This window comes from Triturus cristatus, chromosome 3_2, assembly GCF_964204655.1.
Source record: "Triturus cristatus chromosome 3_2, aTriCri1.1, whole genome shotgun sequence".
NCBI classification, from domain to species: Eukaryota; Metazoa; Chordata; class Amphibia; order Caudata; family Salamandridae; genus Triturus; species Triturus cristatus.
In genome coordinates, this window is record NC_140584.1 from 576,744,629 (window position 1) to 576,888,807 (window position 144,179).

The 144,179-nt window shown below is 46.6% G+C and overlaps 2 protein-coding genes across 9 annotated transcripts; one reads left to right on the plus strand and one right to left on the minus strand.

Annotated features, from left to right (window-relative positions):
- Positions 1-20,558: 20,558 nt before the first annotated feature.
- LOC146857729 (E3 SUMO-protein ligase KIAA1586-like) lies at positions 20,559-23,020 on the plus strand. The gene has a single exon (XM_085646843.1). It carries the CDS (start codon positions 20,699-20,701, stop codon positions 22,928-22,930), a length of 2,232 nt encoding a protein of 743 aa, XP_085502969.1. The 5' UTR covers positions 20,559-20,698; the 3' UTR covers positions 22,931-23,020.
- A 26,034-nt stretch (positions 23,021-49,054) lies between these two features.
- Positions 49,055-88,227, minus strand: CAP1 (cyclase associated actin cytoskeleton regulatory protein 1). 8 transcript variants are annotated; one of them, XM_085648331.1, is made up of 14 exons: positions 87,637-87,667; positions 83,403-83,537; positions 70,829-70,956; positions 69,142-69,242; positions 63,134-63,211; positions 62,876-63,019; positions 62,329-62,414; positions 59,152-59,257; positions 58,782-58,965; positions 56,990-57,183; positions 53,489-53,612; positions 52,747-52,829; positions 51,376-51,522; positions 49,055-50,355 (listed from the first exon to the last, which is right to left on the minus strand). In XM_085648331.1, the coding sequence occupies exons 3-14, from the start codon at positions 70,944-70,946 to the stop codon at positions 50,272-50,274; spliced, it is 1,449 nt and encodes a 482-aa protein (XP_085504457.1). In that variant the 5' UTR covers positions 70,947-70,956; positions 83,403-83,537; positions 87,637-87,667; the 3' UTR covers positions 49,055-50,271. The 8 variants fall into 8 exon arrangements, with proteins under 8 accessions (XP_085504457.1, XP_085504459.1, XP_085504460.1 ...); XM_085648333.1 differs by lacking the exon at positions 87,637-87,667 and adding an exon at positions 84,089-84,314; XM_085648334.1 differs by lacking the exons at positions 83,403-83,537; positions 87,637-87,667 and adding an exon at positions 88,079-88,227.
- Positions 88,228-144,179: the final 55,952 nt, after the last annotated feature.

Consider the following 144,179-nt stretch of genomic DNA (forward strand, 5'->3'; position numbering starts at 1 on the left):
CTGGCAGTTCGGGCTGGACTGTTCCTATGAGGAGCAGGGTCAAGACTGGCAAGACTAATTTGCATATGGCTGGGTGCAAACTCGAGTGGCATAGTGAGCAAAAGAACGATGGATTAAACCCAGATTTCTTGAGTGGTTGAAAGGTTTCAGCATTCATTCCATCATCTTGTTGTGTTTGCCATCCGGTGAGAATGGCATCTTTTTTTGAATTCATGGTAGAATATTTAAACATGGGAACATACGTTTATACACTCTAAGATACAGCTATACTTTGTTATTTAAAAAGACCCCCCATCTCGCAATTACTTGAGCTTGTTATTCATCTCTCGGCTTATGCATAAAACAGGTTGGTAGCTCACTTTGAGATCATATGAAGTAGTATTAAGCTGTGAACAGACCTCATTATCATAGTACAATCTATTAATTGCCAAAATATTTCCACCCTTATCAGCTTCTCCAATTATAAAATCGGTATCCTGTTTGAGCTGAGCACTGTTTGTTCCGATAGTGTTACGTTTTCCCCATTATGATGCACGGATCTCTCTTTTCATAGATATAGACATACCATTTTATAGAACAGGTAAAAGTTGTTGCCACTAGCTAGCCGTTTAGTTAATTTGGACTTCTGTTTAGGTCCACTATCCACTCTAGTGTCAAATATTAATCTCCAAATCTGCCAGTAATTTATTCAACAAATTTATAAGCCTTGATTAGAGTAGAGTTTAATGTCCTCTTGTGTTTCTACTCCAGGATCTTGTTTGCAGCGCTCTTTTCTCATGGCTGCTTGCTATTCTTCCTCTCCTCCACTTTCTTGTTTTCTTTGTTTCACTGATTGTCTTTTTATTCAAACCATGCCTCCATATTCTGATCTGGCAACCCTCTTAGTAAAAAATAAAAATAAAAACAACAAAAGAAACGGGTGTTATTAGTGTCTAGTCTTAATGTACCTTCTCCCGAGTCTGACTGGTCTTCGCTTTCACTACTAGATTGGGCACTTAAAATACGCTTTGATACACCAGCATTGAACTTGCAAGCCTGATGTATTATAGGATTTCTAGCCCTTCATTGGTTGTTTGCTTTGCCCTACCAACTAAGACTCCATTGTTGTTTCAGATAATTTGGAGTTTGTCTCAGTTTCTCCCTCGGAGTCCATTGTTCCTCCACACATTGTTGTAAAGGCTGCATAAGAAGTCTTACATTAAACAACAAAGGAGCGAGACACGTTTGGAGATTATCCTTTAATTTGATTGGGGAGCTGGCTTTAAGAGAACAATCATCTAGGTATGGATATATGTTGATCTGACAACGCAAGTGAGCTGGCAATCAATTTTAAGAAGGTCCGAGAAGCAGGCTGCATCCCGAAGATCAATTGCTCTCATCCAGTCTCCTACTCTCAAATGAGGGAAAATTTGATGCAATGTTAACCTTCAAGGGGCATATCAGCAAGGGCTGGCGATAATTATCGCTAAGCACACTTAGTGCTAGGATAATTATCCCCAGCTATCGCTGCTTTCTGTCGTGAAGATAGCGTGCTATCAGCAACGCTTATCTCCAAAGCGATAGTAATGCAAGCGTTATCTGGAAAACAGTGTGATTATCGCTGGAAATCCAGCAATAATCGCACTGTGACCGGCGATACCTTGCTGATAGGGCAGGGTGGTTTTAGCCATGTAATCCACCTCCCATTAGATTACATGGCTAAATCAGAATTAAAGCAGGCGTAAGGAAAGTAGCGATAACCATGGTTAGCGCTACTTTTCTTATCGCTATGCTTCTTAGTGATTCCCTTGATAATTGGAGAAATGTCGGCTAGCAACATTTCTCCAGTTATTTCGGGAAAGAACGCCCACTTTGCATCTCATTAGAGATGCAAAGCTGGGCGTTCAGTAAACAGGCGCTAAGGCATGGATTCACACGTTAGCATGTCCATGCTGATAGGGGATAAAATTATCGCCGCTTGTCGTCCAAAAACGGACGCTAAAGCGGCGATAATTTTATCACCTCGCCTTGCTGATATGCCCCCAAATGTCTCTAGTCTGAAGCATTTGTTGGATAGTCGTGAGTCTAAGATGGGCCTCCCTTTCTAATCATGCAGTGTGTTTTTTTTTTAAACTTCTTTTTATTAAACATTCGCCAGTATCAATACACAACATCCTAATAGGAAATCTTCATTAACACTTCGTTATTCCTGTAGTGTACATTCTATTACATACAAGCGTATAACCCACTCAGCTATTCAGTCCAGCTCCCATCTCGAGACACCCCCTGTCCACCACCCCCTCCCGTTCTGAGCTCTCAGGTACCTCCCAATTGCCCCTATACACTTCGCATTGCTGCCACACTTTTCCCCATTTCTTGGGACACCCCCTGCCTTCATATACGGTCTTTTCAGCCGCACAGCACCAGTCCATTTCTCTCTTCCAATGTTTCACTGTCGGCACCGGCAATATTTCTTTTGGCTACCATTGCCGCCATTAGCAGCCAGATTCGTTGATATTTGGGCCACACCTGTTCCCACAATATGCATAACACTTACCACCTGGCTTTTATAGGAACTTCCTGACCCACTACTTCCGATATTATTCGCATCACCCCCCGCCAATACCGCTGTATGATCCGGCACTCCCATAAAATGTGAAAGAAAGTACCCACCTGATTGCACCCCCTCTGGCAATTTTCTGTGGATGTACGCCCCAACTTGAACAGTGGTGGAGTAGGACCTGTGTATGATTCCCAGTTGGACTAGTCTAATCCTCGCTCTGATCGCCACCTCTCTAGGGCTTTGCACCACCTTCACCCAGTCATCGTCTTCCAGCAGGCCCACATCGGATTCCCAGGTCTCCCTTAGTTTCAGGAGGAGATCTGGGGCGTTATTAATAATCTTCCTATAGGTGCACGCTAGTGCTTTTTCTGGGATAGGATCCCATATTAATCTGTCCTCTAGTGGGCTGTACTCGGGTATCTGCGTCCCAGGCTTAAGGTGCCTGCCCAGTGCATGTTTCACCTGCTGGTATCTATAGAGTTCTGTGTCCACTAATTGATATTCTTTCTGTAGTTCCGAAATTGTGAGCATAGCCTGCCTCCGACATACATCTCCTAGGCGCACTATATTTATCAACTTCCACTTACCAAAGCCCTGTAGCCTGCCCACTTCCTGAAGTGTGTCACTGTCCCTTAGGAGGGTTTGTTCTGTCGGTCTATTGGCCCAGCCCAAAAAACGGTTGGCTTTTGTCCACACATTTACAACAATCTGTGTATGGGATGGCAGGTCTCCTTTTGTGCCTTGACGATATAGCGCTCTCAGGTGCCCTCCGGTCCCCAATGATCCACTCGGTATGCCAGGTCATTCCTATCCGTAAATACCCAGTCATTGATTACCATTAGGTGCGAGGCCCGGTAGTACTTTTGTAGATCAGGAATGGCCAAACCACCCTCATAGACTCCTTTCTGTAGTTTGGCTAATGAAATTCTCGCTCCCCCGCCATCCCACAGTAGTGTTCTTAATTCGCTATCCACATCCTTAAAGAATTTGTCAGGTATCAGTCACGGGTTGTTCTGCACAACATAGAGTATTCGTGGTAACAACATCATCTTAAAGGGGACAGCTCTCCTGTTGCAGGGATTCTGCACATATACAGAACTACGCGCAGGAAACCAGTACCTCGGTGTATAGTGGTGTACCAACAACCCACCTTAGTGCCCAGGACCCCTATCCGACTAGCTATAGTGTCTGATTCGTTCTCCGGACTACAGCAAAGCTACCAATAATTAGACATCCTAGAACAAGTGACTCAGGCTTTCTCAGTAATCGCGGGAGCAAGAACCCTTTCACCAACTCACTCATACTTGTCCACAACGTGAGTAATCAGACATCAGTTTAAAATGTTTATTTTAACTAACGTGCTCTATAATGCAGTACACAAGCCAATACTAGCAGCAAAACGTATAAACTCAATATAGTGAGCATTGTTACAATTCCATAAAATATGAACGGGGAGATCAATTTATAAAGCTAGTGGAAAAAAGGCTTAATGTGCCTTGCCACCCTCCCCGTGCTAGGAACTAGTTTATAATAATTATAGAAGACCTCTGGGCTTTGTCAGGGGGACCCCATACCTCCAGGTTTAGATGCAAAGGTTTACATCTCCGAACAAACACAGCTTTTCTTCTCTGGAAGGTTTTCTTTGAGTGTCTTAACATGCCTACAATGCAATATTAAAAGCACCGGATTTTCGGCAGTGGATCTGTGGCAGTATTATGTCTAACATGCGTGGGACTGACCAACAGCAGATTAACGGAGCACATTGTTTTTGACCTTGAACACGCTGTGCAGACAGAGCCTCAGAGTAGAGCAGGAGAAGTGAAAGGTAGACGGTTCTCATGTGAGCGAGCACAGGCAGAAGAGTAGTACAAAACAAATGCATGTAGAAACGTGTGCAAAAGCGGCAACATGTCAGCCAAGCTTATACTAACTTGTGCTAACTTCGCAATGTACGCAGTGAATCAATAACCTCACTACACTCCCCATAAGAGATATCGACAGTTTCCTCCAGTGGGCCACGCCGCTTCGTAAGTGTTCCAGTTGTGGTTTTAAATTCCTTGCCAGGAATCCCGCATCAGTTTTGGTTAATTGTATGCCCAAGTATTTAAAACTATCTTTGACCTGCAACCTATTGTCGGCACAGAGTATCGGAGGTGGTCTGTCCGATAGCTTATACAGGAGTGATTTATCCCAGTTAATCTGGTATCCAGAGCACCCCCACAAAGAGTTTAAAATCTGCAATAGCTGGTTGATTGTAAACCTTGGTCTCGTCGCATATAGAAGGACATCGTCCGCGTACACCAATATCCTCTCTTCCCATCGGTCCCCACAATAAATGCCTGAGATTATCGAATCCCCTTTCTCCCATGCTGTCAGTGGGCCAAGCGCCAATGCGAATAGAATCGGTGAGAGAGGGGACTCCTGTCATGTGTCTTTGTGGAGAGTGAAGGTACGGGACACTGCTACGTTAACTCGGACTATGGCTAGGGGATGCGTGTACAGCAACTTAACCCATGACTGGCACTGTGGGCCAAACCGCTTTAGGACCTCGAACAGGTAATGCCACTCTATACTATCAAATGCCATGTGGACTTCCAGAGACCAGAGTGCTGCCTCCACCCCTGGATTGGTCTTAACCAGGTGCATCACCCAATAGAGTCAACTAAGATTAAGCCTGGTGCTTCTGTGGGGCATAAAGCCTGATTGGTCTGGGTGTATCGAGGACATAATTGGGACTAGGAGTCGATTGACTAGTACCATGGCCAATATTTTAACTTTCATATTTAACAAGGATATCGGCCGGTACGAGGTACACTGATCTGCCGGTTTGCCCTCCTTGGGGATTACCACAATAGTCGCTGTCGGCTGATCAACCGGTAAACATCCCCGCTCTCTCGCCTCGTTAAACATCCCTAAGAGATAGGGGGGCCACTGTATTCACCGTGCATTTGAAGAGTTTCACCGGTTAACCATTTGGTCCTGGTGCCTTCCCTGCCTGCAGGTCTTGTATGGCACCTATTATTTCCCAGTGGTTATGTCTTTATTGATACTTTCTCTTGCCTCTTCCGATAATACAGACACCCTATCTCCTCTAGTAATTCATTACAATCCGTGGCAGACCTGGCAGGGCAGGACTCATAATTCCTCATAATACTCTGCAAAAACTGCATATCCTCTCCAGTAGAATACGCAGAACCACTTTTGTCGCGTATTTCTGCCACCCAGCTCCTTTTCTGGTCTCTCTTTTCTAACCAGGCAATCATTTTGTTGACTTTATCCCCCAGGTGATATATACACCTCTGTGTAGCGAGCGCAGCCGATCTTGCGGCATTATTCGTCATGTCCTTTAGTTCCTGCCTCTTAAGTTCCAATCGATGTGCCAATTCGGTATCTGTTCTCCAATCCTCCAGGTAAGTAGCCTCCATCTCCATTGTTGCCACTCTAGTTTATCCCATTGCCGTCTCTGTTCTTTGTTATTACCTCCTACACAGTCCTGGTTATAACCCCTCATAACTGGTTTAAATGCCTCCCACAAGATGCATGCTTCAACTGTTGCCTCGTAATCCTGGAAGTAGAGCTGTGCCTGCTCCTGGACTTTTTGGGCATGGCCTTTCTTCTTAAACCATGAATTCAGCCTGGGTAGCAATGCATAGGTCCGAGTCGGTCCCCTCACCATTATTTGCGCTGGCGAGTGGTCCGCAATACCCCGCGGACCGATTCTGGTGCCTGAAAACTATGCCTCTGTGCGTCAGCATATGGTCAAGTCTAGAGTAGCTACCATGCGTGGCTGAGTAAAAGGTGTATTGATGAATATATGGTTTGTGCAGTAGCCAGAGGCCTGTCAGGCTCATCGCTTCGACGAATGCCCAGAGTGGTTCCGCCCCTCTGTCTCTAACTGATGTGGATTCTCTATCAAGCCCCAGAGAGATTACAGAGTTCATGTCACCACCCAGTACTAAGAGTCCTTGTGGAAGATCAACCAGTAGAGTCCCAAGCGCTGCGAATGCCTCAGATCGCATTGCCGGCGGTATGTAGCAGGAAACAATATTAACAGTTTGTACTTCCCATGTCCCTGTGAGGGCCACATACCTCCCAAGGGGATCATGCCATATTTTCCCAACCACCTAGGGGAGACCCTATTCGACCAGTATCCCCACTCCACGTGAGCCAGCCGTGTAGCCCGCGTGCACCACCAATTTGTACCCATATCGGTCTAGTGCACGGTACTTATGGCCCTTAAGGTGCGTTTCCTGTAGCAGCGCCACTTCCGGGGAGTGTCTATGCAAATATTGTAGTACTATGCTGCTTTTAATAGGACTTCCTAGGCTATTAGCATTCCACAACAAAAAGGTAAGGCTATTGGCCCCACGTTGTCTCATCCTGTGGCCCTCTTCTGATGGATGCACTGTTCTCTGCAATGCTACCCTCCCTTGTGTCCCCATACATGCATTGAGTATCTCATCCTATGTCTAACAACTTGTGTCAACCCGTTATCCTGACTGTGCATTGATGTGAAACTAACGATAAAGTAACAAAAACCGACAAACCCTAACAATCCCCGAAGTAACATATCCCCCTCCCTGCTGCCCTGATGGTGGGTATTACAACCCCCACCTTCCCAACGTGCAGAGTGCCTGTTGCCCCTAACAGTAAACCAAAAATGGAGTTGGTCGGTGCTGGACTGTAGTAGGCCCTTCCCCAAGATCCCACTCCCTCCCGAAAAATATATGGATATATTTGCAACAGCAACCTTATGTATATAGTAAGATACCGAAAGTTCCAGTGATTGATAGTTCGTATTCTCAACATTTCCTCACCCCCACACCATCACAGCAACAAAACCTGGTGTTCACAGTCTTCGATTTGGCGTCACATTGGAGTCTCCTCGTTCAGACATTCCACCATTCTCTCATCCGGTTACTGTCCACTCGTTCTCAGTCTGATTCATCTCTTGTCGACATGTGTTGCTCCCGCCACCTTCCTCGTTTGGCGTTTGGGCCGACGCTGCGCCACCCCTCCAACCATTCCGTGGCCGCCTCCGGTGAACTGAAGAACCATGTTTTCCCTTCGGCCTCAACTCAACTTGGATGGAAACATCATAGAGTACTTAAGTTCTTTGGCTCAAAGGTCTTTTTTTACGGACTCGAAAGCACGACTTTGCCATTGCATGTTTAGTGTAAAATCGGGGAAGAAACAAATTACTGCATTCCGTGGTGCAAGTCCCCATTTTGACGTGCCGTTTGTAGGATGGCATCTCAGTCCCTGAAATTGAGAATCCGGGCAATGATCGTCCTAGGTAGAGCGCCAGGTTTAGGTTTGGGGATGGGTGCCCTATGTGCACGTTCAAAGTTAAAGTACGTGGAGAAACATTTCGGTTTAAGGTGATTCAGAATCAGGTCTTCCAGAAAGAGGTCGACACTGAGCCCCTCCATACCCTCCAGCACCCCCACCACTCTGATATTATTTCTGCGCGCCCGCCCTTCCTGGTCCTCCAACTTAGCTGCCATAATCTCCTGCTGTTTTGTGAGGGTCTGAACTTGTTCCTCCAGGCTCTTCGTGCTGGTCTGCAGCTGGGCAACCGCTTGCTTGGTTAGGGCTACTTTGTACAACATCTTCCTAAAGTCCGCTCTCAGGAGATTAACATCCACAGTGACGTCATCTATTTTAGGGTCAATCGTTCCTTTGAGGTCCGCAATTGCCACCATAATTGCACTCAGAGATGGTTCCGTCTGACCATCCGGTTGTTGAGTTTGGGGCGTCACAGTTTGAAGCGGCACTGGGCATTTATCCATTTTGATCGACTGTGCCCCTACTGGTCCTTTGGGCTTCATTCGCTTGGTCATCTCAGTTTCTTGATGATCCTAGACTCGGATTCTGACCAGCCGATTGTTCGTCTCATCTCCTGTCTCACGAACTGTGGCCTACTCCCCCCCCCCTTGTATGTGCAGGACATGCTTCTTGGGCCTCCGCGGGCCCTGTCTCTCCAGTGCTTCACCGCCGATTCCATGGGGACACCCCACCTTATACCTTGCCAGCCACTGTTCTTTGTCTTGTGGGGTTCTATTATTCTGATTTTCAAATCCACTGACCTGGGATGAGTCCCCCCCAGCCAGGAAGTGCCGCTTACTTCTTCGTATCGCACCCAGCAGGCCTTTGAACGTCACTCACTCCTGCCAAGCCACCCTCGTGTCCTGCCTCTCCTGCTGGCATTCTTTGGTGCGGAAGAGGTGCCCCTTCGGTGTCTCCGTTTGGGTCTCCTACGCCGGTGCCCTTCACTCAGTACCTCTGGCCATTGCCATGTCCTCCTGAGCCTCAGCGTCTACCACAGAGGCCTCTTGCTGTAAGGACGACAAGTGATGTGTGTGAAAGGAGGAGTCACGGTCCTGTCTCCACCGTAGGCCCATCCGCCAATCCCCCTCTCCTTTAAGCCTTTCACTTCCCCCGGAGAAAAGTGCCCGGCCGTGGTATAATCTTGGCTGGTCCCAGCAGAGCTGTGCTATGTAGCCTCACCTACTTTCCTCGGTCCTGCTTAGTAATGGTGGCCACACCTGGGTCTCCCCACACTGCTCCACAAAGACCAAGGATATCCTCGGGTCGGCAGCCCTCTTCAGCCGGAGTGCCACAGTGGTGCCCCGCCACCTTTCCATGAAATGTCACTCCCTGCTGGTCCTTCAGCTAATCCTCCTGTCCCCCTTAGCTTGAGAAGGGCGGCGTCTTACCAGACTGCTCGTCTGACCGTATTTCCAGAGTGGGTGATGTCGAGCAAAAGAGGAGCCCCAACCGTTCCCCCGCTCGCCCTCTTGACGCTGATTCACTCTGCCAGGATCAAGTAACCAAGGGCTGTGCCCTCCTAAGTGGCCGCCCGGATCAGTCATGCTTTAATAGCAGACGGCGCCAGGTGGGGGGGGAGGGGGGAGGGGGGGGGAAGGAGTCGTGTCCCGACCCCCTCGGCGAGTCCCGCTAAGTAGGTCTCTTGGTGTAGGGCCGCGGTGTTTTGTGGCACGCTCACATTAGTGCTTTCAATCTGGCCACAATGCAGTCTCTGCCGACTACACCCTCCGTGCCGCAGCGCCATCTCACCGGCTCCACTTCCAATAATGGCCAAGCCCTTCTCACTGTATTCTGCCACCTGGCCACAGATGTTACCTTCCGACCGGGGGGTCTTCCGACGCAGCTCCCAGTCTAACTTTCCTCTGTTGAAGCCTCCGGCATTCCAGCTTACTATTCTGGCATTAACGTTGCTAGTGTCCGGCTGGAAGTGCGGATATTCTGGGTTTTAAGGACCTGGGCTCTGGAGCTCTCCAATGGCGCCGCCATTTCCATCGGCTCCAAAGCCACACCCCCATGAAGTGTTAATATCAGCAACAATTGCCTTTGTCTGGCAGCGTAATTTTCTTCTTTGATAGCTCCATGTGGAGAGATATTGATTATACTACTCTTCTTGCTTAGATTATCTCAATTGCCTTTGTAATACCCTGTATTTGGACAAAATTCAAATGCAAAGATTGTTTTTTTAACTTTTCTTGCTTATGGTATATAAATAAATGCAGTTTGCAAGGTTGAAGCTACTGTTGCACATGTGTAGGATGACAACAGGTGCAGTAGAGCAAGTACATTTACATGTTCTGGTACTGTATGGGGCCTATTTGCGGTTGGCTCAAGAGCTGGTGCTCCTACTTCAAGCATCTTTAAGATAATTGAACTGCATACCCTTGTCCTGAACTTATCCTATGATAACCCAAACAAGGTCACCCACATTCACATTTGCTTTTCCTACTCCTCCCATTTCTTGACAATTCTAGCAGCCTATAGCTTCTGGAGAACAAATTGCTTACCTTCGGTAACAATATATCTGTAAGAGACATATTAGTTATAGATTCCTTACCTTACCTGGATCCGGAGAATTTTTCTCAGCAGTACCCCTGTGCGTCGGTCGACTCATTCGTTGTCGTGATCGCTGGGATGACATCGCGGTGTCTACTAAGACATCGACCCTGCGCGCTGACGTCAGTTCTTTACACGACATTCCATGCCAGAAGCACAGAGCCATGCAAGACACTGACCACTGGTGCACAAAACTAGGGCCCTGAAAAGGAGTCCCTTACTCTAGAAGTCAGTTTGCAGAAGGGGGAGGATGGGTGGGGCAGTAAGGAATCTATAACTAATATAAGTCTCTTACAGATATATAGTTACCGAAGGTAAGTAACTTGTTCATCTGAAAGAGACTATTAGTTATAGATACCTTACCTTAGATAACATACCCCAGCAATACCAACCCAGGAGGTGGGTCTGGAACTAAGTTCACACCAGAAAAACCTGGAGAACTGAACAGCCAAAGAAGCCGTCTCTCCAGACCAGACTATCCAGGCAGTAATGTTTAGTGAATGTGTGCAGAGATGCCCACGTGGCTGCCTGGCAGATATCACAGAGGGAGACTCCACATCCCAAAGCAGTAGTGGCTGCCGTCGCCCTGGTGTAACACATGCACAGTCCTACCGGAGGCTCCTTTTTCGCTAAGGAGTAACAGATCTTAATGCAAAGGATGACCCATCGAGAGATGGTCCGTTTTTGCACGGCCAAACCTTTTTTGGCACCCACATAGCCAACAAAGAGTTGATCGTCCACCCGGAATTGTTTTGTGCGATCCAAATAAAATGATAACACATATTTTAGATCCAGACAGTGGAGCCTCTCCTCCTCGTTGGAAGGATGCAGGGACAGGAAGAAGGTGGGCAATGATGGCGTTTCCTACTTGGAAAGAGGTAACCACTTTGGGAAGAAAAGCAGGTTCAGTTCAAAGGACAACATTGTGCGGATGGACAGCAAGACCTGAAGCTCACTCACCCTGCAAGCAAAGGTGATGGCAACCAGAAAAGCAGTCTTTAAGGTCAAGAGTCTGAGAGGACAATTATGTAGTGGCTCAAAAGGAGCACACATAAGATAAGACCAGATGTAAGTCCCACTCAAGCATTATGAAAGGAATAGGAGGAAAAAGGTGAATAGTGCCCTTAAGAAACCCATTTACAATAGGCAACTTGAAAAGAGAAGGCTGATCAGGAAGGCAAAGAAAGGCTGAAATGGCAGATAGATAACCTTTAAGGGTGCCCAGAGCAGAGTCCTGCTGGGCCAAAGATAGAATGAAGAAGAAAATCTCTGAAAGAGGTTCAGAAAGGTGATCCACAGCCCTTGCTGTGCACCATGCCACAAATGTGTTTCATCTACAGGCGTATACCGTTTAAGTGGAGAGACGCCTGACTGCCAAGATGACATTACAGACTTCGGGAGGAGGGGCAAAAGTGGTGAACTGGCGCTGCTCAATCTCCACGCAAGGAGGTGGAGGCTGGACAGGTTTGGGTGGAGGACTGTCCCCTGCTGCTGCCACAGACGACCCTCCCAAAGAGGCAGTCTGATCGGAGGATTGATGGCCATGTTCAAGAGCTCGGGATATCAGACACTTTGTGCCCAGTCCAGAGCCACAAGAATGACTTGAGCCAGGTCACGCTTGATCTTCTTCAGCACTCTGGGTAGAAGCGGTACAGGCAGAAAGGCGTACAGGAGGCGATAATTCCACTCGCGACGAAAGGAGTCACTGAGCGAGTGCCACCTTGGAAATTCCAACACGCAGAACTGCTGACATTGCGCGTTCTATTTGGTGGCGAATAGATCTAACTAAGGCTCTACCCACTGCTGAAAGACACCTTGCACCACCTCCGAGTGAAGACGCCATTCGTGATCTCTCATGCACTGGCAGCTGAGTTACTCCACCCAGGCGTTCAGGGGACCTGCCAGGAGTTAAACCACCAGAGATATGCCCTAATGTTCCAGCCATGTCCAAAGGCAAAGAGCCTCTTGACATTGGGTCCACGACGCCATCCTTCCCAGTTTGTTGCAGTACCACATGGCAGTGGTGGTGTCTGAACACCTGCACTACTCTTCCTTTGACAGAAGGAATCGCCCGAAGCTCCAGAAGGTTGATGTTGAGCCCGGACTGGGGGGGGATAAGCCAGAAACTGCGCTGTATCCAGAACTGCTTCGATGAAAAGGAGCTTCTGAGAGGCAATCAGATGTGACTTCGGCACATTGATATTGAATGCCAGCAAGTGCAGGAGGTCCGCTGTAGTCTGGAGGTGGAAGACAACAGCCTGGGGCGAGCCAGCCTTCAACAGCCAGTCATCGAGATAGGGGAAGACTGGAACACCTGATCTGCGCAGATGAGCTGCGACCACCGCCATCACTTTCGTGAACCCCCGAGGGGCGCTGGTAAGGCCAAAGGGAGCATGGTAAAATAAAAATGTTTGTGGCCTACCATGAACTGTAGGTAACGCCTGTGGGCAGGCAGGACGAGCATGTGGAAGTAAGCATCCTGCAAGTCCAATGCTACCATCCAGTCTCCATGGTCGAGGGCAGACAGGACCTCTGCTAATGTCAACACTTTGGAATGGAATGGAATGGAATGGAAAGAGAATTTGTAAAGCGCGATGGCTACCCAGGGGCGTCCCAGCGCTGTGAAGAAGATTGGGTTGACTCGGAGAGGCTGAAGTGAGTGAAGCTAAGTGAAGATTAGACCGAGGTTTTACTGAAGAGCCAGGTTTTGAGGAGTTTTCGGAAAGTAGATAGATTGGATTCTGCTCTAATTGGGAGGGGGAGAGAATTCCAAATCTTGGCTAGATTGTAAGAAAGCGAGCGGCCTCCACATCTAGTTCTTCTGATACGTGGTACTGAGACGAGGTGGGAGGTCGCGGATCTGAGGGAACGAGAAGGCTGGTAAGCTTTCACCAGGGGGGAGTTGATGGGGGGGCCAGTTCCCCAATAGCAGCGATGTGCAATGCACATGCTCTTGAATTCAATCCTGGATCTCACCGGGAGCCAGTGAAGGTCCCTTAATCTGGCTTTGACTGAGGTTCAGCGAGGAATGTCCAGAAGAATTCTTGCCGCGCAATTTTGAATTACTTGGAGTTTGTTAAGTGTAGACTGTGGGGCCCCAAGATATAGGGCGTTTCCGCAGTCCAGGCGAGAGAGGATTAGTCCTTGGACCATAATCCGTCTTGAATGGAACGGGAGGAGAGGGAGAATCTTGCGAAGTAGTCTCATCAGCCCGAAACAGGTGGCAGTGAGCTTGGTAGCTTGATGGTTAAAGGTGAGACTTTGGTCAAGCCAGATACCAAGACTCTTGATTTGCTCCTTAGGTTGCGGGGGACTTCCTAAACAGAGGGGCCAGATGGAGTCAATGGATTTCGTGATGTTATTTCCAAGGAGCATTACCTCTGTTTTGTCCCCGTTAAGTTTTAAACAGGAGCATGACATCCAGGCGGCGACAGCTTCCAAGCATATATGTAAGCTGTGGTGGGAGTTAAGGGGGGGGGGGGTCCAGTGCTACCACTAGCTGCGTGTCGTCCGCATAGGAGACAATTTTCACACCAAAGGGGCGGACGACATCAGCTAGAGGACTGAGGTATATATTAAAAAGAGTGGGGCTCAGGGAGGAGTCCTGAGGTACTCCGCAATTGAGAGGTTTACTGGAAGAGATGAAATCTTTCTCAAATACTTGGAAAGATCTATCCGTAAGAAAGGACCTCATCCAAGAGAGTGCTGTGTCTGACACTCCTATTTTATCGAGGCGATGGAGTAAAGTATTATGATTAACCGTGTCGAAGGCGGCACTTAGGTCGAGTAGGACGATGGCCGTGGACCCGCCACCGTCCAAGATCCTTCGTGCCTCCTCCGTCACTGCAACCAGTGCGGTCTCTGTTCCATGGCGTGGCCTAAAGCCAGTCTGGGAAAGGTCCAGTATGTTATTGGCTTCCAGGAAGTCAGTGAGAACAACGTTGACATGCTTCTCGGGGAGTTTACTGAGCCAAGGAAGGAGGGAGATGGGTCGATAGTTAGCAGGGTTAGATTGATCAAGACAGGGTTTTTTCAGTAGCGCTTTGACCATTGCTTTTTTCCATGGGGGTGGGACAATACCTGTATGAAGGGAGGAATTGAGCAAGTCTAGGATGATAGGTGAGATCTGGTGAGTTATCTGGGTGAGAACCCTGGGGGGGGGGGCTGGGTCGATGGGTGATCCAGATTTAACCTGTCCCATGCGTTTTTCTAGGTTGGTAAGGTCTAATAAAGGAAAGTTATTGAGAGCATGAGGGGGGCTATAGTGAGGTCTGTATTGGAAAAATCTGTGGGCAAAGTGACGGAATGGGAAAAAGAGGCATTGATGATTTCTATTTTCTGGTGAAAGAACTTAGCTATTTCCTCACAGTGGGACTGAGTGTTGTTATGATCATTTGAGGCCTCAGGAAGTTACGAGAGGGATTTTGCTATCCGGTAGATCTCCTTAGGTTTGGACGCTGCCTTTTCAATTTTATGTTCATAATATTTGGCCTGAGCTAGTTGAATATCTGCTTTATAGTTTTTAATAGCTGTTCTGTAACTCGTTTTATCTGCTGAGAGGTAATCAAGGCGCCATTTCCTCTCGAGTTGTTCACAGACACGTTTTGCCTCTCGTAGGTCAGTCGTATACCATGGGGCTGTTGGATTGCCCAGCTTGGGGTGAATGCTTTTTAGTGGTAGTACTAAATTTAAGGAGCTGGTAATCCATCTGTTATAGTTATCGTTTCCTTGGGTGGAATCAGATGTATTAGAGGGTTTGGTGCGTTGTAAGAGATCCTGCCACTCAGTCAAAGGAATTTTTGACCAGTTGCGGGAGCGTTGTATCGTCGGGGGTTTGGGAGGGGGTGGTGGGGCAAAGTCCAGGAGAACGGGATAAGGAAATGATCGGACCATGGAAGGGGGGAGGGGCTTCCAACGTGGAGGTCTTGACAATTACTAAAGATGGGGTCTAAGAGATGTCCTTTTAAGTGGGTGGGCCCACGAACGAGTTGATGAAGATCGAGGGCATTTAAACTGGAGGATAGTTCTCTGGCTATAGGATCATTCAAATCATCCAGATGGATGTTAAGGTCACCTAGAATTGTGAAATTGGCAGAGCTGAGTGCAGGGTTTGCGGCTAATGAGGCTAGATTGGAGGGAAACTGTCCTTGTGATCCTGGCGGGCGGTATATGAGCATACCAGAAAAGGTATGTGTGGCACTAAATTTTATAAAAAAGGGAAGACATTCGCTGTCTGGGAGATTCACGGGAGTAGTGGTGACTGCATATTCTAATTTGTAGATTACTGCTAGGCCACCACCAATACCTTCTTTGCGGTCAAGGCGGAGTATTTGGTAGCCTGGAGGAAGTGCTTTAACCAGATCAGGTTCGGAGTGTTCCTGTAACCATGTCTCTGTGACAAAGAGGATATCTGGGCTTAACTCCTCTAATATTAGGGAGATTTCCGTAGAGTGTTTGGGGAGTGAGCGGCAGTTAAGTAACAACATGGAGAATAATGTGGGGTTTTTTGCAACCTGGGGTGAAAAGAGAAATCCACACCGGTTACAGGCGGAGTGTTGTATAGCGGGGTCCCATGCATGTAGGCAGGGTGACCCGACTGTCTGGTTTAGTTGATGTAGAATGTGCGCTTGGTAGGTTATGGTCTGGCATGGTGGCTGAACAGGGGGGGGTGGCCCCTGGCCCCGGTCGGCCGCGGACGGGCGCAGACAGGCTTACCTTTGGCGCGCCTTCAGCGCGCATACGTCGCGCCCGCTGCGCACGTCCGCTGCGCGTCCGGAATATGCACATGATCTATACTGTTCCGTGGGGGCGTGGCCTCAGAAGGGGGCATGGCCTCCGTTCTTGGCGGGATGGCGCCAAGGGGTGCTGGAGTGAGAATGCCGCCTCAGCGTTAGCTCCGCTGCTTCGGTGGAGCGGGAGGGTAAGTACTTAAAAACACACAAGAAAATAAGTGACAGTAAATGTTTAAAAAGATCGCTCGCTCCCGGCTTCCGCCTCAGGAGCCCAACTCAATGTTCTACCCGGCGCCGCTGATCGGTGCTCTACAAGTAGTGGTCGGCGGGGGGCGGGGCCTCAGAAGGGGGCGTGGCCTCCGTTCTTGGCAGGATTGCGCCAAGGGGTGCTGGAGTGAGAATGCCGCCTCAGCGTTAGCTCCGCTGCTTCGGTGGGGCGAGGGGGTAAGTACTTAAAAACACACATGAAAATAAGTGACAGTAAATGTTTAAAAAGATCGCTCGCTCCCGGCTTCCGCCTCAGGAGCCCAACTGTTCAACTGGTTGAACTTCTCCTTCTGGAGGAAGCGGTTGACATCCCTGAGATCCAAAATAGGACTCAGGCCTTTGTCCTTCTTGGGTACCAGGAAGTAGTGGGAGTAACAACCACCACCTACTTCTGGGACCAGGACTCGCTCGATAGCTCCCATGGCCAAGACAGCCATAACTTCCTGATGGAGAAGGTCCAAGTGATCCTCCAACATGCGATGCAGCATTGGTGGCATGGAAGGAGGGGTAGTCTCGCAGGGGAGGGAGTAGCCCCTTCAGACTATCTGCAAAACCGACCTGTCCGACGTGATGTTGTGCCAGTGGAGGAGATAATGGATCCTGCCGCCCACTGGCAACTCATGGCCCTGCAAGGTCGGACTAGGAAGGTTTGGAGGCTGCTGCAGAAAGGGGCGGGGGGGACTGGCCCGTGGTGGGGCACCCCTTCCATAGCCATGAAAAGTGTGAAAGGCAGACTGAACAGGGTGAGAGGTAGCAGCGAGGCCCAAGGATCTGACCATAGAGCTAGAGTCCTTGAAGCGCTAGATCGCATTGTCTGCCTTGTCACCAAACAGGCGATGGCCATCAAAGGGCATGTCCAAAAAGGGTCGATTGGACACCCCCGGAGAAGCCAGTGGACCTCAGCCAGGCATAGTGCCTCAAGTCTACGGATGTAGAAATCGTTCTACCCAGCCAACTTCAGATTGCTTGCCCATAGTTTGCACCGGTTTTCAGTTAGTTATAGGTTAGGGTACCATTTGCGCCTGTGTTAAGCAGCGCAGTGTTGTGTGAGGACGGTAAACTCTGGTTCAGGATGATGTTTAAGGGGCTTTGCTCTAGCACGACCAGTGCTTTGCACATATTTGTGGGTATTTGGTACAACACTGTGCTAAGTTGTTTAACACAGTGCTGATGGTAATTGCCACACTGATCTGATGTTGCATCCGGCATCTTTTTGATGCTAGCCTGTATTTGTTCGTGCTTCCCATCACAGGTACTATTTGTTTGTAGGTCCAAGAGTAAGTGTCCCTCTCCACTTCAGAGCCGTTGTGGTGAGGTAATCAGAAACTGGCGTTAGGGAATGGCAATGGAGGCTGACTCTAATGGGTTGGGAGAGTGATGCACGTACACTGGAAGCAAGCAGTCCATACTTGGTGATCTGTACCAAAGGAAAGGTTAATGCATACTGTTACCAATGAGAAGTATTCCCCCCCTTATATGTTTACAAAAGCAAAGAGTAAATATGTATGCCAGAGATACCAAAGTATGTTCCTCCCTTCCATTATTGTAAAGCTCTCCGATACCCCTCGGGGTCTTGTTCGCGCTATACAAAACTTTTAAAATAAATAAAATAAATAGAAATGTGAGCAAAATGTAAACTTTATCGAATAATCCTGCATGCATTTTCCAGCATAGAATGATGACACAGATGAGTAGTATGAAACGTTTTTCGCTTCAGGACGTTAATGTGAATTATACATTTATACCACAAATATACAGGCACCTCAGGGGCCATGTTTGGTATTGCCGAGTTCTAGTAGTGCAAGAATTACCTCGCTGTGCATGGAGGGTAAATGCAGGGCTTTAAGTGGGCCGGGTCTGTCCGGGTCTGAGCACCAGCAGTTTTTTTTTTGGGGCCCTCGAAACGGGTCTCTATCGGGCTCTATTTTCGTGGCTACTAAAGGTAGTCCGTTCTTTTTTTTTTTTTCGGACCCGTTTTGAGGGCCCAAAAAAAAACTGCCGGTGCTCAGACTCTGCCCACTGTTGCTGCACTGTTAGGTAACCTGACCCCGTCCTATCAGCTCAGTGGTCACGGCCTGACGTCCACGGCACGACGGCATGACGTCATGCCATGTGAGTTTTGTTGGAGGAAGGGAAATCCTTTAAGAGAGCCATTTTCTCTCGGGATTTCCCTTCTCTTCTCTTTTTCCGGCGGGAGAGCAACGTCGTGGTGGTGCCAGCGCGGGACAAATCCAGGACCAGGAGCAACGTCGTGGTGGTGCCAGCGCGGGACAAATCCTTTCTCGGTAAGTGCAGTTTATGGCAGGTTGTGCACTGTATATCCCTCTCACCTCCGCCAATTCCGCTTAGCAAATCCCCTCCGTTCCCTACCACCTCCGTTAATTCCACGCCTAGGCGCTATAAAAATGCATTTTCAGTTCTGCTTAGCCAGTGGCCTTCCTTGCTATCCAACTCTAATATTCCGCTTGCCAGTCTTGTTTCTACCACACCTGTGTCATTCCTGCTTAGCCAATGACCTTTGCCCTCGCACATCTGCCCAACATCGTTAGCCAGTGCGCTGGCCTGTCTCTCACATCTTTACACAGACTGCGACCCCTTATTGCAAAAGAGAACATCCGAAGGCCCTGTGCCTTCGCCGCTACTAAATGTGCGTGGGTGGGGAGGCGGCAGAAGCCACGAGTTAGGTTGACAGAGTACCAGGAGCGATGTCCAAGATCACAACGCTCGTCGGATACGCAATGCGGGGACGTGAATGGAAACCATCCTCTGGCGCGATCTAAAACTACAAAACTCTTCCCTAAATAAATATGATTGCAAATCAATGAATGCAGGTTATTGATGAAGACTTTCTCGGATGGCACAGGAAGCTAGAAGCCGAAGGGTCTGATCACACTCGCCCCCAGCCTGCCCCCACTCCCTGGCCGTTTTACACAATATCATTTCTGCGATCAGATATTTATTGACGGGCTATTAAGATTTCAGCTAGTTTACACCTTTACTTGAATGCTCATGAATTATTAAGATGGTTTAACTCTTGCCCCGTGTATTGATTCGCCCCCAATGACCTCTGATAAAATAATTACAAGGCGATGTATTTATCGTGACGGGCATCGCGCGGGGAAGGGAAATATGTTATGCTGGTTTCTGGCACCACATAGTCGCTCCTGCTGCGACATGCATATTAATATATCCCTTTTCTTTAATACAATTTGCTAACTCTACTCACTGAAGGGCTGTACCATAATCGCGAATATTTACTCGAATTGCAACACAAAGGTGATGGCTGGACTGCGATGCATATTTTCCAATTCAAATAAAACATCATATTTAATCAATCAGGGCACTTATACGGTTGATTACACAGCTGCCTGAGCAGGACGCGTGCTCTGGAAACCACGTATTTTCCTGGGGAAAATAACATACACATTATCTGGTCATCGTTACACATGTAGTTAAAGCGTTACTCGTGGCGGAAGGCAGTGCAGTCCACCTCGTCTAAATGCATTAACAAATAGTACATTCCAAAATGGAATACACCGATTTTGCGCGAAAACATGCAACCCTGCCTAACAAAAATGAATGTGTGTCCTTATGTAACGTAACTGGTGCTATGTGAAGCGCTCTGATAACCTATTCGGTTCAAGTTCGCGCTATATAAAACTCTAAAAAACAAAATAATACAGCCTTTCTATACTATTAGGGAACAAAGGTTAACATGGATATTTTTTTAACCAGTGTTTACAGTCAAAAAGTACTGACTTACTAAGAACCGTGGCTGCACATTGTTTATGGTTAGGTAGACGTAGGCGGTAGATGTACTTGAAGCATATGTGAGAACCTCATGCTTCCAAGAGTCCTGTGTTCGGGGAGGGGGGGCTTCTGTTCGTGCTTGTGACATCTAAGTAATTTTTAGTCTCGTGCCAACCTGCATTTTCTGGATGGGAGGGTGTTGGCTGGGCAAGAGGCGTATTCCTTCCTGACAAAATAACTGAATAAGATACCAAAGCAGAATGCTTTAGGGAAGAAATATGTGGAAGGTTAATCCTCAGCACTGACGCTCCTAAGGCCACAGATGAGGCCCTAGACATTGTTGATCACTGGAGTAAACTATTCAATTTTTTTTACAGATAAGAGGCTCAATATTCTATTTTCGTGACGCAAGGCCTTATCACCTGGAAACCAAAATCGGCAGAGGAAACCAGCAGAGCAAAATTTTCTTTTCTTTTTCAGATATACCAGTCCAGCCTTCAAGAAGGAAGTTGTACATTTTACCATGGCTACTAGTAGCTTATCTGCTTCCGCTCTGAAGCGCAAGTCTATGCAGTCTTCAATGATTGACTTCCTACCGGCACTGAAGCGCCAGCGAGTTACAGGGAAGTCTTGTCCAGTACAACCAACTATTGATGAGGCTAGTCAAACTCAGCAAGAGTCTGCCAGGGACAGTCCATCTTTACAAAGACTTCAATGTGTGCCAGAGAAAAAAACTTTCGAACTCCCTGACTGCTGGAACACTAAACAGTGGTATTACTTTCAGGAGGAATATAAATGGTTGTACCTTAAGTCAGGCAATATTGGATGTTCTTCCTGTAAACGGGCTAAATCAACAGGTCTTTCAGTGCACAATAACACCCAAGGCATGCGCGTAACTAAAGTGTGGGCAGATGGCGAGGTTGGTCCTTCCGGTGACGGAAAAGCTTTTAGGCAGAAACAGCTCAGGAAGAAGATTATGGAGCATAAGGCGAGCGCTGGTCACTTGGCAGCTGAGGACATTCTTACAGCTCAGCAGAAAAATGCATTTGTGGTGACAGTACAAGAATGTAATGCAAAACATATGGAGAGCACATGCAGGGTATTTGACACTGCCTACTACTTGGCAAAAAAAGATCGCCCTTTCACTGACCACCCTGATCTAATTCTCCTTCAGGCAAAGAGTGGCAGTGCAATGGGCTGTGTTTTGCACAGCAATGTGACTGCAACAGAAATAATAAAACACATTGCATTGGAAATGCAACAAAGATTGGTCTGTTATATCAGACAACACAAACCAAAGATCACAGTATTAATTGATGAGAGCACTTCTATTAGCAATGCTTCTACCTTGATCATCTACCTCCGTGGCATTTTTGGAAATGAAAGTACCCCAGTGACCATCTATTTCGGCCTTCTGGAGCTGGCAGAAACTAATGCTATTGGCGTAAAGACAGCTCTCCTAAGCTACTTTGAAAAAGTTGGACTCACAAAAATTCTGCTTCATGATATCTTGATTGCGGTATGTACTGATGGAGCAGCAGTAATGTTTGGTAAAAAAGGAGGAGTAGTAGCATTGTTGAAATCAGAATTTCCAAATCTTGTACTGACATGGCACTGTTTGGCTCACAGACTAGAACTTGCTGTGGCAGATACAGTTGATGAGGTTGCAGGGGTCAGTCACTTTAAGATTTTCATGGACTCATTGTATGCCACATACAGCATGTCACCAAAAAACCAGAGAGAGATAAATCTGGCCGCCAGCGAGGTATGTGTACAGCTTCAGGAGATAGGGAAAATGCTTGATGCTAGATGGGTAGCATCCAGTTACAGATCTGTGAAAGCTGTTTGGAACTGCTTCCCTGCCTTGTGCAAACATTTTGAGAATGCTTCTAAAGACCCATCCAGACCCATAAGAGACCGGAGTAAGTATGAAGGTCTCTTGAAGAAGCTTACATCCTATTCTTTTATCAGAGATTTGGGGGTAATGTGTGATGCACTTCAAGAGCTCAAAGACTTATCACTCTCCTTACAGAGGAGGGATATTACAATTGTTAATGCCCACAGACTTTTGGTTAGTCAAGTACGCATATTTCTAGCAATGAAGAACTCACCAGGGGAGTTTGCTTCTGCGGCTCAGAAAGCGGTGGACGAGGGCAAATTCAAGGATGTTCCTCTTTCCCATGGTAGAAGTAACTCTGTTGCCCTTAATCAAAATCAGTTTTACCAAAGTCTTTCAGTAAATATCAATAAACGATGTGCCCCGGATTCTGAGAAAGAACTTATAGCCAGCTTCAGTGTGCTAGATGCAGGCAACTTGCCTTCTGGTGATGAATGCATTCTTTATGGGGAAACAGATATCCAGAAACTGTGTTCAGAATTTCAGCTGCCAGCAAGAGATACTATACAAGCTTTTAGACTTTTCAAAGATTTTGGTGGAAAGAAAACCCCTGAAGCATTAAAAAAGTTAGTAGTTTGCATGGAAACCCTGCCAGCAAGTAATGCGGATTGCGAGAGAGGTTTCAGCGCAATGAACTTAATTGCTTGTCCAACAAGGGCCTCTCTTCTTGTAGAGACCATTTCTTCATGCCTATGGATAAAACTCAATGGTCCTCCATTTGAAACATTTGACCCAAAGCTGTATGTAAAGAGTTGGCTTGCAAAAGGTAGAAGGTCTGCTGAAGAAAATTGTTGTGAGAAACCCCAGCAAAACAAACACACTGAATATCTTCGAGGGTTTTGGGGAATCCTGCAATAGATTTCTAAGTAATATAAATATTCTTTACATGTTTTTTAAAGTGTTTGGTATTTTTATGGGTTATACTTAATAAATATACCTTTTTGCCTATTTTATTATCCTTTGCTGGATGCGACTTCATGATTTTCTTAAGCACACAGTGCTAGTTATTTTGATTTCGACCACGCCCCTACTCGGATAGGCCACGCCCCTTTAAGACATTAACCACGCCCCTTTTAGAGCACCCCCAGTTTTTTTTTCCCACTTAAAGCACTGGGTAAATATAACGGGGGAGAGGAGTTATTTCGCAGTCTTCTCAAAAGACTTGGGAAGCTTTGCACACACCTAGTAAATACATGCTAAATACGAAGTGCAAGCAGGTTAAGAAGCAAGGAGGGTGTGGGGGGTGGACAAGAATGAGGAGGGAGAAAGCAATAAAGAGGACGTGATAGCGAGTGGGGGACGGTGCAATGAATAATGTGGGAAAAGCGCCGGAGAGAAGGTCTGCAGATGCACTCATACGGAGTGCTAGATGCTAAATCTACACCCCCACCCCAAATAAAAAGTACATTCAGAAGTGCATAGCCAGTGGCCACCAGCAACTGGAAGCTGTACTTGGGCCATGCTAAATGGCAGGGATGGCAAAGCAGGAAGACGTGCTAAGTGAATGCAGGAAGACATGCTGACCAATCAGAAGCATGGAAATTGGAGCAACGTGAATTCCAATAAATGGTAAGTAATGAACAGGCTTAAAGCCCCTTTTAGTTTTTTTTGTTTTAAAACTACATTAGCTGTGCTGCCTGAAGACTCGACCTAAAAGAAATGCAGCAGCCACAGTTCATGCATGCGTTCCTTCCTGTGACATTAGCCTCGTCCATTAAAACTGACTAAACACAACACCTTTGGTTCATCTAAATGTTTAGTGACCTATCCCAAATATGACAGAGTTGGTGCTACAACGGAGTGAGTCCTAGGACCCAGAAGCAACATTCAATGATAATGGGCATTAGCTTGGCCCCAGGGGAAAAATAAACTAGGATTGGGAATCTAATAGGGCCCGCAGAAGGTATTTGAGTTGGGGATAAGAAAGGGTGAGGGACACCAGGGACGGCAAGGGTGCTAGTAACAGATAGGAAAGGCCAGATGGACGGCACTGGTGATGGAAGCACAGAAGGGAATTTTCAACAGGAGAGGAAGCAAGCACAAGACGTAATGGATCTTACCTGGTAACCGGTCCCTCTGGTACTCCCAAATCTTGGCAACAAATTCATAAGAAGGTAGTGGGAAAGATGCCAGGCTCCAAGTCAGGAGGTTTCAAAGAAGAGCTTGGCAAAATTAAGCAAGTTTGCTGAAACAGGCATTCAGTGCATACTGCTGACAGAAAGCACTTGTAGAGACCCACATGAATTCTTTTTTTTTTTTTTTTATTAGATCTTTTGTATTGAAATCAAGTATGACAAATAGACAACAATCATTACAACCATATATTTTCATAGTGAAACCGCAAGCAAATGCCAGAGGAGGTGCACCCCCCCACAAGAAACATCAGCCATATTGATTACAGCTGCAGCGTGCTTAGTCGTTGTGCAACGGTATCATCCTTGGACAACAGGGGTTCGCAGATCCCACCCCTATATGTGTTCCATCTATCCCAGACCTGTATCCACCTGTAGGGGCAGCCTCTCGCAATATAAATTGTTTTCTCAGTAACCATGCACCAGTCCATGTCCTTGCTCCAATCCACTAGTCTGGGTGGTTCCTGGACCTTCCACAGCCCTACTACCATCAATACCAAGGTAACCCATAGGCACTCTTTAGCGGTGAGGTCTGTTGCCCCCCCCCAGGCGTTCAGGAGAACTAGTTTTATATTGCCATCAATCTTTTGGCCCAATACACTTTCCATAAGTCCCCCAATTCCCGCCCAATATCTTTGAATAACAGTGCATTCCCAAAGCATATGAATAAATGTGCCTACACCTGTCCACACCGTCTAGTGTAGAGTTCTTCAATCTGTGGGGCGCACCCCCCCCCAGGGGGGCGCAACCCCATCTCAGAGGGAGCGCACTCCACCCTGAAATCTTACCTTTGTCTGTCTTTTCCTGTTCCGCGTCGCAAGCCATCCCCCATTTCAAATGGAAATATTTGTTGGGCTGAACTCCGGTAACAGAGGGTTGGAGGGGAGAGGGAGGGAATTAGATGGGGCTCATGCTGTGTCATGTTAAGAGCGAACAGTTATTTTTAATCGTCCCAGGAGGGGGTTAATTCGTAGCGCTGAAATGCTTCAGCTGCAGTGGAAGGTGAAAGTCTCCTCTGATAAAATCGAAAGCAAACAGACAGTCCTTTTCCTTTGGTTCAATTTCATAGAGCAGAGTAGACTCCTTGACTTCCACTGCAGCTGAAATGACTTACTTTCTTTCACTTTTAGGAGACATCCTGCCTCCCACTGCAGCTGAAGCATTTCAGCTCTATTAATTTAACCCCGTCCTGAGAGGGTTAGCTCTTAGCAGAAAGGAGACAAAGTTCCTTTTACAATTACACAGGCAGGCACACAATGCCCCACAGGGCTAAAAGGGCTTCAAGTTGCCAAAAGAAAAATGCCAGCCAGCCATGTGTTGTTTAAACGGCGTGCAAATTACTTGTCTTGACATTAAATATGCTTATAAATAAAGAAGTACTTATTCCTTTGTAATGTTACTTTTCTGTCTTTCTTCCCTTTTATTATCAGTCATGGATCATTCAAGCAGCCCTAGAACATAATTAAAAGTGCTTTCTATTTATATGTGCTGTTCGAAGTATGCACAGACAAGTGATGACAATACAGCTTTAGGTGACTGCTTATTTTTATACCTCCTGTGACATCAAAATAATGAGCTGGCAACCCTCATTATAAAACTGGACGTTTTTTGCAAGATCAGCACATTAATTTCCTCCACCCTGTACCCTGGTTAATGCCATAATAGCAATAGTTTAACATATCTGAAACCCTACACTGCCGTCAATAACCTGCTGAGTTACTTCAAGTGTCTGGGAATGCACCATGCATTCAGAAAACTCGCTCCTCGTTCTCACCCTTCACTTTCATGCTCACGCTGCACTCACAGCTATCACAATACACTCACACTGATCACCATGCACTCACACCATTCACCCACTTACCCTCCCTCAGTGACCACACTCCACTTATGCCATTCGCCCTGAACTCACACCAATCACCCTTCACTTACCCTGCAGTCACATGAGCACACCCCTCATTCTGCACTCACAGTGATCACTCTGCACTCACTTGCGCTGTTCACCCTGTACCTCACCCTGCAGTCACAAGAGCACACTACTCAACCTGCACTCATAACACTTAATTCACATACCCCATCACTGCTCAATCTGGAATCTCACTCAAATAAGCCCATCATTACCCATACATTAATTCGTCCCACTCTGCACTTATATCCGCACCCAAATTCATATCGTCACCTCACTCACCCTGCAGTCACTCCTCTTACCCTACTTACCCTTGCTCACCGTGCATTCACATGGGTAGTCCTGCCACCCACAGCGCAGAGGGTTAATGTTCCTGCTACAAAGAATGTGTACCATGCAGATCAAAGAACTGAGTGTGAATAAACAATGAGTAGTGCTATAAAAAAATGAAATGTTTGCCAGAAAGGTGCTATAGAGAGATGAGGTGCATTGTTAGTGAGTGGTAGTAAGGGAATTCATGGAGAAGGAGGAAATGGAGGAGGGGCACCAAAACAGACTGTTGCACTGTGTGCGATAAGTGCTAGAACCAGCCCTGGGTATGTCGTACCCCATCAAGGTTTTTGTCCTAAATAACAAATGGATACATTTACATGCACTGCAATCAGCCTTACAGGGGGCCCCTTGATAGAGGCAGCTCTGTTTTGCCCTGATGGCCTGGTATAATTCCTAAACAGATTCTTGTAAATAAAGTTTTGCATAATTTCTGTTTAATGTGATTGATGTGAGAGTCTATTACTATTTGCAGAGAAATGTTTTGTTTTATGTAACAACCATAAAAAAGTTTATTTTAGATCAAAATGGGTTCTCGTCTATGAGATATTGGAGGATATCACAGATATTCGCTGTAAAATTAGTGGGCTCCTGCTTTGTTACAACAGTGAAACCACACATCACTATCTCTGAATATTATATGTAAACACTTTCAGAATTTACAGTCACTGTTTTGGCTGAAAATGTCTGCAGAATATTCAGCTTTGAGAGAAACTGCTATCAAAACTCTCTTGCCCTTCAGCACATCCTATTTATGTGAGATTGGGTTCTCAGCACTTGCGGTATTAAAGACTAAGTACTGTTCAAGACTGGATGTGGAGCACAACCCGAGGAGGGCAGTAGCTAAAATCCATCCACAGATGGACCGTCTCTATGGCGAAAAGCAGGCACACCGTCACATTTATGTTGGTGGTGTTATTAATAATCGTCGTCATGTTTAAAACAAAGCATCCTAGTAAAAACAATTTGCGCACATTTTATCTTGGAAAGGAATATGCTACTTACCAGTATGCATCTGTTCTTGGCATGTAGAGCTGCAGATCTACACACGTTTGCATAGATCACCATCTGGTGTTGGGCCCGCATGTTTGCAGTTTGTTTTTCCTCTTGGAAAGTCTTTGGAAGTCACGAGGTCGGTGACTCCTCCCTTGGTTCGTATTGCGCATGGGCTTCGGTTCCATCCTCAGATTGTTTTTCGCCAACAGGGAAAGATGGAGCGTAGTAATAACAGTGAAGAAACCCATGTGTGTTGTATCTAAATAAGATAGACTGGAACAGATACAGGTAGCCGGGGAGGCGGGTGGACGTGTGTAGATCTGCAGCTCTACATGCCAAGAACAGATGCATACTGGTAAGTAGCATATTCCGTTCGAGGCATATGAGATGCAGATTACACACTTTTGCATAGACTATATGGCTGTTCCCAACCTTAGCGGCGACCACCGGTATCTGTTGCAGTGGTTTGAAATAGTGTTTTTAGTACAGCCTGGCCCACACTAGCTAGTTGCTTGGTTTGCACATCTACACAGTAATGTTTAGTGAAAGTGTGCGGTGTTGACCATGTAGCTGCCTTGCAGATATCTAATGGGATGTTCCCTAGAAAAGCCATAGAAGCCCCTATCTTTCTTGTAGAGTGGGCTTTAGGGGGAACAGATAGCGTGCGTTTTGCTTTGTGGTAGCAAATCTGTATGCATTTTACAATCCACCTAGCTATCCCTGATTTAGAGATGGGGTTGCCTTTATGAGGTGGAGAGAAAGAGACAAACAGTTGCTTTGTCTTCCTGAAAGGTTGTGTTCTCTGGATATAGTAAAGCAAGGCCCTTTTAACATCCAGTGTGTGTAGAGCACTTTCTGCAACCGTTTGAGGTTGCGAGAAAAAAAACGGTAATTCTATCGATTGGTTTAGATGAAAGGGTGAGATGACTTTGGGTAGGAATTTTGGGTTGGTACGTAGGACAACCTTGTTCGGGTGCATTTGGAGAAAAGGTTCTTGTATAGTAAGTGCTTCTTTTTCACTGACCCTTCTAAGGGAGGTGATGGCTACAAGGAAAGCTTTTTTCCATGTGAGGAATTGCAGTTCGGATTTATTCAAGGGTTCAAAAGACGGTCCCATTGGCCTTGTGAGCACTATATTTAAGTTCCACACAGGTGAGGGTGGCACTCTGGGGGGAATTATTCGTTTTAGGCTTCCATGAAGGCTTTAATGGCAGGCAAAGTGATAGGTGCTGTCTGTTTTGTAGGTAAGCAGCAATTGCTGCGAGGTGTAGCCGAATGGATGTATATGCTAGGTTACATCTTTGTAGATGTAGTAAGTAGCATATGATGTGCTGTATGGATGCGTCTAGAGGGTTGATTGTGTTGTTATGGCAATAAACAACAAATCTTTTCCACTTGGCAGCGTAGCAGGCTCTAGTGGTAGAGCGTCTAGCTTCTCTGATAATGTTCATACAGTCGGGGGGAAGGTTAAGGTATCCGAATTCTAGGATCTCAGGAGCCAGATCGCAAGGTTGAGCTGAGCTGGGTCCGGGTGTCTGATCTCTCCATGGTTCTGGGTTAGGAGGCATGGTGAGAGGTGTAATTTTTGGTGTGGCACTACTGAGAGTTCCAGCAGCGTGGTGTACCACGGTTGTCTGGCCCATGTTGGAGCTACTAGAATGAGTGTGAGGGAGTGCTGTTGTAGCTTTCGCACCACTAATGGAATTAGTGGGAGAGGTGGAAAGGCGTATGCAAATTTGCCTGACCAGTTCATCCATATCGCATTGCCTTTGGACTATGGGTGTGGGTATCTGGCGGCGAAGCTTGGGCATTTTTTGTTTTCGTGGGTGGCGAATAGGTCTATCTGTGGATGCCCCCACATCTGAAAGAACGGGTGAAGAACCTGCGGGTGAAGTTCCCAATCGTGGATCTGTTGCGTCTGTCTGCTGAGCAGATCTGCCATGGTGTTTTGGACTCCCGGGACATGCTGGGCTAGGAGAAAGATTTTGTGTGGAATTGCCCATCTCCATATGCTCTGTGCTAGTTGAGAGAGCTGTGGAGAGTGTGTGCCGCCTTGTTTTTGGATGTAGTACATGGCGGTCATGTCTGTGCGGATAAGGACTGCCTTGCCTAAAATCTGTGTGTGAAAGGATTTTAGGGCTAGAAAGATTGCCAGTAACTCCAGATGATTGATGTGGAGTAACTTTTGTTGCGGCGTCCATGTGCCCTGCACTGTGAGGTGTAGTAGATGAGCTCCCCAGCCGGAGAGCGATGCGTCTGTTGTCAGGATTATCTGTGGAACCGGGTCCTGGAACGGTCGACCTCTGGAAAGATTTGTGGTGTTCCACCACTGCAGAGAGCGATGGGTGCGACTGTCTACCAACACCAGATCTGTCAGTTGCCCCTGGGCCTGGTTCCATTGGCGCGCTAAGCACTCTTGGAGTGGACGCATCTGGAGTCTTGCATGAGGCACTATGAAAATGCAAGAGGCCATCATCCCTATCAGTTGCATAAACACTCTTGCTGGGAGGGAGTGTTGAAGTATGAATTTTTGACGCAAAGCCTGAATGCTTGCAATCCTGGCCGGATTGGGGTAGGCTATGGCTTTTGAGGTGTCTATGGTGGCACCGAGGTATTGCTTTATGTGGGATGGTGTTAGCTGGGACTTTTGGTGGTTCACCGTGAAGCCTAGTTGATGAAGTAGTTGGATTGTCGTGGCAGTGTGGTGTACACATTGGTTGTAGGACACTGCTTTTATCAGCCAGTTGTCCAGATACGGGAAGACGTGAATGTGCTGTCTTCTGAGATGTGCCGCCACTACCGCTAGGCACTTGGTGAATACCCGTGGTGCTGTTGTGACCCCGAATGGGAGCACCTTGAACTGGTAGTGTTGCCCGCCCACTACGAATCTGAGGTACTTTCTGTGGGCATGGTGTACCGGAATGTGAAAGTACGCGTCTTTCAAGTCCAGTGTGGTGAGAAAGTCGTTCTGGGAGAGGTGCGGAAGTACCTGCTGAAGTGTTACCATGTGAAAATGGTCCGAATGTATGTATGTGTTTAAAGGCCGGAGATCTAAGATAGGCCGGAGATCTAAGATAGGTCGTAAAGTCTCGTCTCTTTTTGGTATCAGAAAATATAGGGAGTAGACCCCTACATTTTGCTGATCGTGGGGCACCTGTTCTATTGCGTGTTTTTGTAGGAGGGAGATTACCTCCTGTTTTAGTAACGTGGCATATTCTTGTGACATTGGATGTTGCCTGGGTGGAATGTTGGGGGGGGTAGATGTGAGTTCTAGGCAGTACCCTGAACGAATAATTTGGGTCACCCATTTGTCTGATGTGATGGACTCCCAGACGTGAAGGAAATTTTGTAGTCTGCCCCCGACCGGAGTAGGATGGTCTGGGGGAGCAGGGGAAAGTCATTGGGTAGGCGGTGTGGCAGAGCGGGCGGTATTTGTTTTGCCTCTGCCTTTATTGTTATTGCCGCCTCTTTGATAACCTTTTGTGAAGGTGGACTGAGGAGGGGATTTATAGGACGTGGACGCGCTGAGGAGTAGCCGCTGCCCGTGCCCTGAAAGGAAGAGCGGCAAAAGGAGCGCCTAGGAGGGTGTGACTGTAGGGCTCCCGTAGATTTCGCCGTATCTGTGTCTTTCTTCATCTTCGAGGGCCTCATCTATCTTTGGACCGAATAAATGTTCTTGATCAAATGGATGGTTTAATATGGAGGCTTGTACCTCAGGTTTAAAGCCTGAAACTCTCAGCCAAGCGTGTCGGAGGAGGACACTGGTGTTAATGGCCCTGGAGGCTGTGTCTGCTGCGTCTAAGGCACAGCGTATAGAGGTATTAGTTATGGTCTTACCCTCTTGAATTAATTAATTGGCCCTATTTTTATGGGAGAGGGTGCATGATGGTTTCTAGTTCATCATGATGCGCTCGGTCGTATCTGGCCAATAGCGCTTGAGTGTTGGCGATACGCCATATATTGGCTGCCTGTGACGCAGTGCGTTTTCCTGACGCGTCCAGGAGCTTTGATTCTTTGTCAGGCGGTGGTGCTTCGCCTGGGAATTTGATCTCTTTCTTGCAGTGGATACCACTAGGGAATCCAGTGGCGCTGGTCCTTTGATGTAGGCAGGATCTGTGGGGGCAGCTTTATACTTTTTCTCTATGCGTGGGTTTAGGACCCTAGCCCTGACTGGGTCTTTAAAAACCTCTGGCGCATGTTTTATTACCCCTTTGAGCATAGGTAGTATAGCAGTAGACCTATGTGCAGTATCAAAGGTGTCTAGGAGGAAATCTTCCTCTACTGGGTCAGTGTGTAGCTCTACCCCGTGATAATGTGCCGCTCTCTGAAGTAGGTGGTGAAAACCTAGTGAGTCTTCTGGTGGAGATGGCCTTGATGGATAGAGGTCATCTTGTGGGACATCTGGAATGTCTGGATTATTATAATCATCCCAGGGGTCTGGGGATCCTGTAGGGGTCAGGTCTTGTGGTACATCTGCTGGGTCGTAGTATGGGTCATCCTGATCATCATGGTCTGGAGACTGGGTCGGAGAGCGATGAGGCAGGGGTGGAGAAGGTGGAGGGGGCGGGGGTGGAGAAGGTGGAGGGGGCGGAGGTGGAGAGGGTGGAGGAGGTGGAGGAGGTGGGGAAGGCACTCTGAAAGGGGAGGTAGCACAGTCCTCCCTCTTTGGAGGTGGAGGTGGAGCTGGTTTGTCCTAATGTCTCTTTTTAGAAGACAGTGCCAAAATGTCCAGTTTTTGGATCCTTGGTAAGTGTCTTTTTTTCTAAAGGATCTTGTGTAAAAAGTTCTTGCGACACTGGTTGTTCGGTCGGCGCCGACGTTTTCGGGGCCGATGGCTTTTTAGGCTTGTCTGTGCCGTGCTTTTTTGGAACCTCCGATTCAGCGCGGGAGTGTCGGTGCCGAGGGCCTTATGATGTTTGGTTGGCACCGAGAGGCTGGGTTTGGACACCGAGGGCTTTGGTGCGGAGCTCGGTGTCGAGGTAGAGGCCGATCTCTTCTTCGGTGCCGAAGGGTGTTTTTCGGCACCGCTGGCAGGCTGGCTCGAGCCCGAGCCGCCGGAAGGCTTACTTGGCTTCTTCACCAGGCCCGAAGGTGGGGTGTTCGAAGCAGTGTCTTTGGTCTTGCCTAGGCCCGGAGGCGAAGGCGTGACCGAAGCCTTTTTGGGTGTCGGCGCGGGTGTGGGAGGGGGTATTTTACTCACGACCCTCTGCGCCGGGGTGATGTCCTCCACATCCGAGTCGTCTGCTTCGGAAGCACGGACTAGGTCCTCTTCGGTGTGCTGCTGTCCCGGAGCTTCGACATCGTCCCCGAAGAGGTCGACTGGAACGGAAGTCAAGAAGTGCGCCATTTTTCGTCTGGCCCTTCGATCTCGAATAGTCTTTTTGGATCTAAAAGACTAGCAGGCGGGACAGTCTAGAGCCTCGTGTTCAGGGGAGAGGCAGAGGTTGCACACCTCATGAAGATCGGTGTGGGGGAATTTGGACCCACATCGAGGGCACTTCTTGAATGGAGTTCTTTCCATCAGCCGGGACCGGAGCCTGGATAGGCCCGAAGGCCGCCGATGACTGGAATCGAAGGTGTGTCGAAGAAGAAGGTGATTGAGGAGATCAGTATCTAAACAATACCGCGGAGAGTGAGGATTCTGCTTCGATCGTCGAACTGGAATGTTCGGAACCAGAGCGCGAAGTATTACATCCGAGCCCGATGGCGGAATAAAACAATCTGAGGATGGAGCCGAAGCCCATGCGCAATACGAACCAAGGGAGGAGTCACCGACCTCGTGACTTTCAAAGACTTTCCAAGAGGAAAAACAAACTGCAAACATCCGGGTCCAACACCAGATGGCGATCTATGCAAAAGTGTGTAATCTGCAGCTCATATGCCTCGAACATTGTGTTTTGAGCTGTGTAATAACCCTCTGTCATTTTACCACACCCACTCACAAACCTGCAGTGTCCTAAACACTCTTATTGTGTTGAACATCATTTGCTGGGTATGGCCCATGATATGCGCGTGGCGGCCAATTGTGTAGAGTGCCAGGTTCCTGAAATTTATGTTAGGTGGTGGGGGGGGCCCCAACATCTAAAAAGATTCAGCGGGGGGGCTCAACCTACAAAAGTTTGAAGACCTCTGGTCTAGTGCAAGTCTCAAAGCTATACCCCATTCGGACTAGGACTGATCTGGCAAGGTACGATCTATGCAGGATCTTGAGCTGCACTAAACGCAATCTAGAAGAGATGGCCACCTCGTGAGGAGAAGCCACCGCCGCTAACCATTCATCATCCAGACCAGCCACATCATGGTCCCACTTAGCACATAGGTGGTCCAGTGGGTCCGGCAGGTTATCAGCTTTTCATAAATGAGCAATATGGCTTTTTCCGGCAGGTCCCCATCTAGCACTCTATCCTCCAATGGAGAGCACTCAGGGAGCAGTTCTGCCCTGGTGAGGTTTGCAAGTAGGGTATACCTTATTTACAGGGATCTAAAATGGTCGGAGCGTGCCATTTCATAGTTCTGTTGCCGCTGGTCAAATGTGACCACATACCCAGACTTCCACAGGTCACCCACCCTGGAGATTCCAATAAGATTCCATCGATCAAAGCCCTTCGAGCGAATCAAGCGTCCTAGTTGATCGCATCGCCAGAGCAGCATGGCCTTCGTGATCTTGCCTTCCCACCCCAGACTTTGCAAGGCAGTCTTCCATAATCGCACTACGTGCGCAGTGGGTCCTGTCAAGTTGGGCCCAGCGCACGCGCATATATTGCTCCTTCAAGACTCCCACCGGGCAGCAACCACCTGTCAATCTGAAAGGCTGGGTCACCTTGGGGGTCTGTACATGCATTGATTGATAGCTGCAAGGTGAGAGGCCCAATAATAGTGCTTTATATCCGGTAACCCGATTCCCCCATCGAATCATCCCTGTGTGAGCTTATGGAGAGCTATACGCATGGGGGCCTGCCCTCCCAGAGCAGGTCTCTCAGGAGGCAGTCGATTTCTTTGAAATACAAGGGGCTGACATAGTTTTGGGCGTTTTTCAAGGCGTAAAGAAAGCGGGGAAGGGACAACATTTTAAAGAGGGCAGCATGACATAATGGGGGGAGAGGGAGCGTCTTCCAGTGCCCGACGTCGGATCCAAGTCGTGTCAAAGGCAGTAGGAGGTTTATTTATTTATTTTAAACGTTTTGTAGCGCGAACAAGACCCCGAAGGGTATCAGAGCGTTTAGTTGATAGAATCTAGTGGGATCCTTAGAGACCTTAATCTCCAGGTACTTGAAACTGTTGACTGCTTCAGCTAGTGGAAGCCTGTGAGGGAATGGAGGTAGCCTCCCACTAAGGACATAGATAACAAACTTGGACCAGTTTATCCTGTAGCCAGCAAAATCCCCGAAGACCCAAAAGATGTCAAGAATCACGTTGAGGGAGGCAGCCGGCAAAGCCAAGTAGAGCAAGATGTCATCTGCATACGATGAAATGCGATCCTCCCTTCCCGGAGCCCATTTAATGCCTCTGACAACGGGATCGTTACGAATGCACATAGCCAGTGGCTCGAGAGTCGAGGCGTAGAGAAGCGGGGACAAAGGGCATCCCTGCCTGGTGTCCAGGCTAAGAACAAAGGTGGAGGAAGTCCTATTATTGACTAATACCCGGGCCAGAGGTTTATGCTAGAGAAGTCAAACCCACCCAATGAATTCCGGCCCTATTACCAATTTACGAAGCACGGCAAACAAAGGGCCATTCAATGGTGTCAAAGGCTGCAGCGGCGTCAAGTGACACTACTACTACATCCTCCTCTATCGTTTCAGCTCAACCGAGCACGCCGTGGAGTTGGCGCAGGTTGAGGGCGGTGTTCCTTGTGGGCATGAAACCAGACTGGTCCAGATGGACTAGGCTGGTAATGACCCGCAACAGTAGGGAGGCCAGGATTTTCACCAAGATCTTAGCTTCTCCATTCACCAGCGAAATTGGTCTGTAAGAGGAGCATTGCCCTCTTTGTGAATAACGACGATGTTAGCTAGTCGTTGGTCTACTGGTAGTAATCCCTGTTCTTTGCTGGTCAAGAAATGGATGAGCCGCTTCCTTTCCAATCGCTCCCAGACTATCAACCTCGGACCTTTCCGGTCTAATCCTCAAGACCTCACCAAGGGGGTGCCACAGGGTTCTTGCCTAAGCCCGACTATGTTCAACATATACATAGCCCCCCCTGGCCACCTTACTAAGACACTATGTATTAGTCCCAATATCCTACGCAGATTATACACAACTCGCATTCTCCTTTAACAAAACCTCCCAGACAGCTCAATCCACATTCTCCTCCGGCATGATGGCCATATCTCGCTGGATGGAAAGTAACTTCCTCCAGCTGAATGCTGGAAAGACGGAAGTTATGCTCTTCGGTGATGCCTCTCTTGTGGACCCTGCAGTGGTGGCCTCCAGAACTGGGCACCCCCCCACCCCGGCAACATCAGTAAAGAACCTCGGGGTGCTCCTCGAACAGTTCCTCTCTATGAAAAAACACGTATCCCACACAGTGGGCTCATGCTTCCACATCCTGAGCCTTCTAAGGAAAGCTTTGCCCTATCTCCCCGACTCCATTAGAAAGACCCTAGTGTTGAGTAAGTTAGATTACTGCAATGCTCTTCTGATTGCAGCCAACAAGTCTTCACTAGACCGCTTGCAGGTGATACAGAACACCACTGCTCGCCTGATCTTAAATGCACCCTACAGATCAGCCTCTCTCCCTCTCCTCCATCAACTTCATTGAATGCCCATACGACAACGCATAAAATTCAAAATATGCTGCCTCACCCACAAAGCGATATGGGGAAACGGCCCCTCCTACCTGGCGGAGAGACGCCACCACAACACTCCCCTCTGATCCCTGCGCTCCAGCTCCAAATCGCTCTTACAAGTCCCCAAGATTAGGAAAGTAAGAACAGGGGGAAAATGCTTCTCCTACCAGGCCCCTCGCATATGGAACCAGCTACCGCTCGCCTTAAGACAATGCCCTGACCACTGGAAGTTCAGGAAGGCTCTCAAAACGGCCCTGTTTCTAGCCTGAAAACCTCAATCAATGCCTAACTGCTGCCCCGAGCGCTGAGATACCCTCCCAGGGGTGATTCAATGCGCTATATAAACTAATAAGTCAAATCAAGAACATGTTAGTGAGATACAGTGCGATTTTACTCGAAGTGAGTTTAAATAGCTCTATTGGTAATCCATTAGGGCACGTCGCTTTCCCACCCCACAAGTCGTGGATAGTTTTCCCTACCTCGATGTCCGTAATTTCTATATCAAGTTCAAGGCGTTCTTCCTCAGTAAGGGACAGCAGTGAGATGTCCCTCAGAAAGGAGGCGGCCTCCTCCGAGTTTGCGCTGTGTAAATGGACTGATAATATTTATTTAAAAAGTTTTGTATAGCTTCACAATAATGGAAGGGAGGAACATACTTTAGTATCTCTGGCAATACAGATTTACTCTTTGCTTTTGTAAACATAAGGGGGGAATACTTCATTAGTTACCGTAGGCAATAACCTTTCCTTTGGTACAGATCACCAAGTATGGACTGCCTGCTTCCAGTGTACGTGCATCACTCTCCCAACCCATTGGAGTCAGCCTCCATTGCCATACCCTAATGCCAGTTTCTGATTACCTCACCATTGCGCACGTAAGCACAGCTCCCAGTGACTGTACAATACCAACACAAACTTTACTACTAATCACAAAACCAATACACCCACTGCCCTCCTCCACCCCCTTTTGTGCCAGCATGTGCAAATATGGTGCCAACGACATCTTAATTGCTCACTTTCTTCTGTTTGGTATTTAAAACAAGAAAGGAATACTCAGCAATTGGCATGGACTTTATTCTATTTCATTCACTGTACATACATTGGAAAGGCTAATTCCCACAAATCAAGAACGTTTTTAAAGTCCATGGAGAATAAAAAAAATTGCATATATTTGTCAATTATAATCATGAAAAAATTCTCGCAAATTTTACAAAGGAAACACTGTAGGGACAGATTAATTCAGACGTGGCTGGCACTGGCGAAAGGTGGTCCCGTCACGTGCATCAAAACAAGACCGTTCTGTCGGACATCCCTGGGACAGAGACGGCAAGCACAGTCAATGGAGAGGAATCCAGATGCGGAGGAAAGTGCCAAAGAAGCGGAGATAAAGGAGGGGTGTACACATAGTCGAACAAAGCCAGAAGATGGATCCCCCTGTATCACTGGACTCTGCGGCGATGGGAGTCACTAACCCTACCTCCCAAATAATTCCCCACAGTCTTCACAGCCAGAGCAGAGACTTGGTGGGGAAACAGCAGAGCCCAAGGGTTGGTGAGCCCAAAACAAATGCATTTCTATAAGTCGTTAAGTGGGCTCCTTGTTATTGGATGCGATGGAATGAAGCAGGAAGGAGGGTGGCTTTATACACACGCCCCCCACTTTTGGTCCGGTGGCCAGGAAGATGCTCGCACATGCCCTTCTGTCCCTTTGAGGAGTTCTTGAGGTCAATAAGAACCTAAAATCAGATTATCATTTTGCTGAAACACGTTGTGCTGGGGACTCCACCCCCTTTGCACAGACACTGTTATGTTTTAATAAGTTGTGGAAGCGATCTGTAACACCTGAATTATGTGCAAGGCTTGGCACTGGAGTTTTCCTGGATGAAGAATTCTTCTAAGACGACAGCCTAGTGGCGGACCAGCAGAGTCCTCTCCTTTCTAGGCTAACTAAGCGCACGGCGCCTGGGAACATTTAACCCATGGGCAGAGATCCAATGGCGTAACAAAAGCAGCAGCCGGGAAATAAAGCTTGCAGGTGGGGAGGAGGAGGCTTTCATGGGGCAGGAATGTGTGCAAGGGGACCACCATCTTACCCCCAATCCCAGTGCTGAGGTATACGAAGAAGGCAAACAGCCAGGTTCCATGCCCCTGAGAAAGGAAGGGTGGGTGGGAGGGCGGGCAGAGAAGCAGTAAGATGCAGTAAGGCAAGCAGAGAAGGATTCTTCACTCCAGGGGCCTCGGGGACATCTCAGCCAGCAATCTGTCATGGTGGTGACAAGCTTTTGTCCGTTCCCAGTACCTGAGGAGTTCAAGACTGTTTGGAACTCGTTCTATTGCCCAAATGAGTCTGCTATGTCTTGTGGGGTGGTTAGGCGGGCGTCAGAGTTCATCTCGATCTCAACCACCAACCGATGTGCCTGCTCCCGCCTGTCTAACCAAGTCAGCAACCGACCTGCTTTATCGCCGACATCGTATATTCTGCTAAGCGTGGTCCTAGGATACAATTTGACTGCTTCGGTTGCCAGGTCGGCGTACTCCTTAGTTTTAATGCGGAGTTGCTGATGCACCTCACCCTCATACCACTCCCTTAGGATCTCCTCCAGTTGCAAGATTTCCCCCTCCAGTCGGGTCAGTGTAGCACGCTTCTCCTTCCGCAAGCCCGCTATTTGGGACAAGGCCACCCCCCCGGATAACTGTTTTGTAAGCCTCCCATAGCACCACCAGTGACTCGACCGATCCTTCATTTTCCTGGAAATATAATTCGGAGTCACTCAATATTTTGTCACTGACTTGGGGATTCTTGAGGTACCAGGGATTAATCGTTGTCATGCGGCCTACCATAGGTTCCCAAACCTCCATGCGACAAAGTATTGGAGAATGGTCAGAGATGCCTCTGGCTAAGTGTTGAATCTCTTTGATGCTAACGACTTCACGTTCTAATGCTAGGACATAGTCTATTCTAGACATGCTGTGGTGGGCGCTTGAATAATACGTGTACTGTTGCTCATTGGGGTGCATTCTCCGCCATACATCAACCAGGCCCATGGCCCGAGGAAGCCGTGATCTGTGTCCGAGAGGGCGGTAACGCTCTCTGGGGCCACCGATCCCTCGCATCTGAGACAATTGAGTTAAAGTCGCCCGATCCATATTCTGCCCTCTGGTGGTGCTAGGAGATCTCCTAGATCCCTAAAGGCCTGGGCCTGCAAACCCGGTGGAATATAAACAGAGGAGGTTCAGCGTTTCCCCCTCCCAAGTCCCAGTGATGACAGCGAACCTGCCGAGGTGGTCTGTCTGGACCTCGTCTATCATCATGGGAAACTACTTCCGCACCATCACACCCACTCCCCGGGAACCAGACCCAAACACCGGGTGAGCCACTAATTTGAAACCCCACCTAGTCATGGCTTTGCATGCGTAACCTTGCAAGTGTGTTTCCTGCAAGAGGGCAACGTCTGGGGAGTGACGCTTGAGGAACTGCAGGACCACACCCAGCTTGATCTTAGGGTCTCGGGCTATAAATTCCTCGGACCTCATATTCTCGCCTCAGTGCCTATTCTAATCATGGGTCCCACGCTGCAACTCTGGGCAATAGCTTGCTTAGTCTCCACAACGGCTCCAACAGCGCTGGGATGCCTGGCTTCACCATGGGGGTGCCCAGGAGTGGACACTTCACACGGATAGCCAGGAAGGGTTCCTACAGCGGTATGAGTACAGCGCTGAGATACCCCTAGGGGTGATTCGGCGCTATATAAGCACATACACATTTACATTTACATACCCTAGCCCATTAACGTTCCAAGACATCAATTTAAGCCTAGGCTGAGCTACTTTGTCACCCATTGTCTAAAGTCGGGTAGCTTGAGCACAGGGGGCACCGTCCCCAGGTGTTGTCAGGCTGAGTCGGCACAACAAAGCCCCCTCCCCTATCTGGCTCAGCAGCACAAAACAGTTGCATAGTGACTGTCGACGCTTGAACACCTATTCGTCACACTTACAAAACGAAACTGAACAAACCCCCCCTTCGAACCTCCTCACCTGTGCCAGAGAGAGCAAACAGAATAGCGATCTGGCATGGAGTCACAGCGGATCGAATCCCGGCACTGGAACCCAACACCCCAAATGTAGTAAACAGAACCCCCCCCTCCCTGAATGGCAGTGTCAGAACCTCCCGCCCACTTGAACTTGCAGAGTGCCTATCGTCCACCCCTTAAACTTGTGGGTGCGTGCGTCCAATCGGGCACCCGTCCCAAAGACCGCAGTAACTGGTAAACATATTATGGACTGAAGATAAGGGCACACAACAATAACTCAGTGTCCAATTCACAGTATGTCCATCGAGAAGAAGTCCCAGAATAACAGTTCCACAAGGAGTTCAAGCTCTAAGAGGGCAGGAATCCCACCCCAGTCAGTTGGTAAGGAGGCAAATCCTCCCCCCGTGATAAAGGCAACTTACGGACCCTACTGTCGCCGCCTCCTGTTCGCCGGCCGGGGAGCCTCTGACGGATTGATCAGTGCCCCTACCGTTCCTTGCACCCCGGACTCTGTTGCCCTTGCGGCCTGCAGCGCACCAACCAGTCCCAGGCCTCCTCGGGGGTGGCGAAAAACCAAGCCTTACCATCGGATTCCACCCTCAGCTTGGCCGGGAGAAGCATAGCATATTTTAGATCTCGCTCACGAAGTGCCTTCTTGACATCAAGGAAGCTGTGCCTCTGTCGCTGCACCTTGAAGGTGAAGTCCGGGAAGAAGGTGATTCAACTGTTTTGGAATTCCAATGGGGGCACAGATTGGGCAGCCTGCTGGATGGTGTCTCTCTGCAATTGAAAATCCTAGCCAGTAGGAGGCGGTTTCTGTCTGCGCTCTTTCCACGGAAAAGAAATTGGATAGACCGCTTGGTTTGAAGTAGGTGGTAACCAATTCTTCCACGAACAAGTCTGCTGCCGGCCCCTGCGAGCTTTCCAGAACACCCAAGATGCGGACGTTATTGCACCTAGAGCACCCTTCATAGTCATCCAACTGCCCTTCTAATTTGGAGATGTGGACCTAAAGAATATCCATCTTGTGCTGTAGTTTGGAGGTGTCATCAAACAAGGAGCTTGCCTTTATTTCTACATCTTTTAGGCACGTATTCATGGAGCGCATATCCGCCAGAATGAGGGATACTTCTGTGAACACAGAATCGATTCGCAACTCCAGCGATGTGCAAACGGTCGTAATGGCTGTGAGAATTTCCTGTAGAGTCGACTCCTTGACCTCCTCTAAAGATTGGTGCTTTTCTGAAGTTGCCATACCTCCTGTCGGACTTGCACCTGGGCCCTTGTCCCACACAAACTTATTCAATTTGGCCTGGACCGCCGCCTTGGAACTACAGCCTCCAGCAATAACGAGGATACCTTGGGTAGCGTGTGCTCCGGAGGAAAAAGAGCAACACCGCTCTGTGCCACCAGGAATCAGCACCGGGTGTTGGTAATGCTTCTTCCGCCGCACAGGGTGTGTTGCCGTGGGCCGTGAGCCACTGAGACCCAGAAACCAACCACCATCCTGTGCACCACTCCCGAGGGGCAAAATCTCAAGCCTTCCACAGTTCCGCAGATTCACAGCCCCAGACATGACTGAGTGGCAAGTGCGGCAGTTGTGCGGTAAACTTGAGGACAGCCAGGTCCCTCCTATCAGTGTCCCAATGTCACTGGCTCAGAGCCCCATCTGGCCGCTAGGCCTCCTGGTTGCTTTTTTCTTTGCTCCAAGGGGGGGAGGGGGGTGGGAATGCCCTCCCATGCACTACAGCTCAGGGCCTCCTTCCAGGGACAGCGGGGCCGCAGGCTGCGTGTTAAAAAATTATTATTATTTATTTTTTTTTTTAAAAGGGCCAGCGGGCGCCTCGCCCCCGATTACTGCGGCACCGGGTGCCGCAAGGGGTGCTCCGGCTACCAATGCCCTGAGGCAGACACAGCCTCCTGTCCCGCAGAGCGTGTCCCACCCTTCTGCTGGCCCTGCACACCGCTGTTCCTCACTCCGGGGCACTGCTCTGGTTCCAGAGGATCCCCGGCCCCACATGGAGAGAAGGACCCAGCCGCTTCCGGCAGGAGCAGTCACGTGGGCCGGAGCCCAAGGCAGTAGACCAAGCCTCCTCCTACTACATGTTGCGTAGCACCCCTGCTGGGCCGTAAAGTGGATTGATGGGCCAAACGCCGGAACCGCTAGCAGGAACCAGCGGTGACCCGGGTCCTTCAGCGCGCTGTGAGTTCCGGTGCTTCTCACCGATGTTTCAACCAGCTACCGGATAATTGTAGAGCGGATGTTGCTAGGAACGGGCGCACTCGGACGGAGCGGCCTCAGAGAGCGGCCATTTCTCACGGCATTTGGCCACGTCCCCCCCACCTGAATATTCTTAAGGTCTGAATTGGGATTCTATCACTTGAAGTCCAAAGTATACAAACCTTGTCCTCAGAAGTTCTTCTGTGTCAGTATGTGTGCAAGTGCCCATGTGTGTACAAATCCATAGCCACTAAACCAGGATATGAAAACGCTCCCGAGTATGTGACATTATGTGCATCGATAAACGCCACCCCTTCAATTCAAAGCCTGAAAATAAATAGCCTAATGGTACAGGATATGGATGTGTAAAATTCCACCTATTGAAACCAGTACAGTATTTAAGAAAAATGCTACTTATCCAGTATGCATCTGTTCGTGGCATATAGAGCTGTAGCGCCATATGCTTTAGAATAGATCGCCATCTTGTGTTGGGTCCGGATGTTTGCACTTTGTTTTTGTTCAAAGTAGTCTTTGCAGTCACGAGGTAGGTGACTCCTCCTTTCGGTGATCATGCGAATGGGCATCGACTCCATCCCCAGATTGTTTTTGCCGTAAGGGTGATGGAGTTAGTAAAAGTAGTAAAGGGGTGTCCATGTATAGTGTGTCTAAGTAAGATAATACTGGAACCGATAAAGGTACCCAAGGAGGCATGTGGGCGCATATGGTTCTACAGCTCTATATGTCAAGAACAGATTCATATTGGGTAAGTAGCATTTTCTGTTCGAGGCATATGAGCTGTAGATCATACGCTTTAGCATAGACTATACAGCAGTTATCTCCCAAGCGGTGGCTAACCTGTATCTGTTGCAGTGGTTTGAAATAGTGTTCTTAAAACCGTCTGGAACACACTAGCTTGTTGTTTTGCGAACACATCTACACAATAGTGCTTTGTGAATGTAGATAATGTTGCAGTCTTGCAGATATCAGAAGGGTATGTTTCATAGAAGCCCCTAGTTTGCGTGTAGAGTGCACCCTAGGGGGGGAATTGTTAATGTGCGCATATTTGGATGCACTTAACTATCCACCATGCAATACCTGCTTTTGATATGGGATTGCCTTTATGCTGTGGTGAAAAAGCAACAAAGAGTGGTTGCGTTTTCCTAAAAGATTTAGTTCTTTCAATGTAATGTAGTATGGCTCTTTTTATATCAAATGTGTGAAGAGCACGTTCTGCCACGGAGTCTGGTTAAAGGAAGAAAACAGGTAACTCAACAGACTGGTTGAGATGAAATGCAGAAACTACTTTAGGTACAAATTTGGGGTTAGTCCCAAGAACCACTTGATTTTGGTGAATTTGTAAAAAATGGTTCTTGCATAGTTAGTGCCTGGAGCTCACCTACTCTTCGAAGGGATGTGATGGCTATAAGGAAGGCCACCTTCCAGGTGAGAAATTGTAGTTCACATTTGTGCAATGGCTCAAAGGGTGGACTCATGACGTTAAGATTCCACACTGGAGAGGGTGGAAATCTCTGAGGAATTATTCTTTTGAGTCCTTCCATAAAGGCTTTGATAGCAGGCACTAGAAACAAAGACAAGTGTTGTTCGTTTTGTAGGTATGCAGCTATGGTAGCAAGGTGTGAGCTTATAGATGTATATGCGAAGTTAGAATGCTGTAGGTGTAACAGATAGCAAATGAGGTTTTGGATGGAAGCATCTAGTGGATTCATTTTATTATTTGTACAGTAAATTAAAAATAGTTTCCACTTAGCTGCATAGCACGCTCTTGTGATAGGGCGCCTAGCCTCTTTAATGACGTTCATGCAGTCTTGCGGAAGATTAAGGTAGCCAAACTATGATTTCCGGTGCCAGATCACAAGGTTGAGTTGACTGATCTGGATGTCTCATCACTCCATGGTTCGGAGTGAGAAGCTTGGAGGAGAGGCTTAGTTTTTGGTGAGGAACTACTGATGGTTCCAACAGGGTTGTGAACCATGGTTGTCTAGCCCATGTGGGAGCAACTAGGATCATTGTCAGGGAAAGTTGTTTGAGCTTCCAAACCACTAATGGAATTAGCGTGAGAGGTGGAAAGGCGTAAGCAAATTTTCCTGACCAATTCATCCATAGCGCATTGCCTTTGGATAATGGGTGAGGATACCTGGACGCGAAGCGTGGGCATTTTGCACTGAGGTGTGCAGCGAAGAGATCTATTTCTGGGTAGCCCCACATCTGGAAGAATGGGAGGAGAACTTGAGGATGTAGTTCCCATTCGTGGATCTGTTGTCTTTGACGACTGAGCAGATCTGCAATCTGATTCTTTATTCCTGGGAGGTGTCTGCAAGGAGATATATCTTTTGAGGCATAACCCATCTCCATATGCTTTGAGCTAGTTGTGAAAGCTGTAGAGTGTGCCTCCCCTGTTTTTGTATGTAGTACATTGCGGTCATGTTGTCTGTATGAACTAGGACAGCTTTGCCTACTAGATGCAGTTGAAAACCTTTCAATGCAAGAAAAATTGCTGGTAGCTCCAGATGGTTTATTTGGAGTGGTTTTTGTTGTAGGGTCCACATGCCTGGAATGGTATGTTTTTGAAGATGAGCTCCCCAACCAGCGAGCGATGAGTCTGCTGTTAGCACTATCTGTGAAACCGGGTCAAAGAATTGCCACCCCTTGGAAAGGTTTTGTGTATTCCACCACTGCACAGAGCGATGAGTGCGGCCGTCCACCAACACTAGATCTGTTAACTGACCTTGAGCCTGGTTCCACTGGCATGCTAAGCATTCCTGTAGGGGACGCATTTGAAGTCTTGCGTAAGGAACGATTAGAATGCAAGAAGCCATCATGATGATCAATTGCATGAACACTCGGGCTGGCAGTGAGTGTTGAGGCTGAAATTGGGATATCAGATTTTACATGTTGTGTATCTGGACTGGGTTGGGGTAAGCTAGAGTTTTGCAAGTGTCTATCGTGGCTCCTAGGTACTCTTGCGTGTTGAACAGCTGGAGGTGAGACTTGGTGAGGTTTACAATGAATCCCAAGTCGTGAAGCAGCTTAACTGTTTTGAGAGTACAATATATGCAGCTGTGTTGTGATCTGGCTTTTATTAGCCAGTCGTCCAGGTAAGGGAAGATGTGAATGTGTGATCTTCTTAAATGAGCCGAGACTACTGCCAGACACTTGGTGAAGACTGGGTGTTGTAGTTACCCCGAATGGGAGAGCTTTGAAATAGTAATGTTGTCCGTCCACCAAGAAGCTGAGATATTTTCTGTGAACCGGGTGAATGGGAATATGGAAGTAGGCGTCCTTTAAATCTAGGGTGGATAGAAAGTCGCTTTGCTAAAGCAATGGTAGCACCTGTTGGAGGGTGACCATGTGGAAATGGTCTGACAATGTAGAGATTTAGCTGTCTGAGGTCTAGTATAGGCCTTAGAGAGCGGTCCTTTTTTGAAATTAAGAAATACAGGGAGTACACGCCGGTCCCTTGATGATGTAGTGGGACTGGGTCCATCATATGTTTTTGTAACAGAGAGAGAATCTCTTGTTTTAAGAGGGTGAGATGATCTAGTGACATTGCACGTTCTCTTGGAAGAATAGTTGGGGCAGTGCAGGTACGTTCCAGGCAGTAACCATACTTGATAATCTGTATTACCCACTTGTCTGATGTGATTGACTTCCAGACAGGTAGGAACTGTGAGAGACGTCCCCCGACAGGAGTGTAATGATCGGGGGTAGCGGAGCGAAGTCACTGTTCATTAGCAGGGGAAGTGCGGGTGGAGTTACCTCTGCCTCTTCCCTTGTTATTATTTCCTCTGTAACCTCCTCGAAAATAACCTCTGGAGGAGGTAGATTGGTTGCTACCCTTATAAGAGGAGGAGGGATTCTCTGTGGACACTGTTTTTTAGCCACCCCTGTAAAAGAAGCGGCGAAAGGAACCCCTGCTAGAAGGTAATTGTAAGGCCCCCATGGCCTTTGCAGTTTCCGTGTCTTTCTTCATCTTTTCTAGGGAAGTATCGACAGCTGACCCGAAAAGATGCTCCTTATCAAAAGGCTGATTAAGTATGGAGGATTGTACCTCCTGCTTGAATCCAGAGATTAAGCCAAGCGTGTCTGCGCAAAAGTATGCTAGTGTTGATGGCACGAGATGCAGTGTCTGCCGCGTCCAGTGTGCATTTGATGGACGTGTTAGTAATGAGCTTCCCTTCCTGAATGAGGTAGTTCGCTTTGGTTTTATACTCATCTGGCAAATGTTGCAGGAGTTTCCAACTCATCGTAGTGAGCCCTATTGTAGTATGCTAAGAGAGCCTGAGCAATGGCAATACGCCAATGGTTGGCCCCCTGCGAAGCCACTCTTTTGCCTGAGGCATCAATGAGTTTAGACTCCTTATCAGGAGGAGGAGAGGAGTTGCCTGTGGTTTTATTTTAAAAGTTTTGTATAGCGCGAACAAGACCCCGTGATATTGAGCAGCCCTGTTGATAAGCTGAACATAGCCAATGTGGTCGACAGGTGGGGAGGGGCTGGAGGGATACAGGTCGGGGTCATGGTCTTGATTTGGTTCCCTATTATAATTCTCCCAGGGGTCAGTGTCCTGTGGTGTGTCCTGATCTTGTGGCTTATCCTGCTGTTGATCCCCATAATCCTCATCCTGCGAGTCAGGTGATAGTGGAGGTGGTGGTGAATTTGATGGTGTAATAATTAAATTTGGGTTAGGGTTAGGAGGAGAAGAGGAAGGTATGTAAGGGGGGTGGGGGGGGGAAGGGTTAGTACCCATGTCTTTTTTCTTTAGAGGTATAGTGCAATCCTTAGAGAGCCAGCTTCCGTTTTTTTAGGAAGAGTGGCCAGGAGGTGTCCAGTTTTAGGGTTAATATTTTGTCTTCTTTAGCCGGTTTGGGCTCTGAAGCTTTCTGAGTGGCAGGTTTCAGCTTCAAATTTTTTGGCGCAGAGGATCTCGGCTACAAGCCTTCATGTGTTGAGTATTTAGGTTTGGACAATTTCAGCTCCGAAGTTTAGGTTTGGAAGATTTCAGCTCCGAAGCTTTAGGTTTGGAGGATGTCGGCTCAGAGGCCTTCGATGTCGAAGGGGTATTTGGTGCCGGTGGTGTGGAGACTGGCAAATGTTTTGTCTTCTGTTTCGGTGCCGAAGGTGTTGGTTCGGCACTGGAATGGGGCTGGCTAGAGCCAGAGCTGGAAGGCTTGTCTTTGTGTTTCATAGCCGGGCTGGAAGGCGGGGCACCTGAAACTCCGTGCCGATCTGTACTCACTGTAAATTAACCTAAGAGATGTTCCGTTGTTCTTCCATGACGGAGTCAGCCTCGGACACAGAGACCAGTTCTTCGTCCCCGGCTTCTGCAGCTGGACGGTTGAAATCTGAATCTTCGCTGAAGATGTCCTTTATGGAGCCGCAACTGAGTTTAATCTCATGGCGCCGAGCCAGACTATCACAAATTGACTTCTTCGATCGGAACGATCGACACGCTTCACAGTCCTGTTTGTCGTGTTCCAGGGATAAGCAGAGGTTGCAGGCCTCGGGCAAATCGGTGCTTGGAACTTTAGCACGACATCTGGGACATTGCTTAAAGGAGTCCGTTCCATCGACTGCTTGCGTTGTTGGCACGGGTAGGCCAGACGGCCCGCCTCGAAGTTCCCGATCGAAGGTTTCCTCAGTTTAAAAGATAAGCATCGAATGGGAAACCGCGATCGAAAGACAATACCGTTGAGGGTAGAGGATTGCGCATCGAAGCGGTTCAAGAACGATACCGAACCGGAGTGCAGCAATACACATCCGAACCAGATGGGGGAAAAAAATAACCTGGGGATGGAGTCGATGCCCATGCGCACTATCACTGAAAAGAGGAGCCCCCTACCTTGTGACTGCAAAGACTTCTTCAAACAAAAACAAAGTGCAAAGATCCGGACCCAACACTAGAAGGCGATCTATGCTAAAGCATATGATCTACACCTCATATGCCTCGAACAAACTTCCTCTAGCAAGGGCATCTTCCTGATCACAAACATCGCCGGTGGTGGTTGCACTAGAATATGCATTTAAAAAAAAAAAAATTATATAGTGTTGCCTTTGATGTTTTTTCTCTCATTGATTTATTTTAAAAGTTTTGTATAGCGCGAACAAGACCCCGAGGGGTATCAGAGCACTTCACAATAATGAAAGGGAGGAACATACTTTGTTATATCTGGCAATACATATTTACTCTTTGCTTTTGTAAACATATAAGGGGGGGGGGGGAATACTTCTCATTGGTAACAGTATGCAATAACCTTTCCTTTGGTACAGATCACCAAGTATGGACTGCCTGCTTCCAGTGTATGTGCATCACTCTTCCAACCCATTGGAGTCAGCCTCCATTGCCATACCCTAATGCCAGTTTCTGATTAGATCACCATTGCGCACGTAAGCACAGCTCCCAGTGACTGTACAATACCAACACAACTTTTACTACTCCTCACAACACCAATACACCCACTGCCCTCCTCCCACTCCCCTTTGTGCCACCATGTGCAAATATGGTGCCAACGACATCTTAACTGCTCACTTTCTTCTGTTTGGTATTTAAAACAAGAAAGGAATACTTAACAATTGGCATTGACTTTATTCTATTTCATTCACTGTACGTACATTGGAAAGGCTAATTCCCACAAATCTCAAGAAAGAATTTAAAGTCAATGGAGAATAAAAAAAATTGCATATATTTGTTAATTATACTCATGAAAAAAGTCTCGCAAAATTTACAAAGGAAACACTGTGGGGACAGATTTATTCAGACGTGGATGGCACTGGCGAGAGGTGGTCCCTTCATGTGCATCAAAACAAGACCGTTCTGTCGGACATCCCTGGGACAGAGACAGCAAGCACCGTCAAAGGAGAGAAATCCAGATGCGGAGGAAAGAAAGTGCCAAAGTAGCGGAGATAAAGGAGGGGTGTGCACATATGCGAACAAAGCCAGAAGATGGAGCCCCCTGTATCACTGGACTCTGCGGCGATGGGAGTCACTAACCCTACCTCTCAAATAATTCCCCACAGCCTTCACAGCCAGAGCAGAGACTAGGTGGGGAAACAGCAGAGCTCAAGGGTTGGCGAGCCCAAAACCATTGCATTTCTACAAGTCATTAAGTGGGCTCCTTGTTATCGGATGTGATGGAATGAAGCAGGAAGGAGGAGGGCTTTATACACACGCCCTCCACTTTTGGTCCTGTGGCCAGGAAGATGCTCACACAACCCCTTCTGTCCCTTTGATGAGTTCTTGAGGTCAATAAGAACCTAAAATCAGATTATCATTTTGCTGAAACACGTTGTGCTGGGGACTCCACCCCCTTTGCACAGACCCTGTTATGTTTTAATAAGTTGTGGAAGCGATCTGTAACACCTGAATTATGTGGAAGGCTTGGCACTGGAGTGTTCCTGGATGAAGAATTCTTCTAAGACGACAGCCTAGTGGCGGACCAGCAGAGTCCTCTCCTTTCTAGGCTAACCAAGCGCACGGCGCCTGGGAACATTTAACCCATGGGCAGAGATCCAATGGCGTAACAAAAGCAGCAGCCGGGAAATAAAGCTTGCAGGTAGGGAGAAGGAGGCTTTCATGGGGCAGGAATGTGTGCAAGGGGAACACCATCTTACCCCCAATCCCAGTGCTGAGGTATACGAAGAAGGCAAACAGCCAGGTTCCATGCCCGTGAGAAAGGAAGGGTGGGTGGGAGGGAGGGAGGGAGGGCAGAGAAGCAGGAAGAGCAGTAAGATGCAGTAAGGCAAGCAGAGAAGGATTCTTCACTCCAGGGGCCTCGGGGACATCTCAGCCAGCAATCTCCGTCATGGTGGTGACAAGCTTTTGTCCGTTCCAAACAGTCTTGAACTGCTCAGGTACTGGGAACTCGTTCTATGAAGAGAAGGAACTAGTTAATAAAAAAAAAAAAACACTAAGCCAACAATGTGCACAGACAGGACAGCACAGCAGATACCCCCGGCCTAAAGACAAACATTTTAACGAATGTTAATTTCTCATATTAATCTGAACGAGTGGCACTTGTTCCAGGTACATCCCATACTATTCTTGTTTAGCTTGTCTATGTAGGCACAGAAGGGGGAACAGCCTTCATTAGAAGAGTTCAGCACAAACTTCTATGCCACAAGCAGTCCTCACAAGATGCTACCTACCATATTGCGCATGCACAATTTAGAAATCACATAATAAAACTCTGTGGAAGATACTTGACTGGACTCTGAAACATATTTGATTCGACCAGTGATTATAACACATTGAGACACCCACTGTTTTTCGAACTTTAAACCTACACTGGAAACAGCTCCTAGCGTACATAAGTGTTTAAACATCTAACACAAAACAATGCCCCGAATGCACAGAGGAACCAGACCTCATGTCCTCCTCCATACATGCCCACTGCTCATTCCAGCCACAAACTATCCATGGAAACTATTTTGACAATCCAGACTTTTCTACCAACTTTTATTTCCTCTCTGCTTCGATGCACATAAGCACACGTTTGTTATGCATACAAGGAGTGCAATTTGAGCAACGTTACTTACTATGTGCTACAATTTGGAAAACGTGGATGTTCGGCTTGGGTAGATTTTTCATACCTTGCACAATGGTGGGTCCGTCCTCTGAAAACAGTCACAATATACTCAAGGAACAATTTATCCCTCTTCCTTATTTAAGACACCCATAGCACTCTCTAGAAACAGATTTAGCCCGCCTCGTGTGTTACAAAGCTCATCCCCAAAACACGGCTCTTTCCCCAAAACCAAGACCGAATCTAGGAACACATCCTCCCTTCCGGGTAACCACCCAGCAGCCCATTATAGCACCATAGCCAATAGTCAAAGTCTGCCATGCCTCTGTGCAGACGTCACGAAGAGAGAAAAGTCAATGACTTACAAAGTCGTCGCCGCTGCTGGTTGGAACTAGGATGTTCATTTCAGAGGATTTGGCGCTGACTATCTCACAGTCCAAGCAATCTTTACTCAGGTATACGTGGCAGCCATCAGTTTTATTAATGGATACTGTTGGCACTTTACCCAAAACCTACAAGGAAAGAACATCGTGGAAGATCAGCGGAGTCAAGGAATCCAGACCGCAATAATGCTGGCACATGGAAAGAAACACTGTACACTCACAGCACAACAATAACATGGAGTTGAGTTTCAAACAGTGTTGCAACAAAGAAACAGGCAGATTAAGAGGGTGTGTAAAACCATTCGACAGGTAGTGGGTACTTTTATCACCCAACAAACATTGGCGAAACCAATAGGTCTCACCTATACAAGAGATTTTGGCTTGGACAATGTTTTAGCCATATTGTACATCAACGTGGCTACTGTTCAGTATGGCTAAAAGTTAGTGGCGTACAGGAGAGTGTTGTAGAGTGGAATAGCAAAGTGTGGAGTAGAGTGGCATAGAGTGTTGTGTATTGGAAGGGCAGAGTGGAACTGAGTAGAGTGGTATAAGGTGCAGCGACGTGGATTAGAATGTTGTAGAGTGGCGTGGATTAGAATGGTGCAGAGTGGCGCGGATTAGAATGGTGCAGAGTAGCGCGGATTAGAATGGCGCAGATTAGAGTGGTGTAGAGTGGCGTGGAGCATAGTGGCATGGATTAGAATGGTGCAGAGTGGCGTGGAGCAGAGTGGCGTGCATTAGCACAAAGTGTAGCAGAGTATAGTGTCAGAGTGCAGCGGCATAGAATTCAGCAGCGTACAATGCTGCGGCATAGATTAGAGTAGTGTGTGGGGGGCAGGGCAAAGCATGCAGGGGGGGAGGGGGCAGGGCAAAGTGTGCTGGGGAGGTAAGGGGGGGGGGGGGTGGCAGGCAGGCCAAAGTGTGCCAGGGGTGGGGGCAGGGCAAAGTGGGCCGGGGGCAGGGCAAAGTGGGCCGGGGGGTGGGGGCAGGGCAAAGTGTTGCAGAGTGCAGTGAGGTGAAGTGGAACTGCGCAGAGTTAAGTGGAGTGGCGTAGAGTGGAGTGGAGTATGCATGGTGCTGTAGCACACTGCTATTACAGACAATACATTTTTAATTGAAATTACCATTATATTTGCACAGACATACAGTTTTACTAAAACTATACCGTTTTCAAATACTTGCACTATTCATTTAAATGTGGTTTGCTAGAAAAAAATAAGAGTTTCTTGTGAAGGAAGATCACAGAAATGTGCTGCATGGTGCGACTATTAAGCACATTATTCCTATTTCAGTGCACAACCCAGCAACAGATTTCTCACAGTTGAACCACAACAATCGTTGGAGCACACTTACCTGCACTTTCACATCTCGGCTGTTGATTATTTCCACAATGCCCACAGCATCGTCAAAGACCAAGCCAAGCTTTTTACAGTTATCTGAGAACGTGCAAAGAGAATTTCCATTGGACGTTAGTGTCACACAGTAAACAAGTGCTCCAAAGTTCAGACTGTAACAGATACTACACACCCTCAATATCAAAGCCCGATCCAGTTCAGAAAGGGGCTAAGTAGCTTATGGCCAACTAAGTAGGCTCACTTACTATTGCTGCTCTTTTCCCCTCACTTAACTTTGAAGGTGGATGCAAAATGACCTATGGATTGAAGTAAAATCCACCCACATCACCCCCCGTGAATCCTACCGATTTTGTATTCCCACTTTAGCCTAAGATGATTGCTCATGCCAAAAAAAACAAACAAAAAAAAAAACCACAAATCACACTTCCTACATTTTACTGTTAGTACATCCCCTCCTCAACCCTCCATTGCAAAATGAAGATTCCAATATAGAAGCCATAGACTTACATCCTTGTAGAATTAGTAGATAGAACAAACATGAATTAATTAAAACTTGTTTGGAAGAGAGTTGGAGATGAAATTGCAAGAATAGTATTGTGATCAAAAAGAGTACTGAGACGGACGTAGCTATTGCACAATTGTGTGAAAGTATCTCGGATTTCCATTCCCAACACCTCTGCATCCCAGAATGTTGCTTTATGATCCCCTCCCTTTTGATCTGCTAGGGTGTCAGCTCTCACCCACAGTGATGGAGTTGATCTTTCCCTTTATCTGCAGAGTGCTGTTCACACACTTGTAGACATACACCACTTGCTTGAGCTCAGTATCGTTGATCACCAGCTTGGAGGCATTCTCATAGTTCTCCTGTCGAGAGAAATATCCAGTTACAATTCATACCAGTGCCAGAATGGATGCTGGTACCACCTGCCACACCACAAGCATTCACAGAAAAAATACCTGTTGCACCGGTTATGCCACCTAGTATTACCCATTCACATCAGTATACTCTATCGCAACACTGCCAGTCTTGCTCCGTCACACCACCACCTGTCCATTGTCGCACCACCAGTCGGTCAGATTAACAATGATACAAGTTATTACGGTGTCAACAACAGCAGACTGAAAAAAAGTGTTACCACCAGCTCCCTGGAATGAATGTTGTCTTAGGAAATGAACAAGTGATGGGAGGAGGATCGCAGAACATTTGGGCATGCTCACCTGCTGCCAATCGATGTGCCATTAACTAAAGTCTCTAGAATTGCAGACACCCGATGACACTAAATAGATACCAAATTGAACACTCCTAGGTTGCACAGTATGATTCAGAAACAGAATTATATGAGCAACAATACTCCAAAAGAAGGGACGGTAGTGAAGGTTTTATGTGAGCCATGGAGTTCAACCCTTGTTACCAGTTAACATTGACCTAATCCTGCATGATATCTCCTTTTTAAGCACAAATCCATTAAAAACAAGCACTCTGCAATGTCATCACAGAGGAGTGAACCTCGAACTGAATTGCGTACCTGCCACTACAGTATCCTAATGAGAAAAAGTCAGGCAGGAGAGTACCCTGATAATGAAGTGACAGGGAAAGGGGGTAGACATCCAAGCATGAGATTTGCCAGTCACTCATCAACACACTTATGGCACACAGAGCCATTCCACGAGTCAGCTATCAAAGCAACCCATGAACTTACTAATCTAAGCCTTTTGCTCCAACTCTTACTAAAGTGTGCATTGCAAGTACTTAGAAATGCCATTACTTTATTGCCTACATGTCAAACTAATGTAGGAATGTGCACCTTTTTTACATGTCACCCCCACTTTTTGCCTGGTATTTGATGCGATTTCGATTGGAAGTGCGCTGGGTTCCTGCCAACAAGGTCCCCAGTGCCAGTACACTCTCAAAACTGCATTTGTACCCCAACTGGCAAAACCTTGAACACTACCCGAAGTCCCTAGTAAGTGATACTTCTGGTACCTAGGGCAAGGAGGTTAAAGAGGGTTTCTATGGGCTGCAGCACGAATTGTGTCACCCCAAAAGACCCCATACCAAACACATACATATTGCCCCTGCAGGCTGCATGTCTTGGTGCAGACAAAAGTGGAAACATAGCACACACAACTGTGTGCCATGCCCACAGACACTGCATGTAGTATTGTTAAGTCACCCCTACAGCAGGCAGTACAGCTCTAAGGCAAGGTACACTATACTGCATGTGAGGATATACCTGCATGAGCAGATATGCCCCTGTGCTAGTCAGCTCTAATGCTGCCAGTACAAGTGAACAGGGAAGCCATCCTGAGTACGCATGTTAAAATGAGTTCCCCAGCTACATGATGGCTTCGCTGAAAATATTAATAAACCCACAATGATACCAGGGTCAGATTTATTAATACAAGCACACAGAGGGCACCCTAGCGGTGCCCTCTGAAAATCTACCAGCTACTGGTGTGCTGGCTGACTGTTTGCCAGTCTGCCACCAGAGACATGCTTCTGACACCCACGGGTGAGAGCCTTTGCTCTGAGAAGGTCAGAAACAAAGCCTGATCAGGCAGAGGGTCTTCACAACCTCTCCCTCACCCCAATAGGATGACCTGCAGATTAGCATTTCAAGGAAGGATAGCGTCAAAGAGCCCATCACCGTTGGTACGTGAATCTGGCTACTCGCAGGAGAGGAAGCCAGACAATTAGATCCTGCTGACCTACGTAGGACACTGAAGAGACACGAAAGCAAGAAATGACTTGTCACCAGCCCTGCCAGCCCGTCTGCTGTTCCCCATCGAATTGAGCAAAAGTTGTCTCATCCTGCAAGCTGTTGTGCCCCCCAAAGTCCGGGAGGACTGCCTGCCTTCAACAAAGACCCAGGGAATCCCGTAGAGCAGTAGAGCTGCTCTCCTGCATGCACCTAAAGAACCACCATGAGGACTCCAGAACCGTCAAAACCCGAAGCCGCCAAACTTCTTACACTAGTTGGCAGAAGGTGAATTCCCTATTGAGCGCTTTACTTGAATCCTGACTGTAAAAGGACGATAGTTGCATTTTGTGCTACCGACACCTTTCTCCATAAAATTGACATGGACTACCTAGTTTAGGTAGCACTTGTGGCAATGCCTGCTAGTGTCTGCCAAGAGTTCCTACACATTACTTCTGTGGTCATGTGCTGTTTTAACAATGCAGTATGGATGTTCGACTACCAAGTGCTAAAGATAATGTAACATTTTAAGAAACTTGATTTAAGAGCAGAGATACTCTGAGAGACCCGAGACAGTACAAAGAATTTATACGGGAGAGCCAACCCATCTCCATCAGCAGTAGCACTCCCATCGCACAGTAGTGTCCCATTAGCTACACCCAGCTCACTAGTGTCTCCGCAATGGCAGGGGAGCGTCGCCCCACTGCCTGGCTCAGAGCCAGCAAATGTAAAATAAAACTATGCTCATGCAGTTTTATTTTACATTTGCTGGTTCTAAGCCAGCGGTGTTGGGAGGGGCTGGCGAAAGCATAGGAGGGGGGTGGGGGAGGAGTGCTACGTGCACTCCACTCCCTAAGTGTGCATGTGCGTTTTGGCCGGCCGTCTCAGGCTGACCAAAACACACATGCACACTCAGGCCAGGGAGTCTGTGGGGTTTCTCCAGCCCAGCTGCTCAATGCAGCTGGGCAAACCCCACAGACTCCCTGGCCCGAGTAGGGCGTCTTTTCTGCCTGCTCAGACCGATCCACAAGCACAGGCTGTGAGTCTATCCCAGGGGCTGCTGAAACCAGCAGGCAGGAAGAGGAGAGGTGGCAAGAGGAGATGCGAAGCTGGAGGCGGCAAACCCCAAGTTAAAAAAAAAAAAAAAAAAAAAAAAAAAAAAAAAACCCACAAAGTATTGCATCCCCATCCCCCCTCCCCCCTCTCCCCACCACGCAATGTCTCCTGTGCAACCCCACCTGCCCCACCACTCTTTGTTTATGGTGACTGCCGCTGGTCTCTACCATCTCCTCACCCCAAATCCTTAATATCCCTCAAAGGTTCATGCTGAAACCTATTTGTTGGTTATGTAGCTTACTCTGCTGATACTATGTGACCCAAAACGTTTTGAACTCTCTCTCCCCACATCCAAACCCTACCCTTGTGCCATGATGAAAGAAATGCAACACTTCCCTGGTACTGCTGCTCAAGGAACATTCTACTACTGCAATGCTGCCAACAGGTACATATCAAGTGCAAGTCAAAACTGCTCGAGGCACCTACCACTCGCCACTTCTTGCCATCCAGCTCCAGAAGAGCTGGCTCTTTCTTGGGTGCACTTTTAGGGGGTGCACTGCTCGCAGCAGCAGTAGGCTTTGGTGTGATGAATGGCTTGGGCCCACTCCGGACGGGTCCTCCAGGGGCCTTCAGTCCAGGGTTCTTGTGAGTCTTTAAAGTGTCAGGGACGTGTTTCAGTGCTGGAGAGAAACACAAGAAACAGCTATTTGATAAAAATATCAGATGCACATGAATTAAGCACCTATTGAAAACACAAAAAGCAAACATTGCTGCACTCCAAGGAACACAAAATAATGTTTCTGAACTTTCCCTCCCAGTCGGATCTCAAAATGAAGCCTATGCTCATGCTCTACCGTCAACACACCCTGTCAGAACACCACATACAATTCCACATTTAGAAAAAGAGGCTGAGTAGGTGCAAATGAACAAGTAAAGAAGAAAGTCCCACTCTTTACAGTGCGGTCTCCCATCCCCAAGTTATTCCACATAGCCCCAGCTCACAGAGTACGGACCTTCTGGCCCAAGGTGATATCCTACTCACACTGTGACAATCTTAACCTTGCATGGTAATCCTAAACCTATTCTGCTTGGCCGACCCATTTTTTTCTCTCCCTTGTGTTTGGGAGACATCCAACACCATGAACCTCCCTAGACACCATTGAACACAGTATTTACCCTGCACTGTCCCTCCCTGAGAAACATCTAACACTGCTTCCACCTAGGCCTCATGTAAATCACCCCGTCTATCCTTAGGCTTATCACCCCATGAAAAACTGTATTTTATGCCTCCCTCAATAAACAGCGCTCGGACGCTTTACAGCTAGGCTTGTGCTATACAAATCCCAATACGTATCTACACTATACTCACCTTGCATCTCCCTGTAAACCATACCTTGTAATAGTCACAAATATAGGCCATAACAACGCACCCTACACCACACAAGGCATTAGCACGTATTCTCAATAACAGTTACCTGGCTTGGCAGTTCGGGCTGGACTGCTCCGATGAGGAGCCAAGTCAAGGCTAATTTCTATATGGCTGGGTCCAAACTGAGGTGGCATGGTGGGTGAAAAACAATGGATTGGGATGTGTCCCAAGTGATTGCCAGTAGATGGGATCAATTCAAGCATTCCATTCATCACCTTGTCGTTACAACAATTACACTCAAAACACATTTACATACATTCAATGACATTTACTGTTACCACGCATAAAACTACGTGTTGCAACCCCATTTCAATTAATTCACATACGTAAATACATAAAACATTTTTACTATCCACTAACACTGCCCATCCATAAATCCTAAACTCCCCTTCCTACCCCTATACACCACACATTCCTGAAGCCTAATACCCCGTAATGCCAATCCTTGAACCCCAAACTCCCTTACTATCCCTATTCACCATCCATCCCTGAACACTAAAAAACGCTTAACGCCCCTATATGCGATCCACCCCTGAACCCTAAATAGCCCTTACTATCTTAAAAATGAAACCCACCGCAAATCCCCTCACTGCCGCTAAACCCCACCACCTACCATTAAACGCGTTTCAAATAAAGTGTGTTTAACTAACCTCATTGCAACTTACTTTGCTGTGGTGATCCCTAGTGGTAGTGGATGCGCTTAGTGGATGCGCTGTACTGTTCTAATACAATACACCTACCATCTCCCTGTGAGCTCTCATGCCACACTAAAATTGCATCCCCATTTCCCAATACTCCCCTTTTCTCCCCAAGGCCCATCTCAGGAGCCCCGTTCATCATGGCGCTCACCATGTGTGATCCCCTCTCCCTGGTTGATCTGTGCAAAGAGTTCGGACCGGCTGACTGAGCTCCCACTGTCTGGAGAGCTGGGAGCTGCTGGTGGTGGCGGAGGTGGTGGTCCTGGAGGCGGAGGAGGAGGGGCCCCAGCTCGTGGTGCAGCAGGGCACACAGCACTTCCGGAAGCTTTGGGTCCCTGAAAGATGAGAAGCAGATACATTTTCATTAGCAATTATTATAAATGATGTACGACTCTTGTTAGACACATTGTAGAATACAAGTGATCAATGAACAAGACAAGCTGATACAGAACATTCCCTTCTGACCATCCAAGGAACAGTTGCAGCGATCACCGACAACCACGGACGCAATCCGCACTTACCGTTGTGCTCCAGGCCAGCCCAGTGGTGTGATACTCCTTAATATATGCCTGAAGTTCGGTCCAGATATTCAGATAGGCCTTGGTCCATTCCACATGTTTCTTGTCACTAAGAGCGAGACAGGGAAAGGGTATTACAAGAGTTGCCAGATTTCTTACACAAACGCACAGCCCTGGGCATCAGCACTGCAAGGGGCTCTGTCGCTTAAAAAAATAAAAAAAAAAATAAAAAAAAAGGGGATAGCCAGGGTGAAATTGATTGGAGAATCAAGAGAAAGTGCACACGCTTAGGGCAGGAGTGTACACAAGGATTTATCCAGGGTCCATGTTCCAGCCATCCGATCTGGCCCAGTTCTAGGGGGACGGAAAGGTGGGTCATGCCCACAAAAGTGATATCTGGTCCACCCAAGGACAATTCACAAACAGCTACCCACCCTTTGTTCCTTTTTTTTAAAAAAATACGCCAAGTGAGTATTGCGGCGTGTTCTCTCTCCCCAATTCTTTTGCTTTAAGAGCTTGGGGAATGATGTGAAATTAGCAGGATGGAAGCTGCTGACATGTACAAATGAACAGAGCTTCCTGAAACACTCCCATCACAACAAGAGAGCCCGCCATCTCCCATACAAGATACTCAATACGCAAAACCAGCCACGACAGAAAATCTGAAAAAAATATTTTTCCTTCAAGTAAAGTAAATTAAAATGTACATTTAATTAGAACATATATATTTTAATAATGATATGTTTTATTTTTTTCCTGTCGGACCATTTCTAACTAGCAGCGCAATATGAAAAATAGTTAACAGTTTTTTTATATATAGCCCTAAATATCACACTGTCATTTCAAACGGCTGTAAAAATTACAACAGTTACTAAACATTATGGCACTCGGTTTATCTACTTAGGAAGGATAGAAGGTGAAGTCTGTCCAAACCAAAAGTGAAAAAAAGATGTTGTAGAAAGAAAGAACATTCTGTGAACCAGTCTACTTGATTCACATGACCTCTGCATGTCTGTAGGTGGTTATAGGCTCATGGCTAAGTGCGCCAGCCCCTGTGCCATCGGCAGTGTATGTGGCTTTCAGGATATTGATTTGAATCTCAATAAGAGTATTTCAGAATTTCATCCTTCTGATATTGGTAAAATTGATATTACTGGATCAACTTATAGGAACGCTTGTATAGTGCTAGAAAACTTAACTAGTTCCTATGAACACAAGCTACATATGTGGTTACCAAAGACATAAGACCTAAAAGATCAGGCGAAACAACCCGATTAGCATTGCCGGTGGGGTTACATATGCATTAAAAGGCAGGGCACAATGAGATTCCTGCAGCACTCCCAGGAAAATGTGACTGTCGTGATATTAATAAAGAAACTTGTGTAAAAACGTACTCCAGAATGGCTTACAAAACATTCATTTAAAATGATGAAATCCTAGCTCAACGTTCAAACTTCGTATGTGTTGCCACGTGTACAACCCAGGAAGCTATTCTAAATTTGGAGAACATTTGTCCAAGATTTCTATGGTGTAGACAAAAAATAGATTTGTAATTCTTCTTGAAAAGTGTAACTTACTCTTAGCTACAATGGCACAGCTATAATATCTACACGTCTGTATGTATGTATACATGATAACAAATGGGAAACTGTATTATAATTATAAGTAGCGGTGTACAAAGTTGAGAAAAGTTGTGAGTCTTAGCTTTGAATTAATGTTCCCCATCTGCAAAGTGCTGTTTTTTTATTTTTATTCACAGATGCAAAAGGCGTACTGTGCAGCAGCAAACGTTTCCACTACCACGTTGGGCCAGAATTTTGAACCCGAGCCATTTCTAATTGGTTTACATAAGCCATGTCCCTTCCTTTTATCCAGAGCCGGGAAGTCCTAGGACAAGACTTCTGGCATCTGGGAAGGGGAAGTAAGCAGCTTGTCAGAATATGGATATTGGGTTTCCTTGCAATCAGCAGGGGACAGACTAGTCAGAAACTCTTACAAACAGTTTACAACGCTGCATAAACAGGGTAAAAATACTTCATGTTTTGGAAGAAAATAAGCCTGGTCCAGTCCACGTGCTGGTCTGGCATGGTGTAAAATGTCTGCAGGGGCTGAAGGTCCTAGCTGGCTCCTTGGGTCAATGACAGACAAGTAGAGGCCCCAAGTCACTGCAATTTGTAGGCAGGGTGGACAATATCATGCATTCTGATGCTCCATCCTGTGGGAGTGCATCTTCCAAACTTCTACATGCTTCTATTGGAGGAGTGGGAGACTGGGGCATTCCTTTCCAATACGTCACATTTGGAATGCACTCCAGCAGCAATGCTGACTGGACTGAAACAAAGTGCAGGGAAGAAATGGTGAGAGTTGTGAACTCAGGCAGAGACGATGGCCTACAAAAAGCTTTTGTGAGTATCTGTAGTCTTATTCAGAAAGATCCCGCCCAACATGGTCAACTAGTACAAAGGCCACTCATTTCCTTTCACATTTTGCAGTTAGCAAATCCTTTGAACTTGCAAATGAGCACAGCTGTAGTTACACTGTGTCTCGAGAACTTAATAGTACAGAACTACAGACTCTGTAGTTTGAGCAACTTAAACCACGAAATTAGAAGTATGAATAAGTTCAAAGCAGCCACGCTTTAATCACTCCTCTCTATGGAGACAACTCCTACCAAAAGCCATGAGACGTTAGAGGAGTCGTCCGAGGATGAGTGTTCGCAAATGAAAATGTGAAGCACTAGGCTCACTTGTACGAGTTACACCACTGAAATGTTCCAGCTCTGATCTTCCGGTAACCTATGTAGTGGCCTCACATCCCCATCAGAATGCTTAAGAGCAGCTCCTCTTGATAGCCCATCATTTTTTCCACCTTAGGGTCAGACATGAGCCTTCCTTCGCATAATTCTACTTCTCACCCCCTTTCCTCTTGTTGTTTCGGGTGTACTTCCTAAACTGAAGCCGTGACCTCTGAACACACAATGATAGAGAATAAGCTCGGCTCATTTACTTGCTGGCGTAAGCAAGTAGAATACCCACGAGTTATTTGCCCTAGAATTGCGTTGCCTCAGAGTGTCTGTACTATCTTGTCAGTAGAAATACATGGTCTCTCAAGAAGGTGATTTACCTAGTTAATGAGTGAGTAGTTAATCAAATTCCACCCAAACCCCAGTGATGAACTTACACATCCTTGTAGTCTTTCAGCACCCGGTTGGTGTAAAACGTGGCTGCATCATTCATTTCCTTCACGTAGGGACTTGGCTTTGGGGCCTTACAAAGTGAGTTAGAAGATAAGAAACAGGTATAAATGCATATTCAGGAAAGAATAGCTTACCAATGATGTGCACAGTGGCTGTGACCGAAACACCTGAGAAGAGGGAAATTCTACCATCACATGCGGTGCACAAGAACTGCCCTTCTGAAACAGGTCACTGCTACCAACCACAGTACATGCAGAATGCTCCTAGGCATCTCACCACTGTCACACGACAACTGGAAGTCTGACGATCACACAACCAGAGAGAAACCACAATGGAGGCCCCACCCTTTCCCAATGTGTTCTGCACTCCAAGTAGCCGACACACTGATCTAGAAAACATACTGAGCTAATGAGGGCGTCCACAAACAAAACCTTAGTTTGACAGATGGCACTCATCTTCAAATCTTCCTCAAACCCAAGTTCATTAAAAAAAACTGCCCAATTCTCAAGCATTCACAGCTCCTCATCTCACCACTGCCAGCCAGCCCAGGGCCGGCACGCTCTCGCTGACAGCCGACAAGTGATTGAAGAGTTTACTGCCACGATTCTTCTCTCTAAAATCTTGAATCGCCTGGATCTTCTCCGACAAAGGCTTCAACAAGGTCATAAGTTCTTTCTGGGAAGAGGAGAACAGGACAGAGGTCAGTGGTGATATTAGATGAAACCTTTTATGGGCACTAGGGACAGCAAAGACAGTCAACAAACGATTTCTGACTTTTCCAAATCTCACCTCTTCTGGCTTTTGACACCGGGAAGCTGTCACAAGGACACCCTGCTCAATCTTCAGCCCAGCGAGGACCATGTCAGCCTAGAAGGAAGAAGAAGAAACATTTACTGTATCCTATATCACCTTATTGCATCTCTCCAGCTAGATAGGAGATAGCAGGGAGATAGGGGAAAATGGGAACCACAAGGACACCGGCTGTCAGCAAGAGAAAGAGCAAATGAAGGCTATGTAAGGAAATAAAGTTTATTTTATAGTAAGGGTGACTCTTGGAGAAAGGAGATTCTATCATCTATCAATGCCTCGTAGCCAACAGCACCTATAAGAGCTGAAGCAACCAGGTAAAGCTTCGAGGCCCATTATGTGGATAAGTACTGGGCACCTCTACATTAAACGTGTCCCTCAGTATTAGGGCTCCCTCAAACAGTACCACAGTGTGCAAAGTAAAAAGTCTGCATATGGCAGGGCTACCTGTAGAGTGCGGGAGAAATTAGGACCCCCCCCATTACCACCCAGAACCCTGCGACCCCCTGGCGTTCTAAATCTTCCATATGGCAGACATCGGGAAAGCATTTTGACCAGCTGACGTTTTCGGAGGCGGTTAGAGCATTGGCATAGACTCTAATGTGATCTATAGTTGTATCCTCAACTTCTGATTGGTGACGATTACAGTTACTGTTTACAGGGAGCTTTTAACAGCTAATGTTACTTTACGCCAACTGAGACACGTTAACCCTTGTGGCATAAACCGCTTTAATCAAGAGAAATAACTTGCATCTCTAGTAGCGAAAATAATAGAAATTGTATTCTTCTACAAGTAAGGGCTTGGAAATGGACATACTGAAGTGAGAGTTTACAAACTTAGGTCTGTTCGTCCCAGTGCCCACAACAAGCACTAAGCTCATAAATCTCATCATCTAGGAACGCCTAAAAGACGCTGTAACTAGCAACTGTCACGTTAGCCCTGCAAAAACTGAACAAAGATCGAGAGATCGTGGCCATCTACAGTCCCATAGCTGACCAACCCTTACTAGGAAAAATATAAAAACTGTGGGAACTACTCAACGTTCTTTAATCCCTGAAGAATGTAAACTTATTCAAAACCATTTGTCCACACTCAATCGGACTGTAGGACCCAAGCATCCTATGGAATAGAACAGAGGTGGTTCTAACTATCCAAGACAGCAAACATATATGTATGCATATACTACTGGATGCCTGAGCAGCTTGAGATCGCATCGACCAGCCAGCTGCTGTTACCTGGTTTAGGTCTACTGAAAAACTAGACACACGGATTTAAATCAACTGAGTTACTCCTCAGGGATCGACTCTTCTCCAATTCACTTCAACAACTCATTACCCCACTCTGTCCAGCATCATTGAAGGCTGCAAGATTGGGTTTGACATGGGTGACTTACTGTCAAATGGTAGGACACTGGGTTAATCTCCCATGCCCGTAAAGATCTGCAACCTGGAGGTAGTAATAGGCTGACATCTCTCCTTTACCAATCAAGCAAACAAAGTTGCCCAAGTTGTCCATCATCTCGGCCAAACTCAGTGTGAATGTGTAGTATCCCGCGTGCGCCCAATTCCTTCATGTCCAATGTGGTGTCTGGAATGCGGAGAGCGAGTGTTGGTGTGTTATGAAGAGGGAAGCCAGGAGATGGGCACATTTAATAGGATGGAGCCCTGACAGGACCTAGCTGATATTGTTGTAATCCAAGGACCTAACTCGAAATAAAGAACTTACCTCCTACCTGAATGTAAGCAGACCCTGCTCTCCAACAGAATCCCAGTGGTGGTAAAAGTCAGGTTTTGATTATTAAAACCATTCATTTTCAAGGAGTTGCCAGCTAAGACAAACTCCAAAGCATTCCAGAACAATGAAATAGTCTTGTTTAAAAACTCGTTACCAGTTTATTGGTACCTTCTACACTCGTATGACAATGGTCAACCCCAGTAGTCTTAACGTTAAGTGCTCACATCTTTGAGGCCCTTTAATCTCACTGCCCTTCTATCCTCTAATGCATGCTCCACAATTACAGATCGGAAAACGCCTACCATGCACACATTAACAACCATATCACAACAGTGAAATCCTGGCTGAATGCACACACCAGTCCATTATTGACTCCCTTGTTACTCAAGGTTACTCCATAACCTAGTAGGATAGAAAAATCAAACTGGGTGGAGGAATTCAAATTAGTCGAAGAGACTCAAATTCCTCACTGTCACACCCTTCTAGTCATCTTTTGAATGCCTTAAGATGGTCCTCCCTATCTCCATCATACACTATCTTCACATCGTTTATCACCCACCTAAGATGAAGGACAGCTTTGAAGCAGAGAGATTACTTTTCTACAAGTCAAACATCTTTGAATAACACCAACATCTGAAATTATATTACTGACTGGTGTAAACAAAAATGCAAAACGTTCAAATACCCAAATTCTCACTTTCCGCTGTACGACCTCTACCAACAGTACCCCATACTGATGAACAATTGATGGATCACGGGTCTCGTGTTTCTCCTCAATCGCTTGCACCCCCTTGAGCTTGACTGGTCAGACCACCATACCATTCTCTTCCAGCTAAACATCTGCGACCCATCCTGATCAGCCAAACACACTCCTCAAAAAGAATATGATGGCATCTGCTCCTGAAATAACCGCTGTGCCACTGGGATAATGCCATTCATAGATCAGTCTCGAAACTGCCTGCCTATCCTTCAAATCCTAAATTCTTTGCACATGATGAAAATCCCTAACAAAAATGTGCAAAGTTGCAACAACATTAGGTAAAGCCAAATTACATTAACAGCAGCTGGACTCGCTGCAACCCAAAGAAGCCAGATCACTCGTGATATTTTCTTTCTTACATCTGTTTTATCACAAAAGCAGTGCCTAGTTCTGTAGTCAACATGTAAGGAGTTCCTAAAATTCTCGAGGGAAGACTCTTCAGGAGCAACAATCACCCAACTATTCCTTTTCAGCACTACCCACATCACATCAACACTCCCAATAACAAACCACTTCAGTTCCATAAACTAAGGGAAGCTGAGGCTGATTATGAAGTCAAACCAACCCACTCCCATCTACATACATCACCGAAAAACATTATCAAAGGTAACTTTACTTTCTTAGCTTCAATTTGGGCTGTGTTAATCAATGGTTCAGTCTCCCAGGCAGTTTTCTGTGACAAGAATCACCCCATTCTAAGAAAACGGTATCCAAACGCAAACTTGCCTCCAACTACAATTTAAAGTCATTCCGCAGAAACAGAGGCGATTTGTGAATGCCCATCTTTGTAATAAAATCAACCACAACGTAATTTTAGTGTACAGTACAACGATAAACTCTTAAGGAAAAACGTCTCCGTGGAGTTCACAAATGACACGCACATATGCTGAGGCACACCAAATTAGTCCATATTGTAGTATAGGTAGTAACCAATGTACTAATCAAAGGGAGTCAGTAAGATATTCCTTTCTCTTTATTTTATTCTAAACAATCCATATACAAAAATACACTGGCAACCGACACGTGTTTCGTCCAGTGGACCCTTTCAAGGCTAGAGATGGTATAGGTAAAGAGACCCGGCACCTCGAAGAGCAGCGTACCGGAGGTAAAAGTGTAAATGCGAAGGTTTTGTATGAAGAGAACCAAGTGTCTGTAAGCAGACGTCAACTTTGAAAACGCCAGTCATACGACCATTCACAGTATTTGCCGGATCCTAAAAATTGCAATGGATCAAGGTCTCCAATGGTAATGGATAGGCCTGTAGCCTGCTGTTGTCACAACAAGTATCTGTACCTGCAGGCAAAAGTAATACACGTGGAAATCGTGCATCCAGATAGTTTGTGGATTATGGTTTCGATAAATGCCCGTACCTGCAGGAATTCACAAAGTAATGTGGAGATCTACCACAGGGTCAAATATTCACGAACACCTGTAACCAACTCGTGGGAATAAATATCTCCGACCTGTAGACAACGGTGGACGCTATGAGGTAAACGAGACACGTACCGTCGGTAAACCATGGAATGCCACGGAGACCAACTTGTCCCCAAGCCCTGATAAGCCTGGAGAGAAGGAGAACCGGCATGCGTCCGGTCTTTTGTGACCTCCATGTGAACAGCCTCACTTTGGTGGGGCAAAACCACAGAGATGTGCCTCTCTACAACTGACTTCCTACAGTAACTAAACATTTTCAGAGAAACAGTCAACCTGGCTTTGCTCTAGATGCAGCACTGAGACAGCCACGCCTAAGATAAGAAAAATATGATCGAATACTAGAAGAGGGAGTCTTGTGCCTTTTAGAACTGCTTGATCTCACAGCGACCTTCCACATGACTGTCTACTTTGAATACTTGATCACATTAGCTTCCCTAGATCTATGCGCAACTGGATATCCTATTTCCTACCATTGTGATCACAACTGGTCAAACCTGAATGTCATACCTCTGTAGTGTTTCCTAAAGCTCCATCTGGCATACATTATTTTTAATTTGTACCATGAGCTGCTGAGCGTAGTGTGCAAGGGTAAAGGAGTCTCCATCCACCAGTACAACACCCAACTTTATTTTAAAAAACACTTTCTTACAACTTGTATTTACCCTGTGAACCATGCTGATCATCCAAATCTGGATAGGTGATAATTTCTTGCACCTCAATCCCAAAAAGAGAAAGTTATATTACTATTGCAGAGAGGTAGAAGGGCTTTGGTCTGGTGCACCTTAATCAAGTGAAAGTTGCTGACTGCTCACCATCTCTACAGCCACACAGATTTCACTAGGATTCATATTTTATGCTGCTCTATCCAGGATTCTGCATATAAATAAATTACTTAAGTAGCCAACATTCACTTGCATACCTTCAAAAACAAACGACTGCTGTTGCCAACTAACCTTAAGACTCCAGCTCTCGTTCATATATCATGCTTAGACGTTGGAAATGATCTTGCTAGTTCTGTTCACTACCTGCTTAAATCTACTTACCATTCTACTGCCAGATTTAGTCAAAGAAATGTGACCACATAATTCCAAAAACATTTGCAGTGTTACCTACTGAGGTAAGAAAGCTGAGTTGCCTCATCTACAAAGCCTTGCACCTTAAAATGCCAACACACCTTTCCAATCTCCTAAATTTATCAAACAGAGGGCTCAGAAGAAAGAACACTTCTCAAAATTCCAAGATTTAAACCAACACTCAGGCAGCACCAATCCTATTCAGGAACAGCCAGGTCTTTCTGAAATTCACCATCTGTAGACATAAAGAGCGAACTATCTTAGATTTACTTCCACTAGTATCTTAAAACTCAGCTTTTCAGACTATCTAAACCAAGCATATTAATTTCTTTATCTCTCTACCATCTACTCATTTACTGATCCCCGGTAAGCTTAGCTGTAGCAGTTTACTGGAATCTTGTTTTACTTGCTAAGCACTGTCTATATGTCCTGACGATACGCTGATTTGGTCTATGGAGCTAGACATCGACAACATCGTTGTGGCATTGACATTATTATTGGACCAATTTCCATTGGTGGATCAAAAACTCAGCCCTGACTGCTATCCACCACATATATATTTTTATTCCATTTGGGCTTAAATAACTTACTGCGTAAACACTGGTTTCTACACCGTTTATCATATGAGGCACTGAGCACAGAGTTATCCGTACCTTATGTAACATTTGTATTTATAATTTCTGTTCAAATAATACGATGTTGATTTAGGATTCTCCTCAATGCACGTCACTCATTTTCCATAAACTGCAATATAGATTAATGTCAATTGAATCTTTTTCTAAAATACCAAAGTAAGTCCATACACTTAAGAGGAAGCACTTGTTTATTCGATTAAGTACCAAGATATTTCTTAAGCATTGGGTTTCCTGGTTTTCATTTAAAGAGGAATAAATCCAGCACAATTTATTTGTAAGATGAAAGGTATATTATTGGGTGGGAGGTATGTAGATGTAATGCAGTGCCTAGATGAATATCTAAAAATCCTAACCTGCGTGCTGACATCTCCGCCAATCTCTTTGCTGAGCTTCATGTACTGAGCAACAGGACCATCGAGGAGGCTGTCAAAGGCCTGGACGTAGGGAGCAGATTCTACAGGACAGAAAGGTACAAATGATAAAATGAGTGGATATCCAAGCCGCCTCTCATGTAGGAATCAGAGACAAATCACTGGAGCTGGAAAGCTTAACCAGCAGTAGAGGTATTCCTGACAACACGCTCCCCATGCCCCCATTGGCTCACTTCAAAAGCAATCAAGAGGTCTCCTCATTACACACTTCACAAGTATATCAATGCTTTCAAAGTTCTTACAGGGCATTTGGAGTCCATGGTTTATCGAATGAATTCAACTTTAAATCCCTTGCACATTTGTTAACTTGCCATGCACACCGGTAGCCATGCTGCAACTCCCCCGCCCCCCCCCCCCCTCGTATCGATTCACACCAGAATTGGAGATCTAGGCACCGCAGAATTCATAAACGCTGCTTTAGGAAAATAAAATGGATATCAGAAACGGCCTTAAATTTAGACAATGCTTCTCATCTAGCCAGCAATGCAGAGTATCTGCCAAGAAACTTTCCCCTGGGCATGAGATGTCCTTTCCTGATGGGAAGCCATTGGCCACAGAGGAAATCCAAGTTGCACTGTTATATTCAGACAAGCAGCAGCCCTTTGATCCTCACTTGTCACAGCCCTAGAAACATACCGTGGATCTAGCATCCCTTTGAATAAAAATAAAGTCAAACTGGCTACAGCAATGAGAGTGTACCCAGACAGGGGAACAGTCTTAATTAAACAGAAGACAGAAGAGGCGGCATCGCTTCTGCAAAAACATGGTTTGGAGGAGTCTAACCAAGCCTGCTTTCCTGTGACTGAAGCACAATTGGAATTACAGGGAGCAGACATTTGCTGAGAACTGCCTTTACAAATTATTGAAATTGTATTAAAAGTAGCCCTTCCTGTTTTTTTAAAAACAGCCTAAACTGAAAATGCTTGCTTCGACAAAGCAAAAAACAAACATGTTAAGCTTCTGTATATTAAAAAGTTAAAGTCGTGAAGTTATATGTTCAAGAATTGAAAATAAATTTTCTTGAGCTCCAATGCGGAAGCCCCCGCCCTACGGCTGTGCCTCAATCAGTAGAACGTAGCAATAATGTTCATAGCAACTGGATTTTCCAGGCCGATGCATGATGTTTCACTCCAGTCAATTTTTCTCCTTTGAATTCTGAGAATGGCACAACCAATACTACAATTCCCAGATTTCAAAGAAAACAAAACCTTGACTAGCGTAGCACATCACACATGGACCTGGGAAACTTGACAGGGTTAATCCACCCTTCTTGCTGTATAAAAATAACTCAGTCCTAACCTCCAACCCTGCAATAGCCTGGATTCTGCCTTGGGGCACTTTCTACATACAAAATTCAAGCCTGCCAAGCAAGCAAGATTAGATCCTGAGGGTGACAGAATGAGGGACCTAGAGAAGCAGCTCCATCCATGCAAAGCACAGAAGGACTTTATCAGAAGATTAGTTTGCGTTCACCGTAGCAGTGAATTCTGGTTATGCGCACCTCCTTGCAATGCTTTTGAAAGTATCCTTCATTGTGCCAAATCCATGGACAAAGTTTTAAGGACCAAACACGCCACCCGAATACATCAGGTTTATTTTGTTCCTATACCTGTACAAGAGGAGTCACCACCAGATCCACTGTGGAGCCCAGACGATTGAGCCACATTCTCTAGACGCCCCACAACCTTCTCCAAGCGCTCCACCAGCTTCTGCATGTCGGCTGCCATCGTTCAGGTTCTGAGGACAGAAAGTTGTTTATTTAGATGTTTTAAAGAGCGCAAGAGGTCATATTGTTAGACCAGGTACACTTCCCAATGGTGGAAACAATAATATTAGAGACTGTAAACTCTCAGCATCTCCAGTCCAAACCAGCACATTGACAATGGCAAAGGGGAATGAAAAGACCAACCAGTGCGAGGACACCGACAACTCTCAGTAAGCAGGAAAAAGAATATAGATAGAAAAGGACAACCAAAGTAGTAAGACCAGGCGGCCACACACTGAGCCTGAAAAGAAACCATCACAACTTGGAACGACTTCATAGGGTGTCTTCCGCATCTCATCACGCGGCATTACTTCTCTACTAACAATCCATGTAGCCACAGCTCTCACACGTACTGCCATGCTACACCCCTTCCTAATGAAATACTATTGGTATTTATATAGCTGGAAACAAGTTGAATAACACTAGTGCTGTACTTAGGGGAGGAGGGGGGGGGGGGGGGAGGAGACTATGCACAACCGTGTACATCAAGCAAGATTTACATCTTCAAATTACACAATTAGGTTTGACCATTCTTACATTTTTGGCAAAGAGTTTTTAAGTGAATTACCCAGAATCGAGCAACTTTCCGTCAAGTGCAAAGGCAGTTATTCAAACCTGAGTCTCCAGGTTGCAAAGTGTGCAGCCCAGCTGCGACATCCCATCTCCTACCCGGATACATCATTCTTCGCCTTCTTATTACACCCTCCCTACTACCTCTGAAAGTGCCCGCCCCTTCCCACAGTTTCAATTTTCAGTTGGGTCAGTCTCCTCGGTGCATCAAAGAGCATACATTCACACACCCCCACAGTCCCACCGTGTAGATCTAACACACAGTTTCCCCTGCCTGCACCCGGTGTGATACCGCTGGAAACACTCGCACCCACCACTATGGTAGTACCGCCACGTGCTTGGACAGATCTCTGCTACACAACACCACAGCAGTGACCCAGAGTGGCCACAATCACATGGGTTAGTGACTAGCGTGTGCCCACGTTCCACAGACATCTCTCAGCTTCGTAGCAACAACCATAAAGTCTGCCCTCGATAAAGCCCAGTGGGGTCCAAGTAAAGCACGCACTGCACCATACATAACGTGTATTGCTCATGGCAGGTTGTAGCAAAAATTTGCATTGGAATGCAAATGGCCTGCGTAAGAGACTTGTGATAGGCAACTCTAGAACATAGCAGGCAGTGGGAGGAGTGCATATCTACAACAGGGTTAGATGGTGAACTAAAACTGTAGGCCTACACGATGGTTTAAGTGTGTAAGTAGAACAGCGCTGACAGATGGCTGGAGCATGAATGTTGAAGAGAGAAGGTACTCGATAGGTGGGGTGCCAGTACAGCACACACCAAGGACCAATCTAAAACCAGGCAGGCTCAAACGATGGGTGGGACATTAACCAATGCCAGTTCTCGAACTGGATATGTAGATGTGCAGTTATACCTTGTCCCAGGGTGCGTTTGCTACAGAGAAATAATGGTACTTCCCCATTACAAGCATTGGAGCAGTGCGGGTACTATCCTTTCCAAATTAAAGAAGTGCTGGCAATGGCACTGAGCACCGGACAGTACCTGTCCATTTAAAACACTGATCAGTACAAAAGCAGGCCCACCCTAAGCTTGCTCTGACCTCAGTCAGCACCAAAGAGCGCGGCCAGGTCCCCATTTTAGAAGGCCGGTCTCCAAAACTGTCAAATTACGCGGGTTGTCTATACCAAGAAACACTAGTGCAAGTCCACAATAAGGAGCGCCCTAGCCACCGGAAGGAAACAAACACCAGCACAATCTAAGGACCGGGGTGGGGGTGGTCATCGGGCACCCCAACATCCAAGTCCGGTTCAAAAGCAGTATTAGCATACCAGGGACAGGCATACGCTTATTGGGGGTGTGGGCTAATCCTCAGCGCACACTGTACTACAGGGCACCGAGGGAGATAGTGTTTTAAGATGAAGGCTTTATAACTACAACAAAAGCACATAACCTTCTCTCAGGAGTGTGGGGTCGCACCAAATTCTGCATGTCACCCAGGCCATAGCGCTGCACAAACACTGCTGAAACTCAACACAAGACATTTTCTATATGGTTTGGCCTTATTGAAGACCATTTTAAAAATACCTGGGTTAATAAAATATTTAAGAATGCTATATTTCAAATTTAATGGATAAGGCATAAATTCCAAAGACATTTAAAGACTTGGGCACAGCACCCTAATTGTAAAGTTCCTCTACAGCAACAAACACAATTAAGTTACAATTAGAAAACTTTAGGTCCGTTAGAAACACTAAGCACAACAGACAAGTGCGTGAGCTCACGAAGAAAATAGATTAGCACATTTTGCACGGATGGCAATTGTGTGTCAGGATAAACAGGTAGAACCACGTTGCCAGTGAACAACCAATCAGAACCCAAGGTCCTAAAAATGAAACCACCACCAGAACTGCTGCCAGTACAGCCAGTGTGCTGTGGGCAAAGCCTATTAAAACAGAGTGACCATCAATACTCCTTGGCGCTGCCACAAAATATTGGTGTTTCTCAATATTCTAAGGATCTTCATCAATGCACCAGGGGGAGAAGCCAGGGATACGGGAAAGCTGGATCCCTTCCGCGCCTCTTAGACTGGGGCTTGAGCCCATGAGAGGAGGTTGCAGTGGTTACCCCCTCCCCGATGCCTATGCCGCTGCTGTAGCATGAAAAGCCCACTCACCAGTTCCTTGAGGTTTCCTATGGAAGAAACTGAATATAGAAACACTAATATCTTTGCTCTCACAGAGACTGGAGACATTTGAAGGAGCATATTTTAAAGAAGAGAATTTGGAGGTTATACCAGCAGGGCGTAGGAATCAAAGTAGGAGTAGCAGTACCAATTGCTATAAGAAAATAGAGTACTGTTTACAATCAAAGCACGGCAGTTGAGTAACACTGTATGGGTAGGGTTTGAGTGGGTATCTGGACCACTGTATTTGCTTTTTAGGTCTGGCTATAGTCAGCAGAGTAAAAAAACCTGCTGCTTTCAACTAATAAAAAAAAAAATTGTAAAAAAATAAGAAAAAAGTAGATGGAGTGCGCTTAGGATCAGCCTCGTCATCCAAAGGCTTTCATTGTTTTTCACGGAATGGAACGCTGTTGCTAGGATGGCCTTTCCATCAAGATTATGGCATTTCATAGATTGTAATTGTATTGTATTTGCATTTATATAGCACTTACTATGCCTGACGAGGCATCTAAGCACTTGTTCAGCAAGTAAAACGCTACTCCTAAACCCATAAAGGATTAGTGGTGAATTAGTATAGTGAAAATATTAAAGTAATTGGAGTGGTGGATATGTTAGTCAGTTATTTGGATTGAGAAGGATAGAGAAGGGGTAGAAGAGGTAAAAAGGTTTGCATTTGTATAGCGCTTGCTACACCTGATGAGGTGTTGAAATGCTTTTTCGGCGAGTAGCACAATACTCCGGAACCCATAAAGGATTGTGGCACAGACGATAGGGGAGTGAGGGGGCTTTGAGACCTTCTAGACCCCGCCCTAGAATCTGAGAAGCGGAGACAACTCATCCCTGAATGCAGTGTCATCATCTTCCTCAGCCCCCGGGGTTTTGAGTGGAAATTTCCCAGGCTGCATTCAACTGAGATTACTACATGATACATTCACATGTATTTTACATTTAAATATACATTGCAACGGACAGTTTGCACGGTGCCACACACCACGGAGAACACCCATGGCGGGCATGCTGCCTCTAAAACTAAGAGTGTAACTGCAACAAATGGACGGAATGCTGAATGATTCAAACATTCTCCCCCAGTCAAGAGATCTGGGTTAAAACCATCTTTCTTTTGCCCACTATGCCACCCCAGTTTGGACCCAGCCATATGCAAATCAGTCTTGACCCTCTGCCTCATGAGAACAGTCCAGACCGAACTGCCAAATCCTCCCTGGACCGGAAACAAGCATCCTGGAACCAGTTGCGGGGTATGTCACCCTTCATCAGCCAGGCTAGCTTGAATCCAGTGGCACAGTGAGCAAGGGACCACATATGGGCATACCCATCCCACTTAGGGCGAAAAGTGTAACTGCAACAAATGATGGACGGAATGCTGAATCATTCAAACACTCTCCGCCAGTCAAGAGATCTGGCTTAAATTCATCGTTCTTTTGCCCATCACGCCACCCCAGTTTGGACCCTGCCATAAGTGTAGGAAGCTGGCTCTGTATATACTATGCCAAAGTGAGGTATAATGTACACAGAGTCCAGTGGAGCCCCAAAGGTGGGCAGAGGTAAAGTTGGATAGAACCTTACTCTCTATTTGCGGTAGTGTGGTCGAGCAGTAAGGCAGTATCAAAGGAGAGTGTTAAGCATTTGTTGTACACACTCAGTCAGCAAATGAATTCACACACTCAAAGACTGAACTTCAGACCAATTGTTTTGTATAAAAATGTTATTTTAGTTATTTTATTTTCTATTTCTATTTTGACCTGTGTCAAGCAAGCCTGACACAGGTAAGCAATAAATACTTTACAGTAGTAATGCCATTAAAATACAGTTTGAATGATAATTGTATATGCACTTTGGTTTGATTTACAGTATGGATGCAGAGAAATACAATACTTAGTAAATGCAGTACATAGAATAGGCTTTTTAGTAAAATAGCAGGTAAGTAACTTTTGAGATTAGTAGGACACAGAGTAGTATACCTAGATACTACTCGGGGACATTTCCTGAAAACAGGTAGGTAAAATAGTTTTTGTTAGATTATACAATTTTAAAGAATTTCTTTCGTTTCTCAAACTATACACAAACTTTTTGCAGAAAAACAGTCAATGTTATCCTATGAAGGAAAATAGTGTTATCGGTTTTGAGGTAAGGGGAGTTGAGGTTCTGGGGATAGACTCAGGGGTCCCCCAGGGTCACGGATGCATTCTAGTTACACCCTCAGCAGCACTAGGGCAGGGTGCAGAGTGCCGAGGCTCAATGTAATCCAATGGGGTAAAGGGGGGCCTCCAGTTGGTGGCTTCTGACTAGCAGGTCACTTGGTTGTGGGAGCAACGCTGCTGGACTTTAGCTCAGGGCAAATGGGGAAACAAAGTAGTACCAAAGGTGCACCCTCAGCGGCACTAAGGTGGCCAGGTGCAGTTTTGACGTCGGGTGCCCCGTTTTCAATGGAGAACCTCCGGTTTGCAAAGACACTTCAGGCTTGGGGACAAATGTCTTCTGGGTGCGACCACCACTTCGAGAGGTAAGTTGGAAAGTTAGGGATTGGTTAGGCACCGTCGGTTTGGGGTCGTATCTTCTTACCAGCTCCTGGTCGCGGTTGGGGGGGGGCTTCTGGATTTAGACTGCAGGCGTCGGCTGGAGGCTTGGGGCAGGTCAGGAGTCGCCGGATCTCAAGTAAGGATCACTGGGGTGACCTCCTAGTGGTGTTTGACCACTCGAGCTTGGGCCATGGACGGCGGGTGCAGAGTGGTGCGGATTCGCGGTTTCTGGCCAAGGCCAGAGGTTGCAGATGAACAAATCCGGTGTTCACGGGAGACACAGTCTTTGAGGTTGAAGGCAGGCAGGTCCTCCGGGGCTTTCAAGGTTGCTGGCTGCAGGACACACCAGGATTTTGCAGAAGGTTCGAGGGGGGAGACAGGCTGGTAGGGCAGGGGCAAAATCAGTGGGCATCTTCCTCTTGTTAGCTGCTGTATGGCTGTTTGGTCCTTCATCTTCTTGTCTGAGGGAGCAAGGTTCGAGGGTGCCCCTAAATACTAGATGTAGGGGTGTTACAGGTAGGTAAAAGGCAGGGATCAATGGGTCCCTTCCCTGGGTTGGGTACACCCCCTATTATGCCACCCTCCAGTGGGAGGAGGACATGAGCCTGTCCCTGGTTGGCGGAGTCCCCTCATCTTCAAGATGGCGTGGACTGAGAGTTGTGCTTCGCCTCCCCCACCTGAGTGGTGGAGTTGGCAGAGGTGGGCACACCTCTCTTCCTCACTTGTTTTTCCCGCCGGTTCTCCCGCCCAAAGTGAGGGGCAGAACCAGTGGGGACCAGTTGCTGAGAGCAGCAAGTGGCCTGGGGAAGCTCACAAAGGCGACAAGCCTTTGAAGCTTCCCCTTTGTGAACCCTGCCCATCCTAGGGGGAAGAGGCTTGGCACCTCGTCCCAGGATGTGCATTGTTTCAGGCCCAAGAGAGCAGCAGGCTCTCGACCCAGGGGTACAGAAACATGGCTGGTGGTGGCAGCTGAAAGCAGCCACTCAGCCTGGACACTAGTGGTAGGTTAGTTTTCAGGGGGTATCTCTAAGATGCCCTCTGTGTGCATTTTTCATTAAATTCCACACTGGCATCAGTGTGGGTTTAATGTGCTGAGAAGTTTGGTACCAAACTTCAGTTTTCAGCGTAGCCATTATGGTGCTGTGGAGTTCGTAATGACAAACTCCCAGCACCATATACTCTTAATGGCAGCACTGCACTTACAAATGCCTAAGAATGGACTTAGACACTGTAGGGGTACAGGGCTCATGCACCTGTACCCTCACCACTGGTATTGTGCACCCAGCTAGAGGGGTGACTGACCTATGCCAGGGCCGTGGGTTGTAGGCATGGCACTCAGATGTGTGCCATGTCGACTCTTCACTTTGTTATGCACCAAAACACGCAGCATGCAAAGGCAGTGTGTGAGCGTAATGATACAGGGCCTCCAAGGGTGGCACAATAAGTGCTGCAGCCCTTAGAGGTCTTCCCTGGTCACAGTGCCCTGGGTACCTGTGGTACTATTTACCCGGGGCTGACCTGTGGCCGGAGATGCCAATTGGGTTTAGGCTTCAATTTACCTGATTAGCCGAAGCCCAGGGCACACTCAGTCAAAGTACATCAGCAATTCAGCAAAAAGTGGGGCAACCATGCAGAAAGAGGGTACTTTATTGTAGCCAGGTCCTCCCTGGACTGAAAACAAGCATCCTGGGACCGGTTTCAGGGTATGTCACCCTTCATTAGCCGGGCTAGATTGAATACAGTGGCACAGTCAGCAAGGGACCCACGTCTGGGGATACCCATCCCACTTACAGCGAAAAGTCGAACTGCAACAAATGATGGACAGAATGCTGGATGATTCAAACATTCGCCTCCAGTCAAGAGATCTGGGTTAAATCGATCGTTCTTTTGCCCACTACGCCAGCCCAGTTTGGACCCAGCCATATGCAAATCAGTTTTGACCTTGCGCCTCATGGGAACAGTCCAGACCGAGCGTAGGCTAGCAGATCGGGCTGGACTGCTCCCATTGGGTGCAGGGTCAAGACTGATTTGCATATGGCTGGGTTCAAACTAGAATGGCAAGGGGAGCAAAAAAAAACGATGGATTTAGGCCCAGATCCATGTACTGGGGTAAATATATGACATTGTTCTGCATTCTGTCCATCAACTGTTCTTTTGGCATCTAAATCTAAGAGCATAATTTCCTAAAAGAAGGATGCTTTTCTAGGTTTTCAACCCGCAGTCCAAACATTAAGGAGTTAGGCTTTTGCCGGCACACTGTACTGTATTTTGATTGCATTTGCGCAGCCTTACTAGCCGCGATGAGGCGCAGCTTCTCTATTATTTGGTGACATGTTTAAATAAATCTGTTTTAGAACGTTCATTAAAGAGAAGCTCATAAATGCCCATTGAAAACAGTGTGGCATACGGCTTTCCTTTCTCTGATGAACAAAAAGTGTCAAAGGTAAGAAGACTAAAAGAAAAGAGTCACCAATTAGTTATTTTGTTAGACTGCAGATGCAACATGGCCTGCAGCTTGTAATGGAGACCCCTTTTGTGTTACTTTGTGTATTTATTTAGCTTACACAATATTTACATTTATTACTTTTTTTTGTTTAGGAAAGGCATGTTGTTTGGATGCCTTTCTGTGTTATAAAGATAGGGTGCCAAACACTAATCATCCATGTGAATTAATTTGTCTTACTCTGCTGTCATAATAAAGTGGTGGATTAATAGCTTTTTGTTTAAAAAAATTAAGACTAGAAAGGACAATGAATAAAACTGGCTCCTTGTCAAAGTTATCTGTTATGCAACATTTGCTGTGTATGCTCTTTAAGTTCACCACTTATGGTGCACAAACATTGCAGTCATTTTATCACACTTCATTGAGGTGCTGGGTCGGAATGTCCTCTACATAATGTAGAGTCATGTTCCACTGCTACGACAATGCCTTGTATCCTGTTTTTTTCACTCTAACTTCACACTAACCTGGAGAGCTGAAAAGTGTTCGAGTGAGCACCATAGAGAGAGGACCAAAGCCCATCCCTTGGCATGAGTGAGGCACTGGACCTGTCCTGTGACCTGAAGGGGCACACCAAGCATGCATTTATTTTACTCACAGTGAGCTAGTGTCCCTGTCCTGGGTTCAGCATGTAGAGCTATGGTTCAAACCTATTGTGTTTTGTGAATCCATAGTAAAACCAGACCTTTTTTAGGTCTCGGCTAGCGATGGCTGCGCTTGCGCAGTCTCGCTCGCGAGACATAATGACTTGGGAGAAGAGGGGCTTGAACCCGCCCCTCTTCTTCCCTGTTCTCCATTGGCTGGCCTAGTAAATGCTGGCCAGCCATTGGAGAAGAGGTCCCGTCACTCTAATCCTGCCCCGTCCTTTTCGGATCGGGGGGCGTGTTTTTTGCGAGAAGTCTCAGGGAGGAGACAACAGCAAAACACGCCCCCCAATCCGAAAAGGACACTCCCTTTCTCCGAGGCATTTTCTGCTGTGCCTCGGAGAAAGGCGGTGGTGTCCCGGCGTTGCTCCCTCACCTGATCTCCTAGAGACGTAGGACAAACTCCGGAACCTCTTGTGTTATTCTCGTAAAACTGAGGGCCCGTAAATTAGAGATTCTAATCAACAGACTATTTGTCATGTTAAAAAGCCATAATGACTAGGGGTAATATGCGAGTAGTTTAGGTTAAGCCAATGCTCAACCTTCCTATCCACGTTTGTTTTCTTAAATATGCGGAAACTTTTTTTATAGCATTATGTTACCAGCTGGCGTCTGACTATGGGTGGGTGGCTAAACCAGAAATAGTTGAGGTGACTGCAGCTGTCCGTTTCTGCCCTTTCTTTGTATCCGACAGCCTTGTTTCAATATGGCGGCGCCTCTGTCGAAATAGGATAGTCCGTCGTCGGTTTTCTACCGCGGTGTCGCCGCTGGCGCAGCTCGCACAGACGGTTGCAGCCAGAGCCGGTGGCAGGGAGTTCATCTCTGGCTGTCTGCCGTTTAGTGCCCGGGCCTGTCTGTAGCGCACGGTTCTCCTCCTCCCCTCACCGGTGCCTCTCTGCTTTAGGATGGGGCTGCTCTCCCGGCTCTTGGGCTGGCTGCGCTCGCTCTTCTGGCGGGAGGAGATGGAGCTGACTCTGGTCGGGCTGCAGTACAGCGGCAAGACCAGCCTGGTGAACATCTTAGCGGTGAGTGCCGGAGTTGATGGGGAAGGGAGATAATGGGGTTTTGGAAGAGGCAGGTGAGAGCGGTGGGTGGAGGCTGGAAGGGAGCAACTGGAGGGGTATGCGGTGCTTTGAGCAGGTGGACAGTTGAAGTGCTGCAATAAACAACCCAAAGTATTTTATGCTGGAATACAGTAGTGTTTATAGATGTGACTGTGCTTCTACTTGGCGTTTATCAAACCAGCGAGTGCATTCTGGGGAGTGTAGTCATGGTTTAGCTCTCATGGAAACAAATGTATATGCCGAAGGAAAACGCTATTGGAAAACGTGTGTCCTTGGTGACAGCCATCTGGTAACCTCAGGGAACAGTGGCTCATCAGTGCTCGTTCTCTCGATCTTCTCTTTTTATTATTTGTAATCGATGACACGATGAACCATTCAAACCTGACATCGGGCAACGTGATCTCACTATAGATATAGAACCTGACCCCGGATGTAGAAATAGTGGAAGCTGCCAGCCAAGAACACAATGTTAATATTGGTTGAGGCTGACTGTATTCAGCTCCAACACATAAATAAACGGATTAGGGATCCGGGGAAGGACAGCCAATATCATGACAATGATTTTTTTGTTGTTTGTACGGGACAATTGCACTGTTAAGTGGACCACAAGGACCAACACGGCAAGTAGAAGAAAGGACAGTCTGTTCAGTGGTGTGCCAGACATTTTGAAGCCAGTTGGTGCCTCCCTATAGAGAATGCACAGCGCAACAACACGACTGACATAGCCTCTGTAAGCACACTGACTCGTAGTGGAAGGAAGGTGAAATGGTATAGAAAACCAGAGCCACGTCACATTTACTGTTGTACAATTGAAGGAAAATACTTGAAACCAAAAGTAGGCAGCGTGTAGCTCACTACATCTGGGATCCACTGAACCATTGAAAATAGGAAGGATTGTTAGGTCAGCGGAAGCAGATGTATAGGCATTCATGGCAAGAATTCTTAGTCATTTGTTGCAATTGCATACTGGGCAGATGGCAGCCGGACACGCATGATCCAGCCAACTACATAAGTGATTATAGCTCTGTGCTACGACTTGTTTCCCCCTGCATGCATGCCTTGTTTTTCTCAGATCAGTTTGCCGGTGGGCTGGGCCTCGAACCAGGTCCTGGAGATTTGTCTGTCTTTTTGTTACATTCTCCGATCTAATAAAGATTGTTGTTGTATAATGGACACCGGCCCCCCTTCAACCAACCTTGTGACATCTGCCCTCCTCCAGGTCGTTTAGGCCAATCAGCAAATGGATTGTTGTGGTAAATCCAGCAGGCAGGTTACGCGCCCTCTGGTCTTTGTTCCACTTCCAGGTCATGTTGTTGAAACCGAGGGACATGCATGACGAGGCTTCGAGCAGAGCGTTTTGGTGTTATCCTTAGGAAATAAATATATCTCTAGCTGTATCTGTTTTGGCTGCGATTACATTGGCAAAGGTGTAGGGTGTTAAACCGGCACGAAGGGATTGCGTGTAGTGAGATAAGTAGGGAGAAACCGAGACTAACGAGGCATCCTCCCCATCCCCCAAGGTGAGAGCTTTGAAACGTTTCCTATTTTTTAAACAAGAGGGCACAGGGATACCTTTCGCTCTGAGCCATATTCGAATACATTTGGTATTTTTCTATCCACATCTACAATCTACCCTGTTCTTTACCTTCCACGTTTTTTTTTTAACTAAACAGTGCAAATTCTACCCGAAGGTTTGGGAGCGCCTTATCACAGCATCATTTATATTACACAGGATAGGTTCATTTTTTAGACACAAAGCAATTACGTGATTTACCAAGAATCACAGGATATTGAGCGATGCTGGGACTCGAACATGGCTCCTCAGTTCTAAACTGCATTCATAAAGCCACATCCTCCCCCCCCCCCCCTGCCACAACTGTGCTCATACTGCTGTGATCCCTGACTCTTGGCAGCCCATCTGCTGCACCTCACCTGAGACTCAGAAGAGAGTTCACTGCTCGCTGGAGACGGATGCATCATCTAGTGTCCATGCCTGTCTGTCAGAGACTGGCCCCTGTTCTTGTTCTAATACTCCCCTCCTCTGGATCACAGGCTTTAACTCTAGTCGGCACGTCTTCGCCAAAAAGCAGGAGCGAAGAGTTGTGTGTTGCCAGGAAATCACTCCGATGTTCGTGCTGTGGTGACACTGCTGAAAGGGGACTTTTGAATAACCGATCTACATACGGATTTAAAAGGTAACCTGCACGGTAGCCTTGACACATGCCCAATTCAAATTCAAAACCCCTCGAGGAGACAAGCCTGGAATTACCAAAGGAGAGAGGGAGGAAGGAAGGCTGAGAGGGAGGGGGCACCCAGGAAAAGGGGTGAGGTGGGGCAGAATCTATGGCACAGTAGATCTAGTGCTGGTGTGTTATTTGTATCCACTAAATGGTTATGCGAGTATTAGATTTTAAATGTGTAGTCATTTTCTTTTACTAAAGTAAAGCACCAGATTGGACAATCAGTTATTGTGCAGCTGGGCAATTGTCGAGTTCTGAGCTTGCATCCCACCACACTACCCATCTCAGAATGGATAGTCAAGCGCTCGAGCGATTGTACTAGGCCTAGTTCTGCAGACTCATGGTGGATAGGCCCCAGGTCATCTGAGGCAAATTATCCCAGCCTCCACAGCTGACACCCAGTAGCCCCTGGTTGCCTGTGGCCCTCCCGAATGGGATTCTCTCTGTAGGCCTGGTGGGGGCAACAGACAAAACCAGTTTGACCATTAGCAAACACTTTGTCTAACAAAAAGCAATAGCTATTGACTTTGCCAAGGTTTGTTTAAATTTGTCTCTCAGAAAATATCAGGATCCCGAAGAGGAAACTGACAAAAATACAGCAAGAAGGCAGTCTGATCGTGGAACACACTACCAGGCTTGTATCTCCCAAACTGGCAAGCTATATAAAGTGAAAAAATATGATGGCTGAAATGCTCAATTAAATGGTATTGACTGTACCTTAATCTCCGACGCATTCCAGACCACGGTTTTTGCTTATTCTGCCACTGTTGATAGGGATTAGGTCTAAGCAAACCAGCCTTCGTTCTGCTCCAATCTGAACTGTCCAGCAATAACTGCCCGACCACAACCCCACTGAATGGAAACACAAGCAACCACAGGTCAGCTGCAGCAAAGTTGGGCCTCGCCAGTGTTTTTCCCATGATTGAAGCACAGCAAGGCTCATTAACACCCACCTATGTATTGGTAAGCAGGGGACAGTAAGAGGCATGCATGTGGATCGGTGAGATCAGACCCTCTAATAACAGCCCATGGACCGAAGCATGTTAAGGGCTCTGTGATTCCTGCCAATGAAACGGAGGACAAGGGAAGCTGCATGATGCCTGCCACTGGACAGAGTACCGCGAACACTGTATAATACCGCGTGTGGACCAGGGGGCAGGACGAATGACTGCCTATAGACAGAAGCACAGCATATTATGCAGTATTCAGCCATGAGCCACAAAGCAGGGGGTCTGCAATGCCTGCCCGCTGCTATTGTATCTGCCCAGGGACACGAACACGGTAGGGACCCTGCCATTACATGTGCTAGGACTAGAAGAAAGATGATGCCCTGCACCACTTGTCTTTGGACTGATTAGCAGGGAACCCATTGCAGCAGGGAATCCAGCACAGCGAGGTCTTACCTGCCACTGGCTCTGCTGACAGCAGCATGGAGGGACGCAGAGGAGACCAGCTTCCCCAGCCAAGAAAGGCAGAGCCAAGACTGCAGTGTAGGAGCCTCACAGCAGCCGGACCCTCACCAGCTGCGCATCGCAGGAATTAACCCCTCTCCAGGACAAGCTCTTTGGTGAGCAGATCTGGATTATCAGCTCGAGTGTGGAAGTATCTAAAACTGTAGCCTGAAGGCACAAGAGACAGGAAGAGCCGAATACCAAATAATGCAAAAACACGTTGCAGCACCGAGACCCACGTAAAGGGATGCAGCAGTACCCAGTCCCACATTCCATAGGATCCATAGGCCTGTCAGAGCACGTCCAGTCCCACAGAATCGGGTATTTGGCCTCCTCGAACGCTGTGACACGCCCGGGCAGAAGAACTGATGCATAAGATTGTATAACAACCGCATCCCAAACCCACAAACCACACCAAAAAGCACGAATGCCTTTAAGTCAACCTCACAAATAGGTGTGAAGTCCTAAACTCAAGTCATGTACAGCTCCTCCAACTCATGGTTTAAGGACAACACGTTTGTATCCCAGCCTCACAAACTACAGCGACAGTAGGAGGTGTGTGTCGCACAAACCTTAACCACATCAACTGTAAAGTATTTCTATTCCACCAACCTGACGCCATGCTCAGTGCTTGAATGGGAAAATAGAAGTGCAGGTACTCGGTATCAGAGTACCTGCTTGTTTCTGAGAAGTGCCATTACTCTCCCTCAAAATAAAAAAATGCCGGTACTCCGTACCGGACAGTACCGCACCATTTAAAGCACTGGCCCATGCTACAAGTGCAGCACACGCCGCAACCAATTAAAGAACCGTGTTTAGTACACTCCAAATGCATGAACATTTCAATCCATAATCCGCCGCTCATCGCCTCAGGACAACAGGTCCGTACTTCATCCTGATCCATCCTGACTAAACACTGATCATGCCACACAAACAATTAAGGATCGTCACGACCCACGGGCACCATCCTCCACCAGAGTACAGCATAACTGCCAGTCAGCGGCCACGCCGCATACAGAATGAATATCGTGCATTCTTAACAGGGACCGCACTTTGGCCCTGTGCGCCTGCACACACTAACCTTGCCAAGTAGGTATGACAGCAGCCTGCACAGCGTAGGGCATTGCAGGGCTCTGAAATCTAAACACGTACTGGTCATCCTGTCCCTCAAAAAAAGCAGCTTTGCTAATGACGCACGGAATTCGAAGTAAAAATGATAGGGTACCCCCAAAAGAGAAACCTTTCAAGGAAAAAAAGGGAAGTGTTGCAAGCTTGCAAGAAAACCACAATCTGACTTCCTGCTCCAGGAAATTGCACGCAAAACCATTCGCGCCTTCCCCGAAGTGGGGGCCGCCGTTCAGTCTAAGTGTGAGGTGTAGATATAGCTCCTCAGCCTGTGAAGCAGCGCTGTAGAGCTAATCTCACTGCCAAGGTTCTCCCCTCCTCCCCCAGTCACCAAAACCACAATGCCAGGCTAGAATATACGTGAATACCTTGAATTATGGGTGCATCACGTCGAGATAGACATCTATCCTTTTTCACCAGAACTCCTTTAGTCTTCTTGTCGCTCTTTAACAACGCACTTCACCCAACATTAATAGAAATGATGGTAAAATACTACATCCTCCTGTTACAGCATCAAGGCATCGACAAACTAACTCCATGCTCAAAAAATTCAAATACTTTGACCTAAAAAATAAAAATTCAAACCAAAAATGTGTTTCTCGTCTAATAAGCCACCACAAGTAAAGTATCCAATACATGTTTTTGAAGTGTCTAGACAAATCAAACATTTAAATAGAGCTACATATCTGAAATCTTATTGGTATAGCTTTATCCCATCGCAGTCTAAATTGCGACAACCTATTCCCATTGCTCATATTTCCTACATCACGGTGTGGGTTAGATGCCAAACAGAACATAGGATTACTCAATTTTCACACAATTCAACTGCACCCTTAGCTCATGCCAAGCCTCTTGATCCCCCAACTAATCTTTTGCCAATTGGAACATTTCACCTTATGTGGGGCACTGAAGCGCTTGCTTACATGAGTACCACACTACACCATGTGATGGAGTATGGTTGGAAGGTTGTTCTATCTGTTTTGATTCTATGTGGGAAGTGTTTCCATGTTGTGCGGTGGTCATGGTATGGGTCACAGGGCATAGCAGAGTGTTGGATGATGAAGTGTACGAGACAGACGTGCAGTTATTTGGTTTTTACCATGCTGGTAGCTTGGAACTGCCCCGTACGTCTCTTTAAGGTGTTTCATATGATATAGCGTGGCTATCAGATTAATGCGGCGCAGGCACTCCCCAGGCTTGCACCTCCCTGCACTGGTGGAATATGCGCAAGCAGCATGGCCTTCTGGGATATACCTATAATCAAAGTACACATTATACAGTCACGCCCAATTGTACTGGTGCTATGCAGTGAGTCACACTAGCATATGCTCCTCTGGAGACACGTGTCCTCACCAAAATGAATAACTGCCCTACGGCCTCTATAAACCAATATAAGCAGTGCTAAATTGGTACACGAACTAAACACAGAGACCAAGCCTGAGCATCAGGTCCAGACCTGGACAAGAATCACACCATATTTTATAGTATTCATCTGGAGAACTGTGTGTAGTTCTGGATGGCACACCTGGAGCATCATGACCAGCCCTGTGAAATACATCTCCAGAACGATAAAGAGAGACTGGAGGCCGACAACAAAAACAAGAAAACCATAAGACCATTAAAGAGGCATTCATACGCCAAAAGAAAATAAATAAGACAGGAGAGTACAATGCTTGCAAGCAAAGGCGTCAGAGAATAACAGGACACTATGAGGCTCAGTGATGTACAGCTGTAACAGCACTAAAAGTCCGCATGGTTATGACACGAACACGATTCAGACAAAGATATGGTCATAGGATCTAGGAGAGATGATGGAGGAACAGAACAGAGAAAGGAAGAATACAGCCGTAAACTACTTTTGGTATACTTATCAAGCGAAGGCAGGAAAAGGGAAGACTTTATGGGACACCTTACTCTTCTCGTCTACACACTGTGCTACACCCATTTCACTTCCCCTCTCTTTAAACACTACCTCGCCGCTCCAGTGACAACGCCCATTACCTTCTAGTCCACCCACACTACTTGAGATACCGCTCACTTCTCATGCCCTCTCGTACTGCAGCTCCATTCTCGTCTTTCCTCTCCACTCCTCATTCTAATGCCTTCACGAGTCCCCCCACCTATTATGTCATCAACTCGGTGCTAACCCTTTACATGTCCCTTTCCTGAATGCTGCCACCTCGCCCATGCACCTTCGCCTCACCCCGATTATATACGCCTCCACTGCAGCCCTCTAATCAAGTGCTGTACAATGTTATGAACCCAATGTTGTTCACCCACCCTGATGCCCCTCCAGCCAGTGCAGACCACAAGCAGCTCCGTGCCACGTATCCCCCCTCTACCTGGACTGCACCCACGGTGTTCCACCCCCTCACCTCCTTCTCGGTCGCTGTTACTTCAGACTGCGAACACTTCCGGCACCCACCTCCCTCCCGACATCCCTGGCGTGGCGTAGAGGGTGGGGCAAGAGGGGTGGGGCTAGGAAAGTAGCCTTAGGCGCGCAGGGTAATGTGGGCCGGAGGGGTTAAGGCGGTGTAGAAGAAGCGAGGGCATGTGGGAGGAGTAGTTACTGAAATATCAAAGGTGGGATTTATGGTCGTGATATGGTTCTTTTTCAATAAGAGGGCAAGTGTGATGCTTCAATAACCGATTCGGCGTGAACTGCCTGAAGTTACTACGGAATATAGCATTGTAAACCGAGAGACACGGTTCTGATTAGAGGGATAGAATTCAGCGCTTTGTAATGTGCGGTACTATATTGGAAAGATACTGAATAATTATTATCAAAATGCTAATGCTAAAACATGTTTATCTCACCAGCAGACGTCAGGGTAACCCCCTCCTCCTCCTCCTCTCTACGCTAAAGATGGCCGCTTCTAGATCACAGCGACGCTTGTCCTTTTTCCATTTGTACACTTCAGCGGAGGCGGGATATCAGACAAACTCCTCGGCCCTTATAAGGGCTCAAACAGCACTTCAGAACGAAGGGTTTGGTCATCGAAATTACGTTTTATCTGGGCACTATGCTGGTACCATCTTGGGAGGGGAGAACTTTTCTGTTCCTCCCTCACCGAGGGTTTTAGGTAGTTATTCCGGTTGCACGCCCGCCATTACAGATTGGGATTTTTTTTATCTCTATTTGCAACATTTGATGTACTGTAGCACAGTGGGCAGCTGTAAGAAATGGTGAAACATACCTAACTTGTACTTTTATACGACACAGCTACTTCGTTTTTCAGGGCTATGCTTGACTTTTTAATTAAGTCTCATTTTTTCCCTCTAAGAATTCTGGGACTTGTAGTCCTGATTTTACTGGGTAACTAAGACTACAAGTCCCAGAATTCTATGGAAAAAAACAGAACTGGCCTAGCTAGTCACGCATGGGCATGGGAAACGTGGCAGCAAAGATACAGCACTGTAGGCCAAGTAGCAACTAAAAAGTTCTAGAGACAACACAGTACAGTGTGGGAGCTGACCTACATTTACATTAAAATACATTGCAATTTGGGTTTATGCTTACTCGAGTTGTTTTTACAATGTCCTCCATCTTGTACCAACGTCACTAAGATCACGTGTTGTTGTCATTCTTTCATTTCAAATAAAGTCTTTCAAGACTCACACTAAATAGACTGAAAACTGTTTTCAGAGACCTCTTTGCTATGTTCAAATGACGCTTCAACTGTCCCAGGCTATGAACATGATCCAGCGGAAAAGGGCAAATTTACATATCCTCCCTGCGTCACAGACCCGTCATCACACTCACTCATTCACGCACGCATTCACTGGTGGAGCCCATAACACCAACACTCTTACGTCTCACTCGAATCTGCACACAGGAGGAAAAGAAGCGCTGGACATGTGGGGGTACCTTGTTACCTATCGGAAGTAATCCCTTTACATTATATACATCTGCACCTATAGAATCCTAACTTTAACGTCAAGGCACTCCATCACTTGGTCGATGGACCAATTAGTTGGACTGGTTGATGGTGATTTAGAACCAGCTAAAACACGTCTGAAGCTTCGGAACCTTTCAGTCCACCTTCAATACCTTATGAAAGAATCACCAACTCATTTCTTATTAATCAAAGTTTAGTTTATCTAATTATTTCACTCTGCATATTCAGGATTACAGTTCGTATCAGATTTCCATTAGCGATTTCAATCTTTAATCTCGAACACAAATTTACAGAACATTCATATTTACCTAAATTTATATATTGACGACCGTTTCCAGAAGAACCCGTCAACCCACGGTATAAATCAAATCCCTTCGGATGTAATCGTCCCTTTTAGCGGAACCCAAGTAAGTCCAGGAAGCTTCCTCAGTACGACACAGTCCTCACAATTTATCCAAGGACCAGGAGATTACCAGCAAATTGATTCTCCACACCAACAGTCACCAGCGGGAAAATGATACAGACTTTTTTCCCTCGTCTAAGTTTCCCCCTTAAATACACTTTTTCTCCTTACTTTAGGACAATGTGCAACAATTTTAGGAGTAACAGTGTTCTGAATGGCTAAATCCCCTGAATCTTGCAATACTTCTCAATATTCCCAGGTTGCCTGTTCCCATGAGACCGGGCATGACATCCCCCCAAATTGTATTCTTTTCAGTGAGTTCACAGGCGAAAGTTCCGAAGTAACAACATGTAAACCTTCTGGTATAGGTCGCTTTTGGCAGTCCTCCACGTTCCTATCCTTGACAAGGAACATCTCGTCTTTTGTCGGAGGTCGCCTGGAGATCTTCAGAGCCATCCAAGTCTGCGCAGTAGGCATCGCGCTCACATGACGGTGGCCACATCCGAACTCCATTTTCATACTGCAGCCTAGTAGGCCCGAATACCAACTTTAAGCAAAACAAACATAACCGTAATTAATATATGGAGCTGAAGATTCTAATGTTTAATCCCACACTAATCCCAATATATATTAGTATTTTCCTAGTTTATAGCAACATTTAAAGCAATAATACTCACCATTCCGCAACTCTGGAAGCACAAACCATCAAAAAAGCAACATAAATCATGCAATTCTCTATTTCAACACATCCCACAGTTAGTTTGCGTACCATAGTTAATCATTGAGTTATTAGCCATGCAATTAGCATTTTAGTCCCACGTTTATCTTGTGTTTATCAAGGTGCAACGTTGGTTAGTTATAACACTCCACACAATTAGTACAAATTAATATTTAGAATGATTACGTAATTAATATTTTCATGCAAAATAGAGAAGGTATACACATTTTTGCTTTACCTGCTCCATCAATCCCCCCTTTGGTGATTTTTAACATCACCACAAATCAATGTCATAAGTTTTCTTTGTGGAAATGATTACTCAGTTCCCTTACACTTGGTTACGTTACATCATAGTCTCTCCCATCTCATCATCTCTTGTTTTCTTGTACATGTTTTCTTTCCATTCTTCTAATTCTATATCATCTACTTCTCTTTCTCCTTTCTTTTCACAACCTCTCTTTTTATTCTATTTTGTAATTTTCTTCTTTTTATACATACACAACCTAATCTCAAGATCAGTATCAGTATTACCACACAAGTTACTGGCATTAATATTTTACCTAAAAATGAACTACCTAATTTTGTTAATAAACCCTTTATAGTAGAAAACCCTTTACCAAGCTTTTCCCAAACACTTTCAACCTCCAATGGAACAATTTCCTCATGCAAATCAGTTATATTCTTAATATATTTCTTTAAATTTTGGCTGTCGTCAGGAATGTAAGTACAGCAATGTTGTACCTTCAGCATTCCACAGACTCCTCCCTCTTTTGCTAAAATAATATCAAGGGAAGTAGATTTTGCATAATCATGGCGCTCATGGCAACCATTTCGGTATTTACCATTAAGAACCCTCCAGCTGTGCTTGTCGATAAGCGATTCACAACTGTAGACAGTTTTCTAATTTTATGTGCATTCAGAGATATTCCAACGGCTGATATCAGTGCTCCAAAGATATCCCCGACAATTGCTGACCAAGTTTCCCTCCTTCTACATGTTAGTTGCCTATCTATTTCGTGCAAACCGTCCTTTCCCCACATGAAATATTTTTGGGAAGACCAGGCCTAGGTAGCATGTACCATACCAATGGTCCGGTAACCTATAATAAGCCCTGATCCCACAGATGTAATATATTCCAGGGAATACCGGATAATTTCCTCCTTTAAATCCCCATCCTCCCATGATCTTATATACATCATGGCATTCACTTGCACCTACAAAATAATTATCATAAACAGTGTTATCTCTACTGATGCACAATTTCCTTCTCTGAGGCCAATCCAAAGCCATTGCAGGATTTGTTTCTCCCTTTAAATGGTTTTCCTTCACAGCATCCTAAAATGTTGTTTCCATCTTTTCCCCAGACACCTTTCTTTGCATCTTAATTCTCCTTTCTTCCACCATGTCCAAGAAAGTCTTCTCTTCTCTTCTCAGACTACAAGTAAGAATATTCTTAAACACTTCTTCTAAAGTTAATTCTCTAGTTTCTAAGAAAAATTCCCCTAAAGGTTTACCAGGAATCACCTTATTTAGTTCAGGAACTACAGGTACTTGCGAGAAAATGTTATCTACATTAGTATAATAATATTCTAATTTCCCTGTTTTATAAAACAAGCTTGCTTCTACACTACATGTTATTCCATATGTCAAAGGAAGGTGATGGTAGGTGACACCCTCTGACACCGATGCAGGTAACTGCAAACAAACATAGCAATTCATAGTCTTTACATACTCTACAGTAACTTTGAAAAAACATTATTAGAAAAGTCAGTTATAGATCTATCCTTATGAAAATCTGTTCTATCTACCAGTCTAGTCGTGTGAGTATCATAAACCTCTTCCCTATTAGTCTTATTATCAGTGTGGTTCTCTACCCTTTCGAAGGTTAACTTGAACAAAATAGTTATTGCTAAAATGATCCATAGAAGCATTAGTAATCCTGTACAACAACAACACACCTTGCACCATCTTCGGAGAAACCCACATGTAGGTTTTCTACCCTCTGTGTTTACCATTTCAGAAATCAGTGTCTTTTGACTTAGCCTCTTTTATTCACAACTTAATTTTGTCTAAACCCAAGGCTTCAAGCGCCTACTTGGTTCTTTCGGTTATGTGTCTCGTCCAGTTTTTTAAATTCTGTGCCTCTTTCTTTGTCACTTCAATCCGGCATTTGATCGTCTTTGTCTTGATTTTCACAATCTTGGTTCAGAACTTCCTGATCATCCGTCTCTTCTCTGATATCAGATAAGATAACTGTCAGGATTTCCGAATCTTCTTCTTCTTCAATCACTTCCGGTACAGTCACTCCTAGACTTCCTTGGCTGCCTGCTTCCTCTTGTATATCAGGAAGTGCCACATATGTCCATTCCGGTGACTTGTACTTCTGATTGGGTTTCTTGATTCTCTTCTCTCTCTTCAATTATGCCTGATCAGTGTCTTCTGATTTCTCTTGACTAGACACTTCATTCACTTGTTCAGCGTTTGAAGATCTTACTCTTGTCAGTCAGTATCTCAATCTCTTAATTTTATTTGGCCAAATTTCCTCTTTCGACGGTCTTTTCAACCTGTTCCCCTTTCTCACCTCGCTCAGTTTTCCAAGCCCTTTTCCTCAAGATTTGTCCTCCTCGGCCTTCTTCTTCACTTTCTTCAGACTCTGTATCGGTTTGACTTTTACCCTCTTTGGACTTTACTCTCAAGACCTCAGGTTCACTATCTACTGTTTTCCCTCCTCGTGTTTCTTCCATGCAATCTTCCTGCTGACTAACTGTCCCTTTTTCTACCTGGATGTGTGTTGTCCCTACACCTCCTCGGGGGTCTTCCGCAACAATCTTACCCTCACTCTGTATCTAATTCATCACCTTCTAATTCTATGATTTCAGGCGGAATTTCTCTTGTGCTTGCACTTGGTGCTTCTTTATCATGAATTTCTTGTTCAGTTTCTACACTGTTTTCTTTTATCTTTTCTTGTATTCCCACCTGTTCAGTCTCTGATTCGGAGCTAGTGTCGGAGATTTCCAGTCGTCTCCTCAGTGGTATGTGATCTGGCTCTGCAACTTGGCTCAACTCCGATTCTCCCACTCTTGAGTTCTGTCTCGTTCTTGGTGCTTCTGATTCTGACTCAGAACTGGTATCGGACTCTTCCAAATACTCTTCCTCCTGTCTATTTATGGGACTAGGGATTCGAAGGTGATGACTAGCATGAATCCAATTCTTTACCCTGGCACACTTCACAGCAGTCGTCGTGGTCAGAATCACTTGACGTGGTTCCCCCCAACGTGGGACCAGACAATTTCTCCTTCTATGCACTTTGATCCGCACCCAGTCTCCAGGACTCAAATCATGAGCTGGCTTCTTTTCAAGGGTGGTTGCATCCGGCCCAACCTGATGAAACACAGAATGAACGGAATCAGCCAACCCCTTGCAATAGTCCAAAACGAAGTCATCAGATATAGGCAGTAGTTTGTTGACAGAAATGAAAACATGTCTCATTGCTCTACCCATAACAATTTCATGGGGGCTCAGACCAGTGTTCCTATCAGGATTCAACTTAATAGTCATGAGCACTAGAGGCAAGACATCTGGCCATTTTAAACCTGTGACCAAACACATTTTTCCCAACCTGTTTTTAATGGTGCCATTCATCTGTTCCACCACTTCAGAAGCCTCTGGGCGATAGGCACAATGTAGTTTCTGTTGTACATTCAATGCTTCACAAATTAATTTTATGATTTCGTTCTGAAAATGCTTTCCTCTATCTGATTCAATCGTTACTGGGAAACCAAATCTAGGAATGAACTCTCTCGATAGGAGTTTCGCTACAGTAACTCCATCACTCCTTCTAGTCGGGTAAGCTTCCACCCAACGTGAAAACAGACAAACAACTACCAGGACATATCTTAGTCGATTACACAGGGGCATTTCAATGAAATCAATCTGAATTCTGGTGAAAGGACCTCCCTCCCTTCCTATTGCTCCCAAACTCACCACTGTTTTCCTTCCTGGATTGTATTGTTGACATATAAGGCATCTTTGACAAAGGCTCTCGACTACAAGCTGGAACTTGGCATTATACCAGGTCTGTTTGAAAAGTCTAATCATGGCATCCCTGCCTACATGTGCCTGTCCATGGTACATCTGTGCCATGGTAGCTATCATGCTATCAGGCATTACTGGTCTTCCATTCCGATAAACCCAAACCTTGTCTACCTCACGTGGTGCACATCCTGATTTTATCCACTGTTTCTTTTCCTCTTCTCCTGCCTTTTCCTGTAACTGCCTCACCTCCTCCCAGGTACTCACGGTGTTAGTAAAAAGTAAGGGACATGAGTTCATTTCCTTTTCCCGTTTCCAATTCATGGAGTTTTGGTTTCTCGCACAGTACTGCGCTATGTCAATCGCAAATTCGTTGGCCGCAGACACATAGTCTGTACCCTTAGAGTGGGCTGCGCATTTTACTACTGCAATTTGCTTCGGCAGCTGTACCGCCTCAAGCAACTTGCCAACCACTTCAGCATTCCTGATCGGAGTTCCACTCGACGTCAAAACCCTCTTTGAGACCAAATCTGCCCAAAGTCATGCACCACTCCAAATCCATACTGACTATCGGTAACCACCGAGACTCGCAGATTCTTCCCCAACTTACACACTCTGGTCAATGCAAACAATTCAGCAACCTGAGCTGATCTTACTCCTTTTAATCAAGACGCTTCCAACACGGCCGCTACCGTACATACTGCATACACAGCACTCAGAATTCCTTCTTCAGTTCTCAGACATGACCCATCCACAAACATCACATAGTCACTTTCTTTCAGCGGCACATCTTTTATGTCCGGACGTGGCTTAGTGCAAAAATCAAGCACTTCCAAACAATCATGATCAACGTCATCCTTCATTTCCACATTCACAGCATCAGGTAGCAACGTTGAGGGGTTTACATTAAGACACCTCACAAGGCTCACATTTGTAGCACCCAGAATGACTTTTTCGTATTTCATCAGCCGACTATGCGTCATAAACTGTGTTCGGCTTCTGGTCAAAAGAATCGCAACATCATGGGGTACAAACACTCACACAGGATATCCCATCACAATTCCTTCACTCTGCTCCAAACTCTTACAGGTAGCAGCTGCTGCTTTCAAACAACCAGGCAAAGCTACAGCTACAGGATCTAGTACAGCTGAAAAGTATGCAACCGGTCGTCTGAGTTTTCCATGCCTTTGCACTAACACAGAGAGTTCACATCCATCTCTTTCACTGCAATAGAGCTCAAATTCCTTTTCGTAATCAGGCATTCCAAGAGCTGGTGCTTCACACAAACTGTCTCTCAGTTGTCTAAAGGCCTTCATCTCTTCTTTATTCAGTTCAAGGGGGTCTTTCACATCACTTTTTGTTAAGCGTACCAAAGGTTTTGAAATCAGCAAAAAGTTACTGATCCACTGGCGACAATATCCCACCATTCCAGGAAACATTCTCACGTCTCTCTGTGTCATTGGTGCTCTCATTCCTTTTATAATTCTGATCCTGTCTGCAGTCACTTTTCTCAAGCCTTTTTCAATCTTATGACCTAAATATTGTACTTCTTTTTTTACAAAAGTGTAATTTCGATGGGGATACCTTAAGTCCTCCATCCGCCAAATGATTCAACAACGCAACTGTATCCACCACGCATGCCTCTCGCATCTTCGATGCCACCAATAGGTCTGCATGAGTACTGAGCTTTCGGGCATTTTCATATTTTCTAAGGACTTCTTGAGAATCTGATTATATATCGATGGACTTTCTGTATACCCCTGTGGGATACGGCACCATGCCAAAGTATGTTCGCCGAACCAGAACGCAAAAATCTGTTGGCTATCGGGGTGCAATGGGATAGAAAAGAAAGCGTGACACAGGTCGATGACTGTGTACCATTCCGCATCATGGGGAATCTGATATAGGACTACCGAAGGGTTCTGTACAATGGGACAGCAGGGTACAACAATTGTATTCACCTGTCTCAAATCTTGTACTATCCTGAAAGTTCCGTTAGGCTTCTTCAAACCCATGATCGGTGAATTACATGGACTACTCATTATTTCTCTCAAAATTCCCTGTTCAATCATTTTGTCTATTACAGGCGTCACTCCTGCGATTATTTATGGTGTCAATTTATACTGGGGAATGTTCGGGTAGCTTACTCCTTCCTTTACGGTTATTTTCACAGGTTCTACTCTTTTCATCGATCCCATATCTTCTCCCGTGAAATCTCATACTTTGGATTTGACTGTTTTCTTCAACTCCTGAGGCAATGTTTCTGGATCAAATACAACAAATGCCTCAGTAATTTCTGGTTCCAAATTTGCCATTGTCATTCTATACAGTACATCCTCATAAGGAGTTTCAAAAGCTATGCCATCAGGGGTACAGGAGATCGTACAGTTCATTTTACACAACAAATCTCTCCCTAACAAATTCACAGGGCTAGTATCACACACGACAAATCGATGCATGTTGGTGAAATTCTCTATTTTAACTGTAACCGGATCAGTAAGATACGTTTTTATCTGTCTATTTGAAACTTCGGCTACTTGGATTGAGTCACCAGAGAGAGGAAGATTTTTAACATCAGCTGACCTGACAGTTAAACGAGTAGCACCAGTATCTACTAGGAAAGTAATATTTTCATCATTTACCTTTCCATCCACAAAGGGTCCTGTCTGGTCTATCTCTAGAGTTGTGCCACGTACACACTCTTCTTCCTCTCCTAGGCACCGTCAATAACTCTCTTCTGACTCACTCTCATCGCGCTGTAGCCAGTACTGAGAAACAGCACTAGCTTCGTTACCTGTTACTCGGTGTAGAATCCTGTCTCATTACTGTATCTCTGAGGATTTAAGCTCTGTGGAAAAGGTGGCTTTGGCACCTGACGCTGTTGGGCAACAACCTGCTGCTGTTGCGGCGGTTGACAACTCACCTCATTCTGCACCTGTGGATTCAATGATGTATTATCACCATTAGCACTTGGGGGCAATTTACACTCGGATTTCCAATGCCCTAATTTTCCGCAATTATGACATGGCCATTTCTTTTTAGCATCCTCTAAGCTAATTCGTCCCTTTCCTTTTCCAATATTAGGATTTTGCCTCACTTGGCCCATGCCATTAGCCTGCTCAATCAACTGGGCATCTTGTCTTTCTGCTACTTTAACTTGTGCCCACATTGCCTTCTCTTTCAGTTTGCATTGTTTTGCTTCGATTTCATCACTAAAATATTTTGCATGTTGTAACACTTTATCTATCTTTTTATTTTGCCAATCCACTGTATGCTGTTTGATCATTACGCTTACTTCAGGTCTTAAACCATAAACAAATCGATATACAAAATGACCTAAATCCTTCTCACTCAATTCTCATCACCTTTGTAATGCTTAAAAGCCAAAAGTAACCTTTCATAATAGGCATGGACAGATTCCTTAACCTCTTGGTGAGTTCTATCAATTTTTACCCAATAGGCTTCCTTTGGTGGCACTTTATTATTCAACAAAGTAATTACCTGTTCATATTTTCTCATTACCTCCGGATCAGGGGCTCCCGTCCTAGGATCCCTAGGGTACTCTTGTGTTGGCCAACCTACTGTAATTTTACATTCTGCCCATAAATCTGCAGGTACAATTATATCGAAAAGACCATTCAAATCTATCCACAATACTTTTGATAATTTTACAAACCTTTCCACCTGTCGATACCACCCGACAGGTTTTTCTCTTAACCTGGGGAAATCATTGGTAAATGACAAAATGTCCTGTCTAGTCCAAGGAACAAGTACATAACCCCCTTCTGGGATCTCCCTCATGGGACATTCAGTTACTACTGTCTCCTTTTCTCTTACCGGGAAAGCTGAAAATGTTTTGTCTGTCACATCCTCTCTCTTTCGAAACGACCTACTTTTCCATCTGTCTACATCACCCCATTTCCTTAACAAGGCAATCAGTTCTTTAATTTGAGTCAATCTCCCTGCAGTATTCAGATTTTCAATATCTTTCTCAGAAAAATGTACTCTATATGGCTTCTGTAATGATCTTATTTTCTCAAAGTCAATGCCCATTTCACTTGCTGTCTCTTCAAGTTTCTCATGCAAACTCCTTGCTCTCCAAGTTATACTCTTGCAGAGAAACATTAGTTTCTCATCCTGATATGCTTTTAATTTTTCAGTTGCAATGGTCCCTACTATTAATTCTTCCAATGTTACTTTTAATTTTGCTACATCTAAAGGTTGAGGTTCTGTATCTTTTCGCTGGAAACTCCTTAACCAATCGCTTAATTCTTCAGAAGTGGGACCTACAGGGATTGTTTCACTTCTTATTCTCTCCGTATTTCTTTCGGGTGTCTCTGGTACCGATTCTGTTGTCATCAGTGTCTTACCTGCTGGACTTTCATTTATAGTCAGATTTTTAGCAGTACTTAAACCTGATGTTCCTATCATTTTTCCCCATGCATTTCCTCCAGATCCACTTCTTTCTGTCTCGATTCATCTATTACCATTGTAGGGAACTGTTAAACCATGCTCACTATCTTTCTGTTTATCAAAGACAGGCATCACTGGCCCTATAGTTACAGGTACAGTTACAGCTTCCATATTTTTAGTTAATTCTCTAATTTTCTCAGTTAATTCCAGAGTAGTAATAGCTAGTTCAGCTGAATTTTCATTTCCAGTCCTAACAGGTTGTGCCATTTCAGAGTTTCTAAATGGATTATTTTTCCCTAAATCAAGTGGCGTTTGCTCATAGTTTTTATTTAGCAGGGTTTCTTTTACCGGCACGCTCGGCGTCAGCAACGTATAATTTCGTTGATACGGGGAAGGACTTTTATAAAACATGTCCTCTAGCACTTCATCCTCCGATTCATTCATATCATACTTATAACCTTCTGACCCTGTATTGTTTCTCTTTTCGGTACACTTTCTACTACTTGTCTCTTCAGCATTTCTCAATGGAAACATACCATCAGTCATATTTGCACTTCGCCATCTCCTCATCTTGTCATCATGACTTTCCTGACGACAATGTCTACCAAACATATAATTATACCTTCTTCCACTCCAATGCCGTTCCCTTTCATATATCTCTTCTTCCCACTCCGTCAAAGCCTTAAACTGAGTAGGTCTTGGTCTTGCCTCTAACCTCATCATTCTTTCTCTAAAGTTTCTTAATACAGCTAAACTAAACGAACCACTTCCTGGAAACGCTAGGACTCCATCTTCTTTTGTATACTTTGCCCAATTCTCTAGCCAAATACATGTATGGTACCCATATTTTGCCACCATAAAAGATGCAGGCGGTTAAAGGTGGAGGAAGTATCTGTCCTTCCCTAGTCACAATCGGCTTATCCTTTTTAAATAGACTTTTAATTTTCCCAAACCATGACTTTTTCTCTTTCTCAGGTGGATCATAATACATCATTTTTATTTATCCTTAGTTCTGAATCACTAGACTTTTCAAATCACTACTTTTGTGACTATTCCGTATACTCTCCAATCCCAGTGCAACTCACACTAATGCACCAGTCCGCTGCATCTACGTCCCCCCTGAAATTTTCCACTCAGCGCGGCTCACACCAACGCACCAATCCGTGAAAGCTTAGTTTCTCTATGGCTGGCCAATCCCAGCGCGGTCTTTCTGACGTCCGCGTTTTTCCCTACTCCTGCTTCTGCTGACCCCTCCTTTACAAAATTTATCGGGAAACTTTTCATACGTTTTCTTTAATCAAAATCTGTTAGTAACAACATAAAAACACCACCATTGCCTGTTTCGCTAAACCAAAGAGATAGTTTTGTTCATTTACACAAGAATTCTGTATTTCCAGTAGGCAGCGCTTACCTCTACCCTACCACAGAATTATTCCGTTTCGCCGATAAAGTAACACTTCCCTCTACCTTACTCTTCTAACAAGCAAAAAGGCTAAGCGTTTCTTTGGGGATAAAACACATGTGGAGACTACAATGCTCCTGAGAATTAAGGCCAGAGTTTCACGAGAGAACCTGTTGCTATTGCATTCACGCACAATCACACAGAAATGTCCCTAACGATAACACACGACGATGTTACCAACTCAAAACCAGACAATGCGCTGTGCGACCTCACTTGTCACACATTTCCCTGTGTACCTACAGGGCAACCAGACAATACACTGTGCGACTTCACTTGCCACATGGTTTCCCTGTTTACATACAGGGCATCCAACTTCTTACGTCCCGGAAGTCTTCAAAAACAACATAAAACGCAACACGACAACATAGAATGTTAGAACATAAATCAATAATCAATAATCACCAAACCAATGCAATAAAACCATTACTAATCACCAAACTAGCCAAAAATAACCATAACTCTGCTACCAGAAAACTGCTCCAGTGGAAAAGGGCAAATTTACATATCCTCCCTGCGTCACAGACCCGTCATCACACTCACTCATTCACGCATGCATTCACTGGTGGGGCCCATAACACCAACACTCTTACGTCTCACTCGAATCTGCACACAGGAGGAAAAGAAGCGCTGGACATGTGGGGGTACCTTGTTACCTATCGGGAGTAATCCCTTTACATTATATACATTATATACATCTGTACCTATAGAATCCTAACTTTAACATCAAGGCACTCCACCACTTGGTCGATGGACCAATTAGTTGGACTGGTTGATGGTGATTTAGAACCAGCTAAAACACATCTAAAGCTTCGGAACCTTTCAGTCCACCTTCAATACCTTATAAAAGAATCACCAACTCATTTATTATTAATTAAAGTTTAGTTTATCTAATTAATTCCCTCTGTTAGCATATTCAGGATTACAGTTCGTATCAGATTTCCATTAGCGATTTCAATCTTTAATCTCGAACACAAATTTACAGAACAATCATAGTTACCTAAATTTGTATATTGACGACCATTTCCAGAACAACCCGTCAACCCACGGTATGAATCAAATCCCTTCAGATGGAATCGTCCCTTTTAGCTCAAGAGTAACTCAAGTAAGTCCAGGAAGCTCCCTCAGTACGACACAGTCCTCACAACTTATCCAAGGACCAGGCGATCACCAGCAAATCGATTCTCCACACCAACAGTTACCAGCGGGAAAATGATACAGACTTTTTTTCCTCGTCTAAGTTTCCTCCTTATATACCCTTTTCCTCCTTACTTTAGGACAATGTGCAACAATTTTAGGAGTAACAGTGTTCTGATTGGCTAAATCCCCTGAATCTTACAATACTTCTCAATATTCCCAGGTTGCCTGTTCCCATGAGACCGGACATGACATCCCCCCCAAATTGTATTCTTTTCAGTGAGTTCACAGGCGAAAGTTCCGAAGTAACAACATGTAAACCTTCTGGTATAGGTCGCTATTGTCCTCTCAGTCATTCACACTAGTTTGGATTTTGGCAGTCCTCCACGTTCCTATCCTTGACAAGGAACATCTCGTCTTTTGTCGGAGGTCGCCTGGAGATCTTCAGAGCCATCCAAGTCTGCGCAGTAGGCACCGCGCTCACATCATGGTGGCCACATCCGAACTCCATTTTCATACTGCGGCCTAGTAGGCCCGAATGCCAACTTTAAGCAAAACAAACATAACCGTAATTAATATATGAGACCGGGCATGACATCCCCCCCAAATTGTATTCTTTTCAGTGAGTTCACAGGCGAAAGTTCCGAAGTAACAAACATGTAAACCTTCTGGTATAGGTCGCTATTGTCCTCTCAGTCATTCACACTAGTTTGGATTTTGGCAGTCCTCCACGTTCCAATCCATTTTCATACTGCGGCCTAGTAGGCCCGAATGCCAACTGTAAGCAAAACAAACATAACGGTCATTAATATATGGAACTGAAGATTCTAATGTTTAATCCACACTAATCCCAATATATATTAGTATTTTCCTAGTTTATAGCAACATTTAAAGCAATAATACTCACCATTCCGCAACTCGGGAAGCACAAACCATCACAAAAGCAACATAAATCATGCAATTCTCTATTTCAACACATCCTACAGTTAGTTTGCGTACCATAGTTAATCATTGAATTATTAGCCATGCAATTAGCATTTTAGTCCCACGTATATCTTGTATTTATCAAGGTGCAAAGTTAGTTAGTTATAACACTCCACACAATTAGTACGAATTAATATTTAGAATGATTACGTAATTAATATTTTCATGCAAAATAGAGAAGGTTTACAAATTTTTGCTTTACCTGCTCCATCAAACATACAAGGTATCCATTGAACTGCCGAACTAATTGTGTGAATGTCTGTATATCCCATATAGCTTTTCCATGAGATAATCTCCAAATTTATCCTGTAATAAAATGTTTCATATTGCTTGTTTTCTATTGGTGTATACCCTGAGAAATGTGTACCCATGTGTGACTGTCTTTGTCTAAAGTCCTATAAAAGTATGTAGATTTCTATGGGAAGGAATCTCCCCTTTTCCCACTCTTAGAAGGTGAATCTACAGCTGCGGCCAGTGTAGGTAAGAGCAGTGGGGTGGGGGACAGTTGACAGACGACGAGGTTTAAATAAAAAAAAGAAAATCACTTACCATGCGCTCTCTTCATTGCAGACTGTACTGTGTTCTTTGTACTTATGACATATGCTTTGCCACCTAATTTTCCTAATGGTACATATTTTCAAACCTGCCTGTAATTCTTTATTTAAAGCTTTGAACCGACAACCCTTGTCTGTCATTCTTATTAGAATGTTTATCACCTGCTACTGAACTTACTGGAGTGACAGCTCTAGTCGGGGAGCACCACAGTCCATGTCAGGACTACACCGCTTCCAGTCCTAAGAGTTGGCGCGCCCAATGAATGGTATTTAAGTTAGAGAAAGCACCCTGATAGATCTGGTAGCAGAGGTGATGGTTCCGATTAGAACCGACCCAAATTGACATATTAATTGGCCATAGAACTGGGTACTGCACCCTCATGGTCCAGACGGTTTAGCGCAAGAGCTAAAATTGACCCAGTCCCAACCCATTCCTGGTTTTGGAGAGACAAGGTGACCAAAGAACATGAGTATCAATAGAAATTGCATGCAAAACACGAAAATGAAATAGTTGTGCAACAGTGCACGATGGGAGTTGTAGTAGATACATAAGCGATGGAATGCAGTAGATTAAACTTGAGAGCAATTATGTGGCTTTGATTGTTGGACTTGCTGGAGCAGTCCTTATTGTGTTTCTGATATTTCTGGTCTTTTGAAAGAGATACCTCAGGTTAGAACATTCAGCTGTTCAATCAATCAGGGACTTGTAAGCGTGCTACTCACCTGTGAGGGTCTCAAGGCGCTGAGGGGGGGTGGGTGGGTCCGTAGATCAGTCAAGCCGAAGAGCCAGGTTTTGAGGGTCTTCCTGAAGGTGTTCAGGGAGGGGGCTCATCTGATGTCTCCCGGTAGCTCATTCCAGGTCTTGGCTGCAATGTGGGAGAAGGATCTTGATGTACCTTGATTTCCTTTCCCTGCTGCTCAGCCAGTATGAATGTGATGTGGATGTAGAATGTTAGAATGTTGATGAGTGAGCAGAATGTTGGAGTGCCTGGTTGTGTGTGAGAGAGACAGTTGGAGACTGGGCTGAGCAGCAAGGATGCTGTTCCTGGTGGGGCCTTGGATTATCTGAAGTACCATCCTGTAATTACCATCTTAAATAAAGCTTTACTTATTTTTATACCTCATGGCTACGTCTGGAGTTCCGACAATTCATCCTTGTAACATTGGCGACCATCTGGAGAAAATACCCTGCGTGTATTGGCTCCTAGTTTACCTGAGGTGGAGATTTTTGAAACTGAAAACAAGACTACTGGTATTGGAAACTACTGGAACTCATGCCTAACCAAAAAAAAGTGAATGTGTGTGTGTCCTCATGTAACGTAACAGGTGCTATGTAAGGCGCTCTGATACCTGATTCGCATTCGGGTCAAGTTTGCGCTATATAAAACTCTGCAAAAAAAAAAAAAGCAACTTGAAAAGTAAGGACAACGCCTCCTCTAGCCCCACCAGTGTCCTCTACCATCTAGACAGCCTGCCCTGGTCGTTTCACATTCCTTACATGTATGGATGTTTTAAAACACAGTGTGCTTCAACGTTTAACAGCCTTCAGAAACATCATTGAGTGACTTGAAGCTGACCTACAGTTCCAGCAGTCATTGGGAGAGTACTGGCATCTCTACTTGTGCAACGACCAGCAGCTACTGCCAGAGTGTGAATCTACTGTTACAGAAACTGGCATCTTTCATGGGAATGTAGACTTTATTAATCACCAGCATCACATGAGCAGCAGCGTTAATTGGATTGAACTGACACCATTTATGTAACCTGATAATATTCATTGGGATTGAGATTTTGAGTGAACATGGACGTAACATATTGTGGATTTCTTCTTGTGTTTTTTTTTTAACAAGAAACTCAGCGTGGGACATTGATACCGGCATCTGCAGAGTTCTACAGGGAAAGCGAGTACAAACTAAGCTGTATCTTGTGGTTGGCACTTTGTCTTTGCCATCACGTCGGAGGCTGTTTGGATAATATTTATCATGTCAAACAGATTCTTCACAGCCAGGGTGAGGCTTTATCTTTCACTTGGTGATCGTTGGCGGTTTGCCGTTATCTAATGCAGCATTTGAATAGGCACCACGAGCCGCGACATTCAATTCAGCGCCTCGAGCCCAGAACAAGCACCAGTGCGTGCACCCTACCTGACCTTCTGGTGTCCGATGCCGCGCAAAGATCTTGTGCCATTGTCCCAGCTGTTTGCGAGCTGCGTCACGGTGTTGGCCTGCCCAGCGAAATTAAGGCGGTACAAAAGGGGGTGGTGATGGACGGAGCATCAGAACCAATCAAACACTCACACCCAGTCACCAGATCCGGGTTTGATCCATCACCGTTCTTTAGCCCACTCTGCCACCCCAGTTCAGACATGGCCATATGCAAATCAGTCTGACCCTGTGCCTCATGGGAACAGTCCAGCCCGAACTGCCAAGCCATGCCTTCCCTGGACCGGAAACAAGCTTCCTAGGACCGGTTTCTGGCATTTCAGCCGTCTTCAGCCAGGCTTGCTTGAATCCAGTGGCAAAGTGAGCAAGGGACTCACGTCTGAGCATACCCTGCCAACTTATGGCAAACAAAGCGGTACAAAAGGGGGTGGTGATGGACGGAGCATCAGAACCAATCAAACACTCACACCCAGTCACCAGATCCGGGTTTGATCCATCACCGTTCTTTAGCCCACTCTGCCACCCCAGTTCAGACATGGCCATATGCAAATCAGTCTGACCCTGTGCCTCATGGGAACAGTCCAGCCCGAACTGCCAAGCCATGCCTTCCCTGGACCGGAAACAAGCTTCCTAGGACCGGTTTCTGGCATTTCAGCCGTCTTCAGCCAGGCTTGCTTGAATCCAGTGGCAAAGTGAGCAAGGGACTCACGTCTGAGCATACCCTGCCAACTTATGGCAAACAAAGCGGTACAAAAGGGGGTGGTGATGGACGGAGCATCAGAACCAATCAAACACTCACACCCAGTCACCAGATCCGGGTTTGATCCATCACCGTTCTTTAGCCCACTCTGCCACCCCAGTTCAGACATGGCCATATGCAAATCAGTCTGACCCTGTGCCTCATGGGAACAGTCCAGCCCGAACTGCCAAGCCATGCCTTCCCTGGACCGGAAACAAGCTTCCTAGGACCGGTTTCTGGCATTTCAGCCGTCTTCAGCCAGGCTTGCTTGAATCCAGTGGCAAAGTGAGCAAGGGACTCACGTCTGAGCATACCCTGCCAACTTATGGCAAACAAAGCGGTACAAAAGGGGGTGGTGATGGACGGAGCATCAGAACCAATCAAACACTCACACCCAGTCACCAGATCCGGGTTTGATCCATCACCGTTCTTTAGCCCACTCTGCCACCCCAGTTCAGACATGGCCATATGCAAATCAGTCTGACCCTGTGCCTCATGGGAACAGTCCAGCCCGAACTGCCAAGCCATGCCTTCCCTGGACCGGAAACAAGCTTCCTAGGACCGGTTTCTGGCATTTCAGCCGTCTTCAGCCAGGCTTGCTTGAATCCAGTGGCAAAGTGAGCAAGGGACTCACGTCTGAGCATACCCTGCCAACTTATGGCAAACAAAGCGGTACAAAAGGGGGTGGTGATGGACGGAGCATCAGAACCAATCAAACACTCACACCCAGTCACCAGATCCGGGTTTGATCCATCACCGTTCTTTAGCCCACTCTGCCACCCCAGTTCAGACATGGCCATATGCAAATCAGTCTGACCCTGTGCCTCATGGGAACAGTCCAGCCCGAACTGCCAAGCCATGCCTTCCCTGGACCGGAAATTAAGGAGCACACACCTGCCATGAGCCTCCCGACACCTTTCTTCCTTGCGCGCAGCCATCTTGAATGCACGTCATTACTTCTCACGATACTGTCATTGGAAGCTGTTACGGGTGCCGGAAGCCTCTCATGCCTTTCACCAATCACATGGAGCCGTGTTTTACAAGGAATTGGTGAGGTTGTCTAGAAAAATGTTAATTAATCCTGCCCACCACTCCACGTCGAATCGGTGAGATTGTTTTGAGAGACTTTAATTAATCCAGCGCACCGTTCTAAGTCCAAGCAAAACATAACACTCAGTTGTTCAGTTGCGTGCGGAAATCATTCACCTTTATCTTCCATCGGAAGCATATTCTCACTCTTCAATTCTTCATCAATGACATTGTTGTGTGCCATCATTTATAGCATTTGTTGTTTTTAATTGCTGCCATTTGTTATTGCACGTTATTCTTATATCATTGGACCCCCGAGCCGATACCGGAACATTCGACCCATGCTGGGGAACCTATCTGAATGAGGACTCACTGCCAGTGGCCGGGACGCTTCAAGAAGGGACAGGAGAGGTGCCCCGGCAGGACGTTGGTTTTCGCTGCATCCCTGGATCGATGGTGGTGACTGCGGCTCATGGTGAGACTGGGCCTTTGTTTTCGAGTGTGACCCAGGTGGCACTGCCGATGGGTGAGGGCTCGGCTGGCTGGAGTGCACGACGAGACTTGGCCCAGGTGCGGACCTGGAGTTCTCTTGAGGTTCTCGCCCAGGCTTGAGAGGCCTGCACTGCACCCTCACCCCCCTGAAGGCACAGCAGATACTGTAAATACATGGTTGGTGGGGCCCTGACCTCTTGTGATTTAGGATATACACTGCTAGTAATGTTTTACACTGCAGTTAATATGGCACTTTAAAGTTTAGTGTATATACTGCATAAAATTGTATGATAACTACCTCCCTGCCTTATCCTTGATTCCGGACTGTGCCTTGGCTTTTCTTCTTCGGCCTGAGTCCTGATTGTATCTCGGAAATTCTACTGTTCAACCATGCACCCACCTTACCCCACCCGGAACTCGAATCTTGTGCGCTATGGACCAAACTCCTGGTCCATTAACTACCCAGACAAAATGACCAGTAATGCAAAAAAGAACTTCAAGCATAGTATTCTATAACAACACCCGGAAGCACTCATTGTAGATAACTACCACACAGCGACCAACGGCAACACGAAAACTAACTTCATTTTCTACACTAATCGCCCGGCTAAATGGAAAAACACCTTCTGTCTTCACCTTCAAGTCGCCAAGTCAGTAATCATTCCCTATGGTGAAAAATTCTCCACTTCCATCTCCCCGACCTTCAAAGGGGAACTCACCATCTCCATCTACAGAACTGGAACCATTCTTATACAGACCACCGACCCGCACCTCACCACTTTTGACCGCCACTTCCCCACACTTTTTTCCTCGTTAACTCAACTGAGCCGTCAAACCATATCTCCCCAACCCACCATCACCCTTACTAATTACGTGGAACTGATCCCATCTCCCTGCCCTGAAGAACCTCTCTCCAACTCATGGACATCCACCATCACTCACAATAATCACACTACCCCTATCATTACTCTCCAACGCCAAACACCCACAACTATTACATCTACTGAGCACACTAGGAACAACAAACTCACAATTAACAAACACCACAAGACCGATCTAGATCTTGACAGCTCGGACTCTAACCTCTTCCCTCCCGTAACCGAAATCCCCACAGGCACACTCCACTCGACTCGTGATAATCTGAACCCTCCCTCACAAACTACCTCTTCCTCCAACACAGACCCTTTTCCCCCGACCCTTACGTCCCCCATGTCCAACGTTATCTCCAATCCAGTGGTCTCTCTCCCCCCTACTACTGCTGCACACTCCCCCGCCGATGTCCCACTTCCACAGACACAACCGGTCTCCACCGATTACCTCACTGACAACCCCCGCGACATCCCCATGGCCAACGTCGTCACCAATCCTTTAAACTCGTTCCCCCCTATTATCACTACACGCTCCCCCTCCGCCGTCGCACACCCACATACACAACCTGCCCCCACCGCTAATCTCATTGAAATTCCCCGGAAATCTGACTTCTTACCTAGAATTTCTCTCTCTCCTCACTTGGACAGTAGACCCTCTACTCCTCCTTTGAACCCCTTGAATGGGAGCATTACTAATCCGGCTCCCTGCGTCCAACCTCTCCCCTCTCCTAACCACACTGACTCTGACCAATCCCCGACCCCTGTTCACTCTCCCTCCAAAGACCCAAGTAATTCTCGGCCCCTGCCTAAAACCTTAAACTTTTTCAGCTCAATAGCACAGCAACTGAACAGAATGGAGCTGAAAATTAACTCCCTTGCTGCTGATTTCCTATACTTACAACAAGATCTTCTCATAGGACCAAGCCGCCATGCTCCCTCTCCGCGGGTAGATTTCCTCCCACCCTACTCAATACCGCTCCCTTGGCCCCTCAGTGCACCCCTCGTCCCTCCAGTCCATCAGCGAGTCAGGCACTTTGACCCAACTGGGATCGCCAACCCTTTTCGATACCGAAACCTGATGAGATCAACAACTCTTACCTCACTTTGAGCCAGAAGTCAGCCCCTTTCCCCATCCCTGTTATTATCGGCAGAATCCCAAAATATGTCCACTCGCCTAGACCTCCTGCTCAATACTCCTCTATCCACCTCACTCCCCCCATCATCGAGGCTCCCCGTCCTCTCTCTTGCATGCTCCTCAACTGCAGATCAGCAGTACAACACGCCACAGACATTGCTGAAGCTCTACTCGCTGAAAAAATTGACATCGCTTTCCTCACTGAATCCTGGCTCAATGTCCATTCCACACCCATTCTTGACATTCTCACCCCTCCAGGGTACACCATTATCAGACAAGACAGACCGATCAAACCGGGGGGGGGGGGGGGAGGGGACTAGCCATCATCCACAAGGCAGGAATTCAGATTACCAAACTTAAACCTGCAGAATACCTATCGTTTGAATACCTGGGTGTCGAACTCAGTGCCAAGGGCACCTCACCCATCAAATTCCACACCATCTACCATCCTCCTGGAGAGCATACCCTTTTCCCCGAAGAACTAACAGACCTAATATCACGGTTCTCCATGACAGACACTAAAGACGTGTTCCTGGGTGACCTCAATATCCACTGACACGACCCAGAGGACTCCACTGCCCAGAACCTATCCAACCTAATTGAAATATATAACCTCAAACAACTCTGCAATAAACCAACTCACCTCAAAGGTGCAACACTGGATGCGATCATTACCAACAATGATCTGGTCTCTCTGACAGCGATTTCTCCCATTGACTGGTCCGACCACCACCTCATTCTGTTCAAGATTGATGCACTTGTCTTCCACCAACCTATTCGTGATGACAAACCTAAACACTGGACCAGAAATATCAAAGCAATCCCTTTATCTGAACTCGAATCCAAGATTCATGCCCATCTTCAACTCCAACCCTCATCATCGACGGCCGATGACCTCACTACACACTTTAACTCAAAAATGACAGGGGTTCTAGACCAAGTAGCTCCTCTCAAACTCAAACAATTGAGGCGAACCAAATCTAAACCCTGGTTTAACGTGGTTCTGAATGAGGAAAGGCGTCAACTCAGACAAACGGAAAGGTCTTGGAGACTAAACTCCTCGACCTTACACCTAGCGCAACTTAGATCTGCTCGGCAAGCATACAAAAAGCACATTTTCAGTGAAAAGGTGTCTTTCTTCCGCAGCCAACTAGATCTGGCAAAAAACAGACCGAGAGAACTCTTCAACATTGTCAAAAGCCAAACTAACTACACTCCCTCTCAAGAAGTCAAAGCCACCAATGACCGTTGTGAAGAAATTGCCACCTTCTTCACTAATAAAGTCTTGAAAATTGATCAATCCTTCCTCCAAACCTCTAACCCTCCTTCCCTCTTAACCTGCCCCACTCTAACCACCCCAGATCATTCAGAAAGAGTCCTTACCAAGGACAATCAGGTCTGCCTCCAGCTAAAAAACAATGCACATTGGTCCGACTTTGAGCTAATGTCGGATAATGAGGTTTTCAGTATAATTTCTAACCTAAAACCTTCCTCCCACACTATGGACCCCATCCCATCCACAATCATAAAATAACTTAACCACACCATTTCCCCTTTCTGGACTAAAATTATCAACGCCTCTCTCACCTCAGGCTGTGTCCCAGACTCCCTTCAACTTGGACAAATCACATCCATTCTCAAAAAACCAGGGGCCGACCCTAATGATCTCAACAACCTCAGACCTATCTCCAACCTCCCATTCCTTGCAAAAACATTGGAGAAATGCATTCTCCACCAACTCAACAAACACATTGAGGAGTTCAACCTCCTCGACCCCTTTCAATCAGGATTTAGGAAAGGCTGTAGCACGGAAACAGCTATGCTCAACATCTCGGGCGATATTCACAAGGCTTTAGATGAAGGTGATGCCTGCCTACTCATCCTTATTGACCTATCTGCGGCATTCGACACAGTAAATCATCCAGCGCTTCAGGAGACCTTGTCGAAGAGCTCCGGCATCAATGGCACAGTACTAAAATGGTTCACCTCCTTCCTTCAACACCGCTCGCAACAAATTAAAATCAACTCCTGTCTCTCAAAGCCAACAAAAGTCACACTTGGGGTCCCGCAAGGCTCGATCCTCTCCCCGGCCCTCTTCAATCTTTTCATGGAGCCCCTCACAATCATCTTGAAAAAAGCTGGAGTGAATTACCACTTGTACGCTGATGACACCCAAATCTATTTCAAAATCAAGTCTCCCAGCGACATCCAACACCTCAATGCCACTCTAACGGAGATCCAAACTTGGTTCAACGCTAACCACTTAAAACTCAATCCAGATAAAACAGAACTAATCCTATTCTCTCCAAAAAGCAACCATCGTCCAATCCAAGAGTGGCTCAAGAATCTGGTCACCTTAAACTGCCCCATCGTCCTATCCGACTCAGTTAAGTCTCTAGGCATCACCCTTGACAAGAACTTATCTTTGGAGGCCCACATCAAAAACTCTGCAAAAAGTGTTCTTTTCTCTAAAACACCTTAAGAAATTGAAACCTTTTCTTCTCCATGATGACCTCAAGACAGTAGTCCAATCCCTAGTGCTCTCTAGAATCGACATCCTAACAGGGACTCCAAAAGCTCACCTAGCCCCTCTAAAGGCAGTGTTGAACATGGCCGCTCGACTCGTATCTGGAGTAAAAAGATTTGATCACATCACTCCAGCTCTCAACTCCCTCAACTGGCTTCCCATGGAAGGGAGGTGTATTTACAAACTGGCCTGCATCACACACAAAACCCTTCACTCTCCGGCCCCTAACTACCTGAACAACAAACTGGTAAGAGCAGGTCAATCCAGATCGCTGAGAAGCTCCAACTCACTCCTTCTTATTCATCCGAAACTGAAAAAGAAAACCACACAATACCGATCGTTCTCTGGCAACGCTCCCAGGATGTGGAATGCTCTCCCTATAGTCCTCAGATGCAACCCCTCCTTCTCCTGTTTCAAAAGGGACCTGAAAATCCATCTCCTTAACAAATACTTTCCTGGCCAACGTCAACTAACCTAGACTTTAATATCCGAGTTTACTCCTCTCTCTTGACAGTCAAGGATAGTTGGCTACCTGACTGTGTTAACCACCTTATCTTCCATGCTGTATTTTTTTTATCCCTGGTTTTGCTTCCTTACTGCCTACTATGTAATGCAATTTCCATCTGTATTTCTTTACAGTATGTATGTAAAGCGCTCTGATACCTACGGGTCAAGCTAGCGCAATATAAAACTTTTTAAATAAAGTAAAATAAAAATAAATTATCACCTTGTATCCCATGTTCCTATTGGGTGGGGTTTTGACAATTTTTGTTTTTAAGTTACTTAACCACGCTGCTGCTGGGTACTTTGCAGACTTACCTTTTATTCTGGATGCTGCCTGTCATGTAAACTTAGTATGTGCTGCCATGTTGTGATATGCCTTGTTTGCTCTAATGTCATCAGTATTTACTAGCTCTTTTGTATTGTGCAATACTGGAGTATGTTTTCAGTGTGTTTTTTTTTCATTTACCCTGATTTTGTAGGGTGTGTGGTTTTTCTTTCATGTAATATGGGTCGTGCACTCTATACTTTTGTGTCTGTGTGCGATGGGTCGTGTACCCTATACTTTTGTGCCTTTGTGCGATGGGTTGTGTACCCTATACTTGTGTGCCTTTGTGCGATGGGTCGTGTACCCTATACTTTTGTGTCTCAGTGCGATGGGTTGTGTACCCTATTTTCTCAGGAATGTGTGGTGTGTAGATGGGGGTGAGTGTGAGGGATTTACACCGCCTTGGTGCCCTCCATTCTCTTAGCCTTGCAAAATATTACCATTATATTGTTTCCTTGTGGAAGTGTGGTGTACAGAAGGGGGTGAGTGGTGAGGAATGTACATCTTTTTGATGTCCTCCATTCTCCCAGTCCTGCACAGCATTACCACGAAAATATGTGTAGAAGGGGGTGAATGGCTTGGGATTTGCATTGCTTTGATGTCCCCTATTCTCCCAGTCCTGTACAATATTACCACAGCGAATAGTTTTATCTAGAATCTGTGGTGTGTAGAAGGGGGTGAGTGGTTAGGGATTTACACTTCCTTAGTGTCCTCCATTCTCCCAGTCCTGCAAATTTTTACCACTGTCAAATTTTTACTTGCTGTTAATATTGTTGGGAAGTGTGTAATTCTTCCCTTTCTTGGTTCTGTCATATTTCGAGTTTTCATGTGTTTATTGCATACTTCTCTTTCATATTTTTTCTGCTGTTCTCTTATATTTGCAGTTATCATTTGCACTTTGTTTCTTTCTCTCCAATGCTGTAATTCAAAATTTATGATCTTTATTTAGTTATCTCCATATGTATATTGCATATTTCTCTTGTATTGTACTATCATGGTGCAATGTTGTAACCTTTGTTATTTATTGTGTTCCCAAGGGAAGGGGATGTACCTTGATTTCCTTTCCCTGCTGCTCAGCCAGTATGAATGTGATGTGGATGTGGAATGTTAGAATGTTGATGAGTGAGCAGAATGTTGGAGTACCTGGTTGTGTGTGAGAGAGACAGTTGGAGACTGTGGGCTGAGCAGCAAGGATGCTGTTCCTGGTGGGGCCTTGGATTATCATAACTACCATCCTATAACTACCATCTTCCATCCAAGCTTAAATAAACCTTTACTTATTTTTAAACCTCATGGCTACGTCTGGAGTTCCAACAATTAATCCTTGTAACAGATCTCCCGCCTGCTCTGGCTCTGTGGATGTGCGGGGTTTTGGCCAGAGCAAGGTTAGAGGATTGGAGGTTTCTTTTGGGTACGTGGAAGTTGATTCTGTTGTTGAGGTATTTGGGTCCGTTGTTGTGTAGGCATTTGTAGGCATGAGTGAGGATCTTGATGGTGAGTCTTTTCTCCACGGGGAGCCAGTGGAGTCTTCGTAGGTGCTGGGTGATGTGTTTGTGCCGGGGGATTCCGAGGGCGAGTCTGACGGCGGTGTTCTGTATTGTTTGGAGTTTGCAGAGTGGGGATTTGTTGATGCCGGCGTAGAGTGTGTTTCTGTAGTCCAGTCTACTGGTGATGAGTGCGTGGGTGACTGTCTTCCTTGACTCGGGGGAGGATCCACTTGAAGGTCATGCGGAGGGTGTTGAAGCAGCTGGAGGTGACGGTGTTGATCTGGTGGTTCATGGTGAGTGATGAGTCGAGTACGATGCCGAGTATCTTGGCGTGGTCTGCGGGGGTAGGTGGGCTTCCTAGGGTGGTCGGCCACCATGTGCTGTCCCATGCTGATGAGGTGGTACCAAGGATGAGGACCTCTATCTTCTTGGGGTTGAGCTTTAGGCAGCTGTTGGTCATCCAGACTGTGACGTCTTGCGTACCTTTCTGGAAGTTGAGTTTGGCGGTGGTGGGATCTTTGGTGAGGGATAGGATGAGTTGGGTGTCGTCCGCGTAGGATACAATGTTGATGCCTTGTTGTCGGACGATGGTTGCGAGGGGGGCCATGTAGCTGTTGAAGAGGGTCGGGCTCAGTGATGACCCCTGTGGGACTCCGCAGGTGATTTTCGTGGGGTCGGAGAGGAAGGGTTGCAGTTTGATCCTTCGGCTTCTTCTGATGAGGAATGATTAGATCCAGTCCAGGGATGTTCCTTGTATGCCTGTGTCGTGTAGTCTGGTGGCTAGTGTGCGGTGGGAGACAGTGTCAAAGGCCGCTGATAGGTCGAGTAGGATAAGGGCTGCGGAGTGGCCTTGGTGCAGGAGGGTGTGGATGTCATCTGTGGCGGTGAGTAGGGCGGTCTCTGTGCTGTAGTTGCTTCGTTATCCTGATTAGGATGGGTCGAGGGTGGCGTTCTCTTCGATGAACTGTGTTAGTTCCCTGTTGACTGTTTTCTCAGCAACTTTGGCGGCGAAGGGGAGGAGCGAGATGGGTCGATAGTTCTTGAGGTCGGTGGGGTCAGCTGTTGAACTACTAGGTGAGGTGTACTGCGAGGCGCTATCAGATACAACAAATGGGGCCTGATGTACATATTGGCAGTATGTATACTCCATCGCAACAGCGACAGAGTATACATACCGCCAATATGACGGTTCTTGTGCCCAATTTAAATGTGGACTTACCTTCAGTTTGGCCACAGCAGAGACTGCTCTGTCTCTGCTGTGGCCAAACTTCTCCCTCGGCCCTGGGGAGTAAGGGCAGTTGGAGAAATGGCTGCATGTCTGCCCACCCAATTTGTATTGGCAGACGTAGTCATTTTTGACTGCTTCTTACCGCCAAGTAAAACCTGGCAGTAAGGAACAGTAAAATCATTATAATGACCCCCAACACACACACACACCATGGGTGAAGGCCTCCCATGGCGAGGTGAATATTACTTTTTGTCTTTTCAAAATAAAATCCCATAACAACATTTTTTTTTTAAGGGAAAAAAGAACCCTGTGTGCAGCAGGGCTGCGTCCTACCGATGCCCCCCTGCATCAAGTAGTAAAATGCATTGAGAAGAACCACTGTGAAGGTGGTTCCTGCCAATGCCTTTATAAATGACCTCCAGCTAGGCTGTCATTTATAAATCTGGCGAGCGGTCCTTTCACCAGGGCAACAGAGTAAATTACCGACGGGCAGTCCACCAGGATATAAATCAGGCCTTTAATCCTTTCTTGGTGTAATAACAGGAGCTTGTGGTCGTTCATTTCTTAGTACACAGGGAGTGGACGGGCCCAGTATAGTGACTTTCGCAGGTCAGGGGTTCACTCTTGTACAAAAATAGGTAGCATTCTTTTTGTAGAAACATTTGTGTAGTTGAAGTAGGCAAACATTGAAAAGTTTTAATAAGGGCTCAGAAGCGGTCTGGCAGCATTGGAATGTTGCGCCACTAAGGTGCTGCGCAGTGATTGGCTAGTGGATGCAGTAGCTGTGCTGTGATAGGGTGACCTTTGACAGAGATGCGCTGGTGTTGATGGACAGACTGTGAGCTTGTTTGTACAGAAAAAGTGGGAGATTCATCCAAAGAGTGAGTGAGAAATTGTTATAATGGAGAATCCCTTATCAAGTAAGGAGAAAGACATAAACAGAGAGGAAAAGTTCCACCGGAAGGCACTCCTGCTAGGGGAAATGGTGACAAAGAAAGGGTTACACACGTACATGTGGCTTAATCAATGGCACGCGTATACATAAAAATATGGATGAGTGGTACAGCCCTGCCAGTACCATGCATCAGGTGTTAGATTAACGCTTTTCAGTGTGGTGATCCGCATCATGGCACTGAAATGCATTATCACGCATTATAGCGCCAATAATTCCCTAATACTGAAAGCTATAGTGGTAGCACGATGTGTGCTACAGTGTAACACCACACAGCCTGACGTTGGGAGAGGAGTCAATGTCAGTGCCCAATGGCAATGGTCAGACAGGGTGAGTCTCTCACTGATTTGTGACACGATTTAATAGGACAGACCAGCGCAAGGGTGGCATTTCAGATTTAAAAGGGCTAGGCTGCTCGGCTGCAGTGTGCGAGGGATTTTGGCAGTGCAGCTGAGCATGCTGCTTATACCACGGTTGGGGCAGCATAACGATCCTGTGGGCGGCCCGCCCCCATCGCTGGCAGCGGATGTCTCACTCGCCATCGTGAGCCTGCTGCTCGACTATAATGCAGAGCGACTAAGCGAAGTAAAAGTATTCTATTTTTCAGATAAATCGTGCAATGTCAGAGCTGAAATAATCGTGAACCGTACTGAGCGTTTAGCATAATTGAAACGCGGGGAGACCAGGGCTTTACAGATCAATCAGCTGTGCCCCGCCTGACCTGTCTCGGTGTCTACTCTAGGCGTGGGGGATCCCCTTGCCTGTAATTTTCCTGCAAAGGCACCACCCCTTTGGTGGCCAACAGCATCACGCACTTCGCAGATTGGCCCCAGGTAGATTGAATGGCGGGAGGCGGCTTTGTTTTTCTTTGCAGCGCCCACCTTCAGCAGACAAGTAAGTAGCTCTTGCCCTCCGATCACACGTGGTTTCGTGAACGGGGGCACAGTCTTTGTCCTTATCCTGGGCCTTTTTCAGTAGGCAGACCACACAAGTGTTTGAGTGTGACCTTGACCAGCCCACGCCGTCAACAACTCCAGTCGAGGCTTCTGCCATCCCCCATCCAGGGCCGTTTCTAGGTGTTTCGCCGCCCTAGGCGAGAACTGAAACATGCCGCCCCCTCCCTTTTCCTACCATCACTCTCTCCCCCTGTCTTCCAGGCTAGAGAGGCACACCCTCTACTGCCGAACCCTTCTATGTTACTCACATTTACTATCAGGAAACACGATCACAACAGTCAGTCCTGCAAACGACCTCAAAGAAAGGCCCAGGCCAGACCATTACTGTAGCCATACACTCACAGAACTATGTACACGGATGCCGAATAGAGCCTTGTGTTTAAATACCACCGAGGCGTCAAGTGCACTTCGTTTTCAAAACCAGAAACAACAAAAATAGTAACTTGCACCATCTTCCAAGGCCAGACCTAGTGGTTTTGCCAACGCTTGTTTTTTTTCACTGAGGCACCTGAAATAGTTATCATCTACCATTGTATCCATTTAATAGAGGCTGATCATAACAATTAAAAGATTTCCACGTCAGGGAGATTATAGTTCATGATCCTCAAATCTGCACTAATCAGAGACTATGGCAAGACGTTATTAAAGTTTGGCGTACAACACAGAATTAACTGCTTCTTGGCACTGTGAATAGAAGTTATTGACAAGCTTGTGCATGGTACCGCTATGAGAGTAATCCTGACCAGAATTTGAGCCGGTGCAAGGCAGAATGCACACTTCACCATAGTTGAAAAGTGGTTCCATGTTGGGAAACACCTTCAACCAATCACGGGTTTGCTGCCATCTGTGCATTGCATTCTGGGATTTGTAGTCTTACTTTTAACAGGGTAAGCAGTGGCTCAAAAATCCCAGCGTGGACATTGACGTTGGCCTATTGGCCTAAACAGTCACTACCGGATGACAGTATCGGGCATGACACTAGGCTAGTGGTCAGTTTTTTTTTTTTACGGAGTTTTATATAGCGCGATCTTGACCCGAAAGTATTGGGTATCAGAGCGCTTTAAACGAGCACAAGTTGCGTTACAGCATGAGGACACATTCATTTTTGTTAGTCACGAACAGCCTATTATTATGACAACCGTCGCAAAGTTCATTGAGCTGCCAATATTTCAACCCAGAATTCCGAAAGAGAACAATAACCATTTTTAATAGTTCAACTAGGGGCGGTCTAGGGGCTGAACAAAGGGAGGTGTGGGGCAGAAAATCAAAGCAGGTTTTCACTAAACTCCGCAGTGAATTGTTGCAGGACGAGCAACAGTTACATACCTAGTGATATCATATGCCTGTCAATGAGGGAGAGCTCCGTGCTATCCGAGACGTCTGACTCCATTGTACACATTCAGGTACGAGGGCAAGAAGAACAGTCACAGTATTCCGAGTGGAAGATGGAACTTAGTTCACTTTCACTACAATCCTTTGACGTGCCCTGGCCCTGCAAACCCCATTCTCTCCCCGAACCCAGGAAACTTGTCTACTGCCTCTTAGTCTGAAATTCAGCGCAAATATTCTGGAGCTCATAGAGTCGCCCGAGTAGTGTATATGCGTGGTCGCCATCTTGAAATGAGTGATTTGTTGCTGTATTTTAAAACAAGTGTTACGCCAATTACCTTAGTTTTTCCAAGTATGCTAGCGCTAACGTGGGGTATGATGTTCGAGAAATACAATAGTAATTATTATTCGTCCGGAAGAAAAATGAAATAGAATTACATCTCAAAATAAAGTGCAGAAAAGGTGCACTGAGCTACTATTTAATTTGCCGAAGCAGTTATAATAATGCTTAGGCAGCTAGTTAAGGTTAATAAGGCCTAACAGTGGAACCCCTTCACCCCTACGCATACTAAATTTGAAACTCTCACATCAGACTATGCAAATCTAGTCCAAGATGGCCTTGGAGTATACATACCACCTTGCACGTTTGTCACCATAGAGCTACGCCCCTTTACTCTGATGTAGGGCAACTCAGTTTTCCATTGCTAAGCTACTGAAGCAGCTGGTTAGCGTGTGTGGCTCACGTTTTCTTTTGCACAAATACCCACCTTATCTTTCCCCTATCAGGGCCGTTTCTACCATTAGGCAAGACTAGGCGGCCGCCTAGCTTTACTTTCGTAGGTTCAAATAAAAAAAAAATCCCCCTTTTGCCGCCCTAGCCCTTTGCCGCCCTAGGCAGCCGCCTAGTCTTGCCTAATGGTAGAAACGGCCCTGCCCCCATCCAAGAAACAAGAAGGCTGGCTGCACTGTACCTGGGAGACAACTCTGCCCAGCGTGAGGATGCGGCCAGCCAGCAGCAACAATTTGGCAGCGATCTGTGATAAATGTGCAGGGCACTGGCTGGTGACAGCTAAGTAAGTTCTTCAGAGATCGGAAAACTGTGGTCATTAATTTGGGTAATGTCTATCATTTGCAACACTGAAATACCAAACTAGTATAACATTTGTTTACTACAAAATTAATTTAGAACTTCCAGACCAAAGCGTATATGCAGGCCGATACTGAGATTAGATAGTTATATGGTATAGATTACCAGCTGCATTTTATTTGATACTACTGAAAAATATTACAGGAAGGTACGGTACGGTAGGAAAGGGCGCTTGGCAACTTCACAAATCTCCAAGTACCCCATGTCAAGTGTGAGAGGTTTATTTAATCCAGGTACTACACTGCATTAATTAAAATAAGATTCTTCTTTTGTATCAAACATTTTCCTAATCCACGGCCAGTTATAAAGTGCTACTGAAGGTGTCGCACATGAGACGTGAATATCACTCATAGAAAACATAGAAATGTCACTCATGTGCGTACTCCACCTTCCGCCTGAGCACACTCCCCGATGAGCCCACAGACCTGATGGAACACCTTCACTTCAAGATACTGGCCAGCCCTACCACCACCCTCCGAGGACCCCTCATCTACTGACCCCCTGAACCCTGCGGACTTTTTGCCAACTCCATCACGGACATCATCTTGCCGCATGCCATCGCGTCCACCAACTACACCCTACAGGGAGACCTCAACTTCCACCTCGACAACCAACTGGACCCTAGCACGACATCCCTCCTGGACAACCTCCACAACATTGGACTCCGCCAGATCCTGACCGAACCCACGCATTCAGCAGGACACACCCTCGACCCCCTCTTCACAACAGGAAACTCCATCACCTTCAGCCACACCACTGAACTCCCATAGACTGACCATCGATGCGTCCACTTCACCTTCAGAACACCCCCCATCCACAGACACCAGCACCTGCTCCCACGAAGAAACTGGACCAGAATCACCGATGACCAGCTAACCTCATCACTCAACTCCACCCCAACCATCACGGAAAACGACGATGCCAACACCGCAGCCCGAACCATGCACAGATGGATCTCCCACAGCACCAACACCATAGCCCCCCTCAAGAAAAACAACAACACCCACACCAAGAAAGCTAGATGGTTCACCACCGAACTTCGAGAGTCCAGACGCACTTTCCCCCGCCTCGAAAAGGGCCTGGAGGAACACCAAATCCACAGAAGCCCACAACAACTTCAGAGCCGCCACCAACGCCCACCACCAACTCATCAGAAAAACGAGGTAAAAAGCGATTGAAGACAGAATCTCCACTCATGCACACAACAGCAAAGAACTCTTCAACATCATCAAGGAGTTCGACCAACCCACCAGCGAGTCCACCGACATCCCTCCCTCACAAGATCTCTGCGACAAACTCAGCACCTTTTTCCACCACAAAATCAAGAGCATCTACGACAACTTCGATGAAGACAACCAACACACTGAACCCTCACCAACCACCCCGACACCCTTAAGCCAGCAATCGACAACTGGACAGCCCTCACCACGAAGACACACTGAAGACGATGAAGTCAATCCACTCCGGGGCCCCCACGGACCCCTGCCCTCACCACATTTTCAACAGAGCCGCTGACACCATAACACCCATGCTCTGCCACACCATCAACTGCTCCCTGGCAACCGCCTCGTTCCCTGACGACTGGAAACACACTGAGATCAACCCCTTCCTGAAGAAACCCCCGGCGGACCACATCGACCTCAAAAACTACAGACCCATCTTCCTGATCCCGTTCCCAGCGAAAGTCATCGAGAAAGCCATCATTAGCCAACTCGCCACATTCATCGAAGAGCACAACATCCTCGACTCCTCCCAATCCAGCTTCAGAAAAAAACACAGTACGGAAGCTGCCCTCCTCGCCGCAACAAACGACATCCGTACCTTACTGGACAAAGGAGAAACAGCAGCCCTCATCCTCCTCGACCTCTCAGTGGCGTTCAACACAGTCTCTCACCGCACCCTAATATGCAGACTCCACGACGCAGGGATCCAAGACAAGGTCCTCAACTGGACCCGCTCCTTCCTCTCTGGCAGGATGCAGCGCGTCAGACTCCCCCCTTTCCTCTCCGACCCTACACCTACCACCTGCGGAGTCCCCCAGGGGTCCTCCCTCAGCCCTACGCTCTTCAACGTCTACATGGCTCCGCTCGTCCCCATCGTCAGAACCTACGGACTCAACATTGTGTCATACGCAGATGACAGCCAACTCATCCTCTCCCTATCCAACGAACCCAACACCGCCAGACACAACTTTCAAGAAGGCATGGAAGCCGTCGCCAAATGGATGAAAAACAGCTGCCTACAACTAAACACCAACAAATCGGAAGTACTCATCATGGGCCCAAACCCAGATGGCTGGAACGACACCTGGTGGCCCCCAGCCCTAGGAATCCCGCCCACCCCCACGGACCACGCATGCAACCTGGGAATCATCCTGGACTCAGAGCTCAAAATGGTCCACCAGATCAACTCAGTCTCGTCCTTCTGCTTCCACACCCTCCGCCTCCCACGTAAGACCTTCAAATGGATCCCCCTCGAACACAGAAAGACCGTCACTCACGACCTGGTCACCAGCAGGCTTGACTACGGCAATGCACTCTATGCCGGAATAAGCAAAAACCTCACCCGCAAGCTACAGAACATCCAAAATGCCGCCGCAAGACTGGTCCTCAACCTGCCAAGACACTGCCACATCTCCCAGCACCTGCGCACACTCTACTGGCTTCCCATCGAAGCTAGAGTCACCTTCAATATGCTAACCCACGCTCACAAGGCCCTCCACGACACCGGACCAGCATACCTGAATAGCCAACTCAAATTCCACGCACCCCAAAGGACCATACGATCAGCCTAGCTCTCCTACGCCGTGGTCCCCCGCACCAGAAAGACCAGATCGAGAGGCCGCTCCTTCTCCTTCCACGTGGCCAGATCGTGGAAAGACCTTCCGTTCTACCTAAGACAGTTAACAATGCTCCCCATCTTCACAAGTAACCTCAAAACCTTGCTCTTCGACAGACCCCCTCCTTGATGGACTGGAACCTGCGAACCGCCCCCCACACACCCCCCAGTGCCATGAGACCCTTACGGGTGAGTAGTCGCGCTTAACAAACACCTGATTTTATTTGATTTGACTTAAAACTGGGTAGCTATGGAATGGGCTGTGCTGGTGAAGGTTGGGTGACTCTGGTCAGTGGTGATGGAGATAGTGTCACTCATTGTCATTGAAATGTCACTCATAATTACACTGAAATTATGAAAATGTCACTCATAGCAATCTGAAACCTTGGCAGCCATGGTGGCACTTTCCACATCCCTTGAATAACAAACTTGAGGAGAATAATGTACACTATGAAACCACAGCTAAGGTCCACACAATTCGAAGCCTTAAACCTTTGGAAACAGATGGCAAGTGAAAAGAAAGAAATTTAAACTCAAATTCCACAGTAGGGCTCATTCCTGAAGAAGCTTGCAGGACGAGGAAAGGCTGAGGAAGTGGAGAGAGGAAGTTCCAGAGAATGTTGGGGTCTATCCCCTGCTAGAAAACAAGGAGAAGGATAAGGCAAAACCAAAGAAAGAGATGGAAACTGAGCGATGAAGAAGATGCTTTCATAGATGAGCTCCTAAGCAGAAGACCGTCCCCATATTAAGCGCCAACTAATAAACAGAGTGCTATTGCCCTGGTATCGACTGAAACGGAAGCAGCAGCAGAACCCTGAACAGAGGCCTGCACACCTCCAAGTTATTCTGGAATTTCTGTTTTGCCTGTTGCCCAGACCCCTGTGTCCATCGCAAATAAGCACCTTGTCTACGCAAGTGCTCTGATCATTCCCCCTGCAGAAGCATCTGTTAGTACTGTTGGACCTGGACCTTTTTGCAGTGTTATCCCCAAACTTTTTTCATGCCTCCTCCTATTTTTTTCTGACCTTTTTTTGCTGGTTTTAGGATTCTGGGCACTTTACTACCGCTGACCAATCCTGAAGTGCAAGTGCTCCCTGTGTAAAATGTATTGGCAATTAGTTTACCCATGATTGGCATATTTGATTTACTAGTATGTCCCTAGTAAAGTGCACCAGGTGTGCCAAGAACCTGTTAATCAAATGCTACTAGTGGGCCTGCAGCACTGATTGTGCTTCGCACATGAGTAGCCCTGCAACCATGTCTCAGACCTGCCGCTCCAGTGTCTGTGTGCAGTTATAAACTGCCATTTCGACCTGACAAGTGCACTCACTTGCCGGATCCAAACCGTCCCGTTTAGTACATGTAAGTCACCCCTACGGTAGACATAAGGCAGCCCCATGGGCAGGGTGCAGTGCATTTAAAAGGCAGGACATGTACTGGTGTGTTTTACATGTCCTAATAGTGGAATACCTCAAATGTTGTTTTTAGGTTGATCCTCGGCTGCTCTGCGATGCATGCTGTATTGGAGTAGGCCTTTGAAGCCCCGTCCACTCTCCGCCTATATTTTTAATTGGCTTGTGTCATTATCCTTCATAAACTCTGGCTTCCAATTTGCTATTAGGCTTGTTAGTCCCTCCTTGGTACCGCCTTGTCGTTTCTTTCTTTATTTATTTTAGCCGCGCGGTCCGCTTTAAGTATAGCGGCCGTGCTTACTGATTATTATTATTATTTTTTGCTTTGTTTACTAGCGCCCATGTGGCACTTTCACATTCATGGAGGCTGCGCCCCTTTCTTTAGACAAGCCGTGTCTAAAGAAAGGTGTTCACCCGCTATTAAAGTGAAAGCGCGGCATGGGCACTTTTACAATCTGTCCACTTGACAAACAGATACTTTTTTTGTCAAATTACTCAAGCCGCGGTTTCACTTTAATGTCGGCCACGCCCCTTTCTTTACGCGGATTGTCTAAAGAAAGGGCCGCGACCTCCATGTGTGTGAAAGTGCCACATGGGCGCTAGTAAACAAACAAATATTTGCAGTGCAATAGGGCTCGCACTTGCAAGAGTTTGAGCTATTGGCAATGCAATAACTCAAACTCTCGCAAATGCGAGACCTATTGCAATGCAAGTGCTTGTTCACTATTGCAAGGACTATCTCTCCCATAGGGCAACATGGAGATTACCTTGAAATATCTTTTAAGTGTAATTTCCGATTGGGAGCAGACTGAGATTTGGAGTTTGGGGTCTCTGAACTCACAATTTAAAAATACATCTTATGGTGAGGTTGGTTTTCAAATTGCATGTTTGAAAATGCCAATTTTAGAAAGTGGGCATTTTCTTGCTTACCAATTCTGTGCCTTTGCCTGTCTGCAGAATACAGGTCTGGGTTGGCTGACTGTTGGGCTCTTGTGCCATCACTCTAGATCATGGGTACTCACAAACTTTCTGCTGGGGGCCAAATTTACAGTGTGGTTTGTGGCCGAGGGCCGCACCGGTGGGGGCGGGGTCAGAGGGGGAGGGGCGGGGCTAAAGCAAAAAACAATTGTGACCATGAGGTTGTACACAGGTCCCTGCAGCAGATGCCTTCGTCCACTGAGCCACCAGACCCAGCATACACAGATCTCTCTCTCTCTCTCCCTCTCCCCCTCCCTCTCTCTCTCTCTCCCTCCCTCTCCCTGTCTCTCTCCTCCTGTCTCACTCCCTGTCTCTCTCCCCTGTCTCTCTCCCTCCGTCGCCCTCCCTCCGTCGCTCTCCCTCCGTCGCCCTCCTCCCTCTGTCGCCCTCCTCCCTCTGTCGCCCTCCTCCCTCTGTCGCCCTCCTCCCTCTGTCGCCCTCCTCCCTCTGTCGCCCTCCCTCTGTCTCCCTCTCTGTCTCCCTCTCTGTCTCCCTCTCTGTCTCCCTCCCTCTGTCTCCCTCCTTCTGTCTCCCTCCCGCTGTCTCCCTCCCTCTGTCTCCCTCTGTCTCTCTCCCTCTGTCTTCCTTCCTCTCCCTCTGTCTCTCTCCCTCTGTCTCCCTCTCTCTCCCTCCGTACGTCTCTCTCCCTCCGTCTCCCTCCCTGTCTCCCTCCCTCTCCCTCTGTCTCTCTCCCTCCATCTCTCTCCGTCTCCCTCCCTCTCTCTGTCTCCCTCCCTCCCTCCGTCTCCTTCCGTCTCCCTCCGTCTCCCTCCGTCTCCCTCCGTCTCCCTACCTCCCTCTCCCTCCCTCCCTCTGTCTCCCTCCATCTCCCTCCCTCTCCCTCTCCCTCCCTCTGTCTCCCTCCCTCTCCCTCCCTCCGTCTCCCTCCATCTCCCTCCGTCCGTCTCCCTCCCTCTGTCTCTCTCCCTCCCTCTGTCTCTCTCCCTCCCTCTGTCTCCCTCCCTCTCTCTCCCTCTGTCTCTCTCCCTCTGTCTCCCTCTCCCTCTCTCTCCCTCTGTATGTCTCCCTCCCTCCGTCTCCCTCCCTCCGTCTCCCTCCCTCTCTCTCCCTCCCTGTCTCTCTCCCTCCCTGCCTCCCTCTGTCTCCCCCCTCCATCTCCCTCCCTCTGTCTCCCTCCGTCTCCCTCCCTCCCTGTCTCCCTTCGTCTCCCTCCCTCTCCCTCTGTCTCCCTTTGTCTCCCTCCGTCTCCCTCCCTCCCTGTCTCCCTCCGTCACCCTCCCTCCCTCTCTCTGTCTCCTTCCCTCCCTGTCTCCCTCCGTCTCCCTCCCTCCCTGTCTCCCTCCGTCTCCCTCCCTCCCTCTCTCTCCCTCCCTCTCCCTCCCTCCGTCTCCCTCCCTCCCTGTCTCCCTCTGTCTCCCTCCCTCCCTCTCTCTCCCTCCCTCTCCCTCCCTCTGTCTCCCTCCGGCTCCCTCCCTCCCTGTCTCCCTTCGTCTCCCTCCCTCTCCCTCCGTCTCCCTCCCTCCGTCTCCCTCCCTCTGTCTCCCTCCCTCTATCTCTCCCTGTCTCTCTCCCTCCTTCTCCCTCTGTCTCCCTCTCCCTCTCTCCCACCCTCTGTCATCTCACCCGTGTGTGTGTCAGCCCTCAGCCTTTCCCTCCCTCTTCCTCTGTCTCCCTTTGTCTCCCTCCGTTTCCCTCCCTCCCTCTCTGTCCTTCTCCCTCCCTCCCTCTGTCTCCCTCCATCTCCCTCCCTCTCCCTCCCTCCGTCTCCCTCCCTCTCCGTCTCTCTCCCTCTGTCTCTCTCCCTCTGTCTCCCTCTCCCTCCCTCTATCTCTCCCTGTCTCTCTCCCTGTCTCTCTCCCTCCCTCTGTCTCCCTCCCTCTCCCTCTGTCTCCCTCTCCCTCTCTCCCACCCTCTGTCATCTCACCCGTGTGTGTGTCAGCCCTCAGCCTGGGCTGAGACAGCTTCCCAGCGCGCACACACAGCCGCCCTGAGACAGCTTCCCAGCACTCACACACAGCCGCACCCGAGTACTTCACAGGTTTTTAAAAGACCATTTACATGTTAATAAAGCTTTGTTGTATTTCACCTCTTAGGCCCCTGCATCCCTAATTTGACAATCACTGGAATCCCCCGGCCCCCACAGAGCAGAGTCTCAGAGTCCGGGCTGCTACAACCGGCAGTGTTTACACTATTTAATTTTTTTTAAAAACACATGTAGGATGTCTGCAAGGTCCGCTGGCCACCGAGGAAGGCTTGCCGGGCCGCTGACGGCCCGCGGCCGTACTATGAGTAACCCTGCTCTAGATAGTCACACAAAGGGAGCTGAGGTGTACCTTGCATATCCTGTAAAAGCAAAAGAAACAAATGATGGACGGAATGCTGAACAATTCAAACATTCACCCCTAAACACTAAGATCTGGTTTTAATCGTTCTTTTGCTCACCACGCCACCCCAGTGTGGGCCCACCATATGCAAATCAGTCTTGACCCTATTCCTCATGGGAATAGACCAGCCCGAACTGCCAAGCCAGGTCCTCCCTTAATTGGAAATAAGCATCCCGGGACTGGTTTCAGGGCATAACCCCTCATCAGCCAGGCTAGCTAGAATCCAGTGGTGCAGTGAGCACGGGACCCACGTCTGGGCATACCCTTTCTACTTGGGGAGGCAAAAGCAAAAGGGAACAAATGGTGGACGGAATGCTGAACAATGCAAACATTCACCCCCAGTCACAAAGATCTTGCTTATCCTGATGGACCATCACCAGGCTGATGGGCCTTCCTGAGCTAGAGTGGTGGGAGGAGTTGTTACTGACTCCTGAATATGACTGTGCCTGTTCTCACACAAAGCTGTCTCCACCCCCCTATAGTGTGTCTGGAGCCAGGTCAGGGAAAGGCATGGTCTTGGGCACTACAAAGACTTTCCCTTGAAGTTTGCCTGCTTCTAAGGCTGAAAGGGGTATAAGTCTCCAAAATCAGAACACTTCTGTACTGAGGACATTTTGCCAGGAAGAAGAGCTGGATGCTGTAGGAGGCGCTGCCACTCCATCTGTTGCTTTGTTGTGCTGGCCTGCTGCTTGCTGCTTCTGCCCTGGTAGTGAAAGGACTGGACTTTGCTTTCTGTACCATGCCTCTAGGGTTCTCCAGGGGCTTGAGTTGAGCTTGCCTCCTGTTAAGAAGTTTCAGGGCCATCAAAGACTTCCCTTGCCAGTGTTGGGGCTCTTCTGCTGAGAGTCCTGACTTGCCAAGTGGTGCTAAATCCAGTTCCTGGGCCCTTGGAAGTGTAACCTGGTGAGCTTAAGGAGAACATCCATGCATCGACTCCCAGCACCTGTTTTATCGATAAATTGCTGCAAAAGTTTGACGCATTGCCACTGCCTTCCATGAAGCATGGTTCCCGCTTGACGTATCGACCACGACTTTCACCGCAGACCCCAGCTCACAGTCGCAGCACATCAGAAGAATCACCGCAGCGTGAGTCTCGAGCTCCGTGTTGCCAACGTCCATGACACCTGCTCCGACATATCACGGAGTCTCACAATTGAACTGAGGAGGAGTTGCTGGCAGCATCCATCACCGAAAACAAATAGCCTTGCAGAGGTTCCCATATATCCTTAGGCCTAGATGTAATGGGTCGAAGGGTAGCATAGAGCTCGGACGTAATGTCACAATAAGACAGCTCCTTTAGCCAGGCCCCCACAGCAGGGAAGGTGAATGCACTCCAATGTAATGAAATCTGTCTCTTGGCCCAAAACAGGGCTATAGCAGTAAAGCGATGTACCCCCAGTGTTAAAGGTTTGACATACCCCAACAATGCTAACAGGGGATCAGGTGAAAGTGGCAGTTCAATCATGAGTGACAGTGTAAAAAGCAGCCCTCCAGAAGGAAGCTACATGCTCGCACGTCCATGTCAAATGGGAGAAATCTGCAAGGTAGCCATGGCATTTCGGGCATTTGTGTGATCTAGAAGGGTCCAGTTTAGCCAAGACATCAGGAGTGACATACGCTCTCTGTAGATACTTGTAATGCAGTATTTTGTGTCTATGGTTCCCTGACACTAGTCTAGTTGCATACAGCATTAATACCAGACTGTGTCCTAGAGTGTAGTGCCCAAATCCCGCTCCCACGCCACGCGAGCCCTATTCACCCCCATAGGCTTCAATCCAATGGAAACATGGTGAAGTTTAGAAACTAAGTGGCTGTTATCGGGAGACGTAATCAGCAGGGAGAGCGGAGCAAACTCCCTGCTGTAGGCAGCACCGTCTGGAGCATGCTATGTAGATGGCGGATTGTATACCGGTCCAAGATTAACAATCGGTCTATGTTGGCCATTCCAGAGTTGGCCTTGAGGACTCCCTCATGAAACAGGTCACCCAGAGCTTGCACTCCATGTTCATCGAGTGTATGTTTTACAGGGCGCCCGAGGGTCAGTAGAAGCCAGGGGTTACCCTGAAGTAAGATGTGTGGAGAGTACAGGTCATCCCCGCCTAGTTATCTCAGCAGTCTACTCCATGCCCAGCAAGTAGTCGCAACTGCTTGAATTGTACAAGGATCGTGCAGCAGTCCCTGGGGCAGAACAGCATTGAGGGAAAGTTGTGGTAACTGCGCTCGTTCGGGTTTAAGGAAAGGCAAGCAAGCATCGGCAGGGCCGGCTTTAGGGTAGCGCGACGGTGCGGCCGCACTGGGCGCTGACCTGTGGAGAGGGGCGCTGTGACCTCAGAAGGGCGCTGTGTTTAGCAATATCTTATGATGTGAGAGATGAGGGGAACTTTTGCAGGTGGTAGTGAGAGAATCCGAGGAGGCGGTCATGGGACGCGGGGGCGCCAAAAGTGATTGTCGCACCGGGCGCAACCAGCGCTAAAGCCGGCCCCTGAGCATCGGGATGGTACCAGTAGTACACATAATGTGCCTGGGCTATATAAAAATAGAGTTGGAGGTCCGGCACCCCAAAGCCACCGCGCTTATAGGGGAGCTTGAGGATCTCCCAGCGGAACTAAGTGTGGGCGGAGTTTGCAGAGTTCTGCTTCGCAGAATTCAGTGGAGTTAACTAAAAATTCAGAGAAATTCCACGGAGTTCTGTGTACAGCGGAGTGCCGCCCAGGCCTAATTAGTATTCATCCCTTCTGACTTAAACAAAGAGAACTCTATATGTGGTGGGTTCCTGTCTCTGGCAAGGAAGAAGGATGTCTCTTTCACCCTGCTGTTTACAGAGAAGTCCATGTGTCAGGGTGATTAACACTCAGCAGGCACTTCATTCAAGTGGCACCGGCAGTGTTTACAGCATTTCAAATGTAAATTCCTTTCAGGTTTTTTAGAAACAAAAGATACTTATTGAGTATTTTGAATCTGTATTCCTATCCTTACAGTGCTGTTGTAATTTAATTACAACAACACAGTCACAATAGGAATACAGATTAAAAAATGAATTGTATTCATAACCCCGGCACCCCATCTGTACCCGCCTACTGAAATTCACTAACAGAGCCCCCCACAGCAGCACAGACCTCAGCAACGTTTTGTGACACTGCAGGGCTCTGACGGTAGTCACAGAGAGTCACCCCATACTATGCGCTGTCCCTCCATCGCCCCTAGAGATTTCTCACCTCTTAGAGGGCTATGCATGCTGCACAGTAAGACCAGAGGACACGGCGCACCGCTGGTGCCCTTACTGTTCCTAGGGGGGCAGCTGCCATATATCCTCCGCTATCTATACATCAGCAAAGCCTCCTGACTGGAGTCGGTGCTTCACAGACAGCGGGTCCTTCTCACTCCTCAGCCCGCTGTAATATAATACTCCGGTAGGCTTGAGTATTCTTTAAGTAGATTTATTGGCAACTCTGCATAGCAATATCATCAAATACATCTTATCATGGCAACATTCAAAGGTAACTGACTTCCCTCAAAATTCCCACTCCCCTTAGTTCTATCTTACCTCACTGTGATGCACGATTCATTCCAGACGTGGAATGCATCAACACCACACATCCCCCTCCTGTATATAGTGAACAACAGCGAGAGAGGAAACAACTATATACAATGTATCCTACAAAAATAAAATAACAAGAAAAGGTTAACACAGCACAAAATCCCTGAGTTTAGAAGGAGTGTGAATTACTCTTCCCATTCTACCCAATCTCCTTGTACTAGTTTCTACGTGTTTCTGTATTTCCGCAGGTATGTTAAAGGTTTCCTGCGCACCCACTGTCTCTCCCTGCTCCATTCCATCTTCGACTTCATCCTCCCACAACCAATCATCAAGAACAGGAGATCCACCAACATCCTCCCCTTGTTAGGTCTTGCCTACGCAGCGCGCATGCGTTGCATAGGAGGACCTTTAGCCGTCGCTCTGCTCTTTTTGGAAGCACATACTCGTGCTTGTGGCAGCATCCACCTTGTGGGACCACGTATGGGCGTGCCACAAGCACGAGTATGTGCTTCCAAGAAGAGCAGACTGCGCGTGCACGTACGCATGCACCACTCTGCTTTCCCAGGTCTCTCGTCTATCCCGCCGTCCACAAGGCCGACTTCCCTCTTCAGTTTCACGCACCATCTTGTCTCAGTTTCTTCCCTTTGTATACCGATTTATCCCCCATTCTTTCCGTGTTCCCACGTTTCTCAGCTTCTCCTTGTCTAGCTGTTTTCACCCTTTCTCTCCCAGTTTCGCTTTCACTTGCGCTTTTGCTTTCACTTGCGATTTTGCTTTCACTTGCCTTTTTCTCCTTCCCTCCCTCGGTTTCTCCTTGCCCCCCCCCCTCTTCTCTCCCTCTGTTTCTCCAGTTCACTTGCAAACCGCAAGTGAACTGGGGAAATAGAGATTTTGCTGTCACTCGCCTTTTTCTCCTTCTCTCCCTCAGTTTCTCCTTGCCCCCTTCCTTCTCTCCCTCTGTTTCTCCAGCTCCCTGTTTTTTCTTTTTTCTGTGTCTGCTTGGCTTTCTCTTGCTACTCTCCCCTTCTCCATATTTTTCCCATTTTCTCACTCTCCCCTCCATCTTTCCTATTCTTTCACTCACTGTTCCCTCCATCTCTCTTCTATTCTCTCCTTTTCTCAGGATCACTTACTCCCCATTTCTCCATTTTCTTTCCCTCTATTCTCTCTCTCTACACATCGAGCATTTATTTTTCCGACAGCACAGCATTAAAGTAAACATTCTGTGTGGATGGATCCATGGTTAAGATAAGCCGGCAGCAGACATGGTGTCTGCACCACAGAACATATAAGCAGCATGCGAAGATCTATACAATTCCTTGGTATGTAACAAAAACTGGTGTGTCATTGCAATACAAGCAGTTCATGCATGTATATTTTTATGCCGACGATTTAGTGTCTACAATTTGAAATGTTTTGAAAACCAGAGGTTCTCCTGTTGTGCTAGTTGTGGATTGCTGTAGCTCTTTAAGTGAAATAATATATATATAAAATGACTTTTTACAATTCAGTATTGATTCAATACGCCTTTTCGTTTTCACCTCAATTCATTGTTTAAATCCTCATCTGTCAATCCATGTGCATGTAATTTTATTAGAAATTGCTAATTCTTATCTCTAGTTTAATTATAAATGTTATCTATTTTTCAGTGGTAATGTTATTTTTTCATTTTAAACTCTTCCCAACATGTACCAAATATGTTCCATTCTTTGTATCTTTCAAATCTATCTGTTTATTTCTGTGATTTCATTTGTTTGCCCTTATGCACAGACCTCTTTTCTTGTGCTGAGCCAAACGTTTCATAACCTGTTTCGTCTTTCTAGTGATGATTTTTAATGGCTTAAACTGGGTTTCCTTTTTCAGAAAGGCGTAGTTTTAGGGAAAACCCCTAAACTCCAGCTCGGTTTATCAGAAGCAAGGCTCTCTTCCCACTTTGAAGCTTGTCTCTCCATCATGTTTCTAGAAGGTGAAACCAGTTGTTTACATTTTGTTAGAATGTCTCCATGCACTCTTTCTATAGGTGGGCTGTCCCTGGAGTACCGCAGACTAGAGTGATGCTGTGATCCTTGTAGCATCTTGATCATCCTGGACAGAAATGACCCTTCCCAGACCATGGTCAGTCAGTCGGTTGTCCCTCTTTGAGCTGGTTCTTCAGAAAGAGCTGTGCTCTGCTCTGTCGCAGAGAGGTGCGTCGCTCTGTGTGTTTTTAGGTCGAGCCTGGGCAGCGCGTGCAATGCTCTGTGAGGAATGGAATAAAAGCTCCGCCCATTTCCCCGCCCATTTTTTCTATTGGGGAGAAAAGGAGGCGGCACTGTGCCGCGTTCCCTGCATATCCAAAGCAAGCCCCCTCTAGAAAGATGCTGGGTCTCCAAGCCATGAGCTTCACTCTTTCATCTTTTTAACAATGTGCATCATACACCATGTGCTCCTGTGGATAGTTCTTGTTGCTCCTTTGTGATGTTAGGCTGCAAGCTTTCCTCCTGTCTTCCTCCAAGCTTCAAATAATCTTGGGGATAGCAGGAAAGGATTTGGACGATGGCAATCAATACTTTGTCTGAAGCCAAATAGCAACACCATCAGAAACAAGCATTGGCATAGCCAATAGGTCTCGCCTTTGGAACCTTATAAGTGTTTAGCCATGCAACAGTTGGTGTGTTGCACTAAGGATATTGTGCTGCATAACTAAATACTTATAAGGTCCCAAAAGTGAGACCTATTGGCTATGCCAATGCTTGTGGTTTTTCAATGTTTTTACATTTTGCAATACGACTCATGTGCCAGACACGGTTGTCACTCAGCCTGGCTTAGTTCCTCAATCATTCTACTACTTTTAGCAGTGCAGAAAATGCACTCTCCCCCTTAGGTACCTTTCCCCATTTTTTTGTTTTTACACAGTCCCCCACTTTTAAATCCCCCATCCTAGTGGCATTCTTTTTGTCAAAATTCTTTTTGTACACTTGTTGTGCTTTAATAATGTTTTCTTTGACCACTTTGGGTGACTATTTCACATGCTTAGTACTATCCATCCATCGCATGTTGTCTTTTGTGAATGGTGTTAACCGATAACCCCACAGCATTTTTTTAATTTCTATTTCCCAATTCTTCCTATTTTCACAAGCAATTTGAATTGTCCCTTTGATCACACGAATAAATCGCTCAACTGTCAGGGGTTGAGGGCCAGGGCGCCTACGTAGCTGCGCCTGAAATTCCCGGCGGAACTACAAGTCCCAGGAACCCCAGGCGAGGGGCGGGACTAACGTCTTTATAGACACGCACAACGCGCAAGGGCGTTGTTCGTGATTTTGAACTTGGGAGCAGCGCTGGACAAATGTGCGTCTGCTCGATTCCGCTACGGAGAGGTTCATGGTGAGCCTTCGAGACTTGAGCGGGTCAGGTCTGGCTATGGATGATCGGGAGGATTCCCGTGGATAATGGAGAGGAGCCGGTCTCTTCCGGGATTCGGAGGAGCTTGAAGGAGCGGGCGAGGTAAAGGCGACGGGGATTTCAATCACCGCAACCTCGCTGCTGGAAATCGGAACTGCGAATCCTGCGAACCCGGGCAGGTAAGCCGTGGTGTTAAGCACTGCGGCCTGGAACTTGGCAGGTGTCAAAATTCTGCTATTTGTTTAACTTTGGTTTACACGTTTAACTATTAAGGCCATCTGGCAGCCATGTGGGTGGAGCTGGCCACTACTTTACTTTATTAGATTGACTTCTCAGGCCATCTGGCAGCCATGTAGGTGGAGCCTGGCCCAACGTATCACTTACGAGACTTCCTTTTGTTTCTTTTGATTTGGAACCAAACAGTACCTTTAGGAAGTGCTTCTTCCGCAAGAAAGAGAAGGGAGCCCTGACAGTAAGGGTTCTCTCGCATCAGTACTTGGAGGCTCACGTTTGATCTTCCTGTTTCCTTTTACAATTTCAAGGGGGTATGGTGTTGGGTACGTATGAGGACAAGGAAGTGGTGAGAGTTTGAGGGGCTGAATGGCCAGGAGATACAACATTAACCTTCTGTGTTTTGGGTTTTGATATAGATGGTTGCTCAGCCGTCATTGAGAGTCGGATGATACTTGATAGAGGCACCATCGTCAGGGAGATATCTTGGCAGGTAGGAGAAAGGAATAGTGAGACTATATGAGAGTAGTCAGCCTGGGTGAGGATGTTAATTGCATGTTCTTTGTCTTTCAGGTTTCCCTTCCCACGCTGCACCTACCCTACCCTTTCCCTCGCCTGATCGCCTCAACACTCTGGAGTGTATTTAGTCAGAGTTTGGGGATGTCAGGAGGTGGACCCCTTTGAGCATCGCCCAGATCCCGAGGAGACCCTGGAAGCCGTGACAAAATCACGAACCCTTTTGACGCTGCTGCTGGTCCTCCCCAAATACAGGTGACCGTTCCCCCGCCCATTCCTTTGGCTAGTCCCGAGAGGTATGCGGGCGACCCATTAAAGATCCAGACGTTCCTTACCCAGATCACGCTTCACTTCTCTTGTCGTCCGTCGTCATTCCCCACTAATCTTTCTAGAGTGGCTTTTGCTATTTCTTATCTAACCGGGGACGCCGCCAATTGGGCAGTTCCTTTGGTTAGAAATGACGATCCGCTACTGACCGACTGGAACGCCTTTCGGAGAGAATTCAAAAGGGTGTTCGACCGCAGGGCCACCACACGCAGCGCAGATAGAGAGCTGCTGGAGTAGCGCCAGGGCAAAAAAGACTTGGTCACGTATATGAAGGCGTTTAACCGTCTGGTGGTCGAGACAGCGTGGCCCGAAGAAAAAAGAATGCCCTTGTACTATCAAGGTTTGAAGGATGAACTCAAGGACGTGTTGGCACAGATAGATCCCCAACCCACGACCTGCACGGACCTAATCAATTTAACGTTATGCTTGGATCACAGACTTTCGGAGAGGGGTGGGGATCGGAGAAAAGGCGAGAGGTCCGTGGCCGGAGGGGAATCAGAAAGCCGTGCCTCGAACGCCTTAAGAGATTCGGGTCCTGTACCTATGGAAGTGGGAGCAATTCGACCCCCATTATCTAAAACCGAGAGAGAGAGCCGCAGAGTCCAGGGACTCTGTATGTACTGTGGGAAGAAGGGACACTACGTGAGGGAGTGTCCTCTGAAGCCCAAGAAAAGAACTACCAGTTTTTCGGGGAAACGAGTGGCAATCACGTCAGTGGAAATCGCTGCTAACGGAGACTCACCACTGACAGAAAAACCAGATATTGAGGTAACCGAGAGAGAGTGGAGGTTACCGTCGTTGGCGGTGGGCGAGCAAAAAAAGATGGAAAACCATATAGTCCTCCCCATGCTCCTTAAGAACGGTCCAGTAACACATCAGATACTCGCGATGATAGATTCAGGAGCCACAGGTAATTTTATGGATGACGGCCTGGTTCAACGTTTAGGATTGGCTCGGGTACCTGTTGGCAAGCCAGAAACAGTGTTAGCTGTGGATGCGACGCCTTTGACCTCCGGTCCCATCACCAAACAGACGGAGGCTATAGAATTGGTTCTCCAAGGCGATTCCCAAGATCACGTGGAAAACATCGCTCTGAATATAATTGATGCACCTCAATACGAGATTATCTTGGGGATGCCGTGGTTATGGCGACATAATCCTACCGTGGATTGGAGAAACAAAACTATATGTTTCAACTCCCCAGACTGCAGAGAGCAGTGCATGAAAGATAGGGTGTTAGTCTCACACACTCTCGCTCTAGCACAAATATTTCAGGTGGCCACGGCAGTCGAAAAAGAGACCGAGCTACCTCAGGAATACGCATCGTATCGGGGAGTATTTTGCGAGAGAGAGGCAGAGACCTTGCCGCCCCATCGCGAATACGATTGTCGCATTGACTTGGTGGATGGGGCGGTTATGCCCTCCTGTCGTGTGTATGCGTTATCCGAGCCCGAGACCAAACACCTGAGGGAGTATTTGGACAAGTTTTGTGCATTGGGGTTTATTCGCCCGTCCCGCTCCCGCGCCACTTCGCCGCTTTTTTTTATCGCAAAGGCGAACGGTGATCTCCGAACGTGTATCGATTATCGCATGCTGAATAAGAACACAGTAAGAAATCGATACCCACTGCCGCTCATCCCGGTGTTACTGGACCAGGTTAAGGAGGCCACCATTTACACCCGACTCGATCTACGAGGGGCTTATCATCTGGTCCGAGTCCGCAAGGGGGATGAATGGAAGACCGCGTTCAAGACCCGATACGGCCTCTTTGAATACCTCGTTATGCCGTTCGGGCTCTGTAACGCCCCGGCGGCGTTCCAATATTTCTTGAACGATGTGTTGAAAGAATACATTGACAAATTTGTCATCGTATATATTGATGAGATATTGGTTTTCTCGGAGTCTCCAGAACAACACGTGAGCCATGTCTTAATGATTCTAAAGAGATTGCAAGAACAGTGCATATATTGCAAGCTAAGCAAGTGCGAGTTTGGGGTCAAGGAGGTTGAGTTCCTAGGGGTGATCTTGAGTCCGTGGGGTTTTAGGATGGCTGAGAGAAAGGTGGAGGCTGTAAAGGAATGGCCGGTGCCCCGCAGTGTGAGAGATGTACAGTGCTTTCTTGGGTTCTCCAACTACTATCGGAGATTCATCTCTTATTTTTCACAACTAGCTTCTCCCATCACTAGGTTGTTGAGAAAGGGGACAGTCTTCCTGTGGACGCCCGAAGCAATGGAGGCGTTCCTCCTTTTGAAAAAAGCCTTCTGTATAGCCCCCATTCTACGACACCCACAAACCGAAATCCCATTCATTGTAGAGGCTGATGCCTCCAATGTCGCTGTTGGGGCGGTGTTGTCGCAAAGAGACAAACAAACCGGACAGTTACATCCGGTGGCGTTCCTGTCGAAAAAGCTAAACTCTGCTGAACTCAATTACTCGGTCGCAGAAAAAGAACTGTTGGCCATCAAGAAAGCCTTCTAGGAGTGGAGACACTACTTGTGGGGGGCCCATCATCCTATCACCGTGTACACCGACCACAAGAACCTTCAATATATGAAGACAGCTCGGCTCCTCTCGCAGAGACAGATGCGATGGATGTTGTTTTTCGCGGAGTACGAGTTTGTGGTTACCTTTCGGCCAGGGTCAGACAATCGGAAAGCGGACTCGTTGTCGAGACTCGGGGAGAGCGAAGCAACGCAACAAAGACCTCAAGAAGCAATCGTGAATCCTGAGAAGGTCCTGTGTGTGATCTCGGCGGAGAAGTTCGTGGACCAGGTAAAAGACAGCCGCTCTCCTACGCGGTGGCAGAGCTGGGTGAAGCAAGACCCCTATCGGGTCTTGAAACACGGAATACCGTTACACAAGAGCAAGCTGTATCTGCCCACACAGGAGCTACGAGTACAGGCCTTCAATTGGTGCCATAATACGGTGCTGGCGGGGCACCCAGGAAATAAGAAGACGATCCATTTGGTGCAACGACATTTCTGGTGGGAAGGCCTGGTCTCTGATGTAGAACGCTGGGTTTCCCAATGCGAGACCTGTGCGCGGGCTAAGGGAGAACACAACAAGGCTAGAGGGAAATTGCAGCCATTGCCCACGCCACCCCAACCCTGGCACACGATCAGTTTGGATTTCGTCTTAGGCCTACCTCCGGATCAAGGGTATACGGCTATCCTCGTGGTGGTAGACAGCCTGACGAAAATGGGACATTTCATCCCTTGCAAGAACCTACCCATGGCGGGGCAAACAGCTCAGATGCTTTTGGCACAAGTGGTGCGTTTACATGGCCTTCTGAGGGTTATCGTTTCCGACAGGGGCCCTCAATTCGTGGCACGCTTCTGGCGCATGTGGTGCAAGGCCCTCCAAGTGAGCACCGCTCTGTCCACCAGTTTTCACCCGCAGACTGATGGGCAGACCGAGCGTTTAAACCAAACCCTGAAGAAGTACTTGCGATGTTTTTCGGTGGACGACACGGAATCATGGGTTTCCTTGTTATGGTTGGCGGAGCTGTCGTACAACAACACCTGGCATAGCTCAATTAACGAAACTCCGTTCAGAGCCAATCATGGCTTTCATGCCACAACCCTGCCTCTGGTAATTCCGAGAGAAGTACAAAACCAACCGACAGTGATGGCACAAGTCGAACGCCTCGTACAAATACACAAAAAACTACGGGCTAACCTTATGCAAGCCAAAAGACAATATAAGAAATGGGCCGATCGACATAGGCAAGAGGGGCCTAGCTACCAGGTGGGGGATCGAGTATGGCTCTCCACGAAGAACATACGTTTTTGTTGGCGCAGTATCTTTCATCCCAGGTTCATAGGGCCTTATACCGTGGTACGGAGAGTCAACCCCGTGGCGTACCAGCTGAAACTGCCTGCTTCATTGCGGATACATTCCGTATTCCACTGTGGGCTATTGAAACCAGCCAAGAACGTCAGGAGTAGAGCTACACCTCCGGTTGTTAGGGATGGTCAGCTGGAGTACGAGGTGAAACACATCCTGGACTCAAGATATCGACAAGGACGATTGTGGTACCTGATCTCCTGGAAGGGGTACCCATCCGAAGATGATTCTTGGGAGCCGAGCTTGAACGTACATGCCCCGCAGGCGGTGCGCCTGTTCCATGCACGCAATCCGGGGAAACCGGGATCAAGGAGGCGCATGGGAGGGGGGCGTACTGTCAGGGGTTGAGGGCCAGGGCACCTACGTAAATGCGCCTGAAATTCCCGGCGGAACTACAAGTCCCAGGAACCCCAGGCGAGGGGCGGGACTAACGTCTTTATAGACACGCACAACGCGCAAGGGCGTTGTTCGTGATTTTGAACTTGGGAGCAGCGCTGGACAAATGCGCGTCTGCTCGATTCCGCTACGGAGAGGTTCGTGGTGAGCCTTCGAGACTTGAGCGGTTCAGGTCTGGCAATGGATGATCGGGAGGATTCCCGTGGATAATGGAGAGGAGCCGGTCTCTTCCGGGATTCGGAGGAGCTTGAAGGAGCGGGCGAGGTAAAGGCGACGGGGATTCCAATCACCGCAACCTCGCTGCTGGAAATCGGAACTGCGAATCCTGCGAACCCGGGCAGGTAAGCCGTGGTGTTAAACACTGCGGCCTGGAACTTGGCAGGTGTCAAAATTCTGCTATTTGTTTAACTTTGGTTTACACGTTTAACTATTAAGGCCATCTGGCAGCCATGTGGGTGGAGCCGGCCACTACTTTACTTTATTAGATTGACTTCTCAGGCCATCTGGCAGCCATGTAGGTGGAGCCTGGCCCAATGTACCACTTACGAGACTTCCTTTTGTTTCTTTTGATTTGGAACCAAACAGTACCTTTAGGAAGTGCTTCTTCCGCAAGAAAGAGAAGGGATTCCCTGACAGTAAGGGTTCTCTCGCATCAGTACTTGGAGGCTCACGTTTGATCTTCCTGTTTCCTTTTACAATTTCAAGGGGGTATGGTGTTGGGTATGTATGAGGACAAGGAAGTGGTGAGAGTTTAAGGGGCTGAATGGCCAGGTGATACAACATTAACCTTCTGTGTTTTGGGTTTTGATATAGATGGTTGCTCAGCCGTCATTGAGAGTCGGATGATACTTGATAGAGGCACCATCGTCAGGGAGATATCTTGGCAGGTAGGAGAAAGGAATAGTGAGACTATATGAGAGTAGTCAGCCTGGGTGAGAATGTTAATTGCATGTTCTTTGTCTTTCAGGTTTCCCTTCCCACGCTGCACCTACCCTACCCTTTCCCTCGCCTGATCGCCTCAACACTCTGGAGTGTATTTAGTCAGAGTTTGGGGATGTCAGGAGGTGGACCCCTTTGAGCATCGCCCAGATCCCGAGGAGACCCTGGAAGCTGTGACATCAACGGCACCATTTCCAGAGGGATGATACACTGAAATTCTGACATGTTGTACACCATTTATATTTTAAAACTGCTCAACTTTTGATGCTGTAAAGTGTGTACCATTGTCACTTAAAAGTCTTTTGGGTAAACCTTTCTTCAAAAACACATTGCTTAGAAATGTAACTACAGTATCCGCATCTGCCTTGTCTACAACCTCTATTTCTACCCATTTACTGAAATAGTCCATTAGAACAATAATAAATCGACTTCCGCCATTCTTTGACTGCACAGGACCAACAAAATCTACAGCCAATAAATCCCAAACCATTTCAGGACATTCCATGGGTAATAACTGTGGTCTCATTGTTTTTAAACTCTTATCAGAATCTGCACACTCTCTGCACTCCCTTACTACTCTCTCCACTTCGAGATTAACTCCTGGCCACCATTAAGAACATTTCACTCTTTTTTTTGTCCTGACAATTCCAAAATGCCCTTTATGACATAGTTCTAACACCCCTTTCCTCAATCCTAATGGAGGTACAATTTTTCCACTTCTAACTACAAATCTTGATTCAACACTCAACTCATTTCTTACCTCCCAGAAACTTCTTTCTTCAGCCATGTCAGGTTTCTTCTCTCCCAACCCTTCAAAATCCTCTCTTTAATCTTTTTAATCAAGTCATCCTTCTCAGATTCTGAAATCCACTCATTTTTCCCAATTGAATTCATACTATCCTCTTCTACAATTGCAACTTGATAATCATCCCAAATGTTGTAGGTACTTCTTTGATAGGTAAGGGAATTCTACTTAAACAATCTGCAACTTTGTTTTGTAGACCTGGTACATACTTTATTCTGTAATTGTAGTCTTTTAACCACATTGAAAGTCTTGCTATTCTCGCTGATGCTTTCACCATACCACCTGTAGTGAGCAAAGTCACCAAAGGCTTGTGATCTGTCCTTACGTCAAACGCAGTCCCCCCTAAGAATGCTCTAAAGTGTTCTATTACCCACATACATCCAAGAGTTTCTTTTTCTATTACAGAGTATAACTCTTCTGTAGGTGTGAGACTTCTAGATGCAAAACCTATTACAACCTCTTTTGTGCTATCATCATTTTGTGTGAATACAGCACCCAACCCTTTTCCACTCGCATCCACTGTAAATGCACTTCTCAATTCTGGATCGAAACCCTTAATAGGTGTTGCATTACATATTTCATTTTTCAAACTTTCAAAATTGTCCTTACATTTTTCATCCCAAACAAATTTACTCCTTTGTTTCAATAATTGTCTCAAATTATAAGATTTCTCTGCAAAATTTCGTACAAATTTGGAGTAATACTCTGCGAGAAATATCATCTTTCCCAATATTATGTCCAAGTATGTTACTTTGTTCTTAGCAAATCGACATTTCTCGTACTCAGCTGTCAACCCTCTTCTTTTCAACACATTCAAAACTTCTTCCAACCTCTGATCATGTACTTTCCTGTTCTCTCCCATTATCAAAATGTCATCCTGGAAATACAATACTCCAGTTATGTTCTTCAGAACCTCGCTCATCAGTCTCTGAAACACTGCTGCCGCCGAAGCCAGTCCAAACGGCATTCTGACATACTGGTAGCATCCGAAAGGTGTTATAAACAATGTTATTTTCCTGCTCTCCTCATGCAGTTGAATCTGATGGTAAGCGGACGATAAATCCACTGTGGAGAACCATTGCATTCCTTTTGTTTTGGTAAGAAGTTCATTAATCTTTGGTAATGGAAATTTGTCTACTTGTATTTCTTTATTTACACCTCTCAAGTCCACACATAGTCTAATTTTTCCATTAGACTTGCGTGCGACTACAATTGAAGACATCCACTCTGAGGATTCTATTAGTTCAATCACTCCAGCTGTCTCCAATCTATTCAGTTCTTTCTCCAACTCACTCCTCACTACAAATGGAAGACTCCTAACTTTAAAATGTACAGGTACTGCATTCTCCTTGAGTATTATTTTATGCTTAAATCCCTTAAGAAGGCCAATTTTCCCTGAGAACACTTCCTTGTAGTCCTCGCACATCTTCCTACCCAAGTCATCTTCTTCACTCAACACTAGAACTTGTTCTTTACTGTTTGGGTTGAGAATGATCTTCAAACTTCTCTGATCTTTCCAACCCAAAACGCATGGACCATACTCTGCGACATACATCCTACCTTCAGCTTTACGCCCTTTGAATATAAATGTAACATCTCTGTATCCCACCATAGGAATACTCTCGCCCGTGAAACTCTCAGGCTTAACGTCACAGACACTAAGTTCTTCTCCAATTTCACTCACAAATTTTTCCTTCCACATATCTAAATCTATAATTGTGTAAGGGGACCCTGAGTCTGCCACTAACACAGCCTGCACCCCAGCCACTATGATCTCACAAGATGGTTTGCTTCTTCCTTTGCTCTTCACATCTACGACAGCATCATTTACCATGATGACTACATCCTCCTCCGCCAAACCTTTTTCATCTGTCTCGCTTTCTATTTGCTTTTCAGTCACACATTTAATTTTTGTTGAATTATCCTTTTTTCTACATGCTCGTGCATAATGTCCAATCAATCCGCAAACTGCACATTTTTGATCTCTTGCCCTACAAGTCCTACTATTTGCTAGATGATCATAACTTCCACATCTATAGCAGGTTAGAATACCTTGAGTTTCTCGTCTAAATTCTACTCTAGCAGGGTTGCTTGTCTTTCTTTGATCCTTATACTCCTTTACTTTCTCCTTCTATGGCATTTTATTACTCTGTTTACTCATTTTCTTTTCCTTCAGTGCACAAACGTCCTCTTTTTCTTTGCCTTCCTCTAAGGCTGCTTTCGCACATCTGACTGAAACTTCTGCTTTCCTCACAACAGCAAGTTCTTTACTCAACATACCATCCCCAATGGTCCATAATCTTTCTTGCACCATTTTATTGTTAGTGAGCATAATAATCTGATCTCTTATTAATTCTTCTATCTGTCAAAATCTACAACGTTCTGCCATTTTCTTCAAATTAGCTAAATAGTCGTCAGTTTTTTCATTCTGTTCTTGTTTTCTTCTGAAGAATTTATATCAATCAATAGCAACACAAACAGTTGGTGCGTAGTATTTTTCTAAATCTTCTAAAGCATTCGCATAGACATCTGTTTCTTCCTCACTTCTTTCTTTCTTTGGCATTTGGTAGTATTGTTTAATACCTTCTGGTCCTAAAGAATGTAATAAAATTCCTTTTTTAATATCTGGTGTTAGGCTTTCATTGTTAATAGTGACCATGTAATTTTAAAAATAATCCTTCTACTCTTGCATTTCATGCGTGGCTCACCTGGGTCTAGCAAGAATGGATTTGGAGGTGTAAGTGTAAAAGTTTGTGCAGCACACATTATCTTTGCTTTAGTTTTTTCTTTTTCCTTTTGACTTACTGCTAAAACCTCTATCTACCCCTGCTGTATGTGAAGTTGTTAGCCACCACTCTTTACAAGTTAAACGTTCATTAATTA

Excerpts from the sequence above, each read along its gene's own strand:
- LOC146857729 (XM_085646843.1), top strand. The coding sequence starts at position 20,699 with ATGGCTACTAGTAGCTTATCTGCTTCCGCTCTGAAGCGCAAGTCTATG.
- CAP1 (XM_085648334.1), bottom strand. The coding sequence starts at position 70,946 with ATGGCAGCCGACATGCAGAAGCTGGTGGAGCGCTTGGAGAAGGTTGTG. Across the intron at positions 63,020-63,133 it reads GGTGTCAAAAGCCAGAAGAG|AAAGAACTTATGACCTTGTT; the intron begins GTGAGATTTGGA and ends TCCTCTTCCCAG. Across the intron at positions 53,613-56,989 it reads ATGGCAAGAAGTGGCGAGTG|GAGAACTATGAGAATGCCTC; the intron begins GTAGGTGCCTCG and ends TTCTCTCGACAG.